Raw genomic sequence first — 144,179 nt, forward strand, 5'->3', positions numbered from 1 at the left:
AGCAGCTCGTACTCCCGCACACCTTAAAACACAAAGCAGAGCAAGAAAGTGGATATTTTACCTTTGAGAGATCAAATTTAAAGAGAAACAGAAAGGAAACTATATTCAGGGTAAACGGAAGAATATTTACCTAGAATAAAGCTGTCTGCCCTTCAAAAAGAACAAGTATCTGTGGATTTTTAAATAAAAGAAAAGGTTGACCTAGGTCATCATAGTCATGCATTCTTTCAAAAGATATATAATGAGCAATTCATCACGTGCCAAACACAGTTCTGGGCACCAGAGCCAGACACCAAGATTTCTTTTCTCAGACAACTTACGTCCTGGTCGTGAGAGACAGACAACACAAAGTAAATGATAAACAAACCGGTTTTGTCGGACAGAAAAAATCAAGAACTATACGGTTTCACTCATATGTGGGATGTAAAACTCAAGGCCGCAAATGAACAAGCAAGACCAAATACAAAAAGTCACAGACACAGACGACCGTGTGGTGGTTACCAGAGGGAGGGGGGTGGGGCGGTAGTGAAGGGCAGAGGGGGTCAAGTGTATGGTAAGGAAGGAGATGTGACTTTGGGTGGTGGGCACACAATGCAATACACAGATCAGGTGTCATAGAAAAATGTTCACTCAAAATGTATATGATCCTATTAACCACCGGCACCCCAATATAGTCAATAAAAATAAAAATAAGCTGATTTGAGAAAATGGGAGATGTCGTGAAGGAACTGAGAGAGGAAGTGGGACCATGGCATAGAAGGAGGCTCTTTAGTTTTGTTCGAATTCACTCATTTATTTATTCATCCACGCATTCAACAACGATGTTGAAAGCCAGTTTCAGACGCCTCGTTTTAGAAGGCCCTGGGGATCCATAAGAGAACAAGACGCGCAGTATCCCTGCCACTTCCATTCTGGTGGTAGAGGCAGAAAATAAATGAGTAAATACATAAAGGAGATAGTCATTGATTGTGCTAAGTGTGTGCTGGGAGGAACGTCACAGGGGAGTCTGGGCAGGAACTTCTTCTGAAGGAGGCCACAGTTGATCCACATGGATGGTTTGAAAATGTATCTTAGAGTGAAGCCAACCGGATTAATGATGGATTGGATGTGGGGTGAAGGTAAACAAAGAGGACTCTGTATCACTCCTGGGTTAAGCGACTTGTCAGAAGTTACGGGGCTAGTGTGGGTGAGCCACAATTTCAGTCCAGATGATGCATCTTCCTTGACAAGATTCGTGACCCAGGAGAGTCTCCCCAGGGAGCATCAAGCTGTGTTTTAAAGAAGGGAGGGAGACGGCCATGTGCAGACCTGGGACTAGAGCATTTCTGGCAGAGAAGGATCGTTTGCAAAGTCTCAGCTCAGGAATGTACTCCAGTGTGGCTGGGGACCAGGTGTGAGTTGACGGTAGTGGGAGGTGATGGAAGGGCTAAATGGCGGCAGCTGTGTGAAGTTCAATGGCCAAAGCCGTGGTCTTTTACCACCTGGTGAAGCCAAAACCCTAAAGAGGCCATCCCTATGTAGCAGCCCTGCTGGTAACACTTACCAGCATTTTAAACCACATTTTAACCAGGAACTATGCTGATATCTTTATGTACTTCATCTTTATAGGATCTCTATGATGTAGGAATAATGCTCGTTTTATACTGAGTAGGACGAAGCACAGTGAGATTAATTAACTTGATCGGTCACACAGGCGAGGCTGTGATATGCACTGACATCTGTAGCAACTAAGCAGAGAAGTGGCAGTATATGAAGATAATTTTTGTCTTTTGTTACAAACACAATTGAATTATCCAAGGGTGTTCTGAGAATTGGCACGAGTACGTGAACAGGAATTCATGGATGTTTGCTTCCCCAGAGGGTGAGCATTAGAATTTTATTCCAAGCTGTAGTACCATTTAGCTGTTTTCTCTTTAAATTTTTTTTTCAAAATTAAAATTCTAAGTAAATAAACTACTGATTCTGGGTTCTTGCCTAGTTTTGAACTTACAGCCACTGTGAACCAAAGTTTGATGCCTAGGACAGGAACACGTGTATCAAATCTGCTTTCCCCTTGTTTGGATATTTGGCTTAAGCATCATATTCACAGAAAGCAAATTATGCACAGCCCTTAGCCCGACTCTCCGTGGCTCTTCCCATACATTTATCTATTCAGGTGGTCGATCAGACCCAAAACATAACTCAAAACAATGCAACAATGACTCTGGCTGGTGTGGCTCAGTGGATTGTGACACCAGAAGGATGTGGATTAGATTCCTAGTCAGGGCACAAGCCTGGGTTGCAGGTTCAGTCCCAGCTGGGGGCATGTACAAGAGTCAGATGATCGATGTTCCTCTCTCACACTGATGTTTCTCTCCCTCTCCCTCTCCCTCTCCCTCCCTTCCTTCTTGCTAAAATCAATAAGCGTGTCCTCGGGTAACTGCGTTGTTCACTAGACAAAGTCCATGACCTTGAAGACCCATCCAAATCGAAGTCCTGGGGGTGGTTTTCTCAGTTAAAAAGAAGACCGGAGAGTGAGACCAGCCCAATAGCTCAGCCACAGGAACACAGTATCAAATGTTTCCAAGCAAAGTCTGGTAGAATGATATTCCCATTATCTTCCAATTCCTTGCTGGTCCTGAATCACATCTTGTGAATTAGTGTATACAGAGTTCCTGAATGTGAAAAATTATATTAAGCCAAAGACATTTCACACTGTTTTATTAAAAGTTTGTCAGTGACACAGTAATGGTTTTATTGGTTTTTATTTGTTTGAACCACTGTATATGAATTAGCATATTAATGCTATTTTTATACAGGCAAAGATAAGCCCAGGTTCTGTGCATATTCTATTTTTAAGCTTGAAGGTGGATTTTTTTTTTCATGGAAAAGGGGAAACTTTATATTGAGTGGTATGTTATTAGGGAGAGAGAATGAGCCATGAGAAATGTGCAACTGAAATGGATTTCTCTGGGAAAAAATAAAAAAGACTCCCCCCACCTCCGAAATCTTTCTTCCCCTGAAACAATCCTACGACCTCTGCTTCCTTGTGCCTCCTGAGGAGAGAGGGCAACGTGGGATCGCTTGGAGGAGGTAAAACGAAGAAGGAATACAACGCTGAAAGAGTAGAAACCCAGTGCCATTTGAAACACATGATGTTCCCTACACTTAATTTGATCACTTCTGAGCCTTCACTGTGGAAGTCTCCTCTCCAAGGAAAGACTCCCCGCAGACAATGTGAAAAATGGCACTTAATGGAAAACTTAAAGAGAAATCACTAATATTCCAAAAACATATGAAAATATTCCAAAAAACATATGAAAATGTGCTCAACATTCCTAATCATCAGCAAAATGCAAAGCAAGATCACCTCACACCCAGTAGGATGGCCACTATCAATAATAATAAATAATAATAATAATAATATGTTAGTGAGGATGAAGAGAAATTGGAACCATTGTGCACTGTGAGAGAGAATGTGAAATAGTGCAACCACTGTGGAAAACAATATATAGGTTCCTCAAAGACCTACACATAGAATTACCATATGATCCAGCAATGCACACTTGCAGGTATATATCCAAAAGAATTGAAAACAGAGTCTTGAATAGATATTAGCATCTCCACGTTCTTTGCAGGATTATTCACAATGGTCGAGAGGTGGATGCTACCTAAATGTCCATCAACAGTTGAATGGGTAAAGAAAATAATGATATATACATACAATAGAAAATTATTTAGCCTTTAAAAAGAAGGAAGCTCTAACACATGATGTAATATGGATGAACGTTGAGGATACTATGCTAAGTGAAGTAAACCAGTATAAAAAGACCACAGCAGGAAGGGAGGGAGGGAGGAGAAAAGAAAAGAAAACAAATCAGGAGAGGAGAAGAGAAGAGAAGAGAAGAGAAGAGACCCTGTTCTCAGGAAGTCCAGGCTCTACTGTAATTGTGAGATACAGAACAAATTTATAAACAGCTGACTGTATAATTGCTGTGATAAGGGTTGTGATAGAAGCTTCTACTGAGCACCCCAGGAATGAAAAAGGGGGCAATCAGGTGCTGTGGAAATAAAACTGGCTAAAAAAATAGAAAACAAATAGAGTAATTGTGTTACATTAAGTGAATAAATACTCTTCTTCACACACAAGGTATAAATAAGATGTCGGTGTGTCCCAGGTTGTCCTACAGTCCCCCTCATGTCTGTCGTCCCAGCCTAATTATTCATAGCACCCCTTTCGCTCTCCACTTTGAATGATGAATTATATGGCCACTGGAGCTATGAATAATGGCTATTCACATGATCAATTTGCACTCAAATGTATATGACATCTTATAATTTTTCAAAATACTCACTGAGCTGAAGAAGTACTGAGTAATGTAATTCATCACAAAAGTGCCTATTTCAATCCATCCTGCCTACTTGTTGTACAGAAAAGCATCTTCAGTCGGAACCAACAATCCAAAAACAACTAGAACATTGTCAAGCACACTACACAATCCCAACTCAGAAATACCCAGCTCGGAAAACTGGCCTGTGTTCATCTCCAAATGGACCACACTTGGAACTCGATCCCGGGTGATTGACCCCTCCTGCTTTCCAGTGTTTGCTGGATATGTCAGTGAACAAAACTGCCGACAACTGACGTTGCCCCAGAAGCTGTATTTTGATTCCATTTGCTGGTGTTGGAAAGATGTGATTTGAGGCATGTTTTGTTGGCCAATCTTAGCAGTCCAAAACCAACTACAATCATTGTCTTCTGTTTTCTGAGTCACATGCAGGGTCAATTTCTTGACCACTATTGATAGGCTGGCCATCTGTATCAGAGTTCTCAACCTGTCTCGTGCCCCAGCATGAAGGGCATGTAATGTTTGCATCAAGTGATAGCTATAGTTTCTCATGCATTAAATGTAACCTGTCCCTTTTTCCTGCCACTTAAATGAGCATACCGGAATGTAAGGAATCAATGGGTATAAAGTTGTCAGAGAGCTAACGATGAATTCACTCTTACAGTCATTCACAAATTTTACTCATTCAATTGCTGCTTCTGAGAAACCACTTTCTAATCAATTCCTACATTGGATGTATAAAACTGTGTGCTGTTCCCCTTAACATCTGGGAGAATGTGTTCCAAAGAGCACAAAGTGTGTTATAAAAGTGCCACCTGCTGATACTGTAGGGGAGGAAAAAAGTTTTCTCTACCCTTCTAGGTTCCTCTGGCTGGTCTAATAATTAAATTGACATAAGGCAGATTAACAGGAGAAAAACAAGTTTAATTATGTATGTACAGGAGCCCCACAAAGACAATGAGAATCCAGGATAAGTTGGGCAATTGAGGCTTGTCTACCATCTTGAGCTAAGGAATGGGACAGGGGCCTGGAGTTTCGAAAGGGAGGAGGGTAATTCACAGCACAGGCGTCAAGCAGATGTTTGACAGTTAGATGTTTGCCTTGTCACACCGACAGGTCATTCAGACAAAACGTTATCTCTGGTAATAGTTCTCTTCCTGGGCCAGGCTCCCTACTGAAATTCTCTTAGGTAATTAGGAAGGGGAGAAAGTCTTTCTTGCGTCTGCTTGGTCTTGATTGCCTTCAGCTCAAAATAGTCCACATGCCAAAGTGGTATATTTTAGGGAGACTCAACTTGTACTCCTTCAATACTCAACATATAATACGGTGCTTCTGAGATGGAAGGTCACTGACAGAGAGGCGCTTACTCCCTCCTTGGAAGTCACTCAGCCCCTGAAGGGCACTTCAGAGTCCTTTTTGCGGGAGCGCTTATTCCTAAAGATGTTCTTTAAGGATGTTAGTATGAATGTGGCGATTTGCATTGTCTGCAGAATAGAGATGGAGGTTCCTTCTAGAATTAAAAATATTATACAAGACTTGCAAAGTCTAGCAAGTGATCTAAATTTAACTCATATACCCATATACTGTGATATACGGTTAGGAAGATATAGAAGATATATAATGGATCAAAGCATACTGCCTCCCCTCAAGGAGAATATAATAACACTAAAAAAATAACAGAAGCAACACCAGTAATAACAATGCCTAGAAACCCTTTCCATGCATTACTTCATATTATGTAAAGATAAAATATCCTTAAAAATTAATGGGTATTGTGATTGTCCTAAGTAAGCAGATGGGGAAACTGAGGCATTGATAAGTTAATTCACCCAAGGTCCCAAATAGCTAGAAGTCAGCAGATATAGAAAAATGTTGAAAGAATTGTTCATAATAGCCAAGACATGGAAATAATCTAAGTCTCCATTAACAGATAAATAAAGAAGATATGAGATAAATATATATATATATATATATATATATATATATATATATATAAAATTCGGCAATGAGAAGGAAAGAAACTGTCATTTGTGATATCGCGGATGGACGTTGAGGGCATTACATTAAGGGGGTTAAGTCAGACAGAGAAAGAAAAAGAAGGTATGATATGACATATGTGGAATCCAAAAAAGTTCATTTCATAAAAACAGAGTAAAATGATGGTCGCTAAAGGCTGGGACGTGTGGGGAAACTGGGGATATACTGGTCAAAGGGTACAAACTTCCAGTTATAAGATGATTATGTTCTGCAGATCTGATGAATAGCATGGTGATTATAGTTAATAAAATATATATTATTACATATATAGTCTACAAATAATACTATACACTTCAATGTTGCTAAGAGAGTAGATCTTAAATGTTCTCACCACAAAAAAGAGAAATGTTAGTTATGTAACCTGAAGGAGATGTTAGCTAAGGCTTTGGTGGTAATCATTTTGCAACATGTAAGTGTATCAAATCAACATGTTGTGCACTTACATTTATACAATATTATACGTCAATCAAATCTCAGTAAAGCTGGAAGGAAAAGAAAAAGAAACTGATGGAATCATCAGACCTGGAAACACAGCGTGGGCATTCAAAAAGGCGCACAGCTCTGAAAGGGTGGGAGCCAAGTTCTCCCTGCTACGCAGTAGCGTAAAGGAAGGAAGGAGGCTACCTTTCGGAAATAATGATCTCGAGTGGGCCCCACTGCAAGCACAGACCGTGAAAAATAGTCAATGATCATCTCATTTCCATATATGCTTTTGCTCTGCCAAGATTTTAAAAATTGTGCTTCCTGTGCCTCCCCTGGGGTATGGGGAAAATGCATAGCTCCCGGAGGGTATACATAAAGCTACATGTATATGCACATAAATACATACGGGCTAGAATAATTGATCAAATGCAGACCTAGGGTCTCCCCACAACTCCCTATACTCCGGAGAAACAAACAAGGCAAAATATCGACTAACAAAGTTCTGCTTCCATCTTCAGGTCTTGATGACATCAAGACAAACCACAGTAGCTGGTGCTGTTTATGAGCTCATCTAACCTCTTGACTGAATTACAGCTCTATAATCATACTCTCCTATTTATTACCCTGCATACAGCACTCCATTATCTAGAGTGCTGTCAGAAAATACCTTCCCCGCTGCTGAATTGCCCTAATCACAATTCTTTTCTAACCCAGCCCTGCTTGGGGGCTGTGGGGGTGGGTGAGGGAGCAGAAGGGAGAGGAGCATTTTCAGTGACAAGTCGAAGAAGGCGCTTGACATTTCCACCAAGCTCTCAGTCGATGTTACTTTGCCCCAAGCCTTTATTAACCCTCTATGAAACATGGCCATTTCCTAAGCCATGGTCATTAAAGTAAATACCATTTCTCCCCATAAGGCTCCGTTGAGCTGCTGTGTTCCTCGCACGTGTTTTGCTCATGGTATTTCACGCCAAACATTTCGGAGACAGTACTCAGAAGTCACCAAGCAGCTGGACTGCGAAAAGCGGTGTTCCCATCCATCAGAGGAAGGAGTAGGCTGCAGGGACATTGTGTTTTGTATTTGCTTTCCATTCATTATGGGTTTCTTGCTGAGCCGGCCTTTTCCACACATATTGAAGACTGAGCTGACTAATGACTCTCCCTGAACACCAGCTCCTGTTGGTGATTATGTATCTTCGGAAAAAAACATAATAAACACTATTAAAAGATTTTGCTTTACAGTGATGGCAATCAGGCCAGATGTGATATTGTGTTATTAGACAAGGCAAACTTGAAGAGGTTTCAAGGTAACATTTAAAAAGTAATCCCTATATTAGGCTGCCTAGCAAGATGCCCTGTAAGTGCTTAAAACACATAAGAGATCTGAGTTCAGATAGAGAATCTGTTACCAGATGGGGATAGTAATTACCCTGCCCGCAAACTCAAATTGTATTTATCCTGCCTTGTGCCTACAAAGTTGCCAGTACACTATCTAGCTTTTCAGCTGGAGCACATCGCTTCCTTTTTCCTGCCGGTTTGCATGAATTAGTGAATTTATTAATTAACTCTTATTAACTGTGTAAGACAAGAATCCTTTAGCCATGTTGTTACACCCACTGCCTCATAGAGGACATCGCAAAGGACAAGGATAAAATTTAATTTGCAATAACTCTTTGGAGCCAGAGTAATAGTAACAGGAGTTCTTTGTCAGAGCATCTCAGCTTTTCATTAAGTACTCAGGCGCTCAGTTCTGTTCAACTCCTGCAGAATCAGCCAGGGAGCACTTTGGGGGCTCCATAAAAGGCGTTCTCCCCATCTCCCAGCCGTTGGAAAGACTCTTTAGCATCTGTTGAAATATTTTTCTCCTTCTAATCTGCCTGAAACAGGGAGAAAATTCTGAGATGTTTCTTAATTAAGCAATAAGGAAGGGTGAGGGTGGTCGGTGCTAAGTTAATTACAAATGTAAAGCATGAGAAAAGCAAATGAGGTAAGCACCCTAAATCCTGAGGCATCTAATTTCCTCTGAATGTAACTTATTGCTATTACTACGAAGTCTTCTTACATCAAAACAGGAAGATCCAAATGCAGAAAAGCCCAAGTGCAGGGGAGGGTCAAGGCTGTGAGTGATGGAGAAAAAAACAAGAATGCAATAAACCCCCCCCACCCCCCCAACCCCCGCACAGAAAATTCTGACCTTTGGCCTGGAGAGGGAGGAAGGCTGCAGGGGACAGAGGGAACTCTTACTTCTGCGGCTTTATCAGGTAACACTGTGCCTTTGGGAGGGGCCTGCAGAACTGCCTCCTTAGAGAAGCAGGAAATGCAGTTCTAAGAAACTGGAGATGAGCTGTAGGACAAGCCTGTTAGAGGCAGCTACGACTAAGGAACTTGAGCAGCTTTGCCGAAAGGAATTCCGGGTGCAATTCCAAGACATTCATTCAGCATGCAGCTAGTAGAGAGCACAAATCCTACTCCTCAAAACTAGTTTGCAAACCCCTCTTTAAAATCACTAAAAAGGTGAACATCTGAACCGGTAAGCCCACTTTCTAGCCACTATTTTCAAACTAGGACTCCGAATCCCTGCAAACTCCTCACTGGCATTAAAAAATGGTTAAGGACGATTTAAGTGATGCAAACTTAACACGTCAGGAAGTGGACAGTATCTGTTGAGAGAACTGCAAAATGCGGCAACAGGCAGGAAGCCTTTATGGGGTAAAGAAGAAGGAACAAGAAGGAGAAATAGAAAGTACCTCATTGTCTGGGGCCACAGGGTCAACCTTGTTTGAGGTGAGAAGACCCAGAGTTGGCTTGGGTTTTGGGGATCGGCTGACTGGGTGGCCTGCATTTCTAGTCAAGCAAAGCCTTTACAGGGTCAGAGAGGTTTTGTTTTTTGTGACCGCGGAGAAACTGCATTTCTTTTACATGACCTTTTTCCTTTTGATTCAAACTGGCCTCATTCAACACCCTGACTCTCCTACCTCCCTCTCCCTTGAATGACCACTCCCTTAATCATTAAGCCCTCGGGACAAGGAGGTTCAGACCACATCAAATACTCTTACGTGCAAAGCCTCACTGGTGTCTGTTGACCAAGGAGACAGAGTTTAGGTCAAACGAGAGATAACAGCTGGGCTTCAGTGGTGTTTCAGCTCCAGGCCCAGCAGATCGGGGAAACCAGACAAAGTGCCGCCATGGCTGACCTCAGCACTGATCAATTACCCCTTACATAGCACCAACCAATCTGTAGCGACCATGACCCTGACCACAACCTTAACTCCCTTAGTCACCGTGATTAATGACTTTTCCCCTATATAATCCATTTGCTGGAAGCCACCTTGGAGCCAGGTCTTTGAGCATTAGCTCACCTGTGACTCTGGGCACAGCGCCATCTCCTTAATAAATCCTTACTTTCTTGGCTGCAAACTCCTGTTGGGCTTATTGGGCTTTGATGTGGGCAGGCACACAAGCGCCTCTAGTCCCATAACACGTCGCTGACGTGGCACCCAAGCAGGAGCCGCTCCATCTTCAGCTTAGAAAGTTATTTCGACACTAGCAAATCTGGTGTTTGCCAGACAAGCATCGCAACTCAAACTTGTTACCTCTTCGGGCCGTTGGCCCGAGAGGTCTTTCTACTACGATTACTCAGCTCAGAGATCAGCAATAGGGACTCACCAGGGAACAGTCTGTGACCCTGTGGGATACCTTTTTCACCTCTGTGAAAAATTTACTCAGGCCTTCGTTAAGTTAATTTCATGGAATGACTTGTTAAAATAGCTACAACAGCAACAAAATCCTTTATCTGCTCTGCCGTTTTCATTGTGATGTTCATCCTCCTAAGCATTTGCGTAGAATGAGCTCAGTGCCACCATACACTTCATGTGGCTTATCTTTTCACTTTTTACATTGACATCTTACTCCATAAAGAGAGGAAAAGCTGCTGGTTTAAAACTCTACATCACATACTAGATGAAGCACCTAACTGGCGTTTTTGTACCTTGCCTTCAGTACGGTTAATCCTCGTGATTTGTGAGTTTGCCAATTTGCCTACTAGTTAAAAAAGGCATTTGTAACCCCAAATCAATACTCAGGCACTTGCGCGGCCGCTCAGAGAGACATGCTTGTGCACAGAGCAGGGGCGAGCATGAGTCCCCTGAGGCACACGTCCAGCGGGGGTCGCGCAAGTTGGTGCTTTGCTTGCTCGTTTCCGCTCTCCTGGTGTGAACTTGTGTCCATGTTGCAGTCTATTCGGTGCCATGTTTTTCACATATGGGTGCTTTTGGGTGATGATTTCACTGTTTAAAATGACCTCCAAGCACATGCTGAAGCACTGTTTAGCATTCTTAAATGCAAGGAGTTTGTGAGGTGCCTTGCAAGGAAAATAAATGTACCAGGTACGCTTTCTTCAGGCATGTCGTAGTGTTCTTGGCTGTGAGTTTCATGTTAATGAATCAACAATATCTACTAAATGAGATGGCTTGAAACAGAAACACACATGGCACAAAGTTGTATATTGATTGGTTGATGAAAATGGTGCGGCAGAGGCTTGCAAGAACCTAACCCTTTATTTCCGCTAGAGGCAATGATTTAGTATTTGCTGATTTACTGTTTGCTGTGACTTTATACAACGTCAACATGGATGACTTCGTGTTCTCTGCTAGTCAGCTGGCTCTAGCCAAAGCTGATAACATTTGCAGTGGTTGTGGGGTGAGGTCATGTCTGTATTAAACAAAGTGTTCTTTAGAGTCTTATCTTTAGCATATTAGAGATTTTTAAAAATCTTAGGATATCAGCCACAACAGAACCTCTCTAAGGCCATGTTTCCCAACCTTCGCCTGCATTTGTAAGGTTCTGCTATCAATGGATGGGGCTACTTGAGCCCAGAGGAGCCCCACCTCGACTTTTGGCCATCTATGGCCCTTCCCACAGCCCTGGGGGCTGAGCAAATCAGTATTTTGACTATAAGTTAGATGTAATGTCTTTCCAATAACTCTGCTTTAAGAAATAAGAGACATTGAAATGAGCTATTGTGAGGAATACTTGGAGGCCTTCTTCTAGATTTTGCTGGCCTGGTACCTCCACTTATACCTTGTTTGCCTTCGTGGAATAGAATGAATTCCCTTCCTCCCTCCATCAGTACCCCAAGCAGGCAGAGCTACATAAGAACCAGCCCACAGCAAAATGAACATGTGGGGTACAGCTTTATGGGCAGGTGGCCTGTCCAGGTGCACAGGTCTGGTGATCAGAGAGGCCATGTGCTCGCTTTAATGCTCTGTTGAGATCTCTACAGTTGAGTATGTATGTTTTCTTGGAGGCTCAACTGCTAATCATAAAAGCCAGTGTATTCCTAGGTTTCAATTAGCTCCTAAGAAACTCAGAGCTAGATTTGGTGTCCCACTCTGTAATTAAATTATGCCAGTAACAAGATATTATCAATTCCTTGGCTCCTTTTGCTTCATTTTTATCCTGTTGATATTTTAAATTATCTCCTGCTTTACATTTTATTCACTTTTGTAAGCCAAAGTTTCTGAAGATAAACAAGGCAAAAATCCCCTGGAAATGAAATGATCCTTCAGGCTTTTTTGTAATGAAAAACAGGAACTTCAGCGTCGTTAGCTGAGATTCAGTGAATGATGACTGAACACCTGTGTCATTTTTAGTCGGTGTCATTTTTAGTGTCCTCGTACATGGTACATCGCTCAACCCACTGACCGTGTGGAAGGCACTATCGTCACTTTATAAAAGGAACTTGAGGTTCAGAGAACACACACAAGGTCTGTCCAGGAGGTATCCAGCCAATACGGAAGATAAGACATTCATTGCCATTCATTGACAAAGATACAAGAAACATTATACACAGGACAAGGACACATCAGTCCCCTTCACCTTGGGACCTCACACGGTTCTCCCAATCGCCATCAGGGGCCCTGTTATGTTTTCCTGAATCTCATCGATGGTCTGAAATCTATTCCCTTCCAAAGGTGATTTTAGCTTTGGAAAAAGCCAGAAGTCACAGGGTACCAAATCTGGGCTGTAGTGGGACTGAGTCACCTGGGTGATTTGATGTTTCACAAAAAAACTCTGCAGGAGACGTGATACATGAGCAGGCACGTTGTGGTGATGAAGCTGCCAATCACCAGTTGCCCATAGCTGCAGCCTCCTGAATCATCTGAGTAGTTTCCACGGAGGAATGAATGTTCAAGTTTAACGCAAAATTTGATTCAGATTCATTGGCTCTACTCGCTAATTTTGAATGTGATGGCCACACAGTACATGTGCTCACTCAACAGCATCTACCAACCCCCACTGACTAGTACAGGGAAGTCATCATTGTTCACACATGTGCATTCCAGGCCACTCTCCTTGGCTGCCAGGTTACCTCAATGCAAACTATTCTCGTTACACTAACAATGGTTGGACCTTTTCTGGGCAGACCTTGTGTAATTTGTCCAAGGTCTAGAACTAGCAAATGTTAGAAAAGCAACTTAGATGCAGCTTTCTGCTACTTAGCGCAGTGTTCTTTTTGTTATGATATGCAGTTTCTCCTCCTCACCTTAGTGGATAGAGTCTTGAAGATCATTTAGTCATAAAGCCCCCAATTTTACAGATGGGCAAAATAGACCTGGGAGAGGCCAGGTTGGTTACCCCAGATCATTCTGCCCACAGGCAGAACACTGAGGATTACACGCCCCCAGTCTCCTGGCTCCAGTCCCACAATGATGGCTCTCCCCAAGCTCTCTTCCTTTAGTCCTTCCCACCTTCCTTACCTCCAGGGTCAGAGTTGATCACCGTTACTGGCTTGGTGAACACGTCCTGCAGCTGACTTCCCAAACCAGTAATTCCTGCTCTGAACTTGCTCCTGAATACCAATTTGCATCTTTAATTTTCCAAACGTTGCTCATTCAAATAGTCAAGACTGCTACTCATTGGATTACTCAACCAATATTTACTAAGTGGCTTCTATGTGCTGGTGGGGGGAAGGTAGTTCTTTTTGCTTAGGTTTCACAGTTTAAATAAATAGACATTATTTTGATATGTTTCATGGCCCAATGAAAAAGAATATATGAGCCTGGGGCCACAGATTAAAATGAGCCTCGGCCAAATCCCATTTACGTGACAGCAGCCAGTGCTAATTCTGATGCTAGTAAATAGCCAAAGACCTAAGACAATGACGTTGAAAGCCCAACAATAAATGTATGTTCCCAGAAAGTTAAAAAAAATCCTAAATTGTAATTATACCTAACCATTTCCACGTAATCTCTGAATTTTTTTTCAGGATTTGTATTATCCTGTTCTTTTCCTTTGCTATGAAACCCACAGTTAACTAGTTTATATTCCACTGAAGTTAAATGCCCCCATGCTTGATTCCTATCTTTGTCCCAAATATATTAAATTTGTGAAACTTATCACTAGTATTACTCTTTCCCTTTTCGCTTATTTTTCAGCCACTCTTCTGAAATATGAGGGAGTAAACATAAAATTAAATGCTCTAGTAAGGCCCCAGATGCCATGGAGGAACAAGACCTAACCACGCTATTGAAACTGGGCAGCAGCATGGCGGGCGGCGCCCTGTGCAGGGTGGCTTGCAGTCTTCACGGGGTTGACGATATATGCAAACCCAGTGTGCAATTTGCAAGGCAATCTAAGGGCATCAATGCATAATTTTTGGAAGAGAATGTTCTACCATAGTCACATATGTGAAAGACAACAGATAAAATATGCAAAGTTAAAAAAGAAAGACCTCTGGGAGGTTCAAATTGTGAATTGAAAACGAAGTGTCTAGGCATGCGTTGAGGAAGGGGACATGCGGCTACGCGGGGGAGACTCTCTTCATTTCTCTTGCTTGTTCTGTACAGCAGTAAGTAGCTCAAGCTCCAGACTGGAAGAGGTGGAGAGTTAGCCAACCCTTTCCCTCCCCATTCTCCAATCTCCTTCTGTTCCTCTCTCCCCAAACCAAGGGATGAAAACTAAGGAAAAGGCAGGATTGGAGGTAAATCGGCAGTAAACCCAACCTGAGCCCACCATTAAAGTTCTTAATCTCTTAGAAAGAACTGGAAACTGAGAACGTTTTCTCTGGCTTCACTAGCACAGAAGAAATGAAATTGGTAATGAAGCAGAAGCACCATGTCAAGTGCTTCAAGTTCACTCACATTTAACATTTCACACACCATTTGCATTCCCAGTCTCTCTCCACCAAATGAAAAGGCAGGGCTGCCCTTTGGGGCTTAACAGGATGGTTGTCTCTCCTGGAAGTGCCTCTCTCTGTCATTCCCCTCTTCCCTTTTTTTCCTCACTCAGTGGTAAGAGGTCTTCATGCCGGCTGAAGCCATCTACGGCTCGGTGACTCTGCTGTCCCACCTGAGCACCAAGAAATCTCTCAGGTTCTCCATCACGAAGAAAAGAGCAACGGTCCCACAGCAGAGCCCTGCTTCATTTCTCAGATCTCCTTGCATCCTCTGCAGAGCCTGCTCTTGAGTTTTCGAGCTGCAGTTGCTTGTCTCAATCAATGGGAGCTAACCTGAAGCACTGGTTTCTCCCACCGGGTACTCCAATGAGATTTGACGGATAACATTAATGTTTATTGAACAACTTCTCTTTCCAAGCTGTTACAGTCTGAATTGTATCCCCCAGTACAAAATTTGTTGTCCTCTCTAAATTCATATGTTGAAATCCCAATCCCTAGTATCTCAGAATGTAACAATATTTAGAGATAGACCTTTGAATGGGGTGATTAAGTTGAAATGAGGCTGTTAGCAGAGGCCCCAAATTCAGACACAGAAGAAGACACCAGGGTGCGAATGCACAATGGAAAGACCGTGAAAAGAGGCAGCAAGAGGGTGGTCATCTGCAAGTCAAGGAGAGTGGCCTCGAAGAAAACCAACCAGCGGCATCCTGATTTTGACATTTCAGCCCTCAGAGTTGTGAGAAAATAAATTTCTGTTGTTTAAACCACCCAGGCTACTACACAGGCAGTGTTCCGAAGAAGTTGCATTTGTAACTCAATTTATTCTTACAACAGCCTGTGTGAATATGGAGCAAGAACATTCTTAATATGTTTTGTGCAGACAAGCAAACTGAAGTCCATATCAGTTAAAAATAAAAGAAAGTTAAAAAGAAAAATTAGGTGACAAGTGATCGAGCTGGAATTTAAACCTCTGTGCTCTATTCTCCCTCTATATCCAGTGGAGCCCTTACTTCAGCACTGATGTTTCTCCTGCAATCTTTAATGAATAGAGAAAAATTTCTTTTTACTCCATTAAAGGCATGGATTATGGCGTCTGGAAATTAATAAGTAAACCAGCTCCTCTGCTTCCTTACTTTATTTTTAAATTCCCTGATGATGAGTTTATCAGCTAGGGCTCTTAATATTGTAAGATAAATCCCAACTCAAACTGACCTTAATTTTTTTTAAATGGTGGGGTACCCCTGTTTGTTTCTAACTCTTTCTCAGGGAGGCAAAACGGCTGCCATGGCCCCAGACCTCTTGTCTTTACACCACAGCCTTCAGGGATGAGAATGTGTCATTTGGCGCTTTTTTTCCCCCCCTAGAATCCTCAGTAAATATCCTTTTCCAATGTTTTGGCCTTACGTTTTCCATTCATGGCTAGAACCCTGGAGCCAGGAGTATAAAAGACAGTATTTCTGGTTTAAGACAATTAGGTCCTCACCCAAATCACAAATCTGAGTCACAAGATGGAAATGGGGGAGACTTCCCCAAACCTCATTAGAGGTTACCAAGGGCTGGGAGGAAGATGAGGAACTATGATTTAATGAGTATAGAGTTTCTGTTTGGAATGATGAACAATTTCCAGAAATAAATGTTGGCAATGGTGTTTAACATTGTGAATGAAGTTAATGCCACTGAACTGTTTGTCATTTAAAATGACAAAGTTTATGTTATATACCTGCCACGAAAATAAATTTAAAAAGTAAAATTAAAAAAAAAAGTTCTGAACACATTTCACTTGCGTGCCAACTGAGGCCAGTATTTTCTCTTCAAAGCACCCCTTTGCCATTGAAAATTCCCCTTGGGAGCCCTCCCTAATTCCTGAACCAGTGCCAGGACCAACGCACATAAAAAGCACCTGCCAAATGTCAAGAGAACGATGTTCAGGTTGTGTTGAACACTGACTTGTGGCCGGGCTCAGGGACGACAGGGTTATTCATGGGAGCCGAGCACCCTTATCTTACACTGCCAGAGATTTCACACAGGAAGATAATTAAGGTCAAATCACTTAAGGGTGGTTTAAATGGGGAAAAAAAGGGGGGAGCTTTTTAATGAATATTTTCTAGTGGCATTTTTAATGTCCGGAGGGGAAGGAACATGTTCTAGCAGGGGAGAGCTAGCAGCGGAACGTGAGCTGTGGCATCCCTGTTTTCCTCTGTGACTATGTACAGGTAGGCACAAACCGAGAAATCGCAGCAGAATCTTTCAGGGGGCAGGGAGTCCTCCCTTCTGACAGCTACAAGGAAGGTGAGCAGCTGGCTCTGGGACTAAAGCCACTCGGTTGCATCCTCTCTCTAGCAGGCGGGAAACGAGGTCCAAGGCAGCCATCTAGCTGCCAGGTGAGTGGTTCACACTGACTTGTTGCGAGTAACAGTTGCAGGAAAACAATGAAGTTGTATCCACGGCGCCCACGGTCAACTTCAGAATGATCTTATCCTGTGTGCCCTTGCTCAGCGAAGCTGGAAAATGGGGGCCGTGACAGACCGAAGCAGAAAAGGAACAAATTTGCGTGTTCCTGGGTTGAAAGAGCCCTTTGATTGCTCTTCGGGAGAGGCCCGAAGACGCTGTCTAGTGCAGGCAGACGGCGCCGCGCACCCGGGGGGCACCGGATCTCGGTTCCCTCTCCGGCAGCGCGCGCTGCGAGTCCGCACGGGATCCAAGCGCCGGGGCTGTCGCAAGGTAACGTGTTCAAAACGCAAAGAAGCCTGCGTCTTGATTAGAGGACGTTGCTCAGGGGAGAAATGAACAGAAAGAAGGAAAATGACCTTGAGTCTGTAAGATATTACAAGCCTCAGAATTGTAAAAGGCCTGAGTGAAAGGAAAATGAGCTCGGAGCTGAAAAGGCTGGGAGCTGTTCGCTTGCCACTCGTGGGGCAGAGAAAGAGGTTCCCTGGATAGAAGGCTGGTCATTGGCTTCCATACAGAGGTCTGTGACTTAAAGCAGTGACCCGTGCACTTTAGCTGAGCAAGCCTCCTTGGTATGAAACGCAAGGCTTGAAAATACACGCAGTCTTTTTTTTTTTTTTTTAAGATTTTATTCATTTACTTTTAGAAAGAGGGGAATGGAGGGAGAATGGAGGGAAAAAGAGGGGACCAGAAACATCAATATGTGGTTGTCTCTCATGCGCCCCCTACTGGGGACCTGGCCCACAACCCAGGCGTGTGCCCCGTTTGGGAATTGAACTGAGATCGTTTGGATTCGAAGACCCGCGCTCAATCCACTGAGCCACACCAGCCAGGGCAAATATATGTATTTTTTTAAGAAGGAAAAAATACCGATTAGTGGCAATTGTCAGAACAAAACTTGCTTTCTAAAGAAGGAAATAAACATATCGAAGATGAGACGTTAAGTAAAACGAATAATAATTTTGCTGCTTTGGAAATGAAGTTTTCAGCAAAGCATTCTGTGTAGTAACCCATCTATCAGCAGGGAGTGAATGCATGGTTTTCCCCTGTGAAGCCTGCTTCTTCTGGCAGTACTGTAAGTGTTTTGGATCTGTCTCCCCCATTGCAGTCTTTTGTTTTGGGTTGGTTTTGTGTTTTTTTTTTCCTTTTTTCTCTTCCCCATAAGAACAGCCACTGTCTCCATGTCTGGAATCCCCATTGACAGAGAACCACCAGAAAAAGAGAATAACGGGGAGAGCCAGCTAGAAAATTGGACCCCCAATTCTTTCACTCAAGCAAAACTTCTCAGAATAAGCAAACAAATGCCCTGCCCCTGCCTTTCCCCTTTAATCTTTACCTGGGTGTACGTACTAGAAGGAAAAGCTTGACCAAAACTAGCTACATACCATGTTTTCTTTAACATTTGAGTCCCTTTTTCAATCACCCGATGTAAGCCAACGTGGGCACCCAAGTAAATAATCGCTCTTGGAACCATCGGGCCAATAGCCCAGTGGTGAAAAGTGGATTTTGCACAGTGAAGCACATCACCTGACCCTGTTCACCCCCACACCCATATTCAGGTATTTCTATCTAGGTTTAGTTCATTGATCTAGTATTTTTTCTAAAAATTTTTCAAAATTTACCAGCTTCTCCATAACAGTTTTTAATTGGGGAAAAAACAAAAAACAAAACCTCCCCAGTCTCCAGCTGCAGTATGATCATGTAATAATATTAAATACTATTTAACTAAATTATACCTTGAGTGTATGTGACAAGCATAAAAGTCTTACCCAAATTTCCCCCCCCCAGTTTTTATGGCTTGCTGGTGAACATTTAACATGTCAAAATACATGAAAAAGGAAATTCTAAGGGCCTTCATTATGTGATTGCCTTGCCTGCACAGGAAATTATTTCCTTCTAAGTCTTGTGCTTTATCTGTTCTGGTTTCTGAATTCATGACCAGTCTTCCAACATTTGGGTGTTTTCTCTGACCCAGGCAATTAACCACGGTGCTGAAAAGGAGCCCTAAGAACTTGATCGCATGGTGCAATGTTCTAATAAAACACAAGAGGGCAGGTTTTGCTTTATTGTAAGCCCAGTTCAGCTGTGCTGTTAATCAGGAACGTCGTTGGCCTAATTACACATTCAGAAAGGCTCAACAGCATACCCAGTGAGTCATCGGTGTGTGTACTCTGGCAGGAAACCTCTGGTACTTTAATAAGGAAGAACAAGTTTAAGCCTTTCTACGAGGCGTTATTTACAACACAGAGAACAATTATATTTGGGAGACACTGGGGTAGTTTTAGCTTTATGTTTATAAACCTCCGAGGGAGCAGAGAGTGGCTAGGAAAAGAAAGGACCAAACTCAGTCATATTACATCCAAGAAGTCTAGCTTGAATCAAGGGGGCAAACAACACAAGTGTGTTGATGATTTCTGCCCAATAGATATAATCTTGGTGAAAATGTGCAGGGCATACCGGCCTTGGACAGGAACCTTGCACTTTTTGTTTGGCTTGTTTACTTTTAGAAGACTTTAGCTTAGCCAGTTGCTCACAATTTCTTCATGTTGTTTTCAAGATTTCTTTAAACTACCTGAAACGCATAATTAATTCACAAGGCTGATTTTCAACTTGAACTGTCATTATAGCTGAAGTCCAAATATATCATCTTTGGAGAATTTTGAAATAAACTCTTGGGCCCATGAAAGAAATGAGAAAGAAAGGCCTGGCTGGTTTGTCTGGCTAAATAAATTTCCCACTCACTTCCTTCCACGGAAACAAGGCTGTTAGGATAGCAGATAGTGGAGGGGTCTGAAATGACACTGTGAGGTCCTAACTTCCTATCCTTGTCCCTACAGATGGTAGAATAAAGGCCTACCAATGGTGAGGAAAAGATACACCCAAGAAGAAAATATACCTGAAAAAGTGTACCCTTGTATTAGGTTGCCTGAAGTAAAATTCCACTTCCCATATGCCCAACTCAGAAACTGAAATACAGGTTATTTTATAGTTCGAGTTCTCCTTTGAGATTAATTTATTCATTCGAAAACATTAACAGAGCGTTCGGGATGAGCAAGGCATTGTAGAAATGGGAGAGCTCCGCACTGGGTTCTGCCACTGCACTGCGGAGAGGAATTACCTCCCCGCGAGGGGTGAACCGGCTCTTTCAGGGGCCTGAGTGCTGCCAGCGCTGTGGTACCACGGCACTGGAGCTGCACAGACAGGTGTACACCCCGACCTCTAGGAGCTTCGGGTCTGGATGTATAAACAAACAGGACGTAGCTATTACCTCATTGGCTCTAACGTGCTGCTTCTGCATCTCCTGCAAGTTGATCTACTGGGAAAGCTTCCCAGGGAGTTAGCTGCGGTGGGCCCCTCTCCTTCCCAGTCAGTGACTTGAAGTAGCCACTCCACTCCTACCCCAGCCTGGGTCTTTCGACTGTGGGGAAGGACGTCAATAGTAACTCTTCACCTGGGAAAAGGGCAGGGTCTCATTTTTCTTACCTACGTAATAGAGAGCCAGGGAGTAGCAACTGCTTAGAAACTCACAAGTAGAAACATCAGTTTAAGAACTGATCTTCCAAAGTGAAGTAGCCATTGTAGATTTTATATTTATTGTCAAAAGTGAAGTAGTTATGTATTTTATATATACTTATGTTGATAGGTAGATGCTGTGAAATTAAAAGACAATAACCTGCAACAGATGACTAATAATCTGCAAAGCAACAGTTTTATTTTCCTCTTCAGTAAGTTTTCTACTTCTTGTTAATGTGAGATTAAAATTATTCACTAGTATTATTATAATTAACAATGTTAAATGCTAAGCAAGACACAAATTAATGTCAAAGAATTTTAAAATTAGAAAAGGACTCAGTTCACAAAGGAAAGATGTTATTGGATTTCATTTCCATTTTGTGTGTTAGATTTATGAAAACATTTCTTTGGCAATCATAATTCATATACATATAATTTTCTCCTTTTTTCTTTTTTTTTTTAGAGTAACCTTCCCAAACTCACAACACTTATTTTTTTAATCCTCACCCAAAGACATTTTTCATTGGTTTTTAGAGAGAGAGGGAGGGAGAGAGAGAAACATCAGCCGATCACTTGTGTCCTCCCAAGCCCCCGAACCAGGGACCAAACCCATAAGCTAGGTATGTGCTCTGACTGGGAATTGAACCCACGACCCTTTGGCCTACAGGAGGGTGCTCCAACCAACTGAGCCACACCAGTCAGGACTACGTATGATTTCTCTAGTACTGATGATTTAGTATATAAAGATTTAGCACATGTATTCTTTCTATTCAGAGTTGATTTTTTTTTCCCTGTCATTGAGAAGTTTAGTTCTACAATGCTCAGTGATATTTTCTGAGTTTATTTGCATAATATTCAATGTAGGTAAATACCAATGTTTTTATTCTGTAGGTTTGTTCTACCTTTGAATTTGTTAAAAAGCATTCATCACTGATGTATTGTAATATTAGAACATTTTATTCCTCTTATATGAACTATAAAATTTGGGAATTACTTCTTTCAGAGAGACGTTATAAAGTACAGTGTTTAAAATAAGTTTCAAGCACTATAGATACAAGTAGCAAAGTATAAATGACTATCTTTACTTCTACCTCAGATAGATCTTGCTTTAAACGAATTTCATGAGAATATGATGTATGAAAATTCTGATATACCTGAAAGATAAGCTAGAGGTGGTTATCTGCCTTATAGAATTGTTCATAATAGTTCATCTACAAAAACTAATTTCCCCTGCTGTTTTTAATGTATAATGGACTGATACACAACTTCTCAGGAACACACCTACCATGCACAACTTTATCTTCATTTTAATATATTCCTCGTTTGGTTTAAAAATCAGATGCAGAAATGTGTTCTACAACAACCCTGAGCTGAGAGCGTAAAGTGTCCAGAGTGAAGCATGGTGATGAAGCGTTGCTGGATTTTCCACGTGTGCCATTCAAGGCGGGAACTGAGATGTGGCTGTGTCTAAGAACGCCGCAGCAGGGCTTCACCCCACGAAGGACTCTGCGCTATCTAGAGTCTTATCTGCTGAGCTTACTCTCACATACACCTGTAGCTTTATGAGACTCAAATTCAGTTCAGACTGGGCTTGGTCCATTCCTCTGTTTTATTTCAGGGGAATGACACAGGGGTTGGTGAAACCTGAACCCTCCAGGCCCCTGTAGGTAGAAGGCAGATCCAGGATCCTCCTCACACCCATTCTTTACACACGTGCATTCCATAGAGAGGGGTTGCAATGAGCGGACAGACAGGCCACCTTGTAGAACTTTGACCTCCCCGCTTGCATGCACAGGGACCAGACATGAGCAGATGAAGTTTGCCTTCAAATCTCAGTAACTGTTAAATCTCAGAAGTAGGGATCATATTGCTAAGTTCAAACCTCTTGGTAAAGATTCTTCTCCCTCATGATCTGATGATTACTCAGCGGAACATAACCACCTAATTCTGAATTGTTATGTTTTGTATACATGGTTGGCTTTTAAATAATAAGACAACTGATTAGCGTTCATAAGTAACTGTCAGTACAGGGCAGCATTAACGAATCAAAAGTCAACTCTTAAAAATAAGCCAAATGCATTTTGTGTGAATAATGTTTCACCTGAGCTACGTAGGAAAGGAATTGGTTGAGGATCAGCCAATTCAGACCTCAGAGCAAAGGCACACTGATCAAAACGTCTCGTGCTCAGGATTATGTCCTCACCTGCGTCTCCAGTCAACCTTTCCTGGAAAGAGAGATTCTATACTGGGTCACAGGTTTGAAAGTGCACATTGATTAACTAGAAAGCTCCATCATTGAATCCTTTATCTAATTATTTATAGGATTCATGCTTATCCAGCTATTGTATCTTGTGATATGTCTCCCGTTAAGAATTTCAGACTTTTGATAAATTCTACAAAGTCTAATTTATAAAAGACAAACAAATTGAGCATTCATTCATTCATTCTTTCTCCATCCTTCTTGGAAAATAAGGCTTATTTTCACCCCAATGGCCATTTTAAAGGCTGATGAGGAAAAGAAGAAAAATAAGGCTCAAGAAGACAATCGGAACAGCACCTGAAAGCACAGACATTTATAGCTAAAAGGGAGCTCAGAGACTGTTGTAGCGACTACTACCCCCTATACCCACCCCGTTACAAATGGAGACACGTGGGCCAGGAAAGATTGAACCATAATCTTGTCCAAGTCACACGTTCCACTAACCTGCAAATTACAATGAGTGCGCACTGTCAACTTGTTGTTTATATTCTCAAAACACAAGGTGCCTTAATCAACATGGGGAATTGCTGTGAGATACTGCAAATCTTCAGCTCTACCTTTGTTGGGTGGTGGGGACAGCCTAGAGTATTGCAGCTTGAGTTTGTTACACACACACACACACATGCAAACCTAGAAACTACAGCTAAGCATCTTATGTGTTTGGGATCATCACCCCCAGAAGAAGGGCTGTGCCGGAGATCTTCGGCGAAAGGAAGAACAGTGAGGATTAGTTTATTCATTGAAAGAGTCCCAACTACAGCTTGGTTAGCCTCTTGGTAAGCACCCTAGGCTTCTTCCGTGTATCTCTTCTTGTTTAAATGTGTCTCCATTAAGGGCGCATATCCTCTCCGAAGTCTTCTGTACTGAAGGAAAGCCAGCAGCACACAAAGGCCAACCAAGACCACCAGCATTCCCATAGCCGCCGAGAGAGTCGCGGTCCCCCTTGGAGTTTCTTCCACTGAAACTGAAGCAGAAGAAAAGGCCTGTGATTGGGAAATTCATCAGCTGAATACACTTCACAAATGAAAAAAATAAACCAATTTGCCTTTTACATGCATTTTGTTGATAAAGCAAAACTACACAGGCTAGAAAAAAATGTACCTTCTTCTCCACCAACTATTTATCATATCCACAATTGTTTTTCCTGAGGAAGTGAGAAATGAAATTCCACTATTTAAATGCAGCTTGTTGCAGTTTAAATTTTTCTTATAGTGAATACGTACACAGAAGAAGCCCTCCCAGGAAGTATATATAACTACTTTTGCGAGTTGGAAACTCATTTGTAAAAGGGCATGCTAGAATGGTATCTGGGGGACTGCATCCCTCAGGTGAAGAAATTTTGCCATTGTCTCTATCTTTTTTAAAGGATGGTAAATGTATAAAACAAATCAGATAGGTTATCATAACAGGAGACATTCAACAGCAGGAACAGATGAAATGTGTACCTATTTATGTAGTTGTGGGTAAAATCTGAATCTTCCACATGATAAATCCAATTCTCTACTCAAATATATTTTATTAGCACTCCTCCACAAAATTAATGGACTTCATTTCTAGTATACGTATCTACTTGTCATTTCTTTAAAAATTATCTTATCCTTGGAGAGCTATTCTTAAATTCAGTTTCTCTGCGTTAGGTTCTTGTTCTACACCCTACACTTAATCTAAATGTAGATTCTCCTGCTGCTTCTTTTCCTTCAACCTCCCAGAGGGCTCTGGCCCATCCTGAAAGGATTCCTCCAAGAGGATTTTAATTTGTCTCCTTTTGCTATAATCCAGCAGCATCTGTTGCCAATCTCAGCTTCTTAAAATGCAGATTTTGATTCTGCAGTTCTTTGCTCAGGAACCCACAATGATTGCTGTTTGTTATGGTCCAAATTCCTGCCGAGCTTATTTTATTATTTTTTAAATTGTGGTAAAATACACATAACATATATTTCACCACCTTAGCCATCTTTAAGTGCAGAGTCCTGCGGCATTAAGTACATTTACATTGCTGTTGCCGCGATCACTGCCGTCCTTCCGCAGAACTTTTTCCATCTTGCAGAACAGAAATGCTAACTCACCCATCTGCCGTCCCCCCAGACCTGGTGACCACCATGCTACTTTCTGTCTCTATGAATTTGACTGCTCTTGACACCTCATATAAGAAGAGTCATACAGCTTTTGGCCTTCTGTGACTGGTTTATTTAACTTGGCTTACTGTCTTCAAGATTCATTCCGTTGCAGCACGTGACCGCATGTCCTTCCTTTTTTTTAAGTCTGAATCCTACTGCATTGGGTGAGTGTGCCGCATTTTATTTATCCATCCATCCATCAGGGAGCACTGGGGCTGCTACCATCTTACATCTGCTGTGAATAAAGCTGCTACGAGCAGAGGTGCACAAATACCTGTTTGAGTTCTTGCTTTCAATTCATCGGGATAAATACCCAAAAGCTGACTTGCTGGAGCCTATGGCAATTCTACATTTAATTTTTTGAGGGACTGCCATATCATTTTGCACAGAGGCTGTGCCGTTTTACATTTCAGCAAGCAGTGCACGAGGCTCCCAGTTGCTCCACATCCTCATCAACACTTGTTAGTTTCTGCTTTTGGGGGTAGTAACCATCCAAATGGGTATAAAGTGGTATCTAATAGTGGTGTCTGCCTAGGTTTAAAGTCCTAGGTAATCGGTCCTTCTCACAGATCCAACTGTATTTGATTTTTAGAAACGATGTAATACTCTTTTGCTTCTTTTTTATCGAATGTATTGTAGTGACACTGGTTAATAAAATTATATAATGTCAGGGGTACATCACAGATGCTATTTTAATTAACAATAACCTCCCACCTAAGCCTTCCACTACGTATAACAAGGCCTCCTCCTGACACAGTGTTCTCTGTAGACTACCCTCGCCTTTCACAGTCCTGCTTCCTGTTCTTTTTCCGTATAAAGCACTGCCTTCTCTCCTCCCCAGCGACCTAAGATCCGCTCTCTTTGAATCTAGTTCAAGACCTATCTCCTTTCCCAAATACCTCACTCTCTTCCACTTTTGGTTACAGATAAGACGGGAAGCTTATTTGTCATGAACATGAATGAACATGAATTTGTATCCTCCAGTGAGTTAACGCATTTGGGGCGTATTTTGACACCCAGGCTCTACCTGTTAATTGGCTGATTTCAGAGGAATGGAAAGATAGTCAAAGTACATGCATTGCAAACGTTTTGGTTACTAGTATGTTCAGGCCCAGAGAAAAGTTTCAGAGAGATATCCTCAGCTGCTCAAGGAAATGAAATTTGCAGTTGGTAAGTGGAACAAGCAGCAGTAGAGGCCGGGCTACAAGGAAAAGCAGAGGACAGACTCAGGGCCTGAAAGACTGAGCTAAGGAGACAGGTGTGATCTCACAGGCGGTCCTGATGACGTTGTAGGCTGAGATTTAGCAACGATGGAATAGACACAAACCAGGGGAAAGCCACTGGCAGCGGGGCTGTGTGTTTTTCGACTTCTTGACGTATTTAAGTTTTTTTTTATTGTTTTACCTTTCCTTTCTCAACTTGTTCTAAGACTCTTTTTTTAAAATGAAGTATCATTGATATCCAACACTCTAGTAGTTTCAGATATACGACATAGTGATTCACTGTTTGTATACACTGCAGACGGAGATTCTTTAAATGGCACAGGGAGCTATACTGGGGCCTACTCAAATAAAAAGATATGTGTGCTCCTAAATGAACTTATCAAAATATCCTCCCACATTTTGAACCAAGTGGGAAAAGTTAATAAAACATCTACAATGGAAAAACATGACTTAAAAAACATTAATTTAACAAACATACACACGAAGACTCATGTAGCTCAGTGTGTTAGCAGGCGATTACCAGGCTCACAAGCCCACCCAGCATGGGTGGTAGGGGATAATGGGAAAAAATGGTCTAGTTACAAAATAATGCAGGGGCATAAAACAAACAACAACAGCTTGTCTCTACTTAAAATTGTGATAGTGAATTCATCAAAGATTTTTTGCATTAATAGTCTTTTTCTAAATATTGCATTATATTACTACTCATCTAGATTATTAAACTTTTTGGCCCCCCCTTGAACTTTGTGCCTCAGGCAAGGGCAGCAGCCCAGCTTTCAGGTACCGATCTCCTGTAAGTTCCTGTCCACAGGGGGCTAGTGTGTTTTGACTTTACCGGTTAGGTATTTCAAACCATGGCCAGCTTTTGATTAACTCAGACAAAATTGTCAGATCAAAGGTAGGATTAAATACTTCCTCTGTGGAATAAGGTATCTTAACAACTCAGTTTTCTAAACTAACAGTCATCCAATCAGTTCCTTTTCTGACATTAATTAGTAGTTTAAAGGCTCATTTTACTAAATATATATATCCTAGACAATTGCCAATAAACTTAATGAAACATGAATGCTTCAACTTAAGGTCTTGGTTTTCCTTAAGAAAGAGAGAGAGAGAGAGAGGGAGAGAGGGGGGAGGGAGGGAGAGGGGGAGGAAGGGAGGGAGGAAAGGAGAAAGGAAGAAAAGAAAAAAGGAAGGAAAGAAGGAAGGAAGGAAGCTCCTTCCAAAGATGAATGAATCTCCCACTTAGAAATTGTATTAGTTACCTGGCATGTCAACGGCATAGCTGTAGCCAAGTTGGTCTGCGGTTGAAAAGAATTCCTCATTAGTCACGGGAGGGAAGAAAGGAACCATGTTGTACATCCGATTGTGGCCGATGGGTGCCAGCTCCCAAGGCCAAGCATCTGCGGAAGGATTAAATCTTTTCATCCACTCATCAAAAATGGCATCAGTAAAGGCATGCAGGACCTGCAAGACAGTTGAGCAAGACAGTTAACGTTCATCAGACTATTTCATTAGCTCAATCCGATTGGAGCTTTCTCTACTACGTAACGGGGTTCCTCTTGACAGGAGCAACTCCCATATACCTAATCTAGTCTTAGTGACACACCTACTGGCAGTTTTAGTTAAATTGCCAAGAATATATGACGTATCTCTCCAAAGAGGATTAGAAGCCCTTTGTCCAGTGAACAGATGAGAGCTCTGTTGCAGATTTAACATGGGCTTGAGAACCTGGGAGGCCTTCAATAGTATAGGTTAGTTATTAAGTTCAGAAAAAAAGGCAAGGATGATGAGATGCATATTCTAGTCTGTTTTCAGGTGCTTTTGCTTTAACAGGAGAGAAAAAAAAATGTTGTGCCTACCAGTACTGTAATATAAATGGACAGTTTAAAAACACATATCCAAAATGGGCTTTCAAATTCTTCTCACTGGAGTACCTTTCTGTGTACTCATTTTATAACCCTCTCCTATGAATTTTCAGTGTTATGCCAGCAAAAGAAAGTCTAAAAATGTTGTGAGGTGCATAGTGCTCATTTTAACTTTCTCAAGGAAGCTGTTAAAGTCCTTAAGCACAGCAATTAGTACATGCTTTAAAATATTCACAGCAAAATATCCACACGTATAATCCTGATTTCACAACAGGACATAAATACGCGTTCAGCTCAGGCTTTGCGCCTGGTCATTAAGAGTTCCTCTTTTACTCCTAGGCTGCAAGTTCAAGGAGCTCAGAGGCATTGTCTGCTTTTCTTTGCCTCTGTGTCCCCAGTGTCTGTCACCCCAGTGCCGGTCACATGGGAGCAGGGAGGTCCTTATTTCAATAAATGCTTATTAATAAATTTATTCATCCATTCACCACTATCATTTATACCCCAAATCTAGCACTGGTTAAATTATACTCTAACTTGTTACTTATCTATCTATGTCCCCTAACAAGACCCCTAACTCCTAAATGTCAGAGATAAGGTCTTTTCACCTTTGAGGCCTCAAGCTCAGCACCCAACCTGGACAGAGTTGATGCTTAACAAGAATCTGTTGGCTAATAACAGTGCCATGTGAAGTACTTATATTTTTTGTACAATTCGTCCAAATAAGCACCTTGCTAGCTGGTGCAGTGTCCTCGGTCTGCAGAGTCATTCCTTCTGGTTTCTGGCATCAGGGTCTTTCAAGGACAAACGAACTTAATGTCCTTGTCCAGGCACATCTGCACTGATTGGCTTCAGTCTGAATCCTTTGCTCTTTGCACTTCTTAACCCCTTCAGCTGCATTGCCCTTCCGGTTTACATTACTGTTGTTTGTTTAGTAGATAAAGTTTTTATATGTTGCCTGAGGTGCCTTGCAGTTTAGGTGCCCCTGTTCAGGCCACCCAGGGAGCCTGGGTTTCACTCCCTGTGTTTTGTCTCAAATGGCTACATTTGGGGTAGAAACAGGAATCAAGTGATTTACTGAAGGCAAGTTTTGTGCCAAACAGATTTTTAAAGTCTATGGCAGAGATAGTGTTCTGAAAAATCGAAACACCGAATTATAAGGCCTGGCATTGTAGAGAGATAAAAGATTTCTGAATTTCAAAGTCTTGTCTTTGAGTAACAAAATTTAAGCTCCAAAGGTATAAAGGTATAGTTTGTTCAAAAGCAACAACGATGGAAGAATACTTGATAAGGCAAGTGATGGATGGTTCTCACAAGTAGAGTTCCAAAAGGGCCATCTTCAAGAAGGGTCATCACCCCCTACTTATGAATTGGTGACTGTATATCTCAGTTATTTAAAAATGCAAATATTTAATAAGTAAATGTGGCATTTGAAAAATTAAGGGGAACCCCCCAAAAACAGAATTATCTTCTGGCGGGCAGGCCCCTTGTAGTACAGGCTTCCCCCACTAGGTGAGTGTTCTAGGAACCCATCTTATAGTGTACCAGCCAGTGTTTGTTCTGTTTCAGTGAATTTTTTTTAAGACTCTTTCAACGCATTTGTCCATTTCATGATGAGTGATTTACGAGCACACCTGCCCACATTGGGCTGAGTGTTCAGCAGTTTTGGACCAAAAATGGCCTCCCTCCCAAGCCCCACCTTCCCTATTCACCTGATTTCACCCCAAAAACTTTTTTTTGTTTCCCCGATGAAACAAGTCTTCAAAGGGAAACATTTTGCAGATGTGCAAGAGGTGAAACAAGAAACAGCAGAAGCACTAAAAGGCATCAAAATAAACAAGTTCAAAAACTGTTTTGAGCCATGGGGAAAATGTCTCCATAGGTGTATTGCATCAAATGGAGAGGACTTTGAAGGTGAGTAAAGTTTAAACATGTAAGAATAAATACACAATTTTTATAAATAAATTTCAAGTCTTTTTGCCCCCCCACAGTTAATTATCCTAAAACCACTGCCCTATCTTTCTAAAAGACAAGCAAAATTATTCAAACCTGCTCTTCACCAATTGGTGTTAATTTATACTAACGTGATCTAACAAAACTACACTTCCTCAACTATACTGTGAGCAAGTGTGAAGGGGTCAAATTAAGAATTGTCTGAAATGACAGAAGGCAAAACCGTAGCTAGAGGCACAACATGGGGAAAGTTTTGTGTAGGAAACTTTTCTTGTACGAGTTTTCTCTGTGTGACCACTTACTGGCTTGTATGAACTTATCCCCTTTCTTAGCCCCTCTGAACTTCATTTTCCCCATATTTAAAACAAAGAGAGTAGTTTATCAGGCACATTTTTATGAAGTTCAAAGATTATGTTTGCGTGACATCTAGTATAGGAACATATTAATAGATACTCAATAATTTCACATTCTCCTAACAAAAATTTATTGAGCATCTACTAAGTACCCGGGACTGTTCTAGAGGTTGGACATGGTATCAATGATCACATTAGCTTCTTATAAGCTAGTGATCACATTTCATATGAACACAGTATTAGGTTTTTGTAAAAAATGAAACATCAGAAAGCGTGTTGCACTTTGTTACTAACGTACGTAGAGATCTCTTCCACTACTTCTCTTATGAAACTAGTATTTTTTCTCTTCCCAGAAGACATTATCCTAATGAACAGACAGCTCACAGAAAAGTAAATGCAAATGGTTCTTTAAATATATTTTTTACAAAGGTGCTGGACATTATTTACAAGAGGAGAAATAAAAATTAAACACTAAAATATTATTTTCACCTACCAGATTGGCTGGTAGGAGGGGAAATCATTCCACCTTCTAAAGGGCAATTCGACAATATCTATCAAAATTTCAATATATTTATTTAACCTTTGACCCAACAATTCTATTCTATTTTATTCTCATGACTTATGCTACATATTCCCTTATTGCAGCATTGTTTGTAAAGCAGAAGATTACAAATCACCTAAATGCCCATCAGTAGGAGACTAAAAATTTCAGGATAAATCTATTCTACAGGATACCATATATCCCCCCACCCCCACCCCCAAAAAAGGAATAAGAAAGCCTGATATGAAGTAAGAAAACTGATACGGAGTGATTTAGAATAGAAAAATAAAAATGAAGTCACGGAAGTGTCTATAGTATTCTACCATTGGATACAAAAAGTGGGGAGAAATATATGAACACTTTTGCTTGTCTGTTCATAAAACATAAAACATGTCTGGGAGAGTAAAGGAAATGGTCGTGGGTAGCTGGGAGCTGCTAGTGGGTAGATTCTTCATTTTATGCCCTTTATGTGGAAGCCATTTATATGCATTATGTATTTTAAAATTTTACATTAAAAAATTTAAGAAACTATATAATAACCTAAAAGTGTGTACATTATAAGTGTAACTGTATAAACATAAAAGAATATAAAAAGAAATAAGCAGCAAATTGAGATGGAATTACAGACATTTTTGAATCTGTAGGACAATATTTCTGCAATTGTAAACCATTAAAAATCATTAAACCATTAAAATTCAAAATGTACATAAAATATTTTTGTTATTACTCAAAGAATTAGTTTAATTAGGACTTTTTAAAGAAATGTAAATTAAATAGATCTGTTTTTAAGTGCTTCCCTCTTGGGGAGAGAAAAGCCATGTGTTCTATATTTCTTTTTTAAAATTACAAGTAAATTCATATGAACACAGAAGTATTTTATACTTGTGATTTTTTACTAACTATTAATATTATGAATTTTACTGCAGCCTAGAACAGTGGAGCCAGAAGAGGCCTAACAGGATTAACTTAGCCATCAGACCTTTTTTTCCAGAAACTCATTTGCTCTTTTCATGCTTTGTATTCCTAACTCCCTACCTTATTCAGCTGGTTGTCTTCGTTAAGAAACGCCGGTCGTATGGAGACTACCTGCACATCTTATTCCCTTTAGAATTTCAGTGTAAAACACTAAACGAGCTCTTCAGTGGGTATTAACCACCCAAGCTACCAATCCCCCAGCCGCAGAGGAATAGAAAGAATTAGAAGTCGCCAATGTACCTTTCTAAAAGAATAACATCCAAATTCACTCTAACAACAGTCTCTTTAGGAACTGGCAAGAGAATAACCAGTCTCTCACATAGCTACTTCTGTGGCAGTTAATTCTGCTATTTAACTTTACAGTCTATTGGGTTCCCTCCTTTTTTCTTTTCTGGGTTATATCTAAATTGAATAGAAGACAGCATTACTTAGCTGTGGCCTAACCTTATTTTCCATGATAAATGCATGCATTTCCTTCAATTACTTTAGGAATTATTAGAGTTTCAGAAATTGGTTCAGAGTTTTTCTGTATTTTATCATCACGCCTTCTTGTGCTGATGCTGTGATCCCACACAATTTTATACCGCTCTTGCTCGAAGAGATTTCACACATTAAAAAATCATTTTAATAAACGTATGCAATATATTTGCATGAATTACCTCATGAACTTGAAATTCCAGAAGCTATAACTCTGTTAACTTAAATGCGTTGAACCTGGCTCTCGATATGTAAAAAATCATGTAAAGCTAAATCGGTTTCAACATGAAACTCTTTGTAAATAGTCTATGGTACTTGTGAGTTCTGGAACTAGTACTAAACCATTATTTCTTCAGTGCTTTCAAAAAAAAAAGTGGTAGCTTTTTCTTTATTTATATGTACATGATAATATGTCCCAAAAACAAACAAAATTTTAAATCCTAAAGGCATTAAATATAAACTAATGAAGGCAAGTAGGATTAAACATCTAGTATCTTTGAACTATGATACATGTGAGTCATGGAATCCCTCATCCATAAAATCATAATGTGGCCTTCCAACCAGAACAAGAAGAGAAATACGATTAAAGAGATATCCCTGTTGCAGAGAAGGGACATTAATCCCTTAGCACGGGTGTTGGCAAACTAAAGCCTGTGCCATGTAAGACTTACCTCCCGTTTTTATAAATAAAGTTTTATTAGAACACCACACTCATTTGTTTGTCTAATCTCTATGGCTGCTTTTATACTACAGTGGCAGAGTTGAGTAGCTGCCACAGAGGCGGCCTGTGAAGCCTAAAATACTTGCTACCTGGCCCTTCCGAGAAAAATGCTGCCAAGCTGGGTACACCTAGTGGGCTTCCTGAAAAGGAGGAAATAAGACACAGCAGTCCATGAGACTCAGGATGCTGAAAATCAAAACACTAGCATCTCCATTATTCCCTTCAGTAGGAGGAAAGATGAGGGGTATGATTCTCAATTCGCCAGAGGATTCTGCTTTTCTACTCATAACATTTTGGAGTACTGGATAAGGAGTACTGTGACAGTTTTCCTCATGAATATGGATTATGTGTACAAATGATACCGGTTGAAAGCCTATGTTTTAGGCCGTAACAAAGAATGAAATCTTACTATGGTGACTGCTTGCATGGACTTAAATGGGAATTATGCTAAGTGAAATAAGTCAGACAGAGAAAGACAAACACCACAAGGCTTCACTTGTATGCAGAATCTAAAGCACAAAGTATACAAACAAAACAGAAACAGACTCAGATACAGAGAACAAACTGATGGTTGCCAGAGGGGAGGGTGGTTAGAGGGCTGGGTGAAAAAGGTGGAAGAAGTAGGAAGTGCAAATTGGTAGTTACAGAATAGTCACTGGGATGTAACATACAGCACAGAAAACAGAGTCGACAATATTGCAATAACTGTGTACGGTGCCCGGTGGGTACTGGAAATATCAGGAGATCACTTTGTAAAATATATAATTGTCTACCTACCATGCTGTACACATAAAACTAATATAAAATACTATTGAATGGTAACTGTAATTGAAAAACAAAAGTAAGAAAAGAAAATGCGTGTTTTAGTAAAATCGTATTTGGAGATATGTAGTATAGATTAATAGATGTATAGCTACATAGCAGAGAAGGTAGACACCAGGAATACTTGGCATAAGCTTATGGCTGGATGACAGCTGGAAAGAGGACATGAGATACCAAGGCAGAGCCCTAGGGGGTGAGACCAATAGTCCACATTTGTGACGGCCCTTCACGTATTGCTGCCACATGTATGAGAGACAGAAGGAATAACTCCGCCAACTGCTCCTGTCCCAGGATTTCTTCCAGCTCACTCACTCTTCCCACACTTACACCTACCTGGGGGTCCAGAATACCCCCCAGCCTTCACACCACCGGGCAAGCTTAGAGTCGTGTGGCAGCTCCCCCTCTACCCTCCCGCTTCCTATCTCCTTTTTTTGTACCCTGGATGGAGGGAGTAAGAATAATAATCATCTTTGAAATACCTCTGACTTTGTGCTTGTCAGTAAATCGCCTTTAGGCACCACTGTCTGCTCTGGAGAACAAGATGAACCTTAATTAAGGTTTGGAAATTCAAGGGCAGCATACAGTTCTCTAATTCTTTCCCACCAGCTACTATAAAACACACTGATATTTTCATGATGACATTTGTGGTGTACTTGACAGTTTCTAGACGCGCTTTATAGGAGCCTAATTTATCATTGGCTGCTTTGTCGAACGCCGCAGTTTTCCCCAGCAGCGGGGCGGGCCTGTGGCTGGGACTTTGCAGGGTGGCAAGCAGCAGAGGCTGCATGCAGAGGCTCCCAGACTGCACAAGGCAGGGCCGAATAAAGCAGATTTGATTTCTGATCCAGAAAAATAAACTGCTATGAATGGACGGTTTCAGGATGCAGTGTGCTAGGGACAGAATTGTGACCCCACCCCACGCCCCAAATTCATGTGTTGAAGCCTTCAACTCCAAGGTGGCTCTTTTTGGAGAGGGAGCCCATCAGAAGGTAATTACGGTTGAATGATGTCATCAAGGTGAGCCCCTGAGATTGTAGAATTACTGTATTTTGCCGTGTACAATGCACACTTTTTTGCCCAAATTTTTCAGGGAAAAATAAGGATGTGTATTATACAAGGGTGGTACTTGAAAGACCTTGTATCTGTTCTTGTGTTTTATAATTATTTGTTACATAGAATTTCTTGTACCATAATATGTTCAAAAATAAATGCTAAAATTCCTTTATAATACAATAAACAATGTCTAAATATAAAAAAATAAATAATTGAATTAAAAAATTAAAACAAAATATTTTTTTCCTGAAAGTTTGGGCCAAAACCGTGGGTGTGGATTATACACAGAAAAATACAGTAGTGTTCTTATAAGAATACACTAGGAGCCCACTCCCACTCTCTTTTTGCCAGGTAAGGACACGGCAAGAAGGCAGAGGTCTTTCACCAGCAACCCAGTAAGCCAGCACCTTGACCTTGGATGTCCCAGTCTCCACAACTGTGAGATGTAAATTTCGGTTGTTTAAGCCACCCCATCTGTGTCCGCTATGGCATCTAAGCAGACCAAAACACATTGCTAAGGGTAACCTGAAAGTGAGGAAAATTGGGGGTGGAGGGACGCATTTAGTGTTTGTTTGCTATAGTACAATCTCAACTGGATAAAAATACAAACTGAAATACTGGCAAAATAAAAGAGGGCCACTGGTGAAATTTCTCCTTGTAATTGCTCTGAAATCATCTATCTGAAACATACTGAGACAGGCCAGTAAGCCAGGACAAGTGGAACAGGGAAACCGAGACAGATAGTTAAAAGGCCAAGCAGTTTACAGCCACCTGGTAAATCGCGAAATCCTTTCTTCCCTACCCAAGGACTCTGAAGAGTATAGGATGTATGCTTCTCCTCTCCAACCAGAGTGTAAATAGCTTAAATCACCCCACTCCAGGAGATAGACAGCAGAAATCCAGTTAGTGCCTTTTGTGCCAACCCCACCCAAGGACAGAGGAAATTAAGGGAATCAACCCCATTCTGTTGCTTTAGCATATGCTGATGAACATTCTCTTGCGATCTTCCCCTAAGGCCTCCCCTAAACTCCCAACCTTTAAAGCCCTCAAGACAAAGAACTCAGGGCCTGCTCTTCTTCCTGAGAGCACGCCCACAACTTTCTTCCCTCCCAGGTGTATGTCTTTACTTTTCTCTCCTTAGCTCTAAAATTCCCACAAGACTTGCAGCCAGAGGATCAGTGGGCAGTGGCAGCTTGTCCCAGGCTCACCCCCTGAGCCTGTCTCCAAGGCCCCCGTTCCTCTGACCATCCAGGGAGCCAAAGCAGCCCCACCTCGGCTCTCCTGTTGCTTCTTCTAGCCTAAGCCCCTCCTTGTTTCACTGGCCATAGCTTTAATAAGTGTACTCTCAACATCACCTGCACTCATGTTGTGAAATCTTTCGTTCACAAAGTCGAGAACCCACACACTACAGGCTAGCCAGAGGCAGACCTGCTCTGGGCTCAGTTCTCGTTGGGTTACAACAGGACCAATGAATACACCTCCAAGTTTGCAAACTGACTCAGCCCAGTTTGCCCATTCAGCTCTACCAGGTTGTTTTACATATCAGAAGCTTCCAGCAATTGGGGGTGTGTAGTGGCCATATGTCCCTCCCCATTTCAAGTGGACTTGCTACTAGGGGGTGGGTAACAATGAAAACAAGTATGAGAACAAGTGCTAGTAAACCTACAGACACTTATTAGCAAGTAGACACAGAAGAAGTGAGAGAACCTGTACTTGCACACCCAGGGAAGGCCGCACGCTCCTCTGACAAGTGTTCTGCATGAAAGATTCACTACAAAGTAGACACATGATATTCTGACAGCAGGAGCAGCTGGTTTTCAGTCAGAACCCTTTGTGAAGTGAGGCGGCCAGGACCACACACCAACCAGAGCTTTGGGCTTAGTGTGCTGCTTCGAAGGTGCCAGGGTGCTGCGCTTCATGCAGCAGCCATGGTGTCTGCAAGGTCCTCCCAGCCCCCCACTTATCCTCAACACCGCCGTTTTCACCCATTAAAAATCATGTATCATTATGCTAATTTATGACATAAATTATGCTAAATTATTATATAATTTATAATATCATTACATTAATGTATGGCTCTACCTCTAGACAGTAAACTACTATCTAGCATCATTCCAAAGCTAACCACTTTCAGAGCACAAGTTTCTGATTAGGGGATTTCAGATGCTAACTAAGCGCCCCTGTGGTGAAGATTCAGATGAATTTATATAGGCATCCACCCCATTGTTCACACAGAGAATCAAACATAGACCGAACTCTAATGTTACTGAAAAGCAAACAAATCCAACATAATATCTAGAAAATGTTTTCTCTATGCTGAGGCTTTGGACATACCACAAAAATGGGGTCGTTGGCAGCAGAGTGCGGCAAAGCACTTGTCCCGTTCAGGAAGGCATGCACCAAATTATGCAGGCCCATCACGTGAGAGTCCAGGGTCCCGTTCGCTCGGTCGAACCCCTCCAGGGCGTTCCTGAGAGAAAGCAGGACATTGACAACAACGCTCACGACTCGATGACGGCATTTTTATGGGCTCCCGCCTACTTAATTGTCTGCTGATTTGAGACCTGGGAGGTAAATGGGAAGCTCTGCCGTGGCTCCTGAACGAAAACAGCCCTGACCTCCAATGATGACCTATTCAGTGCTAGTTCTTCACCTGCTCATCGTATCTCTTCTGCGTCCTGGATGACAAGTGTTTCCTTTCGCGTGTGTCTCCCATGCCAGACTACGGACTCCTAGAGGGCAGCATCCTCCTGCAGTTCTATCCTGAGGACTCAGGACCATGCCCAGCACATGGTCTGTGATCGATAAGGGTTGTTTGAATCAACATATAATCTTATATTCCTATTTCTCAACTAAATAGACCTGCAGCGTAGCTGTAATATATACTCAGTGTTCTAAACACAACCCAAAATTTCTCCAACCTTATTTTGTTTTGAATCCCCCCCTTTCAGCAAATTCTAATTGTCCATACCCTAACTCAGTGATCCTCAGATTTAAGCACACAGCAGAATCGCTGCAGAAAAACACTTATGTCACACCCCACTTCCAGAGTTCCTGGTTCAGTAGGTGCAGGCTGGGTCCTCACATTTTGTATTTCTAGCCAACTCCTGGTGGGGGGTGCAGGGACCAATTATGGACACCTGGGCACCACACTTGGAGAATCACTCCCTTAAAGAGACGCAGAACACAATCTGTGTCCAAGGCACTTTATCACAATGAAACACTAAGGCCTGTTCCTTGTGAAGACCATCGTAAATGTCGCCCTGTCCCTGACACTGCCGCCCTGAGGGCTGTGCCAGCCCGTCACAGACACTGAGGCCTGCCACACTTAGCCCAGCCTCTGCCTGTAAGTGCAGCCCGCCCTGCCTGTGGCCCCAGAGAGCCCTCACTTATATAACTTATGCACAGGTGACAGAGAGAAGACCCAGTCCAGGAGGAGAATATCAATCTCCCCACCATTTCTTTTCGGAGTCCCATTCATCTCTGTTTAACATCTTGTTTAGACACGTACATATTTCTTACGTTTTAGAGGGAGAGAATTATTAGTTGGCCTTTAAATTTCGAGCATGGTAAAGTTGCTGCTGTGTTGTGATTTGAGTTGCGTTAAGTCTGTGATACTCCTCCGAGATATCAGACCCCGATACTAGGGTCTATGGAAGAGAATTACTTTTAAAAGACAGGAAAGTAAAATAAAGAGCATGAGCAAATATTTTTGAAATCCTGTATGTAATGAGGTACTCTGGTTCTGAAGGCTGTACCCATCTATATACAGAAATTATAAATTTAAAAAATGGTTTTAAATAGCTAAGCGATTAAAACGGCACTGTTAATTATAGTGGGTGCACGATGGCTTCTCTAAGACTGATCCCTTGTCACGCTCTCTTATCAAGCCCCCCTCCGTTACTTAGCTTTCTGACCGTCTCCTACCACCCGGATTCCCTTTCGGTTCAGCGCGGCCACAGGCACGAAAATCTGCCAGCACTGTGAACATCTACCCATCTGGCAGAGCTCAGAGCTCCTACCTGAAGCTGAAGGTGGAGTTCTGGAAGAAAGGAGAATTGTCAAACTCCTTGAGAGACAGGCAATCTTGTATATCTTTGAAGGACGGCAATTTCTCTCCATTTCTTCCCACTCGGTTTCTTCTCAACGGCCCTTCATAGCTTCCGTCACACAGAGTGACCTGCCGGTTGTAGTCATCCAAGCTAAGATTCGCCAGGGGGTTGAGAAGGAGATGTCTTAGTGTGCAGATAGCATCATACCTTTGCGCCAAGCAGACCACTCAGAGTCATACATTAAAATGTATTACAGTCCCCTTACAAGGGTCAAAGTTATGTGGTGAATGTACTACCTCCAAAAGTAATTTTGGACTAGTTTCAAAACCATAGATGCAAGAAACGATATATGAATAAATATGCATAATAATTACCATTCCCCTGGAAAGACAGGAAGAGGGTTTACAGACACGATGGTGATCCCTACTGTGTGCACCGAATCTTGAGTAACTGAAGAGAGAGAGGGTGACTAGTACTGTACTGAGCTAAGCCATTTGGGGCAGCAGGGCCTCAGTAACGCTAGGAAAGCCTTGTAGGCGAACAGAAGGCAAATGCGGGTGGTCGGAGTAAAAACAGGCGAAACAGTATGGAGGGGAGGTCTTAGGACAAACGCTGTGTTGGAAAATGTTCTACACCAGTGAGGCTGGTTATGTCAGAAACGCGGTGGCTGAGAAAGTCCCGTGCCCCCAAAAGATTCTCTCCTACGTGCCTGTTGCGGTCTGAACTTCCACCCTCAGAATGTTATGCCATTGCAGAGAGAAAATGGTAAAGCTGTTTCCGTGGGGGTTTTAATGGGTGAGGGGATAGTACCAGGGAAGCGAGAATAGAATCAGCAGATGCGAGGATGAGAAGAGGCCAGTACCTAAAACTAGGCAAACAAACAAACAAACAAAAACCCCTCCAAGACAGCATTTCCCCAGGGTGTCCCAGGGAGATGACCTGGGAAATGAGGCTGCCAGGGTCAGGTGAGTTTAGGCCCCTCCTGAAGAATAATAACACACTTACATAAGAAATGCTCTGAGTCATTCTAAAATTTTTTAAAAAGTCGTTTATTCAGCGTTGCCTGAATTTCTAGAAATCTCTTTCCACGTAACACCTATTGGTACCTCAAGGCGCTGTGAGAAATGGTGCTTTCTGAAATGATGCTAAGTCATGTAAAAAGCATTTGCTGCGCCCCTCTGTGGGGTGGAGCGCTGTCCTGAGGGCCGCAGGGAAAGCTGAGGGTGTAGACGATGGGATCCCAGCCTGCCAGGCTTAGACCCCCGACACCACGCACATGCCCAGCTGCGGGGGTGTGGGCAGCGAAGCTCTGTGCCCCGGAACAGTGGAAAGACCCCGGCCAGGGGGGCTAGATCAGCAGGGTTAAAAACAAGATTTTGGAAGAAACAAATAAAGGAAGTCCTCTTGGGGAATCTTTCTCTGAGATGTCTGCCAGGAAAGAGAAATGAGTTCAAGGACTCGCTGAGGACAGGCTTATTCATGTGCTGCGGGCCGCTCACCTTCTGTGTTCTTTAATACCAGAGTTCATCCTCCCCCTGTCCCTCCCGACTCCCAGCATCCTATGGTCCAGCCATACCAGATGCTTCCACAGACTCTTCGAGCTCCATACATGATATTCTCTCCATCCTGGACATACTTACCACCCTTCCCTACCTGATTGAGGGTTGTATCTCCCTAAAGTCCCAGAATAATCATCTCCACTCCTTACAGCCTTTCCCTGCCTCTCTCCTTGGCTGTGCATATACATCTATTACGATACTTCCCACACTGTACGATAGCTTGTTTACAAGCAACCCACCTTTGTAACTATAAAATGATATTCAGAAGGGAAGCTATATTTTACTCATCCTTACATTCTCAGCACTATTACAATGCTTGGAATATGACTGGTGCTAACATAGTTGATCTCAAAATGATGGCCAAGTACATTCAATTCACAAATGTGATTTTCATACCTCTGTTTTTCGTGACAGTGCTCAGAATTTCAAAAAAATCCCACCTCCCCCAGGAAAGTCACTTTCAGAAACGTGTAAACAGAACACAACAGGCATTAGACGCAGAAACACAAAGTGACTCTCCATCTTTCAGCCGTACGAAAATGCAGTCTCTGGATTTCCATCCCAGATCAGCTGTGATTACCTATCGCAGACAGTTTCCCAGCTGGAGAATCTTGAGTTCTGACTAATCAGAGTCGGGTCATCTTGTCTTGCTGCCCCAAGCAGTTGGTCTGTGCACACGTCACACTCGTTCCTCCCAGTGGCAAAGTTCCAGTAGGGCAAAGCAAAGGACTCATTGCCAATAAGTCGCTAAAAGCAAAGGGCATGCCGATCATTTAATTCATGCCATCAGATGCAACAAGAAAGCATACAATGCAAAGACAAATAAGGGTCTTCACCAAAGGTACAGCAAAATTTCAAGAACCAAAGGCACAGTTTTCACCAACCTGGAGATCTCTTTCCAACCACAACAAATGGTACCGGTGCCAGGTGACAAAGGCCGGTCCTTGGTGGGAGAAGTCGGCGGCCTTGTATGGACGCCCTGGTCCTGAAACAGCAGGAAACTAATTAGAAATCACAGAATAGAGTTTAAAAAAAAAAAAAAAAAAAAACTAGGATGTGTCTGCAAAGTCTACAAATCCAAAGTGTTTTAGTCCAAAAAAATCACTCTTGTCATTTATCTTTCCGAAAGCAGCAACATCGACAGCAAAACAATTTTCGGAAGCAACTAGCACTTTCAGGATACATTCTGTTCATTTCTTGAAAGTGCAACTGACAGCAGAGTCTGGAGAAATTCAGGTCACTCTCAGCTCTAAGCGCCCACGTTATGTACTTAACTGTAAGTGATATGTCATCAAGCTGAAATCAGTGTGTCCGACGGAATAGATCACTAAGAGCTAAGTGAAGTATAGTTTTAAAAGGCATTTTCTAACTGAGTTCTTACAAATGCATAGATTGATAAAAGAGGGATTAATTAAAATAAAGCAACCTCTACTGCACTCTAATTCAACATTTATGAAACCAAAAAGAACTTCCACGGACTTTGCCTTAGCCCATCAATCAGTGACAACTACCAGCTGACAAGCATGGTTACCGAGACGAGAAGAGAGAAAAATACCTTCCCACCAATTTGGCTGGCCACTGGAACTGCCAATTTTACTGAAAAGCTGTGGGCAATTTAATGACCTTGCTACTGCCCGTTCCATCCTTCTTCCTCTCTTCGTAACCACTTTTGATGGTTATGTAGAAACTTCAGCTAACTTTAGCTCTGTTTCAAAGTACCCATAATAACTTCAGAGAGCTGAACAGACACGAGTATAAATTTAATTTCTAGGTACGACCAGAAACTATAGTTTTCTTTTCCTCTTGAGACACTAGCCTCTCATAAAACAAAAATCCCTCAGAGTCACGATGGGAAAGCTATAAATAAAGGTTTGACAGCCAGACCAGCCTCCTTATCTATTGATAAAGACAGACAGACACTTGCCTGAGAGGCAAGTTTTTAGAAGACACTGAGGAAGGACTGCCATTGCTGCCGTTGGCTATGCCGTCCTTTTAAAATGTTCTAATGCAGACCAAAGTTTAAAGTTCGCAAAACAAAATGATGCGGGAGAATAATATCGTATGTCCACTGCAACTGAAAATTTCTTTAAATTCAAAAATATAAATTCAAATTCAAATTAAAAAAAATAATGAGGGAGAATCAAGTGGTGAGGAACCAGTGACAAAGACACACAGTTCCAAATGAGGATGGGATTATGCAAAGTGAGCTTCAGGTCCTCACCCGCCCTGCCCCCGCCCGTGAGGGGCCCCCAAAGTGGGGGTCCCTGCAGGTGTAGCCATGGGTCGGGAACTGCACTGAGCAGACGCTGGAGTGGACTTGAGCCCTCCCAGGACAAACCAGTGTTTATGGCTCTCGCGTGACCTAAAAATGACTGAGGATGAAGCTGAACCTCCTGGAGTAATGAAGGTCCTGACAGATAACCCTGCCCCTTGCCACGCACTCCAGTGTTAGGGTTCAGAAGGGTGAGACACCAATTTCTCAGGCATCCAACGTCACTGTGGTCAGATCACTAAGCCAGAAGGAGCACTCAGTTGCTGGGCTCAGCTCATGCTTTTTCTTGACAAGGCAACCCCAGGAAATCCCTGGGGAGCCTGGGGGCCCAGGCTCCATCAACGATGCCCCAGACATCCAAAGACTAACACTTGTGAGTTTAACAAGATGCTTCCAACGCACTCCAGTTCTGCCCAAAGAAAAGTTCCTGTGCTTTAGCACACACGGTCAGCTAATTCCTCTAATTTGAGAAAAGTGCAGCAAGGACTTCCATGACCGGATTTAGAAATGTGTCCTTCTGGAATCAAAAAGAATTTGCTTCCGCTTCACCAACTCTCCCCTTTGCAAAGTAATAGCTTTGTGGAGAAGAGTTAGACTTGGAACTGGGGCAACGCTTCAGACGTCTGCAGCCAATGTGCAGGAAGGAGGGGCTCCAGCCGTCCTCAGGCAGCTTTCTGTGACAACGTTCTGCCCTTCACAAACCTCTCCCTGCCTTCCCGTTGTGCTCTTGCTAATTAACTTGCCTGAAGTTGCCTTACCCACCCACCCCAAACCCAGACCTATAATAATATATGTTAATCTGAGGGGAAAAAAACCCACCTAATAATGTATCTCTAACAGAATAATAATGGAGCCATACAAAGAAATCGTAGATGCTGCAGTTGGTGACCTGTGGCTGCGTCCCATTGGGCCCGAGCAGGCCCAGCCAGTGTTGTGTGGCGATCACGTAGTCGGGGTGTGTGGTGTTCTTCGCGAGGTCCAAAGCACCCAAGAACTGTTCCCTCTCCTGAGGGGTCAAAGAGTGAATGTTCCTTCGTACCACCAGTGGTTTCTTCCGGTCACAGTTGGGGCCAGTCCAGCCAAACTTGCAGTCTCCACAGTTATAGCCAGCAAAGTTTCCTAAAGTATTGGGGGGAGGAAGGGAAATGGAAGAAGTAAGTTGATGTAGTTTGAAAGAAATATCTGATTTTGAACTCTGGAGCAGAATGGAAGAGAAACATGAAGGTGCTTACAAGAGGGAAAAGAAAGCCAATTTCTGCACTGGCTGGTGTGGTTCAGTGGACTGAGCGCTGACCTATGAACCAAACTGAAAAGGTCACTGGTTCGATTCCTAGTCAGGGCATATGCCTTAGTTGCTGGCCAGGTCCCTGGTTTGGGGTGTACGAGAGGCAACCACACATTGATGTTTCTCTCCCTCTCTCTCTCCCTTCCCCTCTCTCTGAAAATAAATAAATAAAATCTTTAAAAAAAAAAAGAAGCCTATTCTTCCCTTACTCTCGAAATGTTTGTATCTTAAAGTGAGACCAAATGTTAGAGTTCCCTAGAAATTTTTCCTGCAAAGTAAACAGGATGCACTTCACATCCTATTTAAATGGTGTCTCCCCCCAATTAATACAGTGACGGTCTATCCCCCAATACCTCAGGATGTGACTGTATTTGGAGGCAGGGACTTTAAAGGGGTAATTAAGTTAACAGAGGTCATTGGGGTGGCCCTGCTCTAGTTTGCCTGATGTCCTTATAAGAAGAGGAAAGTGGGACTCAGATAGTTACACAGATAGTGAAGACACAGGAAGAAGGCAGCCAAACCTGCGAACACCTTGATCTTGGCCTTGAGGGCTCCAGAACAGTGAGAGAATGAATTTCAATGTATCACCCAGTCTGTGGCGCTGTGTTCAGGTAGCCCTAGCAGACTAATCCCATGTTATCTTCTATATGCTCCTTCTCATGGGTCACGAAGCATGACCCTTCCTGTGTCCCCTCCATGCCCCTCCCTTGGACCAAGCAGCAGGTTTGACGTCTGCTGCTGAGCCCCGCTGCCCTGGGGCAAACACGAAAACGCTGACCCAAGGCAGTTAATTGATGTGGAGGAGGAGAGAATATACGCCAAGCTAAAGGTGAAACCGAAATCAGTAAACTGATTTCCAAGAATTTAGGTGAAATCTAACACTAAGATAGCTGGTTTATTTCTCAAAGGAGGCAGAGTTAAGACAAAATCAATGGAGGCTGGCAGGTCATCCAGGTGAGTGAGCTGCCATGGCGTCAGGGAGTGCAAATCACAGCAGGTTCCCTGTGGACGCACACATGCCTCCCCTCTGTCAGCCCGGGAGTGGGGACTGGCCGTCTCCAGCACCGATCACCTTTCTGATTCACGAGGAAGCTTCAATTGTTTTATCTTGCTCTCGCCTTCTCCCTTAGTAGTCTTGAGTAGTGCTTTTGTCTGTGGCCAGCACCTCATTCTTTAGATGGTGATAAGTTAGAGAGTGAACATTTAAATATTGTTGGAATGAAATGTGGGAACAAAAAGGGATCAGAATACTTATCTCCCAGGGGATGGGAGGGGTTATGTGAAGCATTTCACCTGGGAGACCAGCGCTCAGGCTCACCTTCCCCTCCTCCTCCAGCTCACGCTCCCAGACCCTTTTACTTGCTCTTCCTTTCTGTGGTTGCCTAGGTTACCTACTCCTTTAAGCTATAGGATAGGTCCTCCACAGGGTCATCCTTGATTCTCCATTATCAGGGGCAGATGCTCCGGTGCCTCCGTAGTCCCTCCCGTTCCCCTTTTGTTGCGTTTATCACACAGAGTGAAAACTTCTACTAGTCTCAACTCCAGGTAGTGGCAAGGCAGTTACCCCGCTGCCGAGGCCTGTGCTGGGCCTCCTATGAAACGAATATGTGTTGTATAAATGAAAGAAATACAAAGCCAAATCACACTATACACTTTAAATACTTTATAATTTTATTTGCCAATTATACTTCAATGGAGCTGGAATTTTCTAAAAATTTAAAAAGAAAGAAGTATGTCAACTATAACTATTTTTTTTAATTTTTAAAGAAAGGAGTATAAAGCGTATAGTATATACAATTCAAGAAACATAAATTTTCTTCTTTTTTTTTTCTCTCCTTGTCCTTGTGGGTTAGAAAGAAAAGCTGGCTTTGTAAACAGATTCAATAAACAATAAGTGCCAAAAGAGAGGTAAGTAAAAAACACTGTGACCAAAGTAGAGAGAGGGCTATTTGGATCTCTAAAGAAAAAGAAAACTTTTCATTAGAATAAAAACAAAACAATTAGCTTTTTTGTCTTGTAAAGAAAATGCACAGCACCTTCTTCTCTATTGGCCCAAAGGATTTTTTGATAGGTAAAGAAAATGTCCTTAAAAATGTCATCAGTAGGAAGAACTTCCCCAGAGTGATTGGTTATTTGTATTCTACGCTCTTTGTCACATGCAAATTCGGGGTGGGGCAGAAGAAGGTTTACAGTTGTTCCTACCGAAATAATACAATAATTAAGTAATAATACAAGAATAAACTCTGTGTTTTGTGTTCTTACAACTGTAAGAGGAACACACTTGGTAGATGCTGCTTGTTGGAGAGAGTTTAGGGAAGTCTGAAACAGGACAGGCCATTCCTATGGAAAAGCCACCGGAAACGGCTTGGTGGGGAGGGGAATGCAAGTCATGTGGGAGGAGGCCTCAGCAAATCACCAGCACTGGGCACACAATGTGAGCCAGATTGATAGAGACTCAGATGTGGTGCCTGCCTGCTGGTTCTGCTGGGGAGGGGTCAACAAAGGAACAATGGCCTCTACCAGCACTTCTGTCTGGGAGAAAGCTGCCCCTCCAGCTCATGCCCTAGTGCCCGATCATTCAGTTCTTCCCGAGATGTTCCTGGAACCTTTTCAGCTACTGCCCAGGTGCTGGAACTCAGAGCAAATGAGTCCAAGTAAAATCCTGTGCAGACCTCTTAAAAAGAATGCCTGGGACTCCTGGAGCCTCTGCCACATTTAGCCAGAATCTCCATGGTTTTTTTACAGCCAGAAATCATGGGGACCTCTCTTCCTGGCACTGGAATCCTGGGCTGGGAGACTGAGACCCCTTTGCTCCTCAGAAGGACCTCCACAGCTAAGATAATACTCAATTACATGTGAATGTGGGACCAGCCCACTCTGCGTCTTTGCAGGTGTGGCGAAGTCCCAGTGTGGCTTCTTCTCTATATCCTTAGTTGTAGCACCTCTGTTCAGCTAAATTTCCAGCAATTCTGAATGATGGTTGTTCTGCGATTTAGTTATAAGTAATGTTGATGTGCTTGTGGGAGGATTTGAGTAACACATGTAGCCACACCACCATTTTCACTGGAACCTGTGTAATAACTACTTTCCAAACATCTTTGATCAGAATCTATCACTTATTCTGGCAGCTCTTATGGGAATAAAGTATTTTTTGAGGACTGATTGAATAAAATGCATCTGAAGAATATTAAACACTCACACTCCCAGCTGTTTACCTACAGCCGAATGACTAGAGGTGAATGTATATTCACAGCTCTGCAGTCGGAAAGTAATTCTGTCCTTAAAAATGCTAAGAAGTAGCACACCTAAATTTCATAATAATAAGTTCAATACACTTCTGCATGTAAAGACGTAAAACTTGTCTTTGAATTTTGGTGTCTCGTGGTTGAAACTGAGCAATTCATCATGAGTTTTTGGGTCCCTGCACTTTCTCCCACACAATTATTGTTGGTTGCTTGAAACAAAATTACCAATAAATAATTATCTCCCTCAACCACTTATTCAACAATTAATTTATTAATACCTGCTACCTAGAGGGCGTCAAAATCAAGCCTGCCTCCCTCTGTGCTCCCACAACTTTCTGTGCATTCACAACTTTGTAACTTTGGACTTCAGCTCTCAGAAACTGTCTCATTGGGTAAGAGAGCTACTTCATAAGGTTCTTGGGGAGAACAGGCGTGTTAACATATTAGAGCCCTTGGAACAGTGGTAAACAGGAAGCTCCGTATTGTTATTATTACTAGTATTGCTCGATACCACTTATCAAGTAGTATCATATAAGTATTTGTTTTAATACCTGTCTTACTCACCCACTACACTGTCAACTCATTAAGAACCATGTAAGGTGTTTTTCCTCTACGTAGGTTGAAGGCCTGATATAATTGGGCCTAAATGAACATTGGTTGGGTGTGTGATGAAGAAATCCATGAGTAACTGAATAAAAGGTGTCGGGCACCAGGGGATACAAACATAAACGAGGCACAGGGCCTTCACCTGGAGCAGGTGAAGGGCGTGAGGGCAGTGAAGTATCAACGCACGTCTAACAGTGGGGAAAGTAAGAATGGAGGAGTCAACCAAGCACCATGGACGACAAAAGGCAAAGTGATTATTAATTCTGACTCTGAAGACCAGGGATGTCTCACGATTATGGTGAACAAAGACGTCTCTTTTCACAAAGCCCGAGTTGCCCCTGAAAAGCAATGTAGAAGCAATGTAAGAAGGAAGCATTTGTATGGATTTGAACTCAACTATGACCCAGAAATGTATTCAATTAAAAAATTCATTTTTCACCATGTCTCAGAGAAAACACTCCGAAGCTCTGCAGACTTTTTTTACTTTTTGGCTTCTAAACCTGGTCTAAAAAAAATGGGTTAAAATGCTGAAGACACCTGAAAAGTGTAGCAATGTAAAACCCTAGCACCCAAAGTGTTTATTTCTTTAATTTAGATTTCCTACTAGTTCCTTACATCAATTTAACATGAGTTCATTGTTTCCTTTAATCTACCAATAGCAACAAGCAAAAAAAAAAAAATGAGGGCTATTTTAGAAGTGGAGAGAGAGAGAGAAGTACAGGATGCCTAAATACCAATACATCCACCACTGAGGATGCCCCTGAGCAAAAATTAAACTTAAAAGGACAAAGTCCGGTACCTACTAAGGACTGGGATAAAAATGGAAGGAGACTGAGAGCAACCAAACAATGCACATTCCTGCCCGAACTACATCAGCTCAACCTCCAAAGGCTATTAGATTAAATAAGCTTAAAGACCACTGATTAGTGAATTTATAAGGAGCTCTAGACAGTCTATTCCTTTTAATTAGAGATTCTATTATTTTAATAACAATACTTTATGCTCACATAGGGCCTTTCATCTACGGAGCTCAAAAGGATTTCACAAGTGTGGTTTCATCATTATCCCCATTTCAGAGATTGGAAAATGAAGGGCACTTAGTCACTTGTACAAACAAGAAGTTCTCAGACAATTGTTCAAAACCTATTTGGTGTGCATGTTTTTCAAAAGTCACAAGACACAGCTGTAACTGGTTAGTCTCAGAAATGCCAGCTGGCAGCTACGACTTGTAAAGTGAATGGCTAACATCTCCTAAAGTTCAGCTCCTCTTGACAATTAAGTTCAATAACGTTTGAGTCCAATTTAAACCCACAGAGAACAGAGACATTCTCTCTAGAGAATCTGAGCACATAATCTCCCCCTCCAAGTCTGCATTTATTTTAATTAAACAGGCTAAAATCTTTTACCAACTTCAAGATCATAGAAACGGTGGTGTGTTGATTTTTTATTTTTAATTTTTTTTGTGGTAAGAACACAACATGAGATCTACTCTCTTAACACATTGTTAGGGCTACAATACACTATTGTAGGTACACAGCTATGGAGAACTGTTAAACTTATCTTGCTCAATCCGATTAATTTGGATAGTCCATGTAAGTGGAACCATGCAGTATTTGTCTTTGTGTGACTTATTTCCTAGTCTAATATCCTCCAGGTTCAGCCATGTTGTTACATATTGCAGAGTTTCCTTCTGCTCTTCAGGCTGAATAGTGTTCTATTGCACATATCCACCACTTGTCTGGGATGTGGAGAAATTGGAAACCCTGTCCACTATTGAAGGGAATGAAAAAAGGTGCAACTGGTATAGAAAAGAGTATGAGGGAGTCTCAAAAACTTAAAAAACAGAACTGTCATATGATCTGGAATTCCCACTTTTGGTTACTTATCCAAAGGAACTGAAATCAGGCTCTCCAAGAGATATGAGGGCCCCCATGGACACTAATTGCAACACTGTTCCCTTTAGCCAAGATGTGGAAACAACCTAAATGTCCAGCAACAGATGAATGTTGTGTTTGTTTTTCCTTTGACTTAACAAAGTTCAAGGGCATCAATCGTCTGTTTGCCAAAAGCTAATCTATACCTCTACCAAAAATCCATAAATTTTGAGGTTTCCAACCTTTGTACTTTGTGATACTTTAATATTGATGGACCCGGAAATCAGTGACCTGGAAGAATTTTTTTGAGTCACAGACAGAAGTTACTGTGTTGTGTGATTTCCAGTCATACAAGTAATATGAAGTCTGCTGCTTCTCATTAGACTGAAAAACCATGAGAATCTATGCGATAATATCTGTAGAAGCTAATGCATAATGAGTGTAGGAAAAAATGGATACTATGTAATTCAATGTGCTATTAAAAACTTGTCACAATCAATACTCATGGCAAAACTAACAGTTTCTTTGACTCACAGAATTAACAATATGACTAAAAAATGATTACAAAGCCAGAATCATTGTTAATGTTTAGAAAAACTAACATCATTCCTCCATTAACATCACAATCCTTTGTACATTTCCTTAGTTTACTTTCTTCTATACCCTTAACACAGCTCAATTATCTGTATTTTCCTAGGTTCCTGTATCATATAAGAACATTAAAAAAAACATAATTTAAGAAGGAAAAGCTCTTTGGCAGCTGACAGTGCAGAACAGTGTCCAAGGGCTTTGCTGAAGTGGTCACTTGTGGATTTTGCATTCCCGACGCCCTGCCAGTCTTTGAGATTTGTCACTGCTGAGTGTGGCTGCTGAACACTGCAGGGGAGCCCTGCTGAAGAGGGTTGGAAGAGGCTCAGAAGAGCCAGAGGATTGAGAACTGCACACAGACTTCAAAGAAATAGGTAACAAGAGAGACCAAGGCCGAAAGGAGACACAGTGAGCAAATCTGAAATGCCCACATCAAACCCGGGTAAGAGTGAAAGAAGCCACCGTTACCTAGTAACAATCCTCCTTTCCCAGGCCACTGAAAAAGCTCTGTCCCGCCATGTCTCTCCAACCTGGGCAAAGTGACAACCCAGATATAACTTTCACCCTGCTTGAGACCTGTTCAACTCCTTAGAAAAATGCTGTGACTGGGACCTCAGAACACCTGCCTTCGACGCCTGTCTTCTAGCTGCCAACCTCACCCACCCCCTCTTCGACAAGCACAGACCCATTTCAGGGAAGGGCGTCGAATCCGTAGTGAGCGGGCTTGCTCTGGGTTTCAAAGCTGACTCTCGGGCTCCTTAGCCTCCAGCAGACAAGCCAATGGTATGTTGGCATGAGTTCATATAGCCAGGCTTGGGCCGCGTACCGCTTCTTTAGATTCCATAACTACACGTACTAGAGGGTGTGAAGAATATAACCAAGACATCAGCCTTATGTAATTTGCTACCTACGAGAAACAAACTTGGTTTGCCCTTGAAAGCCTAGTCTCACAGTCTCAGCAGCCTCATCTCCTCCTTAGAACGGGCCCCTTTCCCGGCTGGGCCCTCCCCGTTAAGTTCGCAGCAGACCAGGTCTCCCCACAGTGTCTGCCTCACCTGTGCACTTGCAGGTCCGGTTGAAGAACTTCCGTGGCCACCTTTCTCGGTCATCCTGGTTTCTCAGGGTGTAAGGACCGCTCCAGCGCCTGGTGTCCGCTTGCACCTCCGTGCACTGCCCACGGCCCTCCCGAGAGCCACAGGCACTGGCCGGCTCCACACCCAGTGGCGGACAGCACTCTTTGGACACCAGCCTGTCCACCGTCATGCAGACCCGGGGGAACTGCGCCCGGGCTCCGGGCAGGACCGCAGAGCCCAGGCAGCTGAGCAGAAGACCCCACCAAAGGGGGTTCATGGCTTTATAATCAAGGGAACTTTCTCTCACTTTCCACTCCTTCTAACCCGCTTTCTTCTTGTCTTCCACCCGAGCTCTTGAGCAATCGCTCAGTTTTTAATTTTCGGTGTTTGACTTTTTTCTTGAATATTTTTGTTTTGTGGTCTGTTCCTCTCCTCTTTAAAGATGCCCACAAAATCACAGAACCCACGCGTGTGCACGTGTACATGCGCACGCACCGACTATTTTACGTGATCCAAACAGCTAAAACAAATTTAATTTTATTAGAAGCGCCTCTAACAGCCAGACTTAATGAGGGTAGCGCTTCTCACCCTCTTCCCCCCATTAAATCAGGCTTTGTCTAATGGAGTTAATTTGCAGAGCCCTCCAGTCACATACTACGCTGCTGTTTCTAAACCCCCTCCTCTCCTCCAGAGCCCATAGCTTTAATCGCCTTGAACTCAGTTCAAAAGCCAAACACCGGGCTGCTTTTATTCCGTCTGGAGAGCCAAGCCACAGGGCCCTGTGGGGTTTGTGGAAGGGCTGGGAGAAGCCGTCATTAGGGGGATTAGTGTTAGCGAAATCCTCATGGTTAGCACATGACCCAAAGGGCACAATGAAGTAGATAGAGTTCCTGGCTTTGTTTCAAGAGGGTAAAACCGTCTTCATTATCTGCGCTCATGTGCTCCAGCCAAGCTTGTGACCACAGACTTCCCAGGGAGTCAATAGAGGCAGTGAGCTCCTTGTCAAAGGCCCCTCACAGACGAGCCTGCATTGCTAGCTAGTGACAATTCACTACTGACTGTGTCCGGACGCGCTAGAAAGGCCCTACAGCAGGCTGCCCAACTTCGGAAATAAGGAAACATTTATTTAAGGCTGACGTACAAGGATCAGCTTTGTTCCGCCATTAGGGACCCTCTTCCCTCCAAATAAGAACATACCATTCTCCTATTCAGCACACCCAGCCTGCAGATTTTTGTTAAGTACCGGAAGCACCACGCCACCAGAAATTCAACATCCCCGTTATCTGATTGTAAGGACGGCAGCGAAACAATGTGAAGCCAGGGCTTGTAAGTCATGTCTTTTGATTTATGGTCAAGTGAAGCATCGCCGATCTAGAAAGCAATGCCTCCCCTAGGGCCTTGGGGGCGGCGAGGGGAGTGTCCAGACCTGTCAGAGAGCCCGTCTACCCCTTCGGCTGGAAACAGGACGTCCTGAGCCCCAACAGCGTCTGCACACACTGCTGGCGTGAGACTGGCCCACACAGTTCCTCAGCACGCTTACTGTCAGGGCGTAAAGATACAGGATGTTATTTCCCAAGTGATTTCCCAAGGTTCGTCCATTTTGGTATAGCCATTGCCATCCCATGCACTTCTGTGTCACCCCGGGACGTTGAGTTGTTGTGACAAATTAAATGAGAGTTTTCCACTCCGACTGTACACCAAAGCCAGCCTGTACCCCAGCCCCAGGGAAGCAGAATCTCTGAGCGTGGGAGCCCGACTTCAGCCTGTCTTGTAGGTTCTCTAGGTCCCTCTAACGTGCAGAGGTGACTGTCAACGGGTCAGAATAAAACGCAGCAACACAGGAAATGTTGGAACAGAGTTGGCTTCAAGATTCCACATGTGTTAGCTTCCCCAGGCTGCCCTAGCGAACTACCACTGACGGGGTGGCCTAAGTTAACAGTTCTGGAGGCCAGGAACCCAAACTCACTGTGCCTGCGGGGCTGTGCTCTCTCGGAGGACTCTGGAGGAGCACTCTTCTTGCCTCTTCCAGCTTCCTGGGGCTGCCGCCATTCCTCAGTGTCCTTGACTGGAGGCAGCCCCCCTCCAATCTCTGCCATAGTCTCATGGCCTCATTCCCCTCTGTGTCTCTCCTCTGTGAGTCCCTTATAAAGATACTTGCCATTGGATTGAGGGCCCAGCTGGATAACCCAGGATGGTCTCATCCTGAGATCTTATGTTCGCAAAGACCCTTTTATCAAACAAGGTCTTACCCACAGTTTCTGAGGCATGGAATGGCCTCTTGGAAGCCACTATTCAACCCACTATGTCATGGATGTGAAACTTGAATAATACTCGAATTTCAATATATCAGAATTGGGAGGGTGTTTTGGAGCTCATTCACTCATTCCATGTGTTTTTATCAACCCCCTTTGTGCCAACCTTGTGACCCTTTGGGATTTAATTCCACGTTTTCTGGTGCTCTGGTCCCATGGCATTCGATTCAGAGGTCTTGGATGCTGACGTTGATGGAGTCAGCAACTCTCATTTCAGAACGCCCCCAGGTCTGAGTCTTGGGGTGTCACTTCTTTCAGAACAACACTTGTTAAATAACTCACCCAGTTGTGGCTTAAATTCAGGCAATCATAACTCCCAACATTACACCTCTGACCCTGACCTCAGCTGTGAGCCTCAGATGCTTGCATCTAACACTTCCTCCTTGACTTCTCACTTGGAGGTCTCGACACTTCTCCTTCATGTGCTCAAAGCGGAAGCCTTGCTCTCTCCTCCCAGGTTTGTCCCTCCGTAAGTCGTCTCCATCTTAGCAAAGAATGCCACCACAGTCCTGCAATGGGTCCTTGGTTCTCCTCCTCCCCACCCCGCTGCGTATGCTTCCCATTGCACTTGGCGTACAACCCCAGGTCTCTTCCAGGCGCCACTCGGTGGGCGGCCCACAGAGCCACACACACGTGCTCCTGGTCTGTATCAGGGTGCGTACAGCAAGAAAAGGAAGTGAAAGTCAGAACTCAGAAACTGTCCTTGCAATTTGACATTGCCACAATGTCAAGCACGTGATCAGTGAACTCATCTCCTGGAAGACGGGGTGGGGGTGCTGTCAGACTTGCACGGTGATGACCTTGAAGCACAGGCTGCACACTAGTCATGCTGGATCCCACACTGGCCTGTAGCTGAAACTGTTTTAAAGCTCTTTACCATAGATAGTTTGAGAAGAGCTGGCACATCAGATCCTCTACACTCTGTCCCTCGCCCACCCCTCTGTCCCTCTCCCTCTGCAGGAGCACAGCACAGCTGTCACTCTGTCACTCACACGTGTTCATTTCCTCCATGGCTTTGTCCCGCCCTTCCTCTGCCTGCCACGTTCATGCGCAGGAGCCTCCTCATCACTCCGCTTTCATCTCCAATGTTAACTCCAAGGAGAGGTCGTCCCAGAACACCCACCCTACTGGGTCTACCCGCAGCCGCCTACCTCCTACCACGTGGTATGACTTGTTCTTCATAGCACTTACTGCTGTTTAAAATTTCCTTATTTATGGAACTAGCTGTTGATGGTCTGTCTCCTTTAATCAAGTTTGGCCAGCAGACCAAGATACTTAATCGTATTGTCTTTCCAATGCCAAAGAGTGGCTACTTAATAACAGTTGATGAGTAAATATTCCCGATTCTCACATTTTTATGTTCATCAGAAAAGCCTTACCATTATAGTGATTGGCTCTATACAAATTAAATATTATTCATGTGACGACATAAAATCAATTTAGACTAATAAACACCATTGCTACATTAAGGGTTCCTCTAAGGATTTTGTTACATGACAGAAAATGTTTAAAAACCCCTGGCCTCACATCCCCGACAACACATTTCCTCCTCACTGTTTGACAAGGTATCGCCAGTGTCTGCTAAAGCGCCTCTAGTAAGGAGGTGCCTCCAAGGAGTCATTTTAAGGGTTAGAAAATTCGTTCTTTTAAATAGTATTTAATATTTAACATAATTTGAATGTAAATTTAAATATAAATATTTAGTGAAAATGTCACCCACCAATGCTTCCTTCACAAGCCCCTGTAGCCCCCCTAGAATGGGTGCAGTCCATTTTCTCCCCCATCTTCTCTGTTTCTAAACTAAATTTCCTCAGTTCCTTTTATTTGTTCTTCATTTGACCCAGTTCTAACTCCTCTCATCAGCCTGGTCACTCTTTTTCAGGAAAATTTCACTTGCTCTTTGACCTCTTGTTGAGTGTTTCCCATAACTGAAAGTAACGTTCCTCAGTAAAGATGGCTAAAAAATTCGCTCACGAGCTTTGCTTAGCAGCCGCATCAGTTTTGCGTCTGTCAGCTTCGACCAGGTCATGCTGCCGTTCAGATCTCAGGATCTCACTGGCTTACGAAACAAACGTTCAGCACACAGCAGCTAAAGCTACGCTTCACCATGCCTTCGCCTTTCCTGATGTCACTTATCTTGTGGCATAGAAGGCAAGGACTGACAACCGCTTAATAGCGGTCCGTGCTCACTGCTGCACAAGCAAGTCCCACGGTCAAGACTCCTCTCAAAGACAGGGGATCTGCGAGCAAGACCTCTACAGGGAGGGCCAAATATTTTGTTTTTACTGCATTTAAAATCAGCTTGCATTCCTATGTTTCTTTCATAGAGCTTTGACACTGCAGCTCTAAAGTCAAATGCTTCTCCTATCTCCATCCCCTCTTCTTTTCTTACGGAATTTTCTTTTGGGATCTGTATTAGTTTTCTCCAATGACCACAATAACCAGAAATTTTATTGTGTAACAGGATAGATAGAGAGGGCCCTTGAACACACTGCAGTTGTATGGAGAACTTAGCAGGGGTCTTTTTCATGAAGAAGATTCGAGGATTTCTTTAGCTTCTCAAATGGTTCTATAACTCACACCTTAAGACTTCAGGACAAGTTAAACCTCGAAGTTCCCTAAGAGAAAACTTAGAAAGCTACTCTAGGTCCCATTGGTGCTTCCCAAGGATGCCACGGCCATTAGCCACCCATCTGCCTGGCCACAATGCAGGAATTTACACAGCGTGGTACCCACCTTTCTCATGCTCACCTGGGCTTGCAGGAGAAGGCTGACATGGTTAAAGGGAAAGGCTTAAATAAGGGAGCCACCCCATCAGCTTTGCAGACATATAGTCAGGCACATTGTGAACACTTTAAAAATATTTGTTGAATAAATGAACCTCCATGTGTGCTGTACTCCCCAAATTCACAATCATCCCCCATGAAAGCAAGGTACTTACTCTTTATTTATCCCATGGAAGTATCAAGTTTGAGGCCCCATACTTTGAAAGAGAGTAAAAGAAACAGCATGCATTAAAGAGTAATTCTACTGATGCTTGATAGGTGAGGAAGGGTAGGAAGAGTATGGATTATTTGACCTGAGATAGAATTGTGGGGGAATGCAATGATTTTCAGAAAGAGAAAAAGGTTTACTTTGGACTGGGGCAGGCTACGGCTACAGGTTATGTGTGGATCGTGATTCCCTCAAAGGCACTGGATTTTGTGGTCCTTTTGAGTTCCCGTGTATCACCTGATTCTGTCACTTTAGGTGTCAGAAAGCAGCCTAAGGTATTCAGTTGCTGCTTTGCTCCAAGCACTGGGCTAGAAGCTTGGTGTGTATTGTTTCTGGTGATTTATCCACTGGGCATTACTCATTTTCCCAGAGTAGACGGTGGAGACTTGAGTCCTCAGTAACCACCCCTGTGACTGAGCTCTGTTTTCCTGACTCTAAGGTCATGGTCTCTTCCCTAGGCTGCATTGCCAAGTTTACCACCTTGTCCAGAGAAGTGCTTCATGCCAAGGGACCTCTTGGAAACTCACATTTCTTTATCTCTTACTCTATGCCAGTTTCTTTACTAGGCTTGCTTTCCTTACCTATGTTATCCCATCTAAATTATAATGAAGTGCTGCTTGTAATAAAATACTTCTAATTTAAATGAACTGTTTTCATCGTGCTACCCCGGACGAAAGCCCTACGCAGGTCAAAATGGAATGAAGAAATCCTCATCCTGCCAGAGGGCACTGGCTGACGCTGAGAATGTACGGCTCCTCCTAGCCTTACACATTAACCGAATCACCTTTGGCGTGGGTCATCCTCTTCCATGAAGGCGTGTTATGGGAAAACCTTATGTGAAGCTTCTAAGGCATTTTTATATCATCTGATATACTCCACAATGTCATTTTTATGAGGATCCTGGGGAGAGATTTCTCTCAGGGCTCCATACCCAGAAAAGCTCTGTTTCCTCACAGTTCTTAGACCCCGTGACTCTCACACTAGTGTTTCTTTCTTTGCCTTAGCAGCTGCGACGTGTAGAGCCAAATACGCAGCCCCCACGGCAAGCACCTGATCCACGCAGCGTGTAGTTTGGTGTTTTCCTTGCCTTATGCTCCTGGATTCTGAGATGCCTGTTTTATCCCTTTGCCAATGTCTGTGTTTCAGCAGCATTTCTCACATTTCTTGAGAAAAGACACAGAGAATGTGTGCATCCACATGTGTTTCTGTGTAAGTCCACAGGTAGTAATCACCCACCCAGGTTACTGTTCGTAAGAAAGTTAGGGCCTCGAGAAGAATTCAAGATGAGTTTCTGAGAAGGAGGTGAAAGTAATGTGAGATCTTGGGTCATGGCTTGGCTGTGATTAAATATTGCCTGTTTACTATAGGAAAAGCTATTGATAGAAACTGTATATAACAGAATGCAGGGGGAGATATTTCACATGGATCGAGACCATTTGTTGCCAATGGAAGCTGTAAAATCGAGGACTATTCTAAGGAATGTTCTGAAATCCATCGGACATTCTATGGACAATCTGTCTATGACAGCTGAGTATCATAGACCTAAATAAATAATCGGAGTGTAGAAAAGTGCTTGATTAGAAAGCAACTCATTCTACCCTGTTCTTTTACAGTCGATGCAAGAATCTTAATGAAAAGAGACGTTCTGCGAACTTTCATTTTGCATGTCAGCACCTAGCACTGCCTTGCACGTAAGAAACACCTGTAAGAAAGACCTGATGTGTGTTCATGGACTGAACTGAATTAGATACTTTAGAGAATTGCGAGTGAATGATGCAGGGTGTGTGTGCAAAACTTTGCAGATAGGACGCCAGTTCGTGCTTTTCCTACAATGGGGGACAAAATAGCTCAAAGCCTGGTAAGCAACCGAATGGGGTGCCAAAAGTTGTAGAGCTGTGGTTAAGATTAACACCAAGAAATCGTCTGCATCTTTCTTGTGCTGGTCAGCGAGTCACCTGCTCTTTTCTCCAGGCCTCTGAATATGAAAATCCTCCCTGTTGTTAGTTCCCACTAGACTCTTCTGTCTGATGCTTTTTGATCTATTCTCTGCTGCCTCATCCTGGGGAAAAGAGATTACGTTTTTCCTCTGTGTCCAAATTGTTTTCTGAATGCTGGGCATCTGTACTGATAAGGGTTTTGCTTTCTACATCTAAGAGCTTCTCTTTTTTGGTGGTATGAATTGTTCTTCAGAGGAATCACAGGTTAGGAATGGGCTGTGTAGAGGCTTCTGGTATTTCGGGTGGGTGCGTTTTTTAATTCCTGCATGCATTTTTTGATAGTCTATCCTTAAGTCTGTGTTACATGTCAAACTCATCTTAATTCCAGATTTTGCATCATGCATCTACACAGTCATCTCAGTTTTTTGTTATGCAACTTGTGCCCTTCGATTCTTGTTTTAACATTTTGTTTGTTATTTTTCATCCTGGTGATGGGTATTTGATTTGGATTTTTTTATGTGTACCCCTATAAATTAATGACTGACTTGGGAAAGTAATATAGCTGCTTCTGCTTCAAAATACGGATTGTGGAGGGTGGGGAGAACTGCTCCCCATTCTGCCCAAGTCTGATCAAACCCAGCAAATACCATTTACACATTTGCAAAAGGTTGTAGAGGTTTCTCTAGGCAAGTTCAGTGCTGACAGATCCCCCAGAGTTTACAAAGATGTGCTTAAGAATGTTTGGAGTCTGGGAAGATTACCAGATACATAATGTCAAGTGAGAAATATAAGGAACAAAACTGCGATTTCACTATGCTAAATTCTGCCAGGTGAAGGGGTTGGGGGGGACGGTGGGGTGGGGGGCGAGACTATCTGCTCTGTGTGTGAACGTGTAGAATAGGCACAAGGAACCGGTTGAGGAGATGTTGCTGGAAAGGAGGCCTACAAGGCTGGGAAACCAGACAGGAAAGGAGACTTATTTTCATTTTATGCTTTTGCACATTTTGAATTTTGATCCATGGACATATAGTAGTTTATTATAAATATAAAATTTTAAGTTAAAAAAACGTAGAAGGATGGGCACTCGTGAAGAGGACATTATACGGGGTAGCAGTACATTTGCAAGTGGTAAAGTCACTGCGGCTTTGGCACAGCACAGATCTGGGCCCTGCCGCCGACCTTGGACAAGGTGGTTATGCTCTCTCAGCCTAAGTTCCCTCACCCACGATCTGCGATGACAATATCTACTAATTTTAACTATAAGGGTTAAATACCACACCATCCATAATTTGCCTAGCAGAGCCTGGCACACAGTAGGTACTCAACAGAGAGTGTCTATAATTGTTATTATTTCCATGAAATAACCCATTGATGCCACTGTCAGCCTTTCATATTTCTGCACTGCCACATCGCTGGTCTGACCTATTATGTCATTTTTTTTATTTGTTTGGAGAATCATTACCTTCTCAATCAATACCCCTCACTGGCTCTTTTTCAATGGACAACCAGGAAGGGGATGGAAAGTCCCACCAAGACACTGAAAACTTCTCCCCACTGAATCTATATTTCATGACTTATCAATTAATATACACACATGCACACACACACTCATACTTTTGCACATCTACACACCTAATCCAAGAATCTATTATAGTTATAAGGTCTTTTATAATATATTTCCTTCTGGAAACTAAATCAGTGCTTTTAACTTTAGCACACGAGAAATATTCTTACCCGTAATGAAATATTACTACTCCCCAAATGAAAGGAACTGTTCTTTCCTAGATTCTGCAAGTTTAATTAAATCACGGTTTCTCTTGTTTACAGGTATGCTATTCTCTTAGCCTTGGAACTTAGGAATCTCCACCATTAACTGCGATAAATATGTGCATGGACGAAGCTTAAATAAGCCACAGAAGCTATGAGTGAATAAGGTTTGGAACCACTTTTATTAATTTCCAGAGCTGACCAAACTAAATTCTATCATTGAAAATAAGAATAAAATAAATCTGCTTCAAAAAAATAATTGACCTGAATCTGAGGCTCATTATTTTGTAACTGCTGTCAGGGAGCAGCTAACCACGACGTCTGCCTGACGCCCTCTTTGAAAAGGACTCCTGCTCACTGACTCTCATCTGCATTAGTTCAGCTACTGTTAATAGGCCCAGTGCGTGAACTCACACACACAGCCCAAGAGAATAACTCCAAACTTCCAGTTCACTTTATAAGCTATAGAAAGGAAATTCATTCTTACAAATCATGGCAAACAGTTGCCTACTAACTGTAAATTTTGCTGTTATAAATTCCTCATTTCTAAAAAGTGTTCTCCTAGTATAAGAAAAACAGACAAAACAAGATAATTTCTTGGAGGCTTTGGTTTTAGCTTCAGTTACAAGAAAAGCTTACAATGACATAATATTTTTATAGTCATGAAATCTATTGAACTTTGAAAACCAACTGTCTATTTGTGCCACGAATTGGATTTTATCTTGAGCAGGATGATTTGAAAGCCAGGTCAGAATGTATCCAAAGAGGCAGAAATGATGGCAAGAGCAATCTTCTTGGTGAAAACATGTTTGCCCCCACTGAAGACCCCAGGAAATACAAAGCCATAAATGACCAAGCAAAGTCATGGTACATGTGGGGACTGAGAACTATGGAGAGTGAAGAGTTAACAAGTAAAGCGCATTTTTAAAACAAAATAAACATTCTTATAAATCTTAATTTCTATTGAGTAAACTTGAGCTTGTAGAATTTGTCTGATTTGTCCAAGATGGCACAGATGGTATAACAGTTTGCTATGGTTGTCATAATTAAAAGATAAACTGAAGCATATTAAACATTTTAAGAGTTTATTGGAGCAAACATGGATTTGAATTGGGTAACCCCAAACCAGAAGTAGTTAGGAACCAGGAGAGAGATTTTTATAGAAAATGTGGAAGCAAAGCAATAAAATTACTTGATTGGCTGTAGCTTAAGTGTTTGCATTGTTGGGGAATGCCTCGTGGCTGTTTGTGATTGGTTGTTCTTAACTTTGAGGTTTGTACAACAGTCCACTCTGGCTTAGGTCCTGGCTTGCTCATGTAGAATACTACGGCCATAGAGCCACCTCAGACCAATGAGCTCCTTGTTTTATTACTTTAACACAAAGTACAACAGAGTTGCTCAAACAATAGACACTTCTTGTCTCACAGTTCTGGGGCTAAAAGTCTGAGATCAGGGTGTCGGCAGGGCCACGCTCCTTCTGGACGTACTAGGGAAGGCTCTGTTCCAGGACTCTCTCCCAACGTCTGGTAGTTCCACGGCTTGTGGCAGCATAACTCCAATCTTCACATCAGCATATCGGTCGGTTTAGACACTGCACTAAATGTGTCCACTGCACTCCGGCATCACCTCACCTTACATTTAACGAGATCTGCAATGACCTTATTTCCAAACAGGGTGGCCTTCGAAGGTACTGGGGTTAGGACGTTGACATAGAAATTTAGTGTGGAAGACACAGTTTACCTTGTAACAGTTAGTAAATGGTGAAAGTGGGCATCAAAACCCATAAGCAGGTTCTCTTTTCACAACCAGGTCACCCTCAACACACCTCAAACTTTTGAGTTTAGGAGGAGAGTTGGGGCGGGTCACATGGACGGGGAAGACACGCTGAAAAGAAGTTGGGGAGACACCATCGTAAGCCTTAGCTGCTTTCTAGTGACATGAAGAATTCTACCTCAACTCATTGGAAATTCCAAATTGGGTGGAGGGGAGCTTACTTCTGTAAAGGTCAGTATTTTTCAGGCAGAACCAGGAGCTCCTATTTTTCTACAGTTAGTGACATCCATGGTCTCTTTAAACCCTATCATCTCATAAATTATAGATCTGGACGAGAAGTTAAAAATTCATTTTAGACCTAAACTTTCCGTTGAGAAAACCGAGGCTCACCCAGAGTCAAATATAACTCACCCAAGACCACAAAGTTAGTTAGCCACAGAGCCGCGGAGTCCCGGCTCACAGTACAGTGCTCTTTCCTAATGTTAGGCGATGAGAATGAGTAAAATGTGAGGTGTCTCTTCCCTGATGTACTTTTTCCTCTCATCTTTGTCTCAAGCTTCTCATGTTTAAAAGCCACTCCTTCCCCTGTTTCTGCCAATTCAACAGTTAGAGATGGACAGTCAGAAAGAGCTCAATAAATTTATTAAATGAATTCATGAATGAGAACAGGAAAGACTTTGCCTTTAAGGATAAACCATTCAGCTGAGCACCCAGGTGGTCCCCTGACTTACCTGCCCCTCCATCTCTGGAAAGATCCAAAGAGCTCCTTTGCTTCCTTCTGAGTTGGGAGGTGGGTGGGACTCCTCCTGGGAAAATGATCCCTCTCTTCCCCTCCTAGATTTTTCCCTTGAACTGAACTCTTTAGAGTCCCTGAGTGTGGCTCCTCTCCTTGCTGGGGAAGCCTCCTTGCACATGGCCCTAGGGCTGTTGCCACAGGAGACTGCATTCACCCCATCAAGGCTCCTTTGAGATTGTGCACCACTCAGTGGTCTGCTTCAGGAAGATCCCTTCCATCCATTTACCTTCCACCCCCACAGACATACCTACTGGTTACGGGCTATGCTTTTCTGCCCACAAAGTCCCTACAAGCTGATGACTAGAAACTCTTCCTTCATGTTTATATATTAACTTCATCCAAGAAAATAATGCAAATTGAAGGAGATTGCCACATAAGCTTTTAAGGAAATATTTAAACATTTTAACATAAAAAAAAACCTAGAGGGAGGCGCTTACTAAAGTGCGAGAGAAAGAGCCAACGTTGCAGAATCTTGCCAAGAAAAAGAGAGGTGCCTCTGCGTATGAAGTCTGATGAGAAGCCAAAGCTCTCTGTTTCCTTTTCCTAGGTACTAAAATCTCTAAAATATGTGATGTTGTACTATAGTTCCAAGGGCTGTTTGTAGCTAAAATAGACAGGAAACACCAGACACCAACCCCCCCACCCCCCACCCCCACCCCAGCTCAATCCACCAGCAAGAGAAAGCACATTGGCCCAGCACAACACAGGGACTTTGCTGATTTTCTGTGCAATCCTACAATTAAAATTGTCAAAGAACCATAAATAAATACATCAGAGCCTACTGGAAAACCTTTGGGAGCTGCACACTCACCCTCCTGAATAAGATTTAGCACGAAGAAAACTAAAAGCATGAAGACCAGCATCCCCTTTCAGAAGCAGCAAGAGCCCTGAGGGAGGATTTGTCTTCCGCTCTGAAGCACTAACCCGTGGCTGCTGGTGGCAACGTACCGGAGAGGATAATATCCTCTCCAGGATGCTCAAAAGCCAGGCTGGCTGCCTGAATGAGACTGCCTAACTTCAAACATGCGGCGCATCTCTGACCCTTACTGGACAAAAACGCAAAGTGTGCCATCAGTGGCTGAACGTCGTTCCAAGTTCATACCACAAGCAAAAATTGCAGTTAGAAACCATCTGGCTCCTGAAACTCACCTGAAGCTCCAAGCCACGGAGAATATCCAACTACCCTGGTCTTACAACCCTGCTCCATCCCATGTTCGACCTTCCCCTTTCTCGTAGGAGATAATTAAATGCCTCCCCCCAGCACTACCCTGCTGCAGCCCGAAACACAGCTGGCTTTCACTTTTTCAATATGTTGTCATTTGAAAAATCATTCAGGAGGGAATATGGTCAGTAATGTTGTAATAATTACGTATGGTGCCAGGTGGGTACTGGATTCATCAGAGGGGTCACTTTGTAAATTATATAAACATCTAACCGCTACCTGTACATCTGAAACACAAAACAATATTGAATGTCAACTGTAACTGGAAAATTAAAAACACACAAAAAAAGTCACTCACATAAGCAAGAACAAAAACTGAACAGCACAACCCACAACTCAGAGATAATCCTATTGGTCTTACAGACTTTTCTACCACTGCCAACTTCGTACACATTTTTAGTTTCTTTCTTTTAAAATAATTGTTCCAAGAAGATTTAAAGCAGTCTGGGCAGGTTTATCTCTCTGAGCCTCTATGTTCACCGATTATACTCAATAGAATGAAGAAGGTGTTCATAATTCATATCTGATCAGGTTGTTGGGAAAGTTCAACAAGTTACCACACCTAATGCCTAGTAAACCAATTGACCTTCCTGCCCTCCATCTGCCCACCCTTCCTCCCTTCCTCCCTTCCTCCCTTCCTTCCTTCCTTCCTTCCTTCCTTCCTTCCTTCCTTCCTTCCTTCCTTCCTTCCTTCCTTCCTTCCTTCTTGACTCATTCCCTGAAAAAAATGTTTCCTAAGCACCTGCTGTATACCAGACACTGCCCCAGGCATCAGGCTCACCGCAATGAGGAAGAAGAGAGCCGAGGCTCCCGCACCTGCGGCACATGGACGCAGGGAGATGGAGAAAGTGACAGGGCTGTGGGAACACACGGCAGCAACATCAGAACTGAGGGGTGAGCAGTGAGGTGGAGAGCCCTGAGACCAACCATTGTGATGTTGCTGATACACGAAGTGCAAGAAGGAAAGTCCGTGAAGGAAGAGGCTGGAGCTGCCAGACGCTGAAAGAGATGAGGAGGGATTCTCCCCTAGAGCCTTTAGAGAGAGTGCAGGCTGCCTAGACCTTGACCTCAGAATTCTGGCCTCCACAACTGTGAGAGAGTAAATTTCTGTTGTTATAATCCACCTACTTTGTGATCATGTGTTATGGCAGCCCTAGGAAACCAATACAGGCACATACCCTTTACTCTTTTCTCAAAAATTACTCACCTAATTATCAAGTGGAGGCCCTCAGTTTCCTGATGATCAGAGTCACTGATGAGCTACACATTTGCTTTCGTCTTTTTTTTTCTTCCTGTAAAAGGAGTGGTGTTGAGAGGGCATACATGAGGTCAATGTTTTCTTTCTACCTTGACTTTCCTTAGTAAACTCATTACCGAAGTCAAAGCAAAAACAAACGTTCATTTGTCCTAATCCAAAGCCAAGTCTGTGAGGTGTAAAATTAATATGACGCTACTGCAAATGGCGCAACTTCTGTTTTTACAGAATGCGATGCTCGGCTAATGCAATTAATCATCAGCCAGAATCACCTGCTCCAAATCAACACTATTTTCAATGCTTCAAACTGTTCGGAAAGCACCATTCTGCTTCTGTTTGTTCTCAGGGCGAGCTTAGCAGCTTTACTGCAGGTAGATGCTTGTTGTCAGTTAACTTGGGCTGAGATTCTCCACCAACACAGCACACACCCTGGGCAGTGCTGGGGCACTTGTTTTTAATCTGGGGGATGCTTGTTCCTGGATTTCAAGGGCAGGAGCCACGGCTTTCCCACCCAACATGCCCATGAGCACCGCTCTGAAAATCCCCGCTGTGGATTTGCAATGCAACATTTATGACGTGCCAAAGGGATGCTTTTGATGTCTGGAAAACCACCGAAAGTGACATGCACTGGCTTCCTCCCTCGTAACATTTTCCCATTGAACTGTGTTCTCACCCGTCTATGGTCCCGTGGTTTCTATGTCACATCAGAATTCAGGCAGTGCTTCATTCATCTCTGTCCCCCAGCTCACGTCAAGGACAAAAAAGGGACTGTTCAATTCAGTTTGATGGGTGAGATTTGGTAAACCGAAAGTTTCAAAAAACAGTTTATAAAAATAAACTATCAGTTTCATACAGAAATACTCTTTGCTATCCTGTGCACTGTGGTGCAGTCTTGGCGGAAAGAACATGGGATTTGGTATCCTGGTCTAGGGTTCTTGACATGGGGGTTCTGCATTATCTGACTAGGTCTTGGGTGTTGGTTTTTTTTTTTTTACTCTGGAAAAATAAGAGGAGTTAGAGTTTGGTCTGCATTAGTCTAAGATCGTTTTCAGGTCCAAAGATTATGTCACTAATTGGAAAGAATATGTGCACCCCTATGTTCATTGCAGCGTTGTTTGCAATAGCCAAGCTGTGCAAGCAACCCAAGTGCCCATCGATAAGCAAGGGAATAAAAAAAAGTTGTGGTACATATATATAAGTATTGTGGAATATTACTTGGGCATAAAAAAGAATGAAATCTTACCTTTGCAACAACATGGATGAACCTAGAGGTTATCAGTTAAATGAAATAAGTCAGACAGAAATAGTCAGACAGAATAAGTCAGACAAATGCCACATGATTTCACTTATATGTGGAATCTAAAGAACAATATAAGTGAATGAACCAGTAATAAAGGAGCCAAGAAAAAGCCCAATGCTTGTGGCAGGTCCCTTAGTCTATTACAGAGCAACTTAAACAGTTAACTGTGAGGAGAACAGCAGAGAAAATCTAAATGTGTATTGAGCTCTGAGATGGTAATTAAGGCCGTTTAATAGAATCTGTAAGCGATTCCTGTCTGACTTGAAGATGTCTCTCAGAAGTCAAGAAGGGTCAAATGGAGCCTCCAAACCCAGATCTTGCTATTTAAGATCCCCAATAGTCCCAATCTTAACCCCTTAATTGCTTTCATGCATTGTACCATTTGCTGCAAAATTTAAATTAAAATCAATACAGTGAATACTCAGCATGTAAAACAATTGAAGCCTCTATTTCAGCACGAAGCTTCATTTCAGCTGTAGGAACAGAAAGAAAAGACAACCCTTTGTTCTCTTCACTTCACAATCCTCCAAATGGCCTCTTAGCCAAAATAGCTCCTCTAATCTTTAAGTTTTAATTAGCTGCCCACAATTCATAAAATATCAGGAATTAAAATGCTGATACCTCATTCTCCTGAGAAATGGCACACAATTAACCTCTTTTTTCTTGGTCAAAGGTGGAAATTGAGAAAGAGTAATGACAAAATTAATCTATTCTGGCGGCACAGCTGGAAAATAGCCTCCGACCCCGCGTCAAAGGGGAAAGCCATGGCGCGTGTGCGCGCAGAGACTGCGAGTGCGCTGCGTGTGCAGTCTTCTATAGTCGTGCCGAGTGTCACAGAACCATAGCGGGCGCCCAAAATCTTGCAAAAATGTCATTCTAAGCCACCTTCCCTGTGTCTCTGAAAATGGGTGTACTTTAAGTCGAGCCTGAGGATCCGGTTTTCTAATGAGGCGGTTAGAAGACAAAAAGACTGAGACCTGCACGCCTTCCCGGCACGATCCCAGATCAAAACGTACTCCCTGCAGTGAAGCCGGATGGAGCTGCTGGTACCGAGTGTAGCCTTTCTAGAATAACTTTTTCTCTCCAAAAGGTAGATCTGGCTATTTTAAAAATTCCTAATTATAACTTACATGCTCAATATTTAGATAAGATCAACCACAGCCATTTAAACTCAATGAAAGCTCATAGAGACAGAATAGAGTTCCAGACATTGGGCCATGCACTCAATGAAGATAGGAGGAGGTGACCGGTAGGATGTGGGCGGCAGAGTCCTTCTGCCTGATGTCAAGCCCCAGTTTGGCAATGCACGGGCTCACTGAGGGAGTGTGGGGGTCAGGCACTGAGGGAGGCGCATGATGAACGAACGTAATGATGAACACCACACAATTCCCGTCCTCGAGGAACTGAAAATCCAGTCTAAAGACACTAAAAACCCATCACAGAGAATTTCCTTGACTGTGTCTGAGTAATACGATTATTCTGATTTAGTCAAATGGCAGTTCTTAGAAAAGGGTCTCCGTGTCAAACCGAGTTTGGGAAATGACAAATATTTACTATGGCCCTTCTCCCCAAGCCCCTTTTCTTTCTCCCAATTATAAAACAAGAGGATCTGAAAATTTGGCAGTAAAGAATAAACAAACAAAAAAGTATTTTATTTGTTTAACCCAGCCACTTCCTAAGTTATTAAACTGTGGCCCTGACCCGTGTGGCTCAGTGGGTTGGATGTTGTCCCACAAAGCAAAGGATCGCCGGTTCGATTCCCCGTCAGGGCGCACGCTTGGGTTGTGGGTTTGGTCCCTGGTCAGGGCCCATGTGAGAGGCAACTGCTGTTTCTCTCTCACACTGATGTTTCTCTCCCTCTCTTTCTCCCTCCCACCACCTCCCTATAAAGATAAATAAATAAAAATCTTTTCTTTAAAAGTTACGAGACTATAAAATTTGCTTTCTTCAAAGAAAGCTTACTAACATCTTACCCAAAATATTTACTTGGAATTTTTTTTTAAATCTCAGGTGCAGGCAGCACTATAGGAGGGGCTAACCAGGCAGCACGGCGCCAATCCCCCGAGGCCGGCCAAACACCACAGGAAAGTGAGCAGCTGGAGAGAGCTGTAATCACTGGATCTTAGAGAACACCCTAGTTGAAAGAAATGGAGGAGATGCCTACTGGTATCTCACTGATCAGTAGGACTGGTCAATGAAAGAGTTGGTTAAAAAGGACACTGGCACCTTAAACACTTTGCCTCCAAACGTTTCACTGTTCATTCATTCACAATCTTTGGATGCATGGATACCTTGCTTGAGTAGGAGCTGGCTGATTAACCTTGTTGCGTGTATCACACCACGATGCACCTCCCATGACTCCCACTGGGACAAAGTCATAATAATTCTTACGAAACAAGTTGGACACCACCTCCTTCTACATTCACAATTTCCCCGATTTTTAAATTTATCTTTCTTCATCAGCTAACCCATCATGTCCAGTGCTCCAACAAAGACAAAGTAATCAAATAAGTTTCCTGTCAAATCAAAGGTGGTGTCTTCTCAAGGGAAGAACTGTCAAGTTCCCGGGTCAAGTTGAATGGGAAGTACCACAGGTCAAGGTGCTGAGCCCCTCCCCACCCCCTTACAGGCTTATAATATCTATCAGCTGACAACTGCATTTTATTAAGCCTTTCGAAAGAATCCACCTTCATTTTCCTAGACACTCCAATTATTTCTTTGTCTTTTGCTTTTCACACTTACACAATAATAAGTACAACTGGCATGACTAGGTTTGGAAACAAGAAAAATAAAATGACTCCTGGCAAGCATACAGCTCAAGTGCTGGGAGCAGAGAGTGCTGGGATGCCAGCGAGTAGCCATCTCGCCGTGAGCTTTTGCTCAGCCCTGATCACTGGGTGATTTGTTTCAAAGCCTGGAAAGCACAGGCTGACCAGCCAAGAGGAAGTCTGGCGGGACAGTTTCCGGGACAGCTTCCGGGACAGTACTGCAATAGCTGTTCTGGGCGGGGGAGGGAGATCTGCAAGGAACATTCTCAAACAACATCTGAAAGCTGCTGGAGTACCTTCTACAGAGGGTGGGGAGAGTTTTTTAAATGCTTTGACTTGTGTGAAGTAGGGAAATTTGGAGGCCACTTGCTGTCACATCCTCCCCCCTTCCCCCATGTCATCCAAATAAATGTTGCATAAATATTTTAAGGGGCCCACATGATTAAGCTGCTTGAAATGTCCCAATATCTGACTCTACTTGAAGGATTTGGTTTCAGCTTATTGGTATATACAATTTAGAATACATTCTATGTACTCATTTTTATGCGATTTTAGTTATATATATATTACTATATATAATATATAGTATACATATTATATACTATATATTATATTAATTATATATTATATTATATATATTATATATGTTATAATATATATTATATATATATTACTGAGGTTCAGGGTATATGGTTGTGTTTGACTAAAGGGTATAATAGACCCGAGACAATTCATTTCTATGACATGAACTGCAAAGGAACTTTAGGTTTCTGGCTTAAATAAGAAGGAAGCATTGCAGCTGCAATGACTAGGGAAATAATAGGGAGAAATGAAATGGAAACGGTACCTGTTAGGACCTCAGGCAGGAACTGAAGGAGATCTGTCTTAAAGATCTGTCAGATAAGGGTGCTTCCAGACTCGCCAGCAGCTCTCTAATGCAGAACCACAGCACCACTCAGCGTCCATGAGGCCAAGCAGGACACGAGAGAAACCTGGTAGACCAGAGGTCCAATGGCGGTGCCTGGCAAGCTGAGATTTATTTGTGAGAATACATGAATTACCCCCGACAGGTACAAGTGAGATTCTTGCTGGTTGCTGAGGTCCTCAATAAACAGTTGGGGCACAAAAGTCAGCAAATTCTGAGTTATTACCATTACCATGACCCCATCTAAACGTTTGAGTTGGTAAGCATGCAGAGTTGCAAATAAGCACTAATAATCGTACTTTTAGCTGACATAGCCCAGCCTAGGTTGCCCTCTTAAAGGGAAACAGCTATTGCCACTCCACAGAGGCTCCATGGAAAACCTAAGTCACTCCAGCTTATCCGGCATCCCCAGCAAGGTGTTATCAGGAAATTGTATAGCCCTGAACTTCAGGGAAAAGTTGGGCTGTGCTTCCAAAATGGTCTCAAGAACCAGCTCAGAAGCTGATGAATGGCAGAAAGCTCTTGCACATTTAGAGAAAATGAACCCTTTATTTAAGGCCCAGTGGACCAAAGTATGGGCCCAGAGACGTGACGTGGCAGCTGCCAAGGGCCAGTGGCAGGTACATCTAGGATCTAAGGTTGACAGGTCCAACCCTCAAGAATACCATACACCAAAAGGCCTGGACCGGGCGGTTTAACATTGACACTGGACGGGATAATGTTCCGGCAGCTGCCCGGGCCTGTGATGTCCAGCAGCTGCTCTTCAAAGGGGACCTCCCAAGCACACCTGCTGAAGACCAACACCTGCGCGGCGAATAATGAACTGATAATGCATGCATTCAGTCAAACGTTTACAGGATTAAGACATGTTTCTATTTGTGTTTGGCTGTTTGCTTTCTTTATAGCCTTCGGAACACAAACCTTTATTTAGCTTTCAATCTCTGTTACATCTGGAAGGTTTTCTCAACCCTGTTTATCTAGAAGGTTATTTAAATCTTACATTTAAAAATAGCCGTCAGAACATAGTAAGGAAGTTGAATGGTGGAGAGAACATTTTGACTGTTGTTAGGAAGGCATTTATTAACTGCCATCATGTAACGTGTGACCGTGATCCTAGCTCCCGGGTTTACGACCTAAATTCACCCTGGCTCGTGCCCTTGCAGGTCCCGGTCTGCAAAATGACTCAACTTGTCTCTGTTATACTAAGACAGGCCCAGGCTTCCTTTGGAACGTGAACAAAGAGATGCAGCTTTCTGCTGTCCTGTTCTGCTATGTTGAAGAAGGTTTAGAGTCCTTTTTCTCCCCACCTTTTTTAATTATGTGAATAAGAACAATTTAATTATGCAAATAAGAAATTTTTTAAAGTACAGATTACCAAAAAAGAAAACACTGAAAGTCATCCGTAATCTTAAATTAACCACACAACCTTTCTAGTCCTTCTAAAAGGGTTGCTTACTGTCACATCAATAAACATCAAGAAGCATTTCCCGAGAACCTAAAAATATTTCTGGCACAGTGCTCCATGATAGGAGGCATGCAAAAGAATGGGACGCTCGGTCTAGCCCCTCCAAGGAGTTCATTCTCTTGTTAGGGAGTATAATGAAAACAAGTAAGCCAGGGACAATGACATAGTGGTGACGGCCACCAGGAGAAGGAAAGGGGAGAAGATGTGTTAATATGCATTCAGCCCCTACTGTGTGCTCTCTGGTATGCACAGGCATGGTGAGCGTAAGGAGATGATAGCAGCCAGTCAGGAAAAAAGACCAGTGAAATACAACAAAATATTCTCTGGACGGATATGTGGATAAAGTGTGGGAGGCAGAGTGGAGGCACACCTAGCTTTCCAGGGTAGCCAGGTGGAGTGGCTGTTTCAACTGTTTCAACTGCTCTTTAAACTGAAGGGAGAGAGCAGCGGGCCGGGGGCGCTGGCTGTGCGCGCGGAATGTGCCTGGCACCACCTGCTGAGCACTCTTCATAGACTCCCCCTTCTAATTCTCACAACAGCCTTACCAAACGAGTGTTTTTCCTTTCCTCCCTTTGACAGTGAGGAGGCTGACACAGAGCAGGGTTAGAGAACTTGTGAACAGACCCAGCCAATAGGTGGAGTCAGAGTTCAGGGCCAGCCACCTGCCTCCAGAGCTGTGCTCTTGACCTCTCCCCACGTGAACACGTGCAGCTGTGGCACCTTGGTGTCAGCCCTCTCTGCGTCCTGCTGGGCTGCCTTTCCTCCTCTGCACCCACTGCATTCAACAAAGCACATGGTTTTGGTGCACCAGCCATTTTTTTTCCCAAATGTAAATTGTGGCCATAGTCTTCAGTCCGCTTGGCTGAGGGTGACAGGCTCTCCCCTGCCTATCACAAATGCACCTGAGAGCTCAGATTTAAAAGAAATAAAGTTGCATTTGGACTTTGCTGAAGTGGCTCTCTCTGCCTGGATACAAGCTCTTTGCTGAGGATTCCCATCTTAACAGCTAGATCCGCTGTCAGCCACCCCTCTGCTTCTCCACCCGCTGCCCCCAGCACTGCAGGGGAGAGGCTTTGCTACCCCTACGCCTGCTTCCTGCCTCGGTTGACCTTGCTGTCTTTGCCCTTTTCCTTCTGTCCTGAGAGCCCTAGCGCTACTCCACCTTCTAGGGGTATTCATCCCACACCCCTCCAGCTGCTACTCTGGGTCACATGAGCCTTTTCAGAGCACCACTCCCAATCACACTTGAGTTTTCCTGCTAGAACATTGAAACTCTGAAGTACCTCTCCCTGAAGTCAACGCCGCCTTGTTTGAGTAGGTAGCATGTTGCCACAGGAAATGAGAACGCATGCAAAACTGAAAATGAAAGCCAGGGCAGGATCCCATGCCCAATGCACAGCCGTGAGCTCTTTGGGAGGGCAAAATGGGGGGGAGCAACATTAGCTTAAGCTCCGGGAAAAGGTTTCATGAGGAGGCAACACTTGAGAGAACTTGGAAAATGGTGTGAATTAGACACAGCTGAAGAAATAGGATGTGAAACAAACAGGCATCTCATTATTTTTATCTGAGCTATTCACCAACTTGACATAAGAAATGCTTCAAAGGGAAATGTTTTTATGCTGCTGTATACCTGTATTTATTTCATCCTTATTTAATCAATAGCTGAAGCTACTTACCACAGTAGGCCTTCCGTTTTCAAAAGGAATAAAACCAAGTCTTTCTGTTAATAATTGTTCTTGGAATAAGAGATCAGACCATTCAAATTTAGACCCTGTTTGTGGATTTAATATTAAAGCCCTTTGTAATCATATCTTTAGAATCCGATTCAATCAGGGGATGTAACGATTGATATTGGGTGAGTTTATTTCTGAAACCTACAGTATACTAAATACAGTTTAAAAGTTCAGCTCAAGTTTACAACCAATTAAGATAAAAAGGAAAGAGAAAAAGCAAGTATGGTGCTATGTGAAAAGAAGAAGTAATGTAGATCTTTAGAAAAAAAAATTTAGGACAGTATGCATAGTAATGATGCTATTTGTATAAAATGTTCTGTGTGATTGCATATATGAAAATGCTCGACCGAAGGATACACTAGAAGCTACCAACAATGGGCATCTTTGCAGAGGATAACTCAGCTCAAAGCTAAAATGGAAATGTACCTTTCATTGTATACATCCTTCTCTGTTTAAATTTCTCACCGTGTGATTCAATGATCAATTCTAAAAAAAATAAATTAAGATTTTCGAAGTGCCTGGGGGGGCAGAATTTGCCAATCTAAACATGCCACTTTCAACATGTGTCAGCCTAAGTTACAAGGCCCCAGCCAAGAACCTCCAAGGCTAGTGGGGAAATGTTTCTTCCTCCTCTACCTAATAAAGTTGATTAGCTGTCCCCCTAAACACAGACAAATCTACTCGACAGCGATTCTCTAGATTACCCAATCTTGGCCAGATGCTTTTCTACCACAAAACTAGATAGAATATTTTATCATGATTCCCCCCTTTAGCAAACAGCAATCACTCATGCCTTCATCTAGACCCATATTTTCTCGTGGCATCTTCTTAAAAATTATACAGGGCCCGGCAGAAGTGGCGCCTGCTTGAGTGTGGTGGTAGGGTAACAACATGGGTGTGATAATGTATAGTGTTAATTTGAATGGTTGCCCTAAAATGTCATGTGGTGTGTTTGACTGTGATACTGTTTACGTTGCAGAACAACATGCTTATGATTTTGTAATAAAAAAGAGGCGTTACCTGCGCCAGACCCTGTATGCTCTTGAGAAACAATAATTTGAAGACAGTAATCAAGTTACCCTTCGCTTTCTTTTATCTTAGGAAGTCTGTTTCATATCTTTCTTTTTTGTTCTTTTATGGAAATAATTCTCTTATTCCTTAATCGTATTTTTGTTCTGCATTAACCCTCTCAAGTTCATCAAAACTGAACCAAATGCTCTAATGTGGGTCTCACCAACGACATATAAAAGACCTATTACTTTATTTTTAGAGCTAACGTTCTATTTTAATACCTCTCAGAATTATGCTGGCTTTTCACAACAGCACGCCTAATAGCATTTTTTAAAAATGTATATTCAGCTACGGCTCCTACCACAAAGGGCTATGAACAGGTGTGATGTGGAAAGGGCTCGTTAGGGTGCCTGGCACACAGACCACACCCTCCAGACACGGTGACTCTGGTTATTCCTGGTGCTTTCAACCAGAGAGGCAACGAAGTATGGAAGGGAAGGCGTTGCTCCAAATGCACCGTAGAATATGACAGGCAGTGAACAGGCAAATATCTGGGTGCCCTGTTTACGACAACTCATTATATGAAAATTGGAATTTATGGGACGAGTATGTGACTCGGGGTCTGTTATAAGAAGACCCTTGCCTTTGCTCAAACTATCCTGTTTGCTTCCCCTGGTGTCTGTTGGCCCTCTCCCAAACATTGCATCCAACGGGGGGGACTACAAACAATTCTTGACGATTTTCAGTTAGATGAGCGAACTACACTTAAACAAGGTGGTCCATCCCGACACTACATCTTAAAGATGATGGTGCAAGATCCACATAGTTCCGGAATCTGAGGCAAATCCAAACAGGAGCTGTATTTCTGACCAGGGCACAACATCAGATAAATCAGATATGATGCATGGTGTAACACGAAACTAAAGAGCCATAAACCACTATGCATGGAAGAGAGGAGACGTAGGACCCAATAGAATGGACATTAATGCATGTACACATCCATTACACAAAAGGCCTCAATGAATTATTAAATGCTCATCTAGTTTAATTCTATTTAACAATCGTAACAGCTTCCCTATATCACAATCCTGGCCTAAAATGAAAGTAGTATCCAGAATAATTAAGAACTAAACAGTCATTTAGCAGTGAGCTTGCGAATCACCTTAGAAATTTGTCAGATGAGCCAGATCTCCCAGGTTTCTTTCTAAAACCTTCCCAAGGAAATTTGAGAAGATGCTTTCCCCCTCTCCGCGTGGATAAATGTCTGAGCCAGGAGGACATTCACAACATTTCTGCTGCTAATAGAGCGCTGGGCTGAACACGGACTCATAAATGTTTCATGCTGGTTGTGTTCTTTCCATCGAAAGCATTTCTTTTCTAAAGGAAAGGCTGACTCCACACTTCCACACTTCACCCTTCGCCTCCCTCTCAGTGGTGAAGAGCTCCCGGAGCGGCCCCGTGTCAGAGGGGTTCCTGGGAGACAGCTCATGTCCAGTCTTTGTCAGCCTTCACTCCCCGAGAAATGCAAAGTTTGACATCTCTCAGAGCACTTCCCACTTCAGTGAAAGGCAGTAAAAGTGATCAGATTACCTTTTTATACTTCCTAAAGTAAAAGAAAACATTATATACATACACTGCCTATATCTATTTTTACAATCATATGTATGTGTCTGTATATATAAATTTTTAAATACTGCCTACCTTCTTGATCATTCCTCTCCCACACAAGGCCAACAAACCATGTATGACCTCCCCCCACCCCCTGGCGGAGGCCTGCCCAAACTACCCTCTCTCATTTTTCCCTCTTCCAACTTCTAACCAGCTGTGCTCCTCTAACCTCCTGCTGATAGCACCTGTTCCTACTCCAGGAGCAAATGCATGGGGTTATGGGGTCTGCCCCGCAGTGTCTGAAACGACGCTGACATTCAGCATCTTCACCTTCCCCTCCCCTTTAAACGCATGGGGAGCTGGCTGGTCCTGTGTGGTCTTTCCCTACCCAAATCTTCCTCTGAGGGCCCAACAAGACCTACTTCCCCACAGAGCCCTTTCTGATTAACCAGCAAAAGCCTTTCGTTTCATCCTACAATTACCTCCACTTTTACCCACACGTCTTAACCAAGCAACCCAACCAATACTGCATTCACGTATAGTAACTAGGAGGTGGCAGGTGTTAGATGCCTGATATATATTTAATCCTTGCAATCCTAAAGAACTGTTATATGTAAAATGAAGATGATACCTACTTCATAAGGTAGTTAGGAAGATCAAATAATGCCTGGAACATAGTGGGAGGTCAGTTAATTAATGTCCAATTGATGAATGAATTAATAACCTGAGAGTATACAGTACTTCGTAAATGTGAGTTGCCTTTCCCTCACAAAACAGCAGAACCGGACGATACACAAGCCCAAATGTATAAATCCAATAAGTGACTGGCTTTTATCTGTAAGTCAGCACCCCACTAACCTGTATAACTCATTTTCTAGTTACTCCAATAGATTAAAATTTCTTCCTCCTGTAATTCTAATTCACATCCCTGACCTCCTGCCCTTGAGTCCTGGCTCAGCTGAGGGAGCCACACAATACAGAATAAGGCATCTGGGGCCTCTACTTTCTTTACTCCATACCATCTAGTTTAGCCTTGAGGTGGGCTCCCACAGGTAGCTAGGAAAGGTGATACCCTGCACATCCACCTCCTACACATTTATTGTGAAAGCAAAAATTCTTTAAGAAAAATGAATTTCGAACCCATGCCAAAGTTGTATTCAGACCTGCAGAACAAAAAGACAGCAAATGGGAAAAGTGTGTTCACAAAAAGTCGTGGTAAAAAGCTCTTTTAGAAATAGGAGAACAACAACAACAAAAAATTTTTTTTAAAGAAAAGAAAATAGGAATGTCTACATAAAAGAATCTAACCCCTAGCGTAGCGTTGGAAACAAGTCTGTGATTCGTCCCGTCTGAGACGGGGCACAGAGACGGATTTCTAACTAGTTCGCAGGTGAAGATGAAGATGCTGGACCAGGGACCACACTTTGGGAACCGCTGGTCTGGATTCCACACAAAGCTGCAGAGCTGGGAGACTGGGTAGTTTTAGAGCTGCAAAGCCGCCACGTCTTTCCCCGCTGGGCCAGAAACTGCTGGCGCCACCCGGGCTGCCCTGCCCGCGCCTCTAGCCAGAAATACCGAGCCGCCCCCATTTGGTTGAACAGTAGGGTTTGGCTTTTGACGTTGCGATGCTTTGGGGAATGAAATTTGGGACGAAGTCGTCTCTCTCGTCCCCCGAGAGAGATGGACTCCTTTCTCGCCCCTGCCCTCAAGGCAGTGCCACCCGGGATTCCTGGGCGCTGAGACCTGCACGGGACCTGGGGCGGCCGAGGTCGCGGTCCGGGTCCCGGTCCGGTCTCGGCGGGAGGGGGGCTTCGCCAGCCGCCCCCCCCCCCCCCCGGCCCCGCATCGCGCACGCGCAGCAACGCCCCCGACGGCCGCCCGGAAGGCGCCCCAGAAATGGCGGTGCCGAGTGGCTGCTTCTCTAGTCCCAGTTTTCAGTTGAGCCGGCAGGAGTGAGTCAGTTTAGTCCTGCAGAAGATGGTATAAGACTTGAATCCCTTCCAATAAATAAATTAGTTAGTTCTTTCTTGAAAAGAAGGTCTGCCGAAACCCGGGATCGAACCAGGGACCTTTAGATCTTCAGTCTAACGCTCTCCCAACTGAGCTATTTCGGCGCCTTTCGCGTTGGCTTAGAACAAGGTATTACTCAATTCTGGGCGACTTCCTGTTCCGTCCGTTTTCAGTCATTACAGAGTTTCTTTATTGTCGTGTCAAACTATTACATGAGAATCCTTCTGCCTTGCTCTTTACAAGCCGCGATTTAGCTGCACTATATACGTTGCTTGTCCCCCCCCCCCCCCGCATGGATGGATGCACTCTAATGTGAACAAAAAAAGGGAAAGAAAAAACGATTGAATATTTGGAAGTGTTTGCAATCACTAAGGTGGAGAGTCGCTTTCTGAGTTCCTTTGCGGTGTCAAATCCAAGTAACAGAAGAGCTTGAAGTTCGAAAAAAAGGCATTGGCTAAAGAGGGAAAAGAGGTCAGAGAACTTGGGGGTGAATATTGACCTGTGAAGTCACTGGGGGCCTTGGAGTGAAAGGAGGAGAAATTTGGAGCATCTGCCTTGTGCGAGTCACACTTAAAAAAAGAGGATTTTTTACAGGCTTTCTTGTGTGCCGTGAGTGTAACTATCTTTCACATTCTTGTCAAAACAGTGCAGGAAAGACTTGAACCTGGGTGAGTAGGAAAGTGGTAGGTGAGTTTTGATGGAGTTGGGGGTGCAGGTAGGGGGAGAAGAAAAGGTCCAGGGTCTGAGGGGAAATGGAGGAAAAAGGGTAGGAGAAATAAGAGAAAGAACACAACCAATAAACTTCATGCTTCCCAATTTAATGTGATAACATCCTTTGGCAAAGTACAAGATAATAGAAGCTACATAGTAATAATGATCACCTGTCAAATAGAGGTGGATTTCAGAATGTAAGTGTCATGATGTATGCCATGGATTAACTGGGTGGCCACACCACCTGGTTTGCCCAGAACAGTCCTAGTTTACATCTGTGTTCAGGGTCGTACCCTTTCACTCCTAAAAACACCCTAGAATATCTGGCAAATAAACAAAGTGATCGCCCAATTTGTAACCTGTGAAAAGAGCCACAGCTTAGTGCTACCTAATGAACTCTACCAGTTTCACTGTTAGTGAACAGATTTTTAGCATCAGCTCAATATTTGTTATCGCTGTTTTACAAAGGAGATTTTTCCCGGATTTGGTGTCCTCTTTCCCAGACTGTGCAGCCCAGTACTACCGGGTACTGCAGCGCTACAGTTTACATTGTTTGTGGTGATATTGGACATGTGTGGGCATTGCCAGGTAGCTCATAGTTTCAGCCATAGGTCATTTCTTTCAGTGATATTATCTCTTTGAGAAGCTAGGTGTTCAGCAGTTATGATAAAAAGTAATTGCCCTTGAAAATAAATGCGTAACAGGAAGTAAGAGTGGTGGTGTCCAGTCGGCTTCCAAGGCTTGAGAAACTGTGGACGACCCAAAGGGTACACGCATACCATTGCTAAGTGATGATGAGTGCTCATAAATAAAACAAAAATAGAACTTTTTTTTTCAATTTATGTGTATAATTTTTTTCCAAAGAGTTACAAAGTTGTTAGACAAATACTTAATAAGTTGTTTGGGCCTGAGCATTTAATAAAAGAAACTGTTCATTATTCCTTTTGGCTTGGGGCATTGGGAAATATTATTGAGACACTAATGCATTATGAAGAGAGAATGTCTGAAACCTCTAGCTTAGTGCCTTAGTGTTGATACCAGGAATGAAATTTCTTAGCAAGCTTGGAAGAAAACCTGGCTTTGCTCCGCACGATTGCAGAGGCAAGAAGAACCATCAGAACTTCCACAGAGACCATGCGCCAAGGGCTAAAGTGAAAATCTGCATACACGTCATGGTAAGGAGCAGATGATAAAGAACTTGGCGTTCAAATGAGGAGAAGGATGTTGAAGAAGGCTCCATGTTGAAAAGAAGTTTTATGTGGGCTGCAGTTCTGTCTTCCAAATTACCCCATGGATTTTGGCCAACTCCAGTCTAATTACCTATGATAACTATGAAAACTAATTATGAGAAGACCTTAGAATAAAACAACTAAAGATAATATGTTGTATATAGTTATAACATCTAATAAAGTTTTAAAGTGCTGTCAATGGGTAATGTGTCCTTAACTTTGCTCCTGGGACCGCACAGCACACGCACACACACACACAAGTGCTTATTTTGATTTGCCTCTGATTTTAATCAGTATTTCTCAAGTGTGTAAAAAAAAAAAAAGGGGGAATATATCAAAGGGCATAGCAGCCACTTTGAAGGGGCTCCCAGTGGCCAAATTTGGGATAATCTGAGCATGAAAATAAATAAAGAGAGTAATAGATTATTTACCCCTTGAATAAAATGAAAATCTGTTAGTATGGTAACGGAGGGAGAGGAACATGGAGGATTCTGGCTTGACTTGTGCCTACTGAGAAATGTGAAGGGCATGGTAGCACCGGAAATCATCATTTCCCAAGCATCACAGTAAAGACATTTTGGTCCAGAATCATCATGGATGCTAAGTCTGAGGGAAAGTTATAGGATGAGCAGGAACATTGCATGGTCTTAGAGCGTTTCTCCACAGATTCTTAATAGCTGCAGGGGGGAAATAGAATGTATGCAGTGGAGAAACCACACACTGCCTTGATCTGGTCACAAGATTAGCATCAACAATGAAGGCCATTTAGACATCACATGCCTCCTACTGTGATTCTCCGGAAAGGACACAACTTGGTCACTTACATAAGAGTCCAACCAGGGGTGCATAATCTGAATTTAACCAGGAGGTAACACTCAACAATGGAAAATAAAGGTCATTTTAGTACATGGCCTGTATTCTCAAAACTGGTAAGGTCATCAAAGCAAAGAGCTGAGGAACTGTTTCAGATGGAAGGGCTGATAAGACATGACCGCTAATGCAGTATGTGATCCTAGACTGGCTCCCACTAGGGAGGGTAAATGCTTTAAAGAGTATTAGTGGGGCAGTTGAAGAAATTGGAATACGGGCTGTAAATTACATAAAAGTGTCATGTCAGTGTTAAATTTCCTGACTCTGGCAACCATAATTAGTAAGAAAATGTCCTTGTTTTTAAGAAATATATACTGAAATATTCAGGGACAGAGAGATGTCATATCTGCAATTTACTCTCAAGAGGTTCAGAAAAATAAAATAGTATATGTGCAAATATACACACGGAGAGAGAAGGAGACAGAGAGGAAGAGAATATAAAAAAGTAAACGGGAGGAAATGCTAAAAGTTGGTGGATCTGGGTAAAAGATATATGGGGCTTCCTTGTACCATTTTATAACTTCTATGGAAATTGAAAGTCAGAATTTTTTTTTAATTTTAACTTGATGTTCTGGACCTAGACAATTTGAGTTGGAATCAAAGTAATGCTAGAGGTGGAAGAGAATTTAGGGTTTACTTAGCCCAACCCACAAATTTTACATATCAGGAAAGTGAGCCCCAGAGACGCTATAAACAATTTGCATAGGGTTACTGGCTTGCTTGAGATTGGCTTGGGCTGGCATAGGGGGAGGGGAGAGCGGTGCTTAAAGAACAGAAATTTATTTTCTCACGGTTTGGCGTCTGGGAAGTCCAAAATTGAGGTGCCTGCCAATTACGTTCCTCGTGGGAGATTTTCTCCTGGCCTGCAGACAGCTGTCTTCTCCCAGTGTGCTCACGTGGATCTTTCCTAGCTTCCTCGGAGCACGTGCAGGGAGCGAAATCTCTCTTCTTCCTCTGAAGCCACCAATCCTATCAGATTAGAACTGTATCCTTCTGACCTCCTTCACCTGATGTATCTCCTAAAGGCCACGTCTCCAAATACAGTCATTTCGGAGGTTAGGACTTCATCAGATGAATTTGAGGGAGGGGGAATACAACTCCATTCTTAGTAGTCACACAATTAATGTGGTGCGGTACTGACTGCCAACCTGTAGAGCCTATTCTTAGCTTGCGCTCAATACTCCATATATATATATGGAGTATTTATATGGAGTACGGAGCTTTGCTGCTCCCTGTGGTCCGGACTCAGGCAAGACTCTACAGTATGAGATGCTTTATTGGACCTTTTCTGCCTTGAAGTTGGAGCTGTCACGGCACATTTTGGTAGCTTTGCTAAATTAGCAGGACAGAAAGCAGGGCCCTGACCCCAGGTCCCACCACTTAGTTTTCCAGTTGTTTCCACCATATATATATATATATATATATTTATTTATTTATTTATTTATTTATTTATTTATTTTTTAAAGAAAGACCTTCTTTCACCCTGGCTGGTGTGGCTCAGTGAATTGAGTGCCAGCCTGCAAACCAAAGGGTTGGAGGTTCGATTCCCAATCAGGGCACACGCCTTGGTTGCAGGCCAGGTCCCCAGTAGGGGGTGGGCGAGGGGCAACCACACATTGATGTTTCTCTCCCTCTCTTTCTCCCTCCCTGTCTTCTTTCTCTCTCTAAAAATAAATAAATAAAATCTTTGGGGGGGGGGAAAGAGGAAAACCTTCTTTCCATTAAAAATGGGCATGAGAGTCCAAAACCTTAACCGGAATCTCATGTTAAGTCTCAGCTATTTTTGGTTCTGGAGATCCTTTTTTATGGGTATGTCTATGCATTTGAAGTTTTGTGTTTGTAGGAAATAATGCCTTTGCTTGATAGATATAAAGTGATGTCTCCAAAGTTATATATTAAAGTTGTAACTAAGGGGAGAAGTATTCAAAAAGTTAATAGATTGCAAAATCATCAGTGCACTGAATTAATCCAAAAGAAGTTAATTTATTTAAAGCCATTAAACCACAAGTCAATAAAGACCGTATTGTTTTTTGTGTTTGTAGAATCACATACATCAATATAAAGCCTCTAGGTATACTTCCCAGGCCAGAAATAATTAAGTAAATTATACTCAAGAACAACCCCCCGGGTTTTTCATATGTTCAAATCCAATCCTCTCATGTCCATCAAGCAAATGCCTAACTAATCGCATGGATTTTGCACAAAGGCCTAAAGGCCAAAAAACTTGGATTCTAGAGCTTGAGTTTCAGAAGCTTGCACACTCTTTAAATACTTGTCAGCTTAATTACTTGTCTCTTTCTTTTGATGAAGTGGGCCAGCCTCCCAACTGTATCCCTGCCCATCTCCCCACCCAGAGATTAAAGGATAAGGCCTGATTAGTCACCCAAGGAAATAAGACAAAATAACTTTAATGCAGGAGTTTCCTAAACCCTTGATAATTTTTTTAAATGCCAGAAACAAGAAATAATTAGTCCCCTTTTCTTTTCTCCAGTGAAGATGCACAAGACAGCGTGAAATGACCAGAGGCTCAGAAAAGGAGGCCAGAACAAAGGAGCAAAGGAGTGCCTGTGGTATTTGGCCCGCGTCCCCTCCAGCCTCCTAGGAGCCTCATATTCTTGACTCTCCGCTGCTTTCATCCACTTCTCCAGTCCTCTTCTTCTGTACCCTTACACCAACTCCAGGGCTCACTGCTGGCCAATTCCTGACCCATATCACTTTTACCCAGGAGCCCTAGCAACAGTCAGCTCTTCTCCACCGGCCCTCCCTGACTTCCTTGCACACACAGAGCAGATACTTTCTGGAGACCTTCAGTGGGTGGGTGGGGTGTGGTGAGAGAATGGGGTAGCGGAGCTTTGCTGCTCCCTGTGGTCCGGACTCAGGCAAGACTCCACAGTACAAGACGGTTGCTTTATTGGACCTTTTCTGCCTTGAAGTTGGAGCTGTCACGGCACATTTTGGTAGCTTTGCTAAATTGGCAGGACAGGAAGCAGGGCCCTGACCCCAGGTCCCACCACTTAGTTCTCCAGTCTGTTTCCACCATGGCAATTGGAAAAGTTGATGACACCCGTTTTCGTACCTCCGTGGGGTGCATATTGATCAGAAGGGGTTGCAGCTCCCCACCCTACATGTTTTTGCAGTGAGAGTCCAGTGTGCAATTCTTGCTGATGGAAAGGCAAGAATACACATTACTGACAAGAAGACATGATAAATTGTTAATGCGTGGACTTGTACTGGATCCTGGTTAGTTTTGGTTTTTTTGTTATTTTTTTAAGCTATAAATAAGAGACCCTTGGGATATAGGGGAGAAAAAGAAGTTTTCTTTCTACCCATCTTAGGTTCCCTGGCTGGGGTCCTGTAAATGAGACTGACAAAAGACAAGAGAACTAGAGAAAAACAGAAGTTTATGAGCCTATGCATTGCACGTACACGTGAAAGTTCTCAGTGATGGGTAACTCAGTGGGGTGCTTAGAACTTGGGCTAACACGGCATCTTACAAGATAAAAATAAATTTGTAGAGCAGCGATAAGGCAAAGAAAAAGACTAAGGTCCCAGGGTGGCAGAGCGTGGGGAGGTAAAGATGTGGAGAGACTAATGGTCCATAGGGCTAGCTGGTCAAGTTTGTTACGTTGATTCCTCAGTTGCCCCTTGTGAAGGGATCGGGCTGCACAGTTTGCTTTGGTGATTAACTTCTGCCCCTCCTGGTAGAGAGGGGCTGGGGGGACACCTTTACAAATGTATCTCCTGCTTTTAGGCAAATAAGGGAGGGCAGAGAGCTTTTTTTATATGAGTGTATCTTCTCAATTGCCTGTAGCTCAAAATAAGGCTTATGCCAAAGCGGCATGTTTTGGGTGGCATGTTCTGTAACTTTCAGGGAAATATGGAGACATTCAAGTATTTATATTAGGAAATGACTGTGATTTTTCTTAATTATGGAAATGATATGATAATTATGTAGGGGAATACTATGAATTTTAGGATGTTTATGCTGAAGTATTTAATGTTGAAGTGTTACGAGGTCTACAACTTACTTTCAAATATCTCACACATACACACACATACACACGAGTGAGTAAAACTAACATAGCAAAAGGTTAACAATTGTTGAATCTAGGTGGAAAAAATATATCTTTAAAAAATTTTTTGTTTTAATTTTTCATAATAAAATTTGAAAAAAGATAAATATTAGTCTTATGTTACAGTTCCAAAACAATTCTGGATTTTAATGCTATTTTTCATTAAGTAGTGAAGAAGTTTGTTCCTTATTAATGGGTTTTTCAGCATCAGAATGTGATTAGGAATATATTTTGTGAAACTAGAGAGGTTCTTCATCGAATCCACAATCAGTCTAAATAGCCCCTTGGTCCCTCTATTGCTAAGGCTGGTCCTGCATATACCAGGAGCATAGTTAGGGAATCACCGAATAAGGATGTGTGGTTTGACAAAGGATTGTTTTTCCTCACTTCCGTTTTCACTCACATGAAAGCCTTACAAAGGCATAAAATAAAAATATGTGTAGATATAATTTTTGTTTAATATGTCATAAAGCACCTTTACTGAAAAATAACACAGTTAAATGAAATTATACTTTCTCGAGATTTGGGACACAATATTCATACCTTTTAGTCAATTCCAATGTGATTTACAGAAAAGCCTTTCATTAACTCTACAAGGTCAACTTAATGTATCATGACAGGTGTTAGGGATAAAAATGTCTTCCTTGTCTTTCATTCTTAACTTTAATTTCCTTTTTGAATCAGGCTTTCAGTTTTGACCTTCACAATTACTAGGGAAAATCAGATTGCAGTAATTAGAATATTGCAGCAACACCATCTAAAACCATGGTTTGATTAGTCCATTAACTTAAGGAACCACAGTTTCAATGCCTGAGAATTTTAAACTGATTTAGTTTTAGCTATGTGGTACAGTATTTTTTTTTTTACAATAGCTGAAATATTTTCAGAATAAGTCACAGGTAGCATACTCATTTAGAATGTTATGAGGGCAAAGGGAAAACTTGCAGAGTAGCAGAATAATCTTAGGGAAATGTGTATTTTCTAAATATTAACACATGGTATTTTCACTTGATATGTAACATCCAGATAAGCTGTAATTACGTTTTACTGTGGAGGCGTTTTTTTCTGAGCAAAGAAAAAGTGCTTTATATTTTTACCTAAGTTTATTCTATTAGAAAATTGTGAAGGGCAGAACTGCAGAATCATTAATCAAAGTTTTGAAATTTGCTAGAAGTAGAAAGATGTTTCTCAAAGCCTTATTTGCCCTATTTTATGTAATATTTCTCATCTCTGTAATTTTTATTCGGTATTTTAACCTGAAAATGTGCTTTCACTCCTCCCTGACAACTATCTTCATTAACTGAGCAAAATTTTCATTCCAAGTCAAGTCAATAATAAGGGATTAAAGCAAAATACCAAACTGTTACTGAGAGGTTTACAGTTTTGTATTTTGAAAGATATTTTATTGAAAGGTTTTCCAGCAGTTCAAACCAAGAGAGGGAAACCATGAATTAAAATATTTTCTTTTGCTTCACAAAATTGTCCTAATTAAGTCAAAACGTTAAAGGAGGGGGGGCTTCCTCCTTTCTGAATGTAGAATAGAAAGATTACATTGGTATGACAATATTTCTCACCATTGGGTAAGTCTTGTCTAAGAGTATGTCAAAGCACAGTGAGTTCAGCTATAAACACAACAGTGTTAGGAACACTGACTGTTAAAGCTAAAAAAGATCAAAGAACAATTATTCAAAGCAGTTTCTACAAAGAAGCACCAAAGTGAGGATTAAAGATCAGTCCTTCTAAACAACAACAAAACCTAAGGGAGATGAGTCGCAAGCATAAGGCTTGTGAAACTGGTTTACCTCTTTCTTCAAACGTGAGGTTCAAGGAAGAACGCACGCTTTATGTGGTCAGTGGGTGTGAAAAAGCAAGGGGTTCTGCCTGCGATGGGGTGGAGAGCAGATGTGCACGTGCGTGGAGAAGCAAGCAGAGAGAAACTGCGAGAGACAAAACACAGTGACAAAGCATCTGCTCCTCTGAGACCCCACAAGTGAGTGGAAATGCTGAGTGTCCGGGTCCCGGGACGCAGAGACGGTTACACTCTCAGGAGCAACAAGTCTAGCGGGGCACACAGACCTACAAACAGGTGACTCATGAGTCAAGTGTGATGACCATATAGAGGGCAGAATCCCAACAGCAGCAGGTGAGGTCAACTTCCATGAGTTGGTGGCATTTGGGTTGGGTTTTGAAGGTTGACTAGGAGTTCTGCAGACAGAGAGGAAGGTGCATTTGTGAAAGGATGGACAGCTGTGCTGAGTAACAGGGTCTTTAAAAGGCGTGGAAGGCCCTGGCATCCTGAGGAGGCCAGGGTGTGTATGTGTGAGGGCAGCTGAGGGTGGAGCTGGAAGGATCAGGGAGCCTGGGTATGGGAACCCTTTGAGGTTTGAAGCATTAGGCAACAGGGAACTAAAATATACTTTCCATGTCAGGAAGTGGTTTGATTTACAATACGAGTCTGGGGGAGCAGAAAGGAAAGGTCTGAGTGGAGAGAGAGCGTCTGGAGGCAGGGAAACCAGACAGAGGCTGTGTCACAATAAGTGTGAAGAGAGTGGCAGTGGGTGAGAGCTGTAGAAGAGACAGAAGAGACACCAGACTTCAGAGATGGTCAAGGAAGAACCGGAAGGACTTAGTAACTACACATAGGCAGGGACAGAAAGGAGAGTCATGGATGGCAATAAGCCGTTGGCTTTGGAAAGGGTGGACAATGATGTACCATATCAGGCCTGAACGTACAGGAAGCACGACAAGTTGGGGCTGCGGAGGAGATGTGAATCCCGTTATATGTAAAAGCTAAGGTCTCTTCTAGAATCCAAATGGCTGCTCCAGAAGTTGCTCTGAGTTTAGAATACAGGGTGGGGGAGGAAGGTAGGGGCTAGGAGAATGAAATGTGGGCATCCTGGCCACCATGAGGATGGCAGGTGAGGACGTCGACAGAGAGAACAGGGATGAGTGAGTGAGGGGCTGAGGAAGCAGCGTGGGAACCTCATCACTGAGGGCAGTGACTCTTAGCCAGGGCAGTTTTGCTCCCCAGGGGACATTGGGCCAAGACTGGAGGCATTTTAGTTGTCACTGAGTGGAGATGGGAAGGTGGGGACATGTGGACACCAGGGATGTGGAAAACCTCCTACAATGCATAGGACAGCCCCCTGCAACCAAGAATAAACTGGCCCAGCGTGGTTGATTTAGGGACTAGGCAGAAGAGCAAGAAGCCGGCAAGAAGGAGAGAGGGGTAGACTAGCCAGTGCGAGAGGAGAGGGTGGGGCTGCTAAAGGCCAGGGGAGAAGCGGTTTAACAAATGGGGCAGGAACTGGGCCAGGTGCTGCCGGGAATGAGGAGGGGAATTGGCATGTGGCTTTCACACGCAGGAGATTGTGAGTGAGGATGGTGAGAACACTCAGTGACGGAACAGGTCAGAAGTCAGGTTACAACAAGGTGCTGAGAGAGCAGGAGGTGACAACATGGGACCCTAAACGGGGACACTCTCTCAAGTGCTGGTTGGTAAATGGATGAGAGAGACAAGAAAAAAGGTAAAGAATAATTTTGTGTTTAGGGCCAGGGAGTTCCAGTTTCCTTTATTTTTTCTCCTGTGAAATAAAAATAAAAACTAACATTTAAGGAACATGTATTATTTATGTACCAGGCACTGTCTGAATGTTTTACATGCATTACTTCTTTTTAAAAAATTCATAATAACTACAGTTGCCATTTTATAAAGGAGGATATTGAGCCCAGGTTTGAGAACTATGACTATCAGGAGGCAGGAAGTGGTGAACCTAGCTTTGAACTTGAAGTGCTGGGAGGCTCTCCTATGCTTGAGGGGTTTCACTGTTACCCTGTGCAGATGCCGCAACTGCTCAGCCTGAAGGCCCAGGGCAGGCTCCAAAGGCAGAGAAACGGTCACCGCAGCTTTAAAATGTCAACTAGCCCCAGGGCTCACTGTTTATCCATTCCCCGCAGGAGGCTAACAAATTAATACTAGGTCACCCTGGCTCTCCATTTGAGGTTCAGCAAGGCGGCTTTATGTTCCCTGAAGAGCTGACCAGCTGTAGGGTTCCATGTGACTAACTCCTTACTCAGTCCCTCCAAGCAGGACAGGGCCTGGCAGGAAGTCTGGCTGGGTCTGGTTGTCTCGGGAACCACGGCTGATTGCTTCTGGAACCCCCTCAGTCAGGGAATGGTGCGAGTTTGTTATGGCTGTGGCATCTCGGGACCTAGGATTTCATGAGCTTGCACATATCTCCTCAAAGGGTTAGTGGAGAATTTTTAAAGGTGAGCACTCGTTTTCACACTTGCCCTGGCCCAGCAAACACTACTCCAAAACTCAGGTTTTTTACCACTATATCATTTCACATCCTTCTTCTACATTAGTAGGAGAACAGACTGAAATTGAGTGAGACCAGAATAAAATCAAGAACTTAACATCGTGATAAAAAAAATTATTGAGAGCTGCTACCCTGTGGCATATAAAAGGCAGCTAAGCAAGAATAGATGAGCGCATTGTTCATAGTTTTAAGGGCACATTTGTTTCTGTTGGTGGTACCAATACATAAAACTTTGAAATTTTCTTCAACATTCTATAGTCTATGTACAGAATTAGAGAAAGATACAGATTAGGTTCATTTAAGGTTGGGCTAGGTAAGGATAGTGCTTGGAACACAGTAGGTAGTCAATAATACTGAAGGAAGGAAGGAAGGAAGGAAGAAGGAGTAAGAGCAGGTAGCAGAATTAAGAGTACTGGGAAAAAGTTTATACCTGTCTGGACCACTGGTCCAGACAGAGTAGGAAGAGTAGTGAAGTCAAGTTGAGGCTGATGAGACAGATTGTTGAGGTTGATCTGACTGGGGTACTGGATGGAAGCAAGATTGGATGGACCCTGAAGCTCAAGTCGGGGGGATGACATCAAAGGGGTTGCTTCAACTAACATTTAATCATGTCATGAAAAAGATCTGCTTCAAATACCCCAGTTGAAAAAGCAGCAACAATATAAACGTGCAGTTCAGAGCAAAAAGATACACCAGTGGCCAATAAACATACACAGAGAGACTTAAACTCTCTAAAGATTGTAGGAGTACAATTAAACAATTTTGCATCTTTCAAACTGGCACAGATTAAAGGGTCTGTTAATATCCACAACTGGTTTTGTGGTAGGCGGTCAGACAGGCATGAGCAGAGCAAAGACGATGGGCTAGGCACAGAAGGTCAGCAGGGTAGAAGCCCCGGGTGCCCAACACGAGGCAAAACTGGGAAAACAGGGGCCTCACCCCCAGGGTATCCTTCCCTCCCCTAGCACAGCGCTGGTCACATGGTTTAGACCCCATGACCTTCATATTGCTGGTCATGCAGTTCAGACCCTCCACTGACCTTTCCTCTCTTGGCATGTTGCTAGTCACGCAGTAGATCCCCTTAGAGGTGGAACAAGGGGCCAATAAGTGGCCTCATGTGTCTCCCAGGAAGGGCCTTGCATGACCACTCCCTTAAGCATTAACCCCTCTGGGTCTCAGTGTGTTTCAGCTCCAGGCCCAGAAAAGAAGCAAAATCAGACTGAGTAACACCATGGCTGCCATCAGGACCAGATGCAATGACCAATGACCAGCTGCCCTGGCGCCAACCCATCGGCGGAGGCTGTGACCCTGAAAGGATCCACATGGGAAGCTGACAAATATTCTACTGGGACCCACCCCTGTGACCCCTAGATAAAGGCCCTCAAGACAGAGGACCCAGAGCCACTCTTTCTGGGGAGCACACACACACCTTTTCTCCACCCTCTTCCCCCGGTGCGTTTCCTTGCCTCCTTCTTTCTCCCAGGCTTGAAGGGCCCTTCTTTTGCCTCTGTAACTTGTTTCCTAAACCCCTTTCTATTACAGCTGACTTCTTCTGCCTCTGTGACTTTCCAAATAAACTTTCTTTTATAGTTTGAGTCTTGGCTGTCAATCCTTTCTTAGCCAGAACTCAAGCACTGAGGTTGCCGGACCAAGGTCCTGTCGCGGGTAACATTCAGGTGCCATTTCTCCGCTAACAGTTGTAGTGCAGGCAGTTTCGGGTGCAGGGGTGTCCAGCCTGTGGCCCATGGCCTGCATGCGGCGCAGGATGCTATGAATGCGGCCCAACACAAAATCATAAATTTACTGAAACATTATGAGATTTTTTTGTGATTACATGTCTCAATGAATTTAATGTGTAGCCTGAGACAACTCTTCTTCTTCCAGTGTGGCCCAGAGATGCCAAAAGGTTGGACACCCATACATCTTTCCAATGTTAGGTACATGTGCTTTGGACCCAGAAACAGCATTTCTGGACATTAGTCCTTCAGAAATATGCTCACCTCTGGACAGATGGGTGTGCACAGGACGTTTGAGGAAGCAGTTTTTTCAATAATTGCAACAGGGGCCACTGTAAATCCGTGGCCTTCAACTTGGCCATGCCTTCACCTGGGTAATGATAAAGTTTCTGCTTTTGCTTTGCTCTGTGATACTTCAAAATTCTCACTTCCCCTCATTTGCCTTCCCTACAACTCAAGAAGAAATTGAGGCCATGGTGAATTCCCTTATGCCCCTTTCCCAAAGTCTCTATATCCAAAAATTCATCTCAACTCCTGCCTTTGCTAGTCCAGAAGGATGAGGCAAACCCCGCCCTCCCCATTCCACCCAAGCCAGTGCTTTCCCCTGGGGCCTGTATCCTCAGGCCCTGTGACCCATGAATCGCCCACCCCTGACCACCATCAGCCTTTCCTTCTCTCCTGCCCACTCTCCCATTTAGAACAGTACAGAATCCCATCCCATGCAGACCGAAAGGGAGAGGGAAAGAGATGGGTCGGGGGAGAGGGAGAGAGAGAGAGAAGTTAGTTTCTGAAAACCCTTTTGAAAGCAAAAACTCAATTTCCTCCTCTACTCTCTACTATTATTACTGTCTATAGTTATCACACTTCTGGCCACCAGAAACTGTTTTTTTTTTCCCACACCAAGCAATTCTTCAGTTCTCTGAGGACACCAGCAGGCTGCCCTAGAATTCAATTCAATTGCGACATAGCTACCTTGAGCTGCAGAGCGATCCCACAAGCAAAGGGCTCAGTCCCACGAGACTGTCCTCACCTCAGGCACCAGTCGCCAGTCCAGGTTGTCACTTGTGCTTCTGACCATTAGCTGTCAATTTCAGGTCCCCAGGACCCCTTCCTCAGGTTTGATAATTTGCTAGAAAGGCTCACAGAACCCAGGGAAACATTTTTATGTACGATTATTAGAGAGGTTACAACTCAGGAACAGCCCAGTGGAAGATGGCCACAGGGCAAAAAGCAGGGAAAAAAGTGCAGAGCTCCCAGGCCTTCCCCAGGTGCACCCCTCCCAGCATCTCCACCTGTTTACCAACCTGGACGCTCATCAAATCTCTTCTTAATTTTTAGAGACTGTGTCTAAAAAATCCTACTTTCTAATCATTTGGTATTTCTGGGGACCAGCCCCATCCTGAGGCTATTTAGGGGCCCCACCCTGACTTGACTCATTAGCATAAACTCAAGTGTGATTTCACAGGGCCTCTTATGAAAAACAAAGACACTTCTAACGCTGGAAATTCCAAGAATTTTAGGAGTGCTGTCCCAGGAGACTGGGACAGAGATCAAGTATATTTCTCACACCCCACTCTCCTTGACCCTCCACCCTCTTTAGGGCTGGCCCTATCTTGAATTTTCTCAGCTCCTGTGGATGTAAAAAGTCAAAACCTGTAGAGATTTTTTTTTTATGAGTTTGTTTGAACCAAATTGATGACGTTGGCCAGGAAGCAAAATCTCAACAGACTGAGAAATGTTCCAGAGAATGGCAGTTTTGCAGCTTATTTTAAACATCAGAATAAAAGGAGGAGATGTAAGGAGGGTTACATGAAATCCACTGGTCTTAGATGCAAGGGGCAGGAGAAAGCAAAGTAGGAAAATATCTGGGATCGGAAAAAAGGAAAATAGAGAACTACTACTTAATAGCTGACATTTACAGCACAGAAAGATGGTATGCGGGAACAAGGTAATGAGGAGGGTGTTGTGCTCTCCTGCTCTAGTGCAGCAGTTGTCCTGGGAAAGGAGACTTCTCTGCCTGAGGACACGCTTTCTGTTCGGAATTGTTATGTTCAAGACTGTCCTATGGGGTTCCTTTCGGTTTCTGAGCCTGTAGCGCCTGTCTTGCCTCCCTTGGCCTTGTCAGGTTCAGCAAGCCTCCCCTTTCCCCTACACTCCATTCTAAGATCCCTAATTGCAACTGGTGTTACGGCTCTTGGGGTCCTCGAGATAGAAATCGAGAGGAAACCCCAGAGGCACTTCCAGACAGGTTTTATTAAGCTTATGTTCAAGCACAAGGGAGGCAGCACAGAGGAAAGGAAGGTCCTCTGAACTGGCTTGGGGGCTGGCTCTGCTTGGCTGCTTGTATAAGCTGGGGGCAGAGTGGGCTTTGTAAAAAGGCAGGCTTGTGAAATTTGCCATTTCAGGGTAGGGCGACTTCCTTTTCCAGCTGCGTGGCCTGGTAACTATGTTTGCCTGCACGGGGTGGACAAGATAGTGGACTGTTCATCTCCACCACCCTAGAAAGGCAAAGAGGTCAAATCGCAGTCAACTGCGTGTGCAGGTCAGTGGCTTCGACGCTGGCAGTTAGAAGGGAGGCATCAGCTCCCTTGGCTTTTTTGAGTAGGGAGTGGCGGGGGGGGGGGTGACATTCTTGAGGTCAGCCTATCCGGCACTCTTTCTGACCACGTGGTCTTAACTTGGCTTCCTGGCTGCCCTGTATTTTCTATTCCCGGCCCCATGTTCCTATGCTGTCTCATAATCACTACTCAGTCTCATTACCCAGATGCTCTCCTCCTCCCCCACACTCCACTAAATTGACTCTAGAAATTTTGCCTATTGCCCAAACCAACAGATACTTTTCAAGTCTTTGCCTTACCCGATGTCAGCTGGCCACCTGGTTGTCATTGAATATCTATCCCTTTGGCTGCTGTGGTATTGTTTCCTTCTGCTGTCTGCCACTCCTGTGACCATTTTTTAAAACCATTCCTTGATCTCTCTGGCTCTTCTGCCTGAAATTTATACCTTGGTGTTAATTCTCATGGTTTGTGTGTGAATCATGGCCCCCACCATCAACCTTATTCTTTTGTGTGATCTCCTTGGGGAGATTTTAATCCACTCTCAGGGTCTTAACAGCCATTTAACTCATCAATACAGGGGTGGGCACAAGTAAGTTTACAGTCATTCATATGGAAAAAGACATGCAGGTTATGATGATTACAATAGCTTTATTAACTCAAAAGGATGTCACGATGCCACTGGAAACCTACTTTTGCCCACCCCACATGAATCTGTAAGTCTCAAACCCCGCCCACCAATCTCAGCCTCCGATTCCTGTCTTGATTTTTTGTTAGAGGTCTCCTCTTGTGTACCCCACTGATGTCTAAAGCTCGTCACCTCCCAAACATAATTTACCATTCTCCACTCTTTCCAGCCCAACATTTACAACCTTAAAATACCACCCAAGTCAGGGAAGTGCACCTCCCACGTCTAATCATCGAGATTTTTAATCTAAAGACCTCTCACGTCTGTCCTCGACACTACCCCTTCTTGGCAGTGCTGGGATGTGGGCCTTTCCGTGGCTAGCCTGATTTACAGCAACAGCTTCATAACTCCGATTCCTGCAGGAGCTCAATCTTGCTTTCCTTAAGCTCATTTTCCACGCTGTTAGCAGAATAAGCTATCAAAGCTGTAATTCTGCTGTCAGTAAAAGTGGCCAAAGATCTCCTAACACATAAAACCATTCATGATATATTGCTTAGTGTAAAAAAGCACACTCTAAAACAATGTCCATTATAGTTTGATTTAAAAAATTATATATGTGTATATATTATTTGACTTTTTGACTTCTATGGTGCATGTGCCTGCCTTCCCCTGCTCCCACCCCCAATCTTGTACTGTGGGGGGATGGGGATAAAGGGTGAAGGGTAAGGGCTTCTTCTTCCTACCCAATTACCTTGCTAGCTTTTCACACACTCAGTGTAAGAATCTCCCCAGTGCTGCTATCTCTGGCTGATGGGGAGACCCCCCGCACTCCCACTGTTTTACAGTAACAGCGAGATGGAGTCCAAGCATTTCTTCATGGCAGACAAGGCTGTCCATGACCCCGCCACCCCATCTCTCTCTCTCTCTCTCTCATAATCTCCCCGCCCCACTTTAGGGAGCAAGGGAGCAGTGGTTCTCAAACATTAGGGTGCATCAGATCACGAGGCCCCACCCACGGAGGTGCTGATTCCCTAAGTTTGAAATGGGGTCAGGAATTTGCATTTCTAAGAACTGATTCCAATGCTGCTGGTGTGAGGACGAATTTTTAAAAATTATTATCGTGATAAACTATACATAACACAAAGTTTACCTTGTCAACTACTTTAAGTGTACAATTCAGTGACATTAGGTACATTTACGATGTTGTGCAACTATCACCATAATCACTTTCAGAACCTTTTCATTATCCCAAATACACTCTGCACCCATCAAACAGTAACTCCCCCTTTCCCTTTCCACCCAGCCCCTGGTGAACCTCTATTCTACTCTCTAAGCCTGTGAATTCCTTCACCAGATGCCTCAAGTAAGTGGAATCGCTTGTCAGCACTGGGTGGCATCAGCGTTATAGATTTCAGGCTTTCTAATGGGTGTGTAGGGGTATCTCATTTTCATTTGCATTTCCCTTGTGACCTATGATATGGAGGATTAATTTCTTTTAAACTGTTTTGCATTAAAAAAATAATAAACTGGTTTTTCATTATATATTCCTAATGTCTGTCAAGGTCCTCTCCTGAGATCAGACAAACGGTAGAGTGAGTGCACTGAAGTTGGAAATAGAAGTGTACGCAAGTCCTGACTGGGTGGCTCAGCAGTTTGGAGCGTCGTCCCGTGCACCACCAGACTGTGGCTTCGATTCCCAGTCGGGGCACATACCTAGGTTGCAGGTTCAATCCCCAGCCAGGGTGCCTATGGGAGGCAAGAGATCAATGTTTCTCTCTCACATCAATGTTTCTTTCTCCCTCCCCCCGCCTCCCTTCCTGTTTCTCTCAAATCAATAAACATATCCATGGGTGAGGCGTTTTTTTTTAAAGTGTACACAAAAATACGTGCAAGAACAAAGGACACAAAAAGTGTTATTTTGTCATCTACCCTCAGTGACCAAACTCCACCACGGAGTTTGCTCCCGGTTGGCCCTATTTCTGCCTGTAACTGCCTCGCCCCTGAGCTCTCACCCCAGCCTCCCTTATGCCTGCTTCCCGTCTCCTTTTCTTCTAGGGCTACAGGCTACCTCCAAGGGGCATTTTCTCCCCTTCACATCTAAGATGGGTGAAGCATCAGTTCCCTTAACCGCACTCTCTACTCCTGCCCCACCCGATGCTTACTAGTCCCAACTCTGGCGCAATCTACCCATTTTTACAAATCCCCAAATTCTGGAGTTGCCAGTGTTCAACTTCAGTTTGTGTTTGATTTGTCAGGCAAATCCTTTTATTAATTTTGGATCTGCTTACTCTTCTCCCAGTCTCCTCTTCCTCAAAGTCCTTATTCCCCTCCTACCCGCTCCCTCAACCACCTCTGCGTTCCTAACCAACCTCGCTCCCCACTTCGCAAAGAAAACCACCATCGATCGTGCACTGAAGCCAGAGAGTTGGGCACAGTTTTTGACTTTTCCATTTTTCAACGTAATATCCAATCAGTTACATTTTTCAAATCATCTTAAAGTCTTTGGAGGAGAGAGGAATTAAAAATACATAAGTATTTGAAAATTTTTCTACAGCAAAATAAAGATATATATTACCGAAAAAAACCAGGGTCTATATTAAATATATTAAAATATTGATCACTTTATAAATAAAATTATTACAAGCATTAAGTACATAATACAATTTCCAATACAAGGTTCCTTACACAGAGTTCAATGACTGATTTTGAAAATATAAAAACTACGTCTTTGTTTTAAAAAACATTTAACTTAATGTTACAAAATTATCAAAAGTTAAAAAGTGCTTCCATTTTGTTCCATTTTTAAAGCTCATGTAGCACAACAGCATATCTTTAGAAAAATGATGAATTAGGGCACACTGTTGCATACTGTCTAAAAATGAAAACCTCAGAGACTTTTTAGGCAGCGGGAAAGGCCGGGACGCCGGCTGAGTCACTGCCGCAAAGCTGTCGGTGGCGCAGAGCTACCGCGTCCTTGTTCCCGGATCCAGGGTCCCTTGTCCCTGGCCCACGCCTGCGCAGGGGTCTGTCTGTGTCTCCTGGTTCCTAATCCAGAAAAGGTTTCTGAAAGAATTTTGATATTTAAATCCTATGCTAATACTGAAATTCTTCTCAAGATTGATAAAGTTTTTGAATTTTAGACAAAAAGTCTTGAATCTAATTCCAAGTGAAAACAAGACACTTCATTTGGTCACTTGATTTCATATCACGTGTCGAGGTAGGGTAATGTTCCTCCTTTTCCAAAAACTTCCTGACTATACAAACGGTGGATGTGCTGGGAAGGGTTCTAATGCCTTTTCTGCATTCTTCCAGTTGTGAAAGTTCTCTCTGTACCACTCAACTGATAGGAAAGAAAACAAAAGACAAAGATCAAAATTAAAAAGCTAAACATCAGTGAACCAACATTTACTGGGTTCTGATAAGTAAGAAGAGTCTTGCCCAAAAGCTTACCAGAGGGCCGGGGTGGCCTAATGAGAAAAACAATTCGATTCTGAACTAACAATCAGAAAATATTTCATCGTCTGAAAATTCAGATTTAAAAACAACTATTTTTTTTAACTTCAAAAGTATTATATTAAATTTGCTCGTATAAGTCTTTGAGACATTCTCATTTTAAGAAATTCAGGGAGAAAGAGAGATAAGTCATTTGTACTGGTTTTAAAGTTACAGAAAATAAGTGTAATATTTTATTCACATAAATCTACCAATACTGTATTTCAGGCATAGTGAGATGATGTGAGTTTACTTCTGTTAATATGTGAAATTATTTTATCTTGCTAGTACTAGCATTAACATTTTTGTAGTTAAAAATTAACCTTTTAATTTTCTTTTTAAAATGTAATACTAGTATTTTGTATTTTAAGCTCTGAATCAAGACTTTATGTTTGAACATATTTTTTCTCATGGGTACATTTCTAAATAGAACTTTAACATACATACACTTATATATACTTATTTTAATAGATATTCTGCACATGGTCAATTTGCTTCCTATTTAATGTAAAAAGACTCAACACTTAAAGACTGTAACTATATATTTCATCAAATCTAAGACATCATTTAAGATGGACCACTGTTTTACATACCAAAAAAAGAAAAAAGTTGCAATAATTTTAACATGTGATTGTAAAACACATACCTTTCAAGGGTATGAAAAGAATAAAAAATGTACACCTGAGAATCAATGAAACAGGAATCTGAAAAATGCTAATAAGATATAGGAAGACTGATCAGAAGTTAATCTATTAAATATAAATAATAGATTATTTATCTATTAAATAATTATCTATCTAAATAAATTATTTAAATAATTATTTAAATAAATAATTATCTATCAAATTGTTACATTTAATATATTTCTATTAATAATAGAAATATATTAAATGTAACAATTTGAAAAGTAAAAATGATTCATCAAAATATTCCACTGAATTTGTAGTGTTCTAAAAATAAACTACTTTTTCTTTAAAATTTTCTGAAACCCTCAAACCCCAAGGGACCAATTCATAACATACTTGTTTTCTTTATTCCTTCTTTCCAAGGCACTTTAGGTCTCCATCCTAAGCCATGTATTTTCTCTGACTTCATCGGATATCTCATGTCATTGGTAGGTCTTGGAAAACAAGACAGATTTAAAATGACACTATGGAAATATAGTTACATATCTGAATGTTATGAGAAATAATGTGTCCTTAGATATTTACCATAATTCAATTTAAAAAATTCTCCTTGATAACATGATCATAAAAAATTTGTAAAATAAAGTGTTTATTTTTTAAAAATTAGCCCTGGCTGGTGTGGCTCAGTGGACTGAGCACCAGCCTACAAATCCAAAGGTCACAGGTTTGATTCCCAATGAGGGCACATGCCTGGGCTGTGGGCCAGGTCCCCAACTGGTTGATGTTTCTCTCCCTCTCTTTCTCCCTCCCTTCCCCTCTCTGTAAAAATAAATAGATAAAATCTTTAAAACATTATCTATAATCCCAGGTACCTAACGCTCCCTACGGCTTGTCCTCCTCTGATTTCTGCACAATCTAGGTATGAATGCAGTGGGTAATACCTGCAGCGTTTGATGAATGAATAAATACATACACACAAACTTATTAGGGCCCTTGTGTTCCATACCCTGGGCTGGGCACTTTGTATTTATAATCAAACCTTAAAATTCTTTGCTGTTTGCAAGATGTTATTTTCTCTACTTCACACTTGAGGAAACCTCAGCCTTGGAAAGGGTCAGTAACTCTCTTTAAGTCACAGAGCTAGCAAGGAACAATGTTACCCTTTATTCTTATGACATTTACAATTAGAAATATATTTTAGTAGGAAACTCAAAACGAACAAACTGGCTCTGGGTCATTCCACGTATTTTGTAATTCTGTGAGCACCTAAGGTTTCAGCCTTCCCCCCATGCTTGCATGTTACTCACCTATCATTAACATAATCCACCCAGCTTTCCATTTCGGACTCCGACTTGGTCTCTTTGATCTGTCAAAACGGAAAAGGCTTTCAGTCAAATCATAAAATGAGACCAGAGAACAACAGTATTCCCTGGCAGAGTCAAAGGATAAGAAATCCAACCTCCTCAAAGCCGCAGAGACAGCTGAGAGAAGAGTGTTTTACCACTGTACTTTACAGTCCAAATTCTACCCGAAGCTCATTTAATACACGTTGTATACTATGGCAGAAAATACTTTTTTTGGCTTCTGGTTATTACTCAATGTGATATTGTGATTTATAATACGAAATATGTGCTTCCTGGGGAACCAACCATGTGCTTAGAGGGACAGAACTCAGCCCCCCTCCCTTCACACCTGGGAAAGGAAGCGGGAGAGGGGCAGGAGGTTGGATTAGTCACCTACGGTCAATGAGTCAGTCAATCATGCCCACTTAATAAAGCCTCCATGGAGAGCTTCCAGCCTGTTAAGGAACTGGGAGAGGGCAGGCCCACAGACAGCATGTGCACTCCACGCCCCTTCCCTCATGCCTTGGTGCCCTTACATGTGTCCTCCATCTGGCCATTCCTGAGTTATAGCCTATGTAATACAAGGTCTGTCCAGAAAAAGTCCAGCCATTGTCAATATAATGAGAATGGTTCGGGTAACATCGACGTAACCTGGCAGCCAAGGAGAGTGGACTGGAATGTGAGTGTGTGAATAATAACGACTCCACTGTCCTAGTCAGTGGGGGGCGGTAGACTCTGTTGAGTGAGCTTGTGTCCTGTGTGGTTGTCATGTCCAAAATGACTGAGCGAGTACAGCAATGAATCTGCATCAAATTTTGTGTTAAGCTTGAACATTCCTCCACAGAAACTATTCAAATAATCCAGCAGGCCACAGCTATGGACTACCAGTGACTGGCAGCTGCATCCCGACAATTCCCCCCACTCATGTATCACGTCTCATGCAGTTTTTGGTGAAACATCAAATCACCCAGGTGACTCAGCCCCTCTACAGCCCAGGTTTGGTGCCCTGAAACTTCTGGCTTTTCCCAAAACTAAAATCACCTTCGAAAGGGAAGAGATTTCAGACCATCAATGAGATTCAGGAAAATATGATGGAGCAGCTCATGGTGACTGGGAGAACTGTGTGAGGTCCCAAGGTGCCCACTTGAAGGGGACTGAGGTGTCATTGTCATATGTGTAGTATTTCTTGTATCTTGTGTAAGATACAATAAACGTCTCTCTTTGTCATATTACATGGCTGGATACCTTCTGGGCAGACCCCGTAAACCAGTAATCTAGAAAGTAAACTACCTTCCTGAGTTCTGTGAGCCACTCCAGCAAATGACCCCCGATGTGCAGCTGGCTGGCCAGGAGCACAGGGGACAACCAGGTCTTACAACTGGTATCTGAACGGAGGGCAGTCTTGTGGGGCTGATTCCGCAACCCGGGGGCCTGGGGCTGTCTCCAGGCAGATAACATCAGAACTGAGTTAAACTGTAGGACACCCCGCTGGCATTGGATAATTGTTTGGTGTGGAATACCCATGTTAGGAGTACAGAGTATTCTGATAATAGTGCAGAGGAAAACACACGTTTTTCAATACACTCAGTCTTTCTACCGAGTCCTGAGGTTTTTTATAATTGATGTTCCAAAATACATACCTACACTCATAACTACAATTATTTATATATCATCTCATCATTCTTTGATTTTAGGACACAACTTAATATTTCTGAAATTGAAGTATGTCTTTTACTGGCTATGCACACCTAATGTATTACGATTTTTTTCCCTGAAAAAACTGTTGCTAGATGAGTGATAGAACTTCATATACATATCTTAGCATATAGATCGTGTACCTCAGTGATTTTCAACCTTTTTCATCCCACGGCACACATTTAACATTTAATAAACTAATTACTAAAATTCTGCGGCACACCAAATATATATTATACTTTTTGCTGATCTGACAAAAAAAAGGTATGATTCTGATTCATTTACACTGGGTGGCTATTATTTTGTTGGCTGTTGTCACTTTTTTATCTGACAATCTAAGGGGAAAGAGGGCAGTGCCCCTGACTAAACAGTCAGGTACTGCATGTTTAAAAACTGTTGTGGCGCACCGGTGGAAAATCGCTGGGATACAAAATTATAAACTTTATTCATTACTCTTCACGGTTCACCTGGATAACCTGTAAATCGTTGACTCTGACTAGAGGAGAGACTACTGCCACGAGTGAGACACAGCCTCGAGAACGCCGCCTGTCACAGCGCGTACGCACCAGCTGTATGAGCTCCCGGGCCAGCTGCAGCACCGACATCTCAAAGTTGGTCCCGATGTTATAAATTTCGCCTGGCTTCCCCTTTTTGAGGACAGTGAGAAATGCTTCTACGACATCGGTAGCATAAAGAAAATTTCTTGTTTGAAGCCCTGATCCATGAATGCAGCTAAAAAGATGAAATAAAAGGGAATCATAACATGTAAAAAGTAAGCTCTCCCAAGCCAGAGCAAGGCAACAACTGGGTACAACTCCAGAAAAGCTAATTCCCGTGGCAACCCTGGAGATCTTCCACTGAAAACGCAAACTGCCTCGACTTTTCTGAATTTCATCCAGAGTTCTTCAATGATCTCCAGTCCTCCCGAGGTTCTCGGCAGGAAAGTGGCAAACATATAATGACCCCTGAGAAATATGTTTTCATCAACTGTATGCCTTAAATTCATTTTGAAGAAATATCTGCAGTTCTATGAATTAAGTCTTTTCAGAAAGAGTTATACAAAGATAGATGTCGAATTTTAAGTGATAACTAAAAGTTCCAGGGTAAATCATTTAAGAATTAACATTTTTTTTCTGTCACCATTTATCCCCCTTTAGCCCCCTATATCGCCCCCATCCCCATTTCCCTCTGCTAGTCACTGTACCGTTGTGTTTATAAGTTGGTTTGGTTTATTTTTGGCTTAGTCCCTTCACTTAAGACCTGAAATTATTCTAGTAAATAAAATTCATCCTGTAAAGATGAATTACAGATTATTCTATTTAAAACACTGTTACACTGACTGTAGATGAATTCCTAAATTTGTTGAGACATCCAGTTCTATGGCCTCCCACACCAAGACTTCATGAATTTCAAGAACGACTGTCACCAAAAAAGTAACAACATATGGGAAAAACATCTGGGTACAAAGGTAAATAATAACATACCATTTCCTGTTGTGTTGTAGTAAAGATATAAATTTTGGAATAACCTAAAAGAATATTTAAATATCGTTTCAGACTTTGGAAATTTGCTCACTAATATGTATCTGAACTCATAAGATTAAAACATTGTTATTGTTAAGAAATATACATATACATTTCAATTCTTATCAGCAGTTCAAGAAAAATCTATTAAAACTTTGATAAGTAAAAGAACTCTAAGATCGCTTCCTATTTCACAAAAGCAAGTTAACTGCCACAAAATATAAAAAGAAAACAATGTAAATAGTGGAACATTTCAGAAAAAGTCTTCATGAACAGTTGCTTTCATTACAAATATCACTTTTGTGTTGATTTTACAAGAGCAAGAATCTTACTTACTGCTTTACCTGTAACACCTACTCAGTAAGTGCCTGGGAAATTAATTTTTTAAAAAAGTATACTCCGGCACTTTGGATTCAAAGAAAACTTATGTTAGACAGAGCAAGATAAATCACTAAATTTATAATAAACCTGTTGAAGATACTACATAAATTAAGCAAAGCAGATATGACCACCACCAGATCAGGGAAAGGGCCCTGTCCTTTGGGAAAGTAGGTGAGCGCATCCAGCTGGGAAGTGAAAAAGCCAGTCTCTAAACTTAGGCAGAGCGAGGGCAACAGTTACTTAAACTGGGTTTAATGACATTTCCAGCCTTCCACCTGCATGTCTTTACTCACTACTTGAACTACTTTGGAGCCCTGTTTTCCAAAATGCCCTCTGAAGGCCCTGTGCTGGTTTGGGACTCCCGGGACTGGAGTGGCTGATCTGGCATATGGTGTCCGGCCCCTTTGGAAAGGCTTTATTCCACGCTAAAGCCCCATCGCGTGGCGTCTAAGAAATGTCTGCACGAGCTTCCCACACCACCCCCTGCCTCGCAACTACATTCTGCGCAGCCTGACACACTGGTCCGTCTGCCAACCAGGAGCCTGAACTGCAGCGGGACAGTAGCGAAGGCAGGACTCCACGGTGCAGGAGAATCCTGCAAACCACAAGGTGTTCTCACACACATCATCTCACCGGAACCTTCGAAACCCGCCCAAGATCACCGCTACTCGTCAATTTAAAGAGGACGCTCGAAGGGCCTGAGGTCACGTGGCAGGTGAGTATCAGGTCGAGACCTTAGCTCAAATCTTCAAACTCTCAACCAGAGATCTGCATGTGGCCTATACAACATTTATAAATTATGCATCATTACTACGTAAATTTTGAACAAATAACCGAAGAGAGGTTATTATCAGTAGTAAGTTACAATCACTGAAGCACACTGAATTCAGAAGTAAAATGTACCTTTTCGGGGTATTGATGTGGTCCATAAACATTGCTGCTTCTCGTGATGACAACTGGGAACTGAGAGTATTAGATAGTAAGACAGTGGAAAGGTCCCAAATAATGATTACCTAAAGTTTTCAAATGTGGCACTTCTGGCTAAATAATTCCACACACCTCAAGGACAGAGGTGACGGGATTTTTTCTAATGTAAGGTTCCTGAAAAGACAGGAGACGATGGGATTCAGGTAAAGGCAGAGGTTCGAAAGGGAAGAGGGGAATTTTCCCTTTACTGGGACAAGGGGAGGATAAATAGAGATGAAGGCAGGTTTCTAAGCTTGAGAGAAGAAAATTAAGGAAATTTCCAGCTGGTTATTTCCAAGACTACCTCTAAGACTCTAGGTTTGGTTAAATGTTAAACTTCAAGTTGGCTTTCTCTGTTGTACCAACCTTACAAATAGAAAACCTGCCACGAAAAGAGAAAAGGACCAATGCTACTGGAACCGAAAAGGCAAGAGACCCTGCCATCAGTCCTGGGCTTGCCTTTGTAACCCAGTTCCTAGGAACAACCAGGGAAGAGCAGTATGGAGCCAAACGTGGATGTTCGTGGATGTTCGAGTCGGGTGACTCACGTTGCTTACGGCTCTCACACTGACACCGCGGAACCTCCCAGGGAATCTACCTCCTACTCATGAGGAGCCGAGAGAGGTGGGTCATGCAGAGAGGGGCATGCAGGGGTAAGGGAACCTGCCCTCCCTCCATCTGCCTTCAGTCAGAACAGGGCTTTTCACCAGGGCAGTAACACTCGACTTGTTACTGAGTAGGAAAAACACTCTCATATATGCACAAATCAATTTTTTAAAAGGTGAAATGAAGAAGCAGCAGGTCCTACTTTGTCCACATGCTATAGAAAATCAGCTTTTTTTAGAATTCCTTAATATAGAACTTTTCTCAATATATGTCCTCGACTCTAAAACTGAAACATTGCTAAGGCTAACTGGAAGTTTAATTACTTAAGTCCAAAGAAAAGTGATTCAAGAGTTTTTAAATAAGTTCTTACTTTGTATCGTTCCCAGTAAGACTGTACAAAACACTCAGCAGCTGCTTTAGAGGATGCATACGGATTTGTTGGTTGTTTGGGTGAAGATTCGTCAAATTCCTAATTTTAATAAGATAAATTTAAAAATAGGTATTACACATACCTTGTAAGTACAAAAATCAGAAAGTATTATTACAAACTGAAAAGTTAATCACTACATTAAAAAAACATTAATGAGCCCCAACTACATGCCTAGCACTTTTCCAAGCACTTGAGTGTATTGCAGAGTAACCTATTTAAAGTTCACGGTTCACGACAACCCTGTAAGGCAGGAGGCAGAAGAGCAAGTGCAAAGGCCCAGAGACAAAAGTGTGCTCAAAGGAACTACAAGGAGCTTCGTGAGAGGGGAGAGAAGTGGGAGATGTAGTATCCTTGGAGGGCTAGAGGGAGGCCAGAACACGTGGAACCTGGGAGGCCAACGCCAAAACATTAATGGACTTAGAGAGGGTAATGTCATGACTTTACATGGCTACCACGTCACTTCTGGTGCGGGCGGCAAGGCACAAGGACGAAGACAGCCTTATAAAAATGGCAAGAACTGAAAATGGCTGCTTCTCAGAGGTGGGACTGTGGACTGGAAAGCGGTCACGGTCTGCTTTTTCTCACTGTAAGTATTTTCAAACTACTTGATTCTTTTCACTATACGAGAATTTTGGTAAAAATAAAAAAAAAAAAAAAACAGAACAAGGTCCCTGCTGACCACGAAAAATATGAACTGGAAAAGGAGCCACCCTTTTGCATGAAGAGTACGACATTCACAGATGACCGGGAAGGGAGAACAGATTCCCGTCTCTACAGCAGCTGCACACTCACCCCGGACGCTCCGGCGTGCTACAGCCTATCGCACACATGCGCTGGCCCACGGGAATACCACCCACCGTGTGTGCAAGACTGGGACAAAAGGATGAAACCGGCTGCTGTCTTGTAAAGTACCATCAGTCAAATTCCCTGCGAACCTGTACCTAGAGGACTGCCGTGGCCACGGGGCGGCACTATTTGATCGAACAGAAGGCACGACGGAGGGACACCTGGAGAGTCCCGCAAGGACGTGTGATCAGACGGTGAAAAGAAGCCCAGAGCAGGTTTCCCTAAGACGGGCTTGCTCCATGGTCCATGGGAAGTAGGTGGAATGGATGTTTTCTCGGCTTACCTTGTCAAGGCTGCCCCCATACACCTCGTCTGTGCTGACGTAGATAAACTTCTCCACTCTGGCTTCGTGAGCGGCACTTACCAAAACGTGAGTGCCGTAGACATTAACATAGGTAAACTCAAAGGCACGTACAAATGAAAGATCTGAAAAAAGAGAAAAAGCTGGAACAGTTTCACCCAAGGGACAAAACAAATCCCAGACCTGATACTAGACAAGCGGAGTTGAAGTCTCTAAGGTCTTTGCGTTGTTTGGGAGGCGAGCAAAGGTTCTGATGGACTTTAGGCTTTGACAAGCTAGTTACGCGTGTCATAATTTCTAGGGAAACCACTCAAAGGATACAAGCAGAATATGTAACTTCCAAACTAGTAGAGGAAGAAAAATAGAATAAGAAAAGTTCCTCAGTTGAGCCCTTAAAAGAGCAAGCAAGAACTTTTTTAAGGTATTTTTTAAAAGGCATGGAAGAATTTTTTTAAAAAGAATTTAAAAAGAAACAAAGAAACAGAACTGGTGAGAAAAATAGAGAGCACATAATAAGATGATAAGAATGAATCCAAACAGATTAACAAACTCAGTTTTTAGGGTAACTACCAAGGATAGTCAGACTAGATTTAAAAAAATCCAAACATAAGTTGTTTGTAAGACACACAGCTAAACCATAAAGTCAGCAAGACCAAAAAACCTACATGTTATCTTATATGTACATTTTTAGAACATTTTAAAACAGGCAAAACTAACCTACCCTGCTGAGGAATAAATACACAGACAGTAAAACTATAGAGAAAACCAAGGGAAATGACAACTTTTAAGTCAGGTTAAAGCAGTAGTCATACTGCAGCTAAAGAGGGTTCAGCAACATTCTGTCTTTTGTGTAGGTGATGGCTACATGGGTGTTCACAGTAGCAGCATTCCTTTCCTCTTCCTTCCAAAATCTTCTGCATATTTATATTTCACACTATAAAATGCTAGAAAACCTATGAGAAGAGTCTCAGATGGACAAAAAGTACAAGTTATACACTGTTCGAATGTGTACCCAATGCCCAGCTTAAAAACAACAAATACAGCTTGAACACAAGTAATCACTGCCCACAAGTAATCACTGTGTCGAATTTGGCTAGACGGCCAGTTTTAAGAGAGCACGCGGGGTTACTTTTCAACCTCCCCTAACAGAAATGACCGGGAAAACGACAGTTATCTCGATGGCACAGCGACCGCTGGCTCGTTTTCTGGTACAGTGCTGTATGTGCTCTTTCAGAGACACACACAAAAGTACCTACGTGTTCACCCCCAGTTCTGCACTCTGATGTAGGCTAATCAGCCACTGGAAGAAACGGTTGGCCCGTCATAACTGTAGCATAAAACAATGCTCACCTACATGTGTTTGTGCCGCAAAATGCAGGACCATATCGATTTTCTCTGCTGCGAAAAGCAGCTTCACGAAGTGGGGATCGCATATGTCGCCCTATATGAAAGCGAACATGAAAACACTAAGTTGCACTGCGCATGCACATTCATAAGAACCCTGTTACTGCAGGAACAACAAAGAAAAACGGTAAGAGAAGAATTAATTCTCCCCTCCCCAGTTTGAGAGAGCATATCTTAAAAATTCAACTGAGGGGTCAAGTAAGGACAGTAATGAATGATGCATCTTTTTCAGTATCCTAGGATATAAAATATTCAATTCAAAAATTTTGTGGCAAATTAATGTCTAAAATATTTTATTATGCACCAACTACTACTAAGGACTTGCCAACCTAAGGTCATTAACAGGAAAATTTTTAAACATATTTTCAAAAGTTTGAGATAAACATTATTGAAATATATTTAAAGTAAATGTTACAACTGGAATGACATTTTGAAAAATCTATTTAATCACAACTAAGTAAATTTATGAGTACTTTTGTTATACGTATAGTTCTAAAAATATGTACCCTCAATAATCCTTTCATGACTGAAGGAAACACTTTCAGATGGAACAGAATTATGAAATGTTTTCTCAGTATATTCTTTAAGATTTGTGATTAAATGAATCACTACAAAATGTAAATAAAAATAAACTATAGGATAAATAGTTGCACTCGCCATTAAAATTCCCCTTTGCGAATTAATGACCTGGCTCTCTGGTTTATACTTTGGACTCCTTTGGGAGTGGCTAGTAAGAATCAGTCTTCCAGAACCAACCAATCAACCTTCATGGGAGAAGACCATGCTACAGGCTGTATGGCGGGCTTTTTCGCTGTTGCCTGGCCTAGCTAACACCCCACTTACACCAGTCTTCTTAAATCCCAGCAAGGCCTTAGTTAGAAGGATAGGGAGGACCTAAAAAAATCCCAGACCATGTAAGTTCAGTCAGCTACTCACAGATCTGCCAAGACACCAAAAATCACATGTAACTTTATATGTGGTATCGATCTAAAGGAAGTATTCTCTACAGCATGTGGGGCTTCTGGAAGCTTAAAGGTCTTTAATTAGCACGCTTTCCAAGCCTATGCCATGCAAGTTTGTAAAGAAGGAAGACACAATGTCTGAATAGCTAGAGGCACAGTATAATAATTACATAAGAAACTATCATACCTGTATAAATTTGTAGTTTTGTTTGTTAGAAATGGTTTCAAGATTCTTCAAGCTTGCACAGTAATCCAGCTTAAAATATTTAAGGGGAAGGGAGGGTGGAGAAACAACACAAAAAGAGATGATAGCTTTTCCTAGAAAATATCAATTTCTTGTAAAGATGTTCTGATCATAGTACAAAAATGTCTGCTTAAGGAGTCTGCACTTCGTATTTTTAGATGTTTCTAATATATTAAAGTAAAAAACAAAAAATGTAATTTGTTAATGTTTCAAAATAAAAAAAAATTACTTGTTATAAACCTCTCCTCTAAAAAGTTTTTTTGCCCAGATTTGCCTCCAGCCCCCCAGGGCTGGAAAAGTTTACCATCCCCCACTGAAAAGGAATCAGCGGTTGAAGACAATTAGTCCTGTGTCACACATTACAACTCATTTCACTTTTTCCTGAGTAACTGTCGGTAAGTCTGCGGAGATGGGGGAAGAAACTACTGCCCATCATATTACGGCAGGTAAAAATTCCCAATACTTATGGATTATCCTCTGACTATACATTTTTACTGTTACGTTTTATGAAATGAAGGTGACTCACCTTGTCTAGATTTATGATCATATAATTTGGATAATCTTCTACTAAAGAGACAATCACATGTGATGCACTATAAGAAAAAAAGTATATCTTATTAGTAGAAAACTTAATGATTCCATAAATTCTTAACTGTTACCCTAAGCTGTCAAGTATTAGGAAACTATTCAAAAATACCTTTACATTTTTGCAAGAAATATAACTACACTGAATAGACACACACCCACCCTTTTTACTAACATTGTCAACAGCAGTGATATACAAAGCCTTATATTCCCTTTACACTATGCAGAAAAGTGAATTTACTGGTCCTGGGTATAAGAAAAAACTAGTTTACCCAAGTGATCTGTCCATGCATGCTGTGAGTATGGGAGCGAAGCAAGATGATAAATACGGTGGTTGGTGGTCAGTGCAAACGGGCTATAATGAGGCTTTTCAGACTGTAGGTATAACTACGTAAAAATTAGGTTAGTATGGGCATAGGAGTTGTCTGTGTTCATAGTAATCCCACTGCAATTGCTAGCTCTTCGGACAAGAATTTGATGGTGTAAGTCGGGTAGGGGCAGCGGGCAGGTCTTAGACTAAACCTGGTTTTCAAGGCTAACAGCTGACACCACCCTGAGCTGGATATCCACAGTGACTCCTAGGTTTGGGTTTCGGAGGACCAGTGAGATGATCCACCAGATTTTATCATATACACCAAACAAGGGCAGGATGAAGGGCAGCCCCCAACCAAACAGCCCTTTCATAGCATTTTCTAAAAGTACCCTTCCTGGACCAGCACTATCACCCCTGTACCACCCTTTTAAGTCCATGCTCCTGTTGTCATTAAGTCAACCTTGCTGGCATGATACCCTCCTCCAAGTCACTGTCAGATCCGAAGAGATTTAATGTGCTAATGGGCTGGGGGTGGGTAGGGTGGTGGGAGAGAGAGTCCCATGTTCCTCTTCTTCCACTGGACACTGGGAGAGCTTCTTGTTTGTACTTATGCATTCATCCATTCAACAACTACTGAAGACCTTTATAAAATGAGCCAGACATTCTTCTTGGTGCTGAAAGAATAGTTTCTGCCCTCATTCAGTTTACGTCCTTCAGTGGGGGTGCAAGCAATAAACAAGTAAACACAACACATAATACAACTTCAGGTAGTGATAAATGTGTTAGCAGGGAGGGGGTATTTTAGATAGGGTGGTCAGATAAGGCTCTGAGAAGGTGATGTCTAAATAGATGTCTGAATTGAATGATGCAAACGGGGAAGCAAGTGCAAAGGCCTCGAGAAAGGAGGAGCCTCGTAGGTTCCAGGGACAGCAAGGGGTCAGTGTGGCAGGCACAGGAAAGAAAGGGGTAGACTGGCAGGAGAGCAGACTGGAAAAGTAGTGCCAGGATACGTGAGAGTCTTCAGGATATGGTAGAGTCTCGATTTTAGTCTAAGTCGGACGCACTTTCACTTAATAAACACTGACTTCTGAGGAACAGAAGCACTATGACCAATCAGAAGGCTACAGTAGCAGTCTAGGAAAAAACCAAAAACCAAAAACAAACCAGTAACGTGGGCTAGGGTAGAAGGGGAAGGGAGGTGAGGAGTGGCCGTGAGAATATACTTTGAAAGTAGGGAGAGAGGACTTGCTGACTGCGGGTGTAAGAGGGAAAGGGGCACAAAACGTTTAGTACCAAGAGTTTTAAATTCAGCTGAATAAATAAACGTCTAGTCGTGCATTAAGACCCTCCCCTCATCAGGCACCCAAAGCTGGTCCCAAGTTGCCTAGGGCGAGCAGAGCCGCAGGAAAAGGTTGGGGTTTTCTGGGGAGCCACTACTCGGCCAGCGACGCCGTTACCTACATGAAACCAGCACCCCCGGTCACCAGGACCCGCTTCGCAAAGCTGCTGGGAGGACCCGAGGGATCCGCCCCACCCGCAGCCGACATCTCCCGGCTCAGTAGTGCCTGGCACCGTAAAGCCACCGGTCTCTGTACCGTAGGGAGGTCCCTCCGCGACCTTTTACGACGTGTCCCGTTTCCCCGACACGTTAACTGGGGCTGGCGGGGCGGCTTCCGGAGCGTAGCGGATTTATCCCCGCCCTTTGGAGGGCCAGGCCGAACCTTCTGGTGCGCAAACTCCGCAGCGCCACTGCGCAGGCGCAGCTATTCGGCGCAGTCCCCTGGCTCGCTAGCGAAAGTTGAGTGTGTCTGGAAAAGTGGGCTCCGGCACGTCGTCCGGGCGAGTGTCACGAGCATGAATTAGGCTTTACTTAGATGCACAGATGGTCGGAGTTATGAATGATTACCTTCTTTTCATTCTTGTACTACAGCGATCTCCACAGTCATGCACCAGTTGTGCTGAGAACTCGCGAGGAGTTCTCTTGCAAGAGTATGGAGATGGGAGGTTGGAGTTCTCTGCAAGAGTATGGAGATGGGAGGTTGGATTAGTCAAATGACCTTTTGCTGCTGTTGTTACTATTATTACTACAGATGTTCCCTAGATCTTACCCGCAGATCATTTCCGACTCGGCCCTAGCCTCTACTCCTTGCTTTTCCCTGAATTTGCCTGGCATGCTACTTCCCTTAGGTCGGGATGCCTAGGACTTACCCTTACTTCAATTCTCAGCTTGAATGTCAGCCTACTAGAGAGTCCTTCCTTGACCACCCAAATTAAAATAGCAAATGCTACTCCAGCCTGCGGGACAACTCTACCCTTTATTTTCCTCTGTAACAGTTATCAACACTTATGTTGAATTGCTCATTGTCCTTGCTCCATGAGGGCAGAGGCTTTGTTTCCTGACATAATCCCAAAGCCCTAGGACCAAGCCTGGCACAGAATAAACCGTCAGTAAGTATTATTAAATAGGTGAATAAAAATCTTGTGACTTTTTTAAACAATGTGTTGGCAGTGCCTAAGAAGAATGGGAATACCTAGATATGTAGAAGAGTCATTGGTAAGAATACTTTCGTGGGCAAATTAATACTATATGTGCAAAATTCAAATGTACGTACCCTACAAGTTCTATGGTGTATACTGTAGGTAACTGCCAAAAAACACAGGTATGTTGATTGTTAAATTGCTCATAGTGATGAAAAATGACCCAATATAAATGTCTACTTTTTCAGTACAAGAGCTGATAGACAGCCTTAAAAAAAAATGTACCACTATAGAATGAAGACCAAATTTATTGTAGCGGATACTTACGGTTTTGTATGACCAGACTCCCCCGCCCTTTTTCATCTTCCCAACTTGACCCACTCCACGCAGGACCCAGGGTGGGCACGTGACTCACTGTAGGCCAACTGAAGCCTCTTCCTGCGATTTGGAATCGGACTAAGGTTCTAGGATAGTCTGGTTGCTCTTCTTGAACTCTGAGGACCTGCACATTTTGGACTTGCTGGTGGCCATATTCATTCAAATGAACTGAGGAATCAAAAAAGCCTGTTTTCAGTGAGAGGGAAAAACAGAGTCGATAACAATGAAAAGAAAAACAAGAGACAGAAAAAAGGCCTCATAGCATTCAAGGCCCATATTCTGATTTTTTTCAGGACCTATTTTATTCCTTTTCTTGGTTTGCAAGTACCACATATATTTGCAAACACATGTCCGAAAGGATCCACCCTAAACTATTAGCAAGGGTTACCTTTGGGCATCAGGTATGGGCAAGGAAAGGAGGGAATGGGGACTTGAGTCTATTTCATATCATTTTGACCGTGGTTCTTTTCTAAGCTACATGAATTACTTTGATAATTAAAATATATTGTAGTTTTTAAAAATCTCATAATATTAATACCTTCAATTTATTCTTGGTCTGCCAGAAATAGCAGAAAATGCTGCATATGTGATAAGAAGTATTCCCCTAAGCTTTCTTTTTCTAAAAGGTAAGGTCTGGTGTGAGAATTTGCTTCTTTGTAATAAAGCTGGTTGTCTAATGAAAATAATTTGTATACACTTATTCATGAAATAATTTTAAACTTATACGCTTATGGAGACATAGTCTCTGACCAGCTGGAGCCTACAATATAGTAGGAGATTCAGATAAATCAATAAACATTTAAAATACCTTGTGGTAAGTGCCTGTAAGGGTAGGGAAGTAGGGGCCTGTTCCCGGGGCATCTAACACACAGGTGGGGGTTTGAGAGGGGGTTGTTAAAGAGCCTTGGGAAAGAAGAGTAAAGTAGAAACAGGAAGGTGACCTGGAGACTGAATAGTAATGACAAGCATTCCAGCCAGAGGGGTCTGCCAGTGCTATAGGCCTAGAAGCGAGAACTCGGAGTGTTCAGCCAACGGGCAGTGGCTAAGGATGGAGATAAAAAAAAGTTGAGAGATGGAAATTTGAGAGGCTCCAAAACCGTAACTAAAGAGTGAGTTGTGTATGAAAAGCAATCAAGAACTTTTATAGGAAAGTGATGCAGTCAAATTGCACTTTCCGAAACTTTCTGTGGCTCTAGGGATGGGTTGTGTATAGCCCATTGGAGAAAATGAACAGTGGAGGCGGGTCAGTAGCGTTAGGCAAGATTACGTTATTACGTCCCGGAGAGGAAGCAGTGGCTGCTGCTTCCTACCATCACCGCCCAGGAGAGGCGCTAATAAACATCTGTTGAATTGAGTTGACAGGATGCAACCTATAAAGGGCTGGGTGCGTGGAGGTAATTCCCAGCTGTCTGGTCGGATAGATGATAACGTAATTCAAGGAAACGGGGAACCTAGGAGGAAAAAAATCAATTGGGCAAGTATAGTTAACTATATTTGAGACGTTAAAGTGGAAATGTCCAATAGACTACATGGGCACCTAGTGCTTTTCGACAGTTTACCTCTCTTCAGCAGATAAGGTGCTGCCGTGGGTTTGTTAGTTCTTTCCGAATCCCAAAGGCCTCTGCAAAGTGGAGAGAACAGTCCCGCACTCCCACACATGCGCAGTGGATCACGAGGGCAATAATTTTTCCGTAACCTGAAGCAACATCCTCCTAATTCTCCATAGAAAAAGGCGGGAACTAGCCAAAAGGCAGGGAAGTGATGGGTCGCACGCCTCTGCACGTCCCGCCCACTTCAGCCTCTGATTGGTGGATATCCTTGGCTCGTGGCGGAGGCGCCCTTCTCATTGGCTGTCCACCTCCTGGGCGGGTCTGCGGCGCGGTCCTGCTCGCTCTTCCCCCTTCCCTAGCTGCCGACGTGGGACCGGTAGCCGCTGGTGGTTGGCGGCCGCCGTGCGGGTGCCGAGCAGCAGGCAGGGATGGGGGTGCTGCGGCTGCTGGCAGTGGCCCTCACCTGCTGCTGGTGGCCGCCGGGCAGCCAGGGTAAGACGCTGCGGGGCAGCTTCAGTAGCTCCGCGGCCCGAGACGCGCAGGGCCAAAGCATCGGCCACTTCGGGTTCCACGGTAGGTGCGGGGGCGGGGAGAGGGATGAAGGCGAGTGGACACATCCTGCGGGCCGCGCCCCCGGCCACGCGAGGGGAGACCTGGATCCGGGCCGCCGAGCCGGGTGTGTCACCCAGTTCACCTGGACTTCCAGCGCCGTCCGTAGCGCTCCTCTCTCCGCAGTTCAGCGACAACGTGGGATGCGTGTATTGCTGAGCCCACTGTCACAGCCCCCTACACCCTCGTCAGCACCCCTTCCCCACTTGGTAATTGTGTTCTGCACTTAAAAGATCGTTTCTCCAACCTTAACATACAAACGTTGTACAGATGACACGCCTGCTGCATTTTTCGAGATCCTTCCCTCCAAGAACCATCAGTTGCTCACTTCTGTTTCAACCTGATTAGGTACACTAAGTCACTGTAATTACATGTGATTTTAAGCCCCAGAATGTAGATTTCCTGGGTCTTTTGCTATTAAAGTTAATTGGATAAAAACTACCTGCAATAAAGAGATTGTGGAAAACAAATAACGACACCTGATAATCTAGTTATCACTGTCACTTGAACAGTTTAGTTACTTTGCCACCAAAGGAGTAGATTAATTATGGACCATGAGGCCCAGAATTAACTTGCGAGAAATGCATGTGTGTCCCCGAAGGTTCATAATTTGTGTCCAGTAAAATAATAATACCACAACTATACTGAAATAATGAACTGTGATGCAGAATGCAACAAGATATCAACAGGGCCTTAATGTCATTGTTAACTTTTGATACTTTATAATGTAATCAATTTATATAGGATACTTACACCCTCTTTGATACATCTAAATTTATTTAAAATGTTTAGTCAAAACGATAATTATAATAACAAAAATAAAAACAAGAAAATAGAACATTTAAAAATGAAAAATGAAACTCCTACTTTACTTCTCACCCAGAATGCATTTCCACAGAGGCACCTATTTTTTTTTGCCATTTATTTCTGGGCCTTAAATGCACTTGGTATGTGCCACCAGGCTCGTTCTATGCTAGTCTTGCAACATATCCTGAAAGTTTCATTGTAAAAAATCCCATGTCAAATTTTGTGTCAGGTATAAAATGTCTACCCCAAAAGCCATTTAAACTTTCTTGCTATTAGCTATGCTTATTTTTTACATTAAAAGTATAATTCAATATTAACAGCCATGTTATATTAAAAAAAGAAACTTAGGAAATTTCTATAGATAGTTTATGAACAGATGTTAAAGACATGTGGAGTGTTTGTAAAATGAGGCAAAAATTAATAAAAGGTCCACATGCAGCAGATGTTGCTGTTTATTCAGTGAACTGGCATCTGTTAGCCGAAGTATAAGGAAACACCACACATCGCTTGGGGTAATGAATGTGCATAGTCTCTTGCCTTGCATCTGAATGAGGTGTTCGTTCTAATGCCATCTACCTAGTTAAGTGAGATTTAAGAAAAATCGTGATCTTTAAATTCCCACTTCGGTAAGTGGAGGTGTTGAATTGTCCTGCCATCTCACTTTTGTATGAGACCAAACTAGTTGATCATTTTTGTTTTACTGTCCAGGTGATCATGCTCTTCTCTGTGTCAGAATCAACAACGTAGCAGTAGCTGTTGGAAAAGAAGCTAAACTCTACCTGTTCCGAGCCCAGGAATGGCTAAAGCTTCAGGAAAACAGCCATGGTTACAGTTGCAGTGAAAAATTGTCCAAAGCGCAGTTGACAAGTGAGTATAGCCTTTTTTTATTTGATTGGGTATGTTTTTTTCCTCCTTAATACTAAATGCAGTGTTCGCATACCAGATGTGTCCCGACACAGCACACCTCACACTGTGGTACCTATTCGTCCCGTACATGTGAAACTGAAGTTTAAGGAAACTGACCTTTTCCGTGATCAAAGATGGAATGCCTTTTTCCCCCTGTGTTGTTCAAACTTTTTTGAAAATATACACATGTAATTTATAAGGGCATACTTTCTTCCATTCACACCTCTTACAGTTCACATAATTCATACCAACATGGTGGATATATTTTCACCCAGTGGCAGGGTGGAGTGAATGATAATATTTATTGAATGCTTTTTAAATGCTAGCACTGAGCTAAGCACTAAACATGTAGCATCTCAGTTAATTGTATAATTTAGCCCAAGTGATGCTGTTTTGCAACATGTTATTTGAACGTAGGACCTAGTCGTCGTGACACAGTAAGTCATTTTGGGATATACCAGCACCCCGTCATTTGCAAATCTTTAGGTTTGCCTCTAGAGAGGCCTGCTTTTATTATCCCAGTTGCCTGGATCCTTGAGCTCTTCCCTCCTTATCAACACTGTCCCATGCATTAGGGTCTGAGCCATCCAGAGCGAGTGCATTTCTTTTTAATATAGAGATGAAGAGCATGTGCCACACTGCCCATTTTGCCTCTCAGAAGCCACTTGTTTGTAGGGACATTAGGAATATGAAGCACCCATGAGAAAAAATGGAAATTATCCCTCTTCCCTTTTCGCCTCTACATTATCCCCATTATGTTCTCCGTATTGATGAGTCTCTGAGTCTTCTTTTAATCAAGTCAGGAAAAACACTGCCATTTCTGAACATCCATTCTTCCTAGTCTTAGCAGCCCTCTGATTCCCTAAGGAGGCAGCGAGCCAGAATAGGGCCAGAAGTCCCCAGTCCTTGCCACCCACTGTGAGGATATCTTATTTATACGTGTGAGACGACGTTGACAGTATGCTGAAGAAGTCTGAATGACTTCAGGATTCGAGTACCAGAGAGGCAGTTACACGAAGGTGTGTACCTCCACCCTGAATTTCAGAACCTACCTGAGAAGTTCATGCAGGTGCTCATTATCAGTCACTGTTCCTGTATACACCAATGTGTCCATCTAAGTGTTCCACGTACGTATGAAAACTTCTTGCCTGTCCAAACCCTCTTCAGTGTTCACTGTTTCAGGAACTGGTGCCACCGCCCGTCTAGGAAATGAGCTGGAAACCAGGGAGTCTGCCGACACTCCCCTCTTTGACCCCTCTCTCCCCTTCCAGCCTATCCAGATATCCAGAGGTACCAGTCAGCTACCTCTGAATATCTCCTGAATTCATCTGATTGCTCGCTCTCCACCCCCACCAGATTGTTCCAGGTTGCCATAATCTCTTGCCTGTACTGCTGCAGTAGCCTCTGACCTGGCCACCGCAGCAGGGCTGATCCCTGCCTGCCATCAGAGGAATCCTCCTGAACAGCAGATTTCTTCGGGCCACATTCACTTCCTCAGCACACCCTTCAGTACTTCAGTGGTCTCCTGCTGCTCCTAGGTCAAAGACAGGCCCCCTTAACCGGACCAGCAAAGCCAGCAGAGCCTGGCCCCTGCTTACCTGTCCTCTCCCAGCTTCACCTCACAGCACTGCCCCCTCCTGCCTCACTTTCTCGGTTGTGCTTGTTTGGTTTGATGTCTCCTGGGCCTTTGCACCGGCTTCTTCTGCTTGTTCTTCCTTCCCTCCTTGGCTCCTCCCTCCTCTAAGTTCACACCTGAGTTTTTATAGCCTCTTGTGTTCCTCCACAGCACTTATTATAGTTACCACTTTGCATGTTATTTACCTGTTACCAAATCAATCAGTAAGAGCACCGAGGCTCTTTTGGTCTCTCCATTCATTCATTCAGGAGCACTTCTGTTGTATCATAGATTATGCTACTCAAGTGGTAAATCACAGACCAAAATACTGACACTTAAGGCTAGTGGGTGTAACAGGAATGAATCACGTCAGTGTAATGTAAAGTTGCAACTGTGATAAGTACTGTGAGTGTTAGTTATGTGGAGTTAGGAGAATGAGAATTTAGGATACTCTAGTGCTGAGTTAAGCATTTACCAAGCATTTGTAGGATGAATTATCACAGAGCTTAGCACTTGAGGGGTTTTGGTTGGTAGGTTGTTTGCTTTGCATTTGACACCCCAAAGTCTTTTTCTTTCTTTTATTTTCCATTAAAAATTTATTGGGTAGTTTAAAGCTTTGTGCTTTAGGAATGGATTTATTTTCTTGTATCACGTGGTCAGTAGTATACCATATACTATATACACTGGGAAAGGCATAGCTTTTGCATCAGTCATAAGATGCCTTCTGTCACGGGACTTAGGTATACAAGGCGGCGGTACGGGGCAATGGAAAGCCTGCTGAACTGAGAAGCAGGGCTGCTGACTTCCAAAATCTTGTCTTTGAGCCACACTTTACTTACCTGTACAACAAGGAAGCTGGACTCATTTTCTCCAGGGTTTCTGAAAGTCCTAAAATGCTGTGATTCTAGTTATAACTCTTAGGGTGGAGTTGCACATACGTAACTTCATAAATCCTCTTGCTGTTGTTTCTCTTTCTGTTTTCCCCTTTCTCTTGCCTCCTCTCTCTAGTGAATGGGTGTTCTGTGGAATTATTAGAACAGAAGATCTCAGGAAACAGGAATTTTTGAGGAAGAAGCTTTGTTAAATTTGGGGGCCTGAAATAAATTAAGTATGGGTGAGACATACATCACTTTCTACATATTTCATCGATCCTTTTGCTAATAACAAATGCCAAGTCTTCAGAAAGTCTATATTCTCCAACTTTTATATTAGCTGTCATACCTACAGCACGTTCTGATTCGGGAGCTTTGGCCCACTGAAACAAAGTGTGTTTGTTCTTCAACTCATGGTGGTGTAGTAGTGCCTCGTTTTAAACTAATTTCTTGTAGAAATAGTTCTCATTTCCTGGCCACTTAATAGGACTTTAGGAATTCATAGCCTTTCACCTACTTGGTCATCCGTTCATTAGCTGTGCCTGTATAAAACCTTACTGCTGCTATGAACTATGAAAAGTCCAGCAGATTTGAAAAACCCCATTAGTATCAGACGTGGCTCATGCGTATACATTCGCCAAAATTAATGTTTAAGAAATTATTTTTCAGTCTTCCTTTATTCTATTTCAGTAATGTCATAAAACATCAGCTTTAAAAATAATGATAAAATATTTTGTAGGCTTTTTAAAGGCAAGCAAACAAAACGTTTAAAAACACTAAAAATAAGTTTCTGTGTAAAAAGATGTAACAAGGAGATTAAGAGTAATTTGCTGTCAGATTAGAAGACTGAAGTATAATTCCGTATGTAGAACATTCAGTAATATCTTTGTACACCATGCGCGTGTATTTCCTTTTGTACATCTGGCGTGTTTATAAGTCCTTTAAAGGTGTTGGTATGTTATTATTCTGTGTATTCTTGTTACTTGTATTCATTTCCTTTTATCACCTGATCGAGCAGTTAGCCATGTAACATCACCCTCTGCAGCTCAGGTTTTGTTCATATTCGAGGTTCTAATTATGTCAGCACAGAACAGGCATGCTGTGCTGTAGTCTTTTGTCTCGAAAACAATGAATAGACAGTTTTGTCTAGAGGTTTGTGTTCCAGGCTTGCTGGAAAAGGCAGCAAGGCAAAGTTAAGGCAGTGTCACTTTATGAAGCACACTCTTGCTTTAATTTGATGTAAATCTGCATGATTCAAAATGAAACATTAAAAAGTGTATTGGTGAAAATAGTTAATTTTTATATTGTTTTATGTAAGATAAAAAACGCAAGTGATAGAATAGCAACATAGCAGAGCCTTTATATAATGAAGTCCAAATTATGTAATTGCAAGCTGCACATTTCAAAAACCTTATTTCTGCGCCATGCCTTGATTATATATTGAATTCTTATTAAAGCTCTTCAAATATTTAACAGAAATTACAGGATGTGTTACATTTTTCCAGCTGTACAGTTTAAAAAAACACGGTAAAAATGTCGGCTAAATTAAGATAGCCAAAATAACAGTGCCGTGGTATTATTAATAAAAGCATCTTACCCAGTTTAGCTGCTATTAATGAAATTCCCAAATGTAAAGTCCAAGTCCTCAAAATTTGAATCCTGACTAGATATATCAGTATCCCCTTTATAAAGACAACCTATAAATAACATTTTTCCAATTTTTTTATTAGGAAAAGGTTTAATCATACAGAAAAGTTGAAAGTGTGTAACACCCAACATCTGTATGTGAACCCTTGGCCTATATTCATTAATTGTTAATGTTTTGTTAGATGTGCTTTGTATTTGCGATACTCGTTTTTAATCAAGCCATACGAAAATAAGCTGTGGGCCCTGGCGGGTGTGGCTCGTTTGGTTGGAGCGTCGTCCTGTAACCAAAAGGTTGCAGGTTTGATTACAGGTCAGGGCACGTACCTAGGTTGTGGGTTCAATCCCTGTGTACCTAGGTTGTGGGTTCAATCCCTGGCCCAGCATGCAGGGTAGATAAACGACTGATGCTTCTCTCGCATCCTTGTCTCCCTCTCTCCCTTATTCTCTAAGAAGCAGTGGAGGAATGTCCTCCAGTGAGGAGTGAATAGACTGGGAAGGAGGGTGGGAGGGAGGAAGGCAGGAAGGGAGGCAGGAAGGAGGAAGTAAGCTCTGGGTGACACGAGCAGGCGGACCCACCGTATTTCAGTGGACCTCGTGTGCAGTGAGGACATTCTTCTCCATAACCACAACACCGTATTACACCTGAGAAAGTAAATCACTTCTCAATGTCCTCTAAAATCTCTCACATATGTAAATCTCCACAGTCATTTCAAGACATGTCTTTTATTTACTAAAAAGTTTTTTTCTTCAGTCAAGAAAAAGATGGAGACTGGGCAGCCTGCTGTGCAGGTAGTCAAAGTTGGGACTTGGCCCTTCGTAACTCACATTTTGAGAATAGTCGACTCTGTTCAGAATCAGACTCTTTACCCAGGATTTTCATATACTGTCTCATTTGCTCCTCACAAGAATCCGAACCAGCAAGGGCGGGTATCTTAGTTTTACTACTGAAGAACAAATTTAGAGAGATTAGGTAAATTTACTTGCTAAGTCACGATGTTGGTAAGTAGTAGGGCTAAGACTTCCTCTTTCAGCTCGTCTGCTCTTTTTCTCATACGTCGAGTTTGAGACACCACTCTCCTGCACCTTTGTGACAGTGTTCGCGAGTGCCTCTTAGGTCAGAATCAGGGGTCTACATTGAGAAGGGATCTTAGACATCATTAGCGCTTCTCATCACTGTTGGCATTTTGGGAGGAACGGGTCCTTTTTGTGAGACTTCACCTTGGATTTCATGAGGCTTAGCACAGCCCCCTCCAAGTGTCTTCCCAACTATTGTGACCAGACTGTCCCTGCACATGTCCAGGTGCCCTGGAAGGGAGCAGGATTACCCTGGATTGGGAACCACTCATTAGCGTGACCACCTTTTTAAAAAAACACCTTTTATTAAGAAAGGAAAAGGAGAATTAACCTTTACTCAGGAACTACTATATGACAGATACCATACAAAGTGGCTCACATACCTTTAGTCCTTGCATAGCTCTTTGCTCTTAGTATTATCTTCGTTTTACAGATGAAGAAAGTGAGTGCCATCACTTATGTAATTTGCCCAAGGTCACACAGAAGGTAAGTATTGGAGCCAGTGTTCAAGTGCAGCTTTGTGTGATGCCAACATTCGGGAATCCTCTCTGTCCTGCCCATATATAGACCTGACCCCGTGTGATAACTCTTACATCCTTTTCGCTTCTGTGTGTCTACTTGTAGTGCCTTCTTAAAGAACTACCCATTAGAAAAGGATTTGGGAAACTCTTCTGAAGGTGTTTGTGAGTCATAGCTATTAGATACGATTTTCTAAGTTGAATGCTCCATTTTAAATTTAGCTCTCATTGATGTTTCCCTGTTTTTCTCCCTCTGTTTCCTTCTCTCTAAAAATAAATAAATAAATAAATTTAACTCAAATAGTTTTCAAATATGTCTCTGTGATGATTATATAGCATTGTGAAGGCACTTAATGCCACAGAACTGTACACCAAAAAATCATTAAAATGCTAACTTTTGTGTTTTGTCTATTTTACCACAATGCAGTATATAGATTATGTATCATAGAAATGTACACTTGAAACCTATATAATCTTATTAACTAATGTCACCCCAGTAAATTTAATTTAAAAAATTTTCGAATGTCACTAACCCACTTGAAAAATTTGAAAACATTTAAAATTAAAATTCAAAGTTTCAGTGAAATCATTCTACTCATTTGTGGTGTTTCATAGTACTTTTATAGCGATTCCTTTGGTTAAGTTATGTTATTTTCCTCTGCTCTATGATTTACAGACCATATGCCAATGCTACACCAGGGTTTGAATTTCTAAGGCTATAAGAATTAAACAAGAGTATTCTAATTTCAAATTGATCGTCTGACGAAAACAATGAGTATGTTTGAGACTTGTGCTTTAAAAGTACTGTCTTCTTTCTCTTTAAAGTGACCATGAATCAGACTGAACATAACCTGACAGTGTCCCAGCTTCCGTACCCACAAACATGGCACGTGTTTTATGCAGACAAGTATACGTGCAAAGACGACGAGGAGAATTCTCAGGTGGAAGACATACCGTTTGAAATGGTGTTACTAAACCCCGATGCTGAAGGGAACCCACTTGATCATTTTAGTGCTGGAGAATCTGGTAAGAATGTGCATTTAAATATATGTCCTTAATACAGAAAAAGATTCATGCACAAATGATTTCATGATGTGTTTTTAGAATATTAAAAATTAAAAATAACATGTCTAATAGTAGGGAAATGGTAAAATGAATCTTCCTATAGCATTTTAATAGCTATACTATTAAGTTAAAAAAGCAGAACACTAAATTTTATATGGTATGATTTGAAATATGTTTAAAAATAGAGAATAAACAGAAGTACAGAATATTAACAGATTATTTCCATATGTTGGGTGGTAGAAATTTAGGTAGTTTGATTTTCCTCTGTATATTCTAAATCTTTTAAAAATGATAACCGAGCATTATTTATATGCACAGAGAAATATTAATAAGTTGAGTAATCTAAATAGGGAACACCATGATCAAGATTAGGAACTGTGCTGCTTTGTGAGACTATCCTTTCAATACGTCATTTGAGCAGATGTAAGGATTGTCTTTATTGGAGCTTGCAACCATTTTAGGAGTGATCCAAGTTCGTGGTGCTTTCCTAAATTAGGTTTACTCCATTAAATTTCTCACCGACTGGGTACTGTCCTACTGAAGGGAGAGCCCTAGCCCAGACAGAAAGGAATGACTTCTTGTGACTCATGATGGAGATGCCATAAAGTGTCCTAATAGATTTGTAAATTAACGTGTCAGAATGAAAACCAAGACCTACAGGATGTCTGTCAAAGACTGGGGATTCATGAGTTCATTACCCATCTGGAAGAGTCAGTCTGCCTAGAGAAAAATTTAGTCCCATTACATTTCATTCACTGCCAAGGTGGGTGAGCGGAGACAGAGCAGGAGCTGCGGCTACAGTATACAAAACCGACTGTTTAGTTCAAAGTATAAATTGCCAGAGATAGAAAAACAATTCAAGGAGCATGTGGTATGGACAACAGGTCACAATAACTTAATGTATGAAGAGATCAACTTTTAAAAAAAATATCCTTCGGTCTGAGAAAACATTATTTATGTAGTGACAAAGTGAGATGCTAAATGTTTTTAAATAGTTAATTCCGAAAGGTTTTGTGTGTGTGAAGAAATTACATAAGGATAAGCTACTCAAGTTGTTTTTGAATGCCAATGAACTTAGAGGTTAAATTTCACTTAATGGTAGTTTGGCTCATTGTAGATTGTTATGGGAAGTTGTTAGTCCTACTAGTGTAGTTTGGATCATTGTGTTGCTGGTGGAAATGGGCTTCTTTCATGGTGTACTGAGAAAAGCTTTTCCGGGGACCCACACATAGGAGGTTAAGGTGGTGCTGTGGTAAGATTTACTGGGGTTGAAATGGAAGGATGCCCCAGGTTCCCAGGGTCTCATCTCTGTCTGTTTCACTGTGGAAGAAGTCCAGCTTTGTCTTCATCAGGCCCAGGACAAAGGCCACTGTCCAAAAATTCTGTGCCATGCCGAAGTTTAGTCCAGTTTAGCCTCTGTCCTTGTCTGGCTAGCTCAGTCTGTGCTTTGGCTGGCACTGGTGCAGGCCTGCACTTGGAGTCTGCGCGGCCATGTGGCTGCTGTGGAGAGAGAACGTGCAAGTGAACGGGCAACCACGTGTTACTGAGAGAGAGAGAGAGAGAGAGAGAGAGAGAGCGCGAGAGCGCGAGAGCGAGCTTGTCTTTGTTAGGCTGATTGTATTACCAAGCGAGAAAAGGACCAGGTGCCCTTTCAAACTAACCGATCAACTTCCCAATCTTTCTCAGGCTTCTGATGTGGCCTCCGCTAACCAGTCCATTTTCTACATCTTCTGGGGTTCTGTGTTCCTTGTCCAATTCAGTCCAATCCTCTTCCAGGGCTAGGCTCTGCCCCTTATGGTCATTATCTTGTTTGTACTGTGCATTTCTCAAAGTGGAAGGACCTCTGCCTGCACCATCTTGGCCAGCAGAGGAATTTCTCCTTGTTTTATCTTTCCCTTAGTAATCCTGGCTAGTGACTAGTAATGATCCTTCCTGCCCACTTCTGGCCTTAGGTCCCAAGGTCGGAGGATGTAGTAGTCCCCTGGGGAGTGTGGGAAGCTACAGCTTCCTGATGAAGCAGGCTTATTGTCTGATTCAGCACCCTAGTGTATTAGGCTTGATGTTTTATTCCCTTTGCCCCCTTTCTTTATTAATATCTAGCTACCTACGCTAACAACTGTAGACGATTATTGGAAATTAAGTCAGTGCTACCATTTCTTTTATCTGTCTAAAAGATGTTGGCATTTTTCATAGTTTGGAAAGGCATTGAGGAAACCCATGTCTACTGATAGCATTGAATAGATGGTTGGACTAAGTTGTTTTTAAGGTCCCTTTTAATGATAAGGCTTCATTACTTCACCTGATACTTATTTTTAGGACTGGTCTAGGCTCAGCAGAAAGCAATGCCCTGGAACGGCCACTGCACACACAGACTCTGCTGCCTCTTGTTACCGGATGCTCCCGAGCTGGGGGCTGGTCCTGCCCCAACACGGTCTGGGACCTTTCTCATGTCAGGCACCCTCCAGGTCCTTGACTCGCCCAGGAGAGGTTTCAAGAATGAATCGGAGTAAGAATCAAGCACTTATTTTTCAGGTGGAGAAAAAGAAAGAGGCCAGGGTGTGGGTGCCGCTGGGACAGAAGTGAAAAGCACATGTCCCAGTGGAAACAGGCCAACTCCAGAGTGCGTGTGTGTGTGGTCAGTCAGTTCCTGGGATTTTGTGTGTTTCCAAGGGTGGGGTATTGCTTCCAAGCCTTGTGGTGCCAAATTCCAACTTCCTTCTGGTTGGGAGGAGGCCTGTTGTTGCTTTCCAGAATCACAAGCGTTCAGCCACTAACTTTTCTCTTTGGTCATTCCTGGAGATGGGGCTCTGGTGAGAGGGGTCGGCCTCTACTTCCTCACTCCACTTGTCAGGGGTTTCCCTCACTTCCTTCCATCCTGCCTCATAGTAGAGTCCACTCTTCCCCTGTTGCCCTACGGCTGCAGGCCTTTGGCTCAAGAGATTGTTTCATTTATTGTATGGATCCATGAGATACTGCTGTGTACTGATATGCTTTTTCTTGCCTCCTTGTCCGAGCTCCCATTTCCAGTCTCCCTCTGCATTGCCAATTTGGCATGTGAACGTTGACCATGGACCATAAGTGATCAAATGTGTGCCCTGGGCCATGCACGAGCCACTGAATGTCGGTCATACTCACCCTGGCTCCTCCTGAACCTTCCCTGTATTGTCCAGTATTTCTTCCAGCATCCTGAATTATGGTTAGCTTTTTCTAGGGTTCACACTAACCATTCTGATTGAGCTCTTAGTCCTAATTTCTTCTGATCTATATTCTTCTGTGACTGATTTTGATTTGATGTTTATACTTATGTCTAAAATCTGGGGTTTTTTTTTAATGTTAGGATGGGGAAAATTACATGGGACATGTCATCAACAAAAGTTAAATTCGGGACAAAACCTCATTACAGTACTTATTTTCCTTAAGCATGGGATTCTGTGCGTGGCTAATCTGATTATCAAAAAGTGCCAGAGTACTCAAAAGTATTCATATTTGTTATGTGACTGGCTTAATTCTTGAAGGTCACATTATTTTATAGATTAAAATGCCTGAAGGCCTTAAAATACGATTACTTATGCATGGCCATAAAATGTGATTGATTCTACAATGATGTCTAAACCAGTGTAGAATGATTTAGAATTCTTCACCTGTGACTGCACATGCATCTGGAGAGCTTTAAAAAAAAAACAGACATCCGTCCCTCAGAGACACAGATGGATTTAGCTGTGGGGTGGAAGCCAGGACCTTGTAGGTGGTCGAAGCTCCGAAGTTGATTCTAATGCGCAGAACCACTGATCTCTAAGTCATATCCAGTTGTCTGGGTAACATGTTGGTATAAAGTGGAGCCTTAAGAGGGATTTCTCCTACTCTACAGCCTTAGGTATGGAGTTTGTTTTCAGTGAATAAATCCCAATTAGTTCATTTTAGAAACTTTTGCTCATTTGTCTCATTTTCCGCTCTGAGTAGGGGAAATTGATTTGCTAGGCTATTTATTGAGCCTTGACTATTAAACCATATACTTGAGAGGTTTGAATTAGAATAACCTGATGCAAATAACTGTGATTAATGTTACACGTTGTTTTGGTTAAATTTTATAAGTTGTTTTCTTTAAAACCATTTATGTATGTTATATCTCCCAGACTTTGGTTTATCCTGTATTTTACGGACTTGGTCTAGATTAAAAAAATAAATAAAACTAAGGCAAGTTTGATGTCACTTCACAAAATACTACATAGGAATATCATGCTTTAAGGTAGAATAAAATAAAACTGCTTCTTAATTTAAACAAATAGAATGCAGTTAACCATATCTGTGCTGTTGTTACAGACCAAAAGAAATAGTAGCAGCAATCCTGAGGGTTAAATCATTATCATCTAAAGCAGACTGGTTTTCACTGGAATAACTTCATGGATCCTGTCAACATCAGCCATTTCACTGATGTTTAGATTACAGATATGTTCATCCTTTTCTCTTGCCCCTTTTTCCCTCTATTATCCCAACATATTAGGGGTTGGGTCTTCCATTTAGCCCTGGTAACATGTTGTTAATAATATGTTGGAATGTTTTTGGCTTGTTGGAATATGTTTGAATTGTTTTTGGTAACAGAAAAAAGTAATGCAAATGGTATAGGCAATAAGGAGATTGATTATCTTGCATTACCAGGCTTTCCGAGGGTGCTTCCTGGCGGTTTATCCGGCATCGCTCGACGCTGCTACTCTGGGCCTGTCGGCTGTGTCCTTCCTTGGGCCTGCGCCCTGCTGGTCCAAGTTAATGCGTTAACAGCGGCCATTCTGGGCGTCACGTCCAGACCTAGTCGGCCCTTTCAGCTGTGGATTCCGTACCACATACTCAATCAATCACAGATTGAAAATAATAAAAAAGTAAGCTCCGGCAGTTCCGAAAAGCTAAATTGGGATTTGCCCCGTGCTGTGCGCGCCGTCCGGAATCCCCCTTGCGGATGAAGCGGTGTAGAGCACACCCTGCCTAGCCTCGGGCCACTCTCAGTGATCCTCGGCCTCACTCCAGCCCGTGTTTGAGCTTCGTTCACCCCCACCTTGTTAGTGTGCCGTTTTGTAGGAGGGGTGGGTCCTAGAGCCGGTCCCCCTTGGATAGTGAGGGGTGATTGATGGCAAAAATCAGAAGAGAGCCAGACGACCTTTCCCAGAGGCGCTCTCCTCGCATTTCATTGGCCAGAACTGGGTCACGTGCCCTTGCTATACAAGGCAGGAGGGAAACGTAAGTGAAGGTGTCAGAGAGAAGCAGGGTGTTGGCAAGGAAATTGGAATTTCTCCGATCGCTTAGGCCAATTAGGGGTCATCCGGAGACACATGACGGTGGGGTGGACATGGGCTCCGAGACAGCAAGCACCGTCGGTAGGCAGGACGTTCCAGGTGCTGCCCGAGACCCAGTGGCTCTTTGCTTCTCATACCCTCTCTTCTCCCGTCTCCTACCATTCAGCTGGAGCTGAATTTTTTGAAGCTGTCCTGTAAGTTTTCTTCCTGCTGAATTTTGCCAATGCTTCTTCCCAGTGAGCTTGTCTTAAAATCTGTACATTTCCTAATATCATAAGTGTTTGTCACTTGTTGCACACTCATTTAAGAGTAGTTATCTTTTGGGTATAGGAAAATTTGATACCTAGTGTCCATCTATTTTAAAATTAGATTTTAATTTCAAAGTGACCATAAAGTGTTTTCCTGTGAAGGATGATGGCAGAATAAAAGTAAAGTTGATAGCTGAAGAGAAAAAAATACTTTTTTTCTAGATGTGATTTACTTAAAATAGAACTGAGCACAGAACTAATATTTTATCTTTAAAATGTCTTGTGGGCAGAGTCATGGTAAAAATGATTTATGCAAAAAATCAGTGAACAAAGTGCAGGACTAATGACCTGGTTCAATGTATTTAATATATTATGTCGATGAAGTAATTTGTTGATTATAACGTTAGCTTTCTCTAGAAGATACACTTAATCTTGAGTAATCTTAAAACATTTCTTTGCTGGTGACATATGTCTTATTTTCAAAAGTTTCCCTCCTCTCCTATATTATTCTGATTACTCAGTAAATCATCTAAGGAATTTCTTTTCATGGTGGATTTGTAACCTAATGGAGTCTAAAACTTTACCTTGTAATGGATATTCTGCAAAGAATTATAAAAAAATAAAACTTTAAATAGAATGCTATGTTTAATTCTTTCTGCTAAGAAGGGAGATGAAAACCAGAATTAAAAAAACGTAGAAAAAAGGATTTTACTGACTTATAATCAGTATGTTTTCTGTCTTGTTCCATTACTGTAACAACCTCAGGTTTTTTGTCCACTATTTCTAAAGCTGGAATCTTTTTTCTGTGTAAGCAATTTTATAAGGAGAAAAATGCCTTTTCTGTTACTTGATCCTCTCCTCCTGAAGACTGGATATGCCTTTCACCTGGACTAGAGAGTGGACCATCAGCATGTCTATACGTAGAGCAGGGGAGACACCCAGTGGTTGAAATACTTCTTATCTCTTCTCTCTCCTAACCACGCCAAAAACATGATCGAGATTGAACTGTTTATTGACTTTTTCCTACGATTAGTATCTGGATTGCTTTTCTAAAGTTATGTTTCATGTAATGGAAATGCTCCCTTCTCTGCCTGTTGGTTGGCGTTTGCTACAAACGAGAAAGTGGAGTAGGTTCAGTATTCACAATTAGAATGGTCGTGATGGTAGTTTATACTGTTCATCCACAGATGCAGTAGAGACAGCTCTATTCCCATCTACTGTTACTATATTCCAGTGTTATTTAGGTAGACTATAAAAGCCCTAATATTAAAGACCGGCCTTAGATGTAACCAAATAAATGTAAGCCGTTAAGCTCAAACTTAGCCTTCTAACTCATTATAAAAGTTTTCTGAAATTTTTGAAAAATGAAGACAGAACATTCCAGATAGTGCAAGAAAAGGGTGGGGGAGACTTATCTTGAGGAAGCAGGAAGACTCTACTGAAAATCTGTTAGTGGAAATTACAGGCTGCTTAATGGCTGGCACTGTTTCTAATATGGAATCTGCACATTTATTTTGTTCTTGTCTTTACCAACCAGCTCCTTTTGCCCATTCAAAACGTCAGTGTGCTCAGAAATTTTTTCATGGCCTGGCTTGACTCCTTTGGCCCATTCCAGTGTCGGCCCCTTTTCAGTTTCTGTTGCCAAATTCCATATTTTGTGGTTTGATTTCCCAAGAGAATATGAGTAGCCTAGCTTATTTTTGAAAACTAAATCATGCTGGTTTTGGCCAATGGCTAATCTGTGGACTGGTAGCCATCAGTCAGTTGTTATAGTTCAAGTTAACTGTGGAGTGGAGTCACATGGCCACCATAGGTAGGATTTCCTCTTTGCCGAGAGCCGAAGACAGTTTACTTCAGAAGGGGGGCTCTGGTCACAACAGGTATTTGGAAGCTTGGTCTAAGGGAAAATGTAAGGTCATGCTACATTCCAGAGCTCTGGGTCTCGTGCCCAGCTGCAGTCAAGATCACGTGAGGGGTTATTGGAACACGGGCTGCCAGTCCCACGCCGGGTTTGGGTCAGCAGATCTGGGATGAGGCTCAGGAACTTCATTTCTAGCAAGTTCCCGAGTGAGGCTGCGACTTCTGGCCCAGGGACTGACCACATGTGGAGCCGCTGTCAGGGCGTGTTTTACTGTTGTTGAGGGACTCAGTCTGCTCCTGTGTCTTACAGAAGAAATCCAGGGGGTGAAAAGTCTGTGTAACAATGCTGACGTCCTTGTTTCAGTTTACTGTTTCTGAACAAAACCATGATCTAATGGATAGTCTTCAGGCTTACTCCTTGACCACTATACTTTTTAATAGAGTGATTTGAGTTTAATCTGCCTTCTTATAGTTAAAACTATCCAAAAGTATAAAATTTTTAAGTTTCAGTAATTTCCTTTTTTTCTTCTCTCTTACAAAAGTGAATGCTATGACTTCAGTTAAAAAACAAGTTCTAGAAATATATTGGCAGGAAGATGTGAAAGCAACCCAACACTGTAACTGGCTTGTTTTACTGAAGCAAACTCCTTTCTTCTCTTCACAGGGTTACATGAGTTCTTTTTCCTCCTAGTCCTAGTGTACTTTGTGATTGCTTGCATTTATGCTCAGTCATTGTGGCAGGCTATTAATAAAGGAGGACCCATGCACATGATTTTAAAGGTTCTGACAACTGCATTGCTGTTACAAGCTGGTTCAGCTTTAGCTAATTACATTCATTTCTCCAGGTAACTCACAACCACTAAACTGTGTTCATCATTACCTCTAATTAATCCTAATTAGTCCACCAAAATTGCTTGATTTGATTGTAAACAATTTTTTTCACATTTGCGATTTACACTGATATTCTCCTCTTCAATTCCTCAGTTACTCCAAAGATGGAATAGGGGTACCTTTTATGGGAAGTTTGGCAGAATGTGAGTATCTTTCAGAGCCTCGTTTTAAAAATGTAAACTTGCTATCTGTTTCTTGTTTGTTTTTCTTTTTTGTAAATTGGTTTTTTTTGTGCTAATACAATTTTTCTATTCAAGGTTGGTTACAATTTAGCATGACCAAAAACTGGGCTACAGATGTAGTTCCCAAGTATCCTATTTAGTTTCCTCTTCATTGGTAAAGTGGGCCGCTCTCCATTGTTTATGGAGCATATATACACGCATTCTTCCATTTCATCCTCGATGAAACCTCGGTGAACTGGAGGTTTGCTTCTGCCTGTTTTGCAGCTAAAGAATCGGGGCTCAGTGCCAAGCAGCGCATTTCCAACTGTCAGTCACCTACTGAGTGGTAGAGCGGAGACTCAGACCCGAGTTTTCCAACCCCAAGCTGAGGGGGTTTTCTCCCTGTTTTAACCCTTCTTGTACTCTTTTTCCTCTGACTGACCCAGAGCCATGGAGTGTACTTACAACGAGTTGACCTCAAAGCTTTGGGGTTGGGTTTTTTTTTTTTTCATTGTTTTTAAGAGGAACTCTTATGAAGTAATTTTTCAGCTTAACATGATGGGAAAAAGTATTTAGAAGTTTCTCTAATCATGACTTTTTGAAGAGAACTTCACACACCAGGTCCTATGCCTTTCTCAGTCCTGGAAAACTCATTATGATTTGAAAGATTTGAAAGACACCAAGAAAGATTCTGAATATGAAACCATTCTAGAATTCACTTTGTCTTGTATTTCCCTGTCTCTCTTCTGGTCTCATCGCTCTTTAATAGGGTGTCTTGTGGCAATCTCTGTAGTCATCTCAGACCCCCTTATCCTGACCTTGCTGCCTGTTGAAGATTCTAAAACTGCTGGCACCTTTCATTTCCCTCAGGAAGGGAATATGTGCGGCTCCCTCTTGGGCATGAACAAGAGCTGCTTCTCCTTTTTCAACATTACCTAGAGCCCTGGGTTCTCCCACTCTTCTCTCCAAGATGACTCAGAATGTTTAATAGAACCATAGAATATTTTAAAGCTGGCCAGACCTTAGAAATAATCTAGCTTAGGCATTTTAGATGAGGAAATTGAAGCTTAAAGAGGCAAAACACACAGAAGCCCATCAGTAGCAAAGCCATTACAAGCTCAAGGACTCTCGCATTTTTGTGTCTGCCGTATGCGACACAGCGTATTAGTCCGTCTGGCAGCCTCACTGTAGGTTAAAGAGAAAAAGTCTTTAATAAAACTGCGGTAAGTCAGTGTTGCTGTTTTTGGCAATTCTGACAACAGGTTTGGTTAGTGAAATGCTTTAACTTTTCAGGTTTTTTAATCAGATCTCACAGAATGGTATTTTTTGTGTGATCTGTGTATTTCACCTACACTTAGTTATTTTTCAACAACAAATAAGCAGTGTTCTACCTATTCTCAAACTTATAGTATTGTATCAGTATGTGCATTACTTAGTATATAAAGAAATGCACCAGAAAATCTGGTGTTTTTACCCCCAGGTATTTGTTTTTGCAAATTAGCGACTTATGTAGGAATATTTCTTTGCCTATAACTTCTTTAGTAACTATGTATTTGTGAATGTTTAACAAAAATGATTGACATTACAGTCACTTAAAACCTATGATGAAGTAAAACTGTTGATCTGAAATGTCACATTTTATATCATTCAAAGGTAATGACAGTTCATTATCAGAACTCACTATTATAAATACAAAAGCATAAATGTACAGAATACAGTTTTAATTTGGATGGCGGGGGGGAATATGTCAAATTGTGTATGAAAAGGTATATTGTTCTTAGGTTTTTGGCTTGAAACTTTAAAGACAAGTATTATACTATAGCTAGTTTTATTTATTTCTTCAAGAATATCTTTTATATAAAAGGAAGTAAAAGTTGTGCACCTCAAAGTTATGGGTGGCAATTTGAAAAAGTTTTATTTTGTTAAATTATGATCGTTTCCTCTAAAATCTAAATCAAAATACACTGTGATAAGAAAGTGACAATCTTTTTTACAATCAATAAATACTATCTTCCAAAATAAATATGCGTGGAGCTTGAAGTATTTATAGATTGTTGTTGAACTGGGCGCAGGCAGTTGGGCTGCCCCCACCCCCCCAACAGCCGCAGGCTGGCCCTGCAGTGTGAGGGATGGCCGCCTGGTGGCGCAGCGCGCTAGTGCCTGCGTGTTCGTCTGCCTTCAGGACTGCCGCACGATTGGACGCTACTGCAGCTGTGCGGCTGCTGTCATCCAATTTCTTATGAATGGTTTTAGAAAATACTCTTCGCTGTGTGGTTCAGCCATCAAAAGAATTAGCAACTGGCAAAGGAAGGTACCAGTATTCTTTACATGGCAGAAATTATATTTAAAATTTGTCTTCTTTAATCAGCAGTGAGGTAGAACAGGATGATGTAGTTAGAGAGGCTAAGAAAAGTGGGAAACACAAAGAGATTTAAAGTTTGCCTTAATAAAGATGTGTTAAGGGCACACATATACATGTGCCTATATTAAAATAGGAGCAGTGCCATTATTTGCACTGTTGTCATAAATGTCTACAAATTCAGTGGCAAAATTTTACTTCTTTACAATCTTACACACGAATAACTCTTATTATTGAATTGTATCGGTTCTCTTTGAAAATGCCCATCTTTTTGTAGTTAAAAAATAATTATATATGCTCAACTCCAAAAGGACCACACTCTTGGTATTATGAAAACTTGGTTGACTTTGATTTTCATTTCCCATCAGTTTTTGACATCGCTTCCCAAATTCAAATGTTGTACCTCCTCCTGAGTCTGTGCATGGGCTGGACCGTAGTCAGAATGAAGAAGTCTCAAAGCAGACCTCTGCAGTGGGATTCTACTCCCGCGTCCACCGGCATTGCTGTGGTCATCGTCACAACACAGGTGAGCACTAACACGCGGTGCTTCTGCTTTGCAGGGCTCAGAAACGCACACTGAAACACAGCCTGTTCCAAAAGGAAACTTGGGACCCATGAGTAATTTGTGTCATTTTAAAGTGTGAATTTAAAGACTGATTAAGTAATCTGAATTTTTGTAAGGTACCTGAATTTGAGCTTCCTATCAGCTTATTCAAGTGCAGTATGTTTCATATGAGGTTAGATTCTTATTTTCTACTTAGTAGTTTGCTTTCATATGCTATAACACATGGTAAGTACTCAACGTTAAATGAGTGAATCCGTGAATTTGAGATTCATCCGTTGGCAAGGATCTTTAGGTCCAGTTCTATACTTTATACGTGAAATAATTCAAGTGGATATCTGAGATCATGGAAAAAGCAAAATGTAGAATAAAAAATGGATCTTGTTTTTGTTCATGAAAACCATTACAAAAATAAATTTGGTCTTTTTTTTTTAAGATTTTATTTGTTTTTAGAGAGGGGAAGGGAGGGAGAGAGGGAAACATCAATGTGTGGTTGCTTCTCATGTACCCCCTACTGGGGACCTGGCCTGCAACCCAGGCATGTGCCCTGACTGGGAATTGAACTAGGCTGGCACTCAATCCAGGGCTAAAGTTGGTCTTTTAGAAAGGCCCTCTATGCCTTAATTTTCCCCATAGCAACAGTACAAGATGTTACTCTGGAATCTCCACATGCCTGTGTGCGGTGGATTTATAGAAATTAAGGAGAAAGGTACAAACATAGAAATCGGTACCAAGTTTGTAACCATCATTGACTATAGATGAAAATGAAATATACACCTGGGCTCTGTAAAGGATATTATAATCTAAGTTTTAATGCATTAAATAAACTGCAAAACTCATTAATGAATGGCAAGGTCTGTGCTGCCTTCTTCTTTGTACCTCTAGCATTTAGTAAGGATAGGAGTTGCTGAGTGAAGTAGTTGTACTGGATTTGCATGACTGATTTGGGAAGAGACGGTATCACAGGAAGTGATATTTAGAAAGGACATAATGCCGGTAAGGGAAGGCTAATGAGAAAGAACTGAGTTAGAAGTTTTTAAAATAAGGCAAGATTCTACCAACTTAATGTTTTTGATTCAGCATTTGTGGAAAGTAGTGTTAGAATCTCATTTCTCAATTAGTAGCTGTTTTAAAAATTGAATTTTTACTATTTCTTTGTAATTTAAATTCATTAGCATGGACAAAGGCAAATTAAGAATTGAGGTTATGACACTGCCCTAGACTGTTAGGTGAGCATTTGTGAAGAGAACATTAAACATGGCCCTGGTGCTCAGCAGGGTGGGTGATGCCGGCAGACAGGGTGAGTGATGCAGGCAGCCAGGGCGAGTGATGCAGGCAGCCAGGGTGGGTGATGCAGGCAGCCAGAGGCTCTGCGAATGCGTGTATATATTTTATAGGTCATGTGTTCACATACCTATATGAAAACATGGGCTTTTGAACTGTAAAAAAGTGAGTCATGGGAATCGGTAAGGGTTTTTTTCTGCTTTATTGGGGTGTAAGTGACAAGTAGAAATTGTATGTATTTAAGGTGTACAACTTGATGTTTTGATGGACATATCCATTGTAAGATGGTCACAAATATATTCATCACCTCACAGAGAGAGCAGGAAGTGGTAATTCTATGCTATGCACTTTTGTGTTGTGAAAGTTAAGTTTAGACATGTAGGGTAAGAAATCACATGGGTATAAGTTGGCGGAGTGGAGGAGTAACGTTTTCAGTAATAGGGAACAAACATTCAGTGCAACGAGGAGGGAAGTTCACGTGTGCCAGATGACGAAGGAGCTCGCCTGTCAGGAATGGTCGCGAGACTGACACTGGGGTAGAAGGTTTGAGAATGAGAAAAGGAAGGGGTTGCTGGAACACCCCATAAAGTCTAAGAATTGGAATTGATACTTGCGTTTTGAAACGCGCTGCTTGGAAGCCACTGAAGAGGCAGTTCCGAGGCCTGCGCTGGCACGTGAAGGCAGCACAGGGGGCTGCTGGCGGACGGCGGCAAACCGTTAGAGCAGTTTCTGTGTTTCATGGCTGGTGTTGGCAAAGACGGAGGGAGGGGTGCCGATGTCTAGTGACTAGCAAACAGAGCAGCGTGCTGAGTTCTTTACTGTTGCAAGAACAACGTGGGAGAACAACAGCTAAGGCCAAGTACCTGTGCTCTTGGTGAGTATTAGAAATACACTCTCCTCTCCCCGGGAGGTGACCGTGGAAAAAGAATACAGTCTGAAGTCAGCCATTCTGACTTGTCAGCCGTTCTGACTTGTCAGTTTCTGGATCACAGAAAATACTCAGATATTTGAAAGTTACCCTGAGACAAGAAGCTTGACTGCAGAACAGTTTGACAGTTCGATTTCTAACACAGTGTTGAAATAAGAAAAAGATGGACTTAGAGAAAAGTTTGCATTTATTCTCTTAGCCCTTCCAACGTATCTCCACCTTTACAGATGCCTTACTTGGGTCACGGCGGTGGGGGCACCGTCCTCTATCTCTTGTGTGTGGCCTCATTTGATAATCCACCTTCTCTAGCTCAAGGCGTCTGCGAAGAGAGCTGCCGTGCGGTACTGACTGGCAGCTTTGTCCTCTGATAAATCTTGGAGCCGCTTAGAACGTTGATAGTGTAAAGGGATTCTTAAAGGAGCTGAAAAAGCCCTTCATTGTACACAGGTATGATTTTTTTTCTCTAAGTGTATTGTTTTTTTGCAGAGTATTTTGCTACTTTGGGAACAGTTTGAAGACACCAGTCCTCACAGCCACTACTCCCACCACAACTTGGCAGGGATCCTTCTCATCGTGCTGCGGGTCTGCCTCGCGCTGTCCTTAGGCTGCGGACTCTACCAGATCATCACGGTGGAGAGGAGCACCCTGAAAAGGGAGTTCTACATCACCTTTGCCAAAGTACGGTCTGCTCAGAAAGCAGCGTCTTCTGATTGCCAGCTTCGTTCTGCTTTCTTTAGCGAGCACACACAGGCAGCCGCATGCCGGCACCCATTAACCCCTCACCGTGTGCCGGGCCCCACTGTCAGCCCTGGGTGCTGCAGCTCACCTCATCTCCCAGCCTGGGTGGGGGGTGTTGCCCCCGTCTTACAGACCCCATGGGGCAGTGGTTTCCACTTTTGGCAGGTCAGTTTTGCCTGGCTCATGATTCCTTTACCAGTGGGGATTTTACATTTTCTGTAGTATCAGAATTTTAATTTTTAAAAATTGGAATAGTTTACATTTTCTCAAAAAAAAAAAGTTATTATTAGAGACAGTTCCTCAGAATTACACGGTGTTTTTGAACTGTGAGGAGCTCTCCGTCGGCATGAGCAGATGGGAACCTCAGGCTGAGCTCCACATTAGCTTCAGCATCTCACGACGCCCGTGTGACATGTTCATTCCCTGCTCCGTGCCCTTTGTGTGGTAGCGAGATCTAAAAGCAAATTTGGTTTTTTTCTAGATCCATTTGATAAAGGAAAAGGTCAGGAGAGTGGGGGCAGTAAAATTGCAAGTGTTTCTCCCTAGAAGGCGTGTCTGTCAGGGTGAGAGGACCCATATTCCCTCATCCTGGCCACTTTACCTAGCGCTCAGATAAGCCGGTCTCTGTGTGGGCCTCAGCAGCCGTGGAGGGAGGGCCCAGGGCCTGCTTGTTCCCAGTGCAGAGCACTGCCGAGCTGCTGCTGCGGCCCTAGAAGGCACCAGCCAGGCCAGAAGATGCCGCTTCACTTTTGAATTTTTTACAGGGATAGCCGTGTTGATTGTTTGAAAAGTGAGTATATATTTAAGGGTTTAAGAAACTAAATTTCCTCTTTTATTCTATGCATAAAACATTACCAAACATTTTCTATGAACTTCAAAAAATTATTTTTATATCTTACAATTTAACTTTTTGAATGTGTTCAAATGTTCAAAAGTATTGATAGAGTAGCAAAACATTTCTTACCTCTCCATCATCTGTCCAGTTATCACCTTCTCATATAGTCACTGCTGTTTTCATTTATCCTTCCAGAGAATTTTCATACACATTCCTATGTATTCCCTCCAATTTTATATAAATAGTAGCACACTAAAGACATCTTTCTGCCTCTTATTTTCCTTATCTTCAATATACTAAGCATCTCAACAGCTACTATTTACTAAATTATTTTAGTTCACATTTAATTTTGGAAAACAGAGTATATTGCCGTGGTTTTAGGAAAAATGGAAAACAGATGTTTGAAAGTACAATGTTAGGAGGTCCCCACTCTCACTCGCCCGGCCCCACTGGCTCCTGCACTCACCGCCCTCAAGCAGGGGCCGCTGTCGGTCCCGAGTGTTCTTGCAGCATCCATGTGTGCGTTCACACTCTTACCTTTTCCAGAGATACACGTGTGTACCTTGGTTTTCTCAATTACCGATTTGTTACTTATTTGTAGTACATCAAAATGTCCATATGTAAAAGATACAAGATTTTAAATTAAATACTCTAGCAAATGCCCGTTTGATTAGAAACAAAATATTAATGTCACGGCAGCAGCAAGTTTACTTCTACATTTTTTCTAAAGTTCTGCAAGTTCTCTACAGTCCACCTGAGGTCAATCAAGACCTCTGAAATATGCTACTTTATTTTTATCTGGGATATTCTGAAAGTAAAGACACAGTCGCACTTACTGGACTCACTTTTTATTTGTTTCAGGGCTGCATCTTGTGGTTTTTGTGCCATCCAGTGCTTGCATGCATTTCTGTCCTGTGTAATGACTACCAGAGAGATAAGGTGAGGGATTTAAATGATTAAAATAGTGTGGGGTAGTCTTTATTGAGGCTGTTTTTTCTTTCAGAGGCTTCTTGGATTCTTTACAATAAAACTTTGAAACAAAATATTGGACTGGTGACTATATAATTTAGAAGTTTAAAATATGAAAGACAAAATTTTCCATTTACTTTATAAGCAAAATGATGGAAAATAGCTTTGTTATTCATATTTTAGCCTATTTTATAATGCCATTTTATAAATCAGAATTCATAACCCATCTTTGTTAAGAAAAAATGGCAAAGTTCTTTTCTGCATAACGGTAAAAATCAAGATAGAGTCATAAAAACCAGTCCTGTCGCTGTAACAGCCTGCCCACTGCCGTCCCGTGGCCAAGCACCCGCATTCTCACCGCGTGGTCCCCCACCGTGTTAGGTGGGCAGCCCCTACCCGCAGCGCGTGTTCGAGTGCACACACGTCCTGGGCCCGGCCTGTTTATGAAAGGTGAATAGATAGGAAGGTGGTCTGCAGAGATGGAGAAGCCGCTGGAGAACTCCTGGAAGGACTTCTGGAGAACTCTTCAAGGTGCAGACGGGTGTGCTTCATCCCTGTTGCTGGACCAGCCAGAGCGCGACTCTTCTCGCGGTGTGTGCCGTGCGTGGCACAGTAGGGACGGAGTGGCGCAGCACGTCCCTCTCTCGTGTCTTATTTTGGCGTCTATAAGCTGTTAAGAGAGTTTCATCTTCGAACAATTACAGCTCTGAACATTAGCCGTATTTTTCTATGGAAAACGTATTATAAAGTGTGCCCGAGGTAACGATGGAGGGCAGGGTGTGTCTGTACAGAGGGTGGGGTGAAAGTAGGTCTATAGTTGTGAGTGCATGTCACTCTTGGTATTGTTCACCAGTCGTTGTATTATCTTTCCGTATGAACAACTGCAAGTCTGCTTTTACCCCATGCTGCCTCTGCTTGTACAGTACGGTATGCATCGCTTTGTGACCAGTCGAATTTACTTTCTCCTGGGCACGCGGTGAAATCATTCTCCTTCTTGTCTTTGCAGGTCATTACAATAGGTGTTATCCTTTGCCAGTCCGTTTCCATGGTCATTCTCTACAGACTCTTCCTGTCCCACAGCCTGTACTGGGAAGTCTCCTCGCTGTCCTCAGTGACGCTGCCACTGGCCATGCCCCCTGGGCACAAGGGCCGGCCTCACTTCTGACCCTGCTCGTCTTCATGGGAGTGAACAGAGAGTGCAATAAGGATCACAATTCTGACTCTTCTTCATACTTAGAGTATGAAAAATGGAACCTAGAAAGCAGAGCACGTTATTTATAAGGCTGCATTTAAGCAGTACCAAAACTGAAAAGGGTAATAAATGAAGTTTTGAAAAATACTTAATAAACTTTGAAGAAAGAGTGTGGTAATAAGGTGACTTATGCAATTTCCATGTGGAAATAAAGATGAAAAGAATTATCTGATATTTTGGTAAGAGATTCATCACTTATAATGACTCATGTCAAATAGTTAACTCAGGTTTGAGAGTCTTATAAAAAGTAATCAGTTAAATGATTACTTGCTTATACATGTCTGACCTAAGTCCAGCTATGAAGTCAGTGTAGTTCACTGATCAAAACTGCTTTTTATGCTTTAAAGAAAGTGCATTTCACATTGTGGTTGAAAGGAATTGAAAATGAAACTGCTTCAGAAAATAAATACCAAGTATATTTGTAGTTAATAAGCTTTTGTTTATTGGTGGGTGGGGTTTTTCTCCTCTTTCTTCTATCACTTTGGCTCTAATTCAGGTTTTACTTTGATTAGCAAAGGGTTTTTGACAGCTTATGAACAGTAAAATTGGATACATTATAGTGTGTGTTTTAAGGACAAAGGGTGTTAAAATCTGAGTATTTAGGTGAAAGGACAAGCAGGTTTACATGTTTAAAAAGAAGAAAAAAGTACTGTATGATATGGTACTAAAATTTTAATCCTGATATAATTCATTTCTCTTAACATCGAATGCCCAATCATAATTAAGCCATATACACAGATTAAATTAACAGAAACATTTCACATAAATGTTGGTTTCAGTCATCAACTACCCATGAGTTCCTGCCCAAGGATACTTAATCAGGATTAAATTTTCTATGAATAATTGAAAAACAAAATACTCACTGGATTTGTTCTAATCCGTATTGGCACTGGATTCTAAGTAGTTGCCATCTTGAAACTTTTGTAATAAAGCCTCGTCCTTCTGTGTGTGTGATGCCCCAGCACCGAGGAGGGTACTGAATACACTCTTACCAAGTGCCTGTGGACAGCCGTGCCAGCTGGTTGTCAATGCCGGCCGTGGGAAACGAGTGTTCCCGTTAGTGACTGACTGGAGGTTACTCTGTTTGTTTATGAGGTTGTTCAGGGCTTTTCACTTTGACCTCTGGCTTATTTTAAAAAATGTTTTAAATCTACTTTCAGAGGTATTATATTTTTAAGCAAGAAATGATGCGCTGATCTGGTAATTAAGCTTTTTAAATTAAATAGTTAAAATAATGTAGCACAACTTAAAAATATCCATGGCTACCGTTTTTCCCCTTACACCTAGTCTTATTGGAAATGAATAGTATTGTATCATTTTAAAGGTGAAAATATGTTTATTTTTCACTAGTGACTAGCAAAATGTCAAAGCGACAAAGTTCAGCCTGCTCATTAAAGCACCTGTAGCAGTTCTTTGTAAACTGTTTAGTAAATGAGGGCTCCAGGCTGAGACTAGACGTCTGGGGTGTATTTTAGGGTTACATGGTCTGCTGAGTGGCCATGACCTTTGCTTTGCTCACGTCTCACTGATAACACCAGTTATTGGCTCTTGTGTTCAACTGACGTGCAGCTAATTTAAGCTGATAAAACAAGGGAAGCGTTTTCTACATTTTGTGAACTTGCAACAATGGGAAGGGAATGGTTTTCGTGTTACCTTACACAAAGAACATAGAAACTGTAATCCATATATATGCAATATATTCCTGTGCTTGCATTTATGAAACTTTAACGGGTGTTTTTACTTTATTTTTTAATTTATGGTTGAAGTTGCTGATAATTTATTTTGTTATTCAAGAGCCATTGTTAAATGAAGTAAAACAATTGTTCATCATTAATGTATAGAAGAGTTGTTAATAAAGTTTAGTAAAAGGAGCTCAGACTTACCGTTCATTAAATTGTGGCATAGCATTCCCGTTTTCTGAATGTTTACATGGGATATGTCGTTCCAGATTACAAAAAGATGACTGTATACTGCGACTGATTGAAGATCAAAACTTTTCTAATTTTCTTTGTCAGAAAAATGCTTTTTTAAAATTTATTTTTATATTTTTCTTAAAGAAGATGGTCTGTCCAAAGCTTTTTTTTTTTTTTTTGAGGAAGCATTTTGGTGTTTTCCCTTAGAAAGGCACAGAGGATGTTTATTTTTATTGACATGTATCATAATGTTAGCCCCTACTTGAATCGGTGTGCACCTCAGGTGTGCGCTTCACTGTTTGCCCCTTGGCTTTTAGCCAAGCAGCATCGCTAGCAGGGAGAGAGAATCCAGGCAGAAGAGCTTGCTATAGGAGAGTTTTTCCTGATCTCAAGTAAAGCCAAGTCTGGTGAAAGTAGAAGGCGGGCAAGTCTACGGCCGACCCCAACGTAATGAGAGTAGGACCTACACATCAACGTGAATATCGGCCCCTTCAGTATGATTCCCGCAGGAGGCTGTGCATATTCCCTGGATGGTCTTTGAACATCTGAAAGTATCTGTGAAACGTTTTCTTTAAATAACTTAGTGATGGCAGACCTTTGGGGGGGTTTGTTTGCTTATTTGCTTCCCACTGCGCTTACACAAAAGCGATCCACGCTCGATACCCGGTCCTATGAGGCCCCACATGGCCTGGCCGCTGCCTGTAAGTCTGGTCTCACCACTTTGCACCACTCTCCCTCTAGCCACGCCCCCACCTCATCATCAGAAATGGCCTCACATCCACCATGGCCTCAGGACCTCTGCACTTACTCTTTCTCCAGCCTGAC

General features: G+C 42.4%; 3 protein-coding genes and 1 non-coding gene across 12 annotated transcripts; 1 reads left to right on the plus strand and 3 right to left on the minus strand.

Annotated features, from left to right (window-relative positions):
- Positions 1 to 23,967: 23,967 nt before the first annotated feature.
- On the minus strand, positions 23,968 to 52,149 carry DCT (dopachrome tautomerase). The gene is made up of 8 exons (XM_024567019.3): positions 51,816 to 52,149; positions 43,982 to 44,281; positions 41,775 to 41,875; positions 41,471 to 41,637; positions 39,302 to 39,481; positions 37,614 to 37,749; positions 27,785 to 27,986; positions 23,968 to 24,146 (listed from the first exon to the last, which is right to left on the minus strand). Exons 1-8 carry the CDS (start codon positions 52,108 to 52,110, stop codon positions 23,968 to 23,970), a joined length of 1,560 nt encoding a protein of 519 aa, XP_024422787.2. The 5' UTR covers positions 52,111 to 52,149.
- Positions 52,150 to 78,740: 26,591 nt separating this feature from the next.
- TRNAF-GAA (transfer RNA phenylalanine (anticodon GAA)) lies at positions 78,741 to 78,813 on the minus strand. Its single transcript has one exon. It is a non-coding gene; the product is annotated as a tRNA-Phe (tRNA).
- A 16,944-nt stretch (positions 78,814 to 95,757) lies between these two features.
- Positions 95,758 to 112,256, minus strand: TGDS (TDP-glucose 4,6-dehydratase). 8 transcript variants are annotated; one of them, XM_045201417.3, is made up of 12 exons: positions 112,146 to 112,238; positions 110,179 to 110,245; positions 109,596 to 109,664; positions 108,393 to 108,483; positions 107,025 to 107,167; positions 105,836 to 105,934; positions 104,797 to 104,856; positions 103,474 to 103,517; positions 102,556 to 102,721; positions 100,259 to 100,317; positions 99,348 to 99,445; positions 95,763 to 98,173 (listed from the first exon to the last, which is right to left on the minus strand). In XM_045201417.3, exons 2-12 carry the CDS (start codon positions 110,197 to 110,199, stop codon positions 98,088 to 98,090), a joined length of 936 nt encoding a protein of 311 aa, XP_045057352.1. In that variant the 5' UTR covers positions 110,200 to 110,245; positions 112,146 to 112,238; the 3' UTR covers positions 95,763 to 98,087. The 8 variants fall into 8 exon arrangements, with proteins under 8 accessions (XP_045057358.1, XP_045057357.1, XP_045057364.1 ...); XM_024568754.4 differs by lacking the exon at positions 112,146 to 112,238 and adding an exon at positions 110,510 to 110,903; XM_024568784.4 differs by having other exon boundaries at positions 95,764 to 98,173; positions 112,012 to 112,245.
- A 2,818-nt stretch (positions 112,257 to 115,074) lies between these two features.
- Positions 115,075 to 143,312, plus strand: GPR180 (G protein-coupled receptor 180). Of its 2 annotated transcripts, none has more exons than XM_024568743.3 (9): positions 115,075 to 115,529; positions 117,081 to 117,239; positions 123,830 to 124,030; positions 132,127 to 132,307; positions 132,447 to 132,496; positions 135,242 to 135,399; positions 138,134 to 138,325; positions 140,082 to 140,159; positions 141,196 to 143,312. In XM_024568743.3, the coding sequence occupies exons 1-9, from the start codon at positions 115,385 to 115,387 to the stop codon at positions 141,352 to 141,354; spliced, it is 1,323 nt and encodes a 440-aa protein (XP_024424511.2). In that variant the 5' UTR covers positions 115,075 to 115,384; the 3' UTR covers positions 141,355 to 143,312. The 2 variants fall into 2 exon arrangements, with proteins under 2 accessions (XP_024424511.2, XP_045057329.2); XM_045201394.2 differs by having other exon boundaries at positions 115,299 to 115,448.
- Positions 143,313 to 144,179: the final 867 nt, after the last annotated feature.

This window comes from Desmodus rotundus, chromosome 13 (genome assembly GCF_022682495.2).
Source record: "Desmodus rotundus isolate HL8 chromosome 13, HLdesRot8A.1, whole genome shotgun sequence".
NCBI lineage: Eukaryota > Metazoa > Chordata > Mammalia > Chiroptera > Phyllostomidae > Desmodus > Desmodus rotundus.

Bases quoted from the DNA above. Each gene is read 5' to 3' on its own strand.
- DCT (XM_024567019.3), bottom strand. From the start codon at position 52,110: ATGAACCCCCTTTGGTGGGGTCTTCTGCTCAGCTGCCTGGGCTCTGCG. The intron at 41,876-43,981 runs GTGGGTTTTTTT...CTGCTGTTTCAG, and splicing joins TGTTAGAGATACATTATTAG to GACCAGGGCGTCCATACAAG. The intron at 37,750-39,301 runs GTAGGAGCTCTG...GCTTTCTCTCAG, and splicing joins AACTCCACCTTCAGCTTCAG to GAACGCCCTGGAGGGGTTCG.
- TGDS (XM_024568784.4), bottom strand. From the start codon at position 112,097: ATGTCGGCTGCGGGTGGGGCGGATCCCTCGGGTCCTCCCAGCAGCTTT. The intron at 99,446-100,258 runs GTGAGTAACATG...TTGTTTTCCAAG, and splicing joins GTGGATTATGTTAATGATAG to ACCTACCAATGACATGAGAT. The intron at 98,174-99,347 runs GTATGTTATGAA...CTTTCCTATCAG, and splicing joins AGAAGGAATAAAGAAAACAA to TTGAGTGGTACAGAGAGAAC.
- GPR180 (XM_024568743.3), top strand. From the start codon at position 115,385: ATGGGGGTGCTGCGGCTGCTGGCAGTGGCCCTCACCTGCTGCTGGTGG. The intron at 135,400-138,133 runs GTGAGCACTAAC...GTTTTTTTGCAG, and splicing joins TGGTCATCGTCACAACACAG to AGTATTTTGCTACTTTGGGA. The intron at 138,326-140,081 runs GTACGGTCTGCT...TATTTGTTTCAG, and splicing joins TCTACATCACCTTTGCCAAA to GGCTGCATCTTGTGGTTTTT.